Source organism: Manis pentadactyla, chromosome 15 (genome assembly GCF_030020395.1).
Source record: "Manis pentadactyla isolate mManPen7 chromosome 15, mManPen7.hap1, whole genome shotgun sequence".
Lineage (NCBI taxonomy): Eukaryota > Metazoa > Chordata > Mammalia > Pholidota > Manidae > Manis > Manis pentadactyla.
This window is the reverse complement of record NC_080033.1, coordinates 35,438,888-35,583,066: the sequence shown is the minus strand read 5'-3', so window position 1 is coordinate 35,583,066 and position 144,179 is coordinate 35,438,888. Positions and strand designations below refer to the sequence as shown.

At 41.4% G+C, this 144,179-nt stretch overlaps 1 protein-coding gene and 1 pseudogene across 2 annotated transcripts; one reads left to right on the top strand and one right to left on the bottom strand.

Moving 5' to 3' along the window:
- Positions 1 to 36,632: 36,632 nt before the first annotated feature.
- N4BP1 (NEDD4 binding protein 1) lies at positions 36,633 to 140,798 on the top strand. Of its 2 annotated transcripts, XM_057493217.1 has the most exons (7): positions 36,873 to 37,779; positions 119,987 to 121,686; positions 128,303 to 128,433; positions 129,956 to 130,052; positions 132,441 to 132,548; positions 134,323 to 134,430; positions 136,105 to 140,798. In XM_057493217.1, exons 1-7 carry the CDS (start codon positions 37,288 to 37,290, stop codon positions 136,460 to 136,462), a joined length of 2,994 nt encoding a protein of 997 aa, XP_057349200.1. In that variant the 5' UTR covers positions 36,873 to 37,287; the 3' UTR covers positions 136,463 to 140,798. The 2 variants fall into 2 exon arrangements, 1 of the variants encoding a protein (XP_057349200.1); XR_008994132.1 differs by lacking the exon at positions 136,105 to 140,798 and having other exon boundaries at positions 36,633 to 37,779; positions 129,898 to 130,052.
- On the bottom strand, positions 86,309 to 90,551 carry LOC130681071 (phosphatidylinositol 3,4,5-trisphosphate 3-phosphatase TPTE2-like; annotated as a pseudogene).
- Positions 140,799 to 144,179: the final 3,381 nt, after the last annotated feature.

The window sequence follows — 144,179 nt, the reverse complement described above, 5'->3', positions numbered from 1 at the left end:
CTCTCAAGAGTGTCTTGTAGTTTTCAGGGTACAGGTATTTCACTTCCTTGGTTAGGTTTATTCCTAGGTATTTTATTCTTTTTTATGCAATTGTGAATGAAATTATTTTCCTGATTTCTCTTTCTGCCAGTTCATCATTAGTGTATAGGAATGCAACAGATTTCTGTGTATTAATTTTGAATCCTGCAACATTTCTGAATTCAGATACTAGTTCTAGTAGTTTTAGAGTGGAGTCTTTAGGGTTTTTTATGTACAATATCATGTCATCTGCAAATAGTGACAGTTTGACTTCTTCTTTACCATTCTGGATGGTTTGTATTTCTTTGTTTGGTCTGATTGCCATGGATAGGACCTCCAGTACTAGGTTGAATAGCAGTGGGGAGGGTAGGCATCCCTGTCTTGTTTCTGATCTTAGAGGAAAAGTTTTCAGCTTCTCACTGTTAAGTATGATGTTGGCTGTGTGTTTGTCATATATGGCCTATATTATGTTGAGGTACTTGCCCTCTATACCCATTTTGTTGAGAGTTTTTATCATGAATGGATGTTGAATTTTGTCAAATGCTTTTTCAGCATCTATGGAGATGATCGTGTGGCTTTTGTCCTTTTTGTTGATGTGGTGGATGATGTTGATTGATTTTTGAATGTTGTACCATCCTTGCATTCCTGAGATGAATCCCACTTAGTCATGGTGTATAATCCTCTTGACGTATTTTTGAATTCGGTTTGCTAATATTTTGTTGAGTATTTTTGCATCTATGTTCATCAGGGACATTGGTCTGTAATTTTCTTTTTTGGTGGGGTCTGTGCCTGGTTTTGATATTAGAGTGATGCTGGCTTCATAGAATGAGTTTGGAAGTATTCCTTCCTCTTCTATTTTTTGGAAAACTTTAAGGAGAATCAGTATTATGTCTTCTCTGTATGTCTGATAAAATTCCATGGTAAATCCATCTGGCACGGGTGTTTTGCCCTTTGGTAGGTTTTTGATTACCGCTTCAATTTCGTTGCTGATAATTGGTTTGTTTAGATTTTCTGTTTCTTCCTTAGTCAGTCTTGGAAGGTTGTATTTTTCTAGGAAATTGTCCATTTTTTCTAGGTTTTCCAGCTTGTTAGCATATAGATCCTCATGGTATTCTCTAATGATTCTTTGTGTTTCTGTGGGGTCCATCATGATTTTTCCTTTCTTGTTTCTGATTCTGTTGATGTGTGTAGGTTCTCTTTTTCTCTTAATAAGTCTGGCTAGGGGCTTATCTATTTTGTTTCTTTTCTCAAAGAACCAGCTCTTGGTTTCATTGATTTTTTTCTATTGTTTTATTTTTCTCAATTTTATTTAGTTCCTCTTTGATCTTTATTATGTCCCTCCTTCTGCTGACTTTAGGCCTCATTTGTTCTTCTTTTTCCAATTTCAATAATTGTGACTTTAGGCTATTCATTTGGGATTGTTCTTCATTCTTTAAATAGGCCTGGATTGCTATATACTTTCCTATTAGAACTGCCTTCACTGCATCCCACAGAAGTTGGGGCTTTGTGCTGTTGTTGTCATTTGTTTCCATATATTGCTTGATCTCTATTTTAAATTGGTCATTGCTCCGTTGATTATTTAGGAGCATGTTGTTAAGCCTCCATATGTTTGTGGGCCTTTTTGTTTTCCTTGTACAATTTTCTTTCTAGTTTTATGCCTTTGTGGTCTCAGAAGTTGGTTGGTAAAATTTCAATCTTTTTGAATTTACTAAGGCTCTTTTTGTGGCCTAGTATGTGGTCTATTCTGAAAATGTTCCATGTGCACTTGAGAAGAATGTGTATCCTGCTGCTTTTGGGTGTAGAGTTCTGTAGATGTCTATTAGGTCCATCTGTTCTAGTGTGTTGTTCAGTGCCTCTGTGTCCTTACTTATTTTCTGTCTGGTGGATCTGTCCTTTGGAGTGAGTGGTGTGTTGAAGTCTCCTAAAATGAATGCATTGCATTCTATTTCCTCCTTTAATTCTGTTAGTATGTGTTTCACATATGCTGGTGCTCCTGTGTTGGGTGCATATATATTTATAATGGTTATATCCTTTTGTTGGATTGACCCCTTTATCATTATGTAATGTCCTTCTTTATCTCTTGTTACTTTATTTGTTTTGAAGTCTATTTTTTCTGATACTAGTACTGCAACACCTGCTTTTTTCTCCTTGTTGTTTGCATGAAATATCTTTTTCCATCCCTTGACTTTTAGTCTGTGCATGTCTTTGGGTTTGAGGTGAGTCTCTTGTAAGCAGCATAAAGATGGGTCTTGCTTTTTTATCCATTCTATTACTCTGTGTCTTTTGATTGGTGCATTCAGTCCATTTACATTTAGGGTGATTTTTGAAAGATATGTACTTTTTGCCATTGCAGGCTTTAGATTTGTGGTTACCAGATGTTCAAGGGTAGCTTATTTACTATCTAACTGTCTAACTAACTCGCTTATTAAGCTATTATAAACACAGTCTGATGATTCTTTATTTATCTTCCTTCTTATTTCTCCTCCTCCATTTTTTATATGTTAGATGTTTTAGTCTGTACTCTTTTGTGTTTCCTTTGACTGCTTTTGTGAGTAGTTGATTTTATTTTTTGCCTTTCATTAGTATTTGGTTGGTCTGCTTTCTTTGTTGTGATTTTATTTTCTCTGCTGACATCTATTTAGCCTTAGGAGTTCTTCCATCTAGAGCAGGCCCTCTAAAATATCCTGTAGAGGTGGTTTGTGGGACTGAAATTCCCTCAACTTTTGCTTGTCTGGGAATTGTTTAATCCCTCCTTCATATGTAAATTATAATCATGCTGGATACAGTATTCTTGGTTCAAGGCCCTTCTGTTTCATTGAATTAAATATATCATGCCATTCTCTTCTGGCCTGTAAGGTTTCTGTTGAGAAGTCTGATGATAGCCTGATGGGTTTTCCTTTGTAGGTGACCTTTTTCTCTCTCTGGCTGCCTTTAGTACTCTGTCCTTGTCCTTGATCTTTGCCATTTTAATTATTATATGTCTTGGTGTTGTCCTCCTTGGGTCCCTTGTGTTAGGAGATCTGTGGGCTTCCATGGTCTGAGAGACTATATTCTCCCTCAGTTTGGGGAAGTTTTCAGCAATTATTTCTTCAAAGGCACTTTCTATCCATTTTTCTCTCTCTTCTTCTGGTACCCCTATAGTGCGAATATTGTTCCATTTGGCTTGGTCACACAGTTCTCTTAATATTGTTTCATTCCTGTAGATCCTTTTATCTCTCTCTGCCTCAGCTTTTCTGTGTTCCTGTTCTCTAATTTCTATTCCATTAATGGCCTCTTGCACCTCATCCAGTATGCTCTTAAGTCCTTCCAGACATTGTTTTATTTCTATATTCACCCTCCCTGAGATCTTGAGTACTTTTCTGTAAATCTGTGAGCATGTTTATGACTTTTATTTTGAAATCTTATTCAAGAAGATTTGTGATCTCTGTTTCACTTAGCCCTCTTTCTGGGGTTCTGTCTTGTAGTTTTTACTGGATCAAATTCCTCTTTCTGCTCATTTTGTCAGGGAGTCTGTGTTTCTTCCTTTGTATTAGATGGTTCTGCTATGCTTTCTTGTCTAAAGAGTAACAGTTTTATGAAGAAGGCATGCTATGATGCTCAGAGCTCAAGATTACTTACTATCTAGTGCCTGATTCTATTTTGTGGGGGGTCCCAGTTGTTGGCATGCCATGAGTGGGGCACCTTTCTGTCTGGCTTCTGTAGTGGTCTAAGTCTGGGTGGAAAGTTTGCCTGAGTGGTTGCCTTTGTGATCAGCTCAGAAATCTCTGTTGAGCTCACTGTGGTTGGGGCCACCCTCTGCCTGGCCTGCAGCAATGATGGGGCTGCCAGGTTAGTGGGGTGGATGGACCGATGTACCTGAGCCAGACACACAGCACTGGGTTTGGACACCCACAGAGAGGAAGGAGCTCTTTGGGCTGCCGTTCCAGGCACTCTCTGGTTAGCCTGAAATGGAGCCAAGGAAGCTGGGAGAGTCTCCCTCTGCCTGCCAGGAAGCAAAGTCTGATGCTGCCACTGGGCTATGTGGGTTGGTTCCTGGCAGTGTTCAGGGAGGTGCCTTGGGGCTGCATTGTCAGCAAGGAGGATGGAGCATCTGGAGCTCTTGAGAGTTTGCAATCTGTTTAGCTGAGGAAGGGCTAGGAGGTATTCCCCACCTGCTCTTTCTCCTGGAGAGAGTCCTGTCCAACTGTTGCCCCTCTGGTACCCCTCCCACTGCTGCAAAGTCTCTCAAACTGCCACCTCTGCTTTGGGTCTCAGGATTGGTGGAGTGTGTCTGTCCTCCACATTGGCTGTAGTCTCAGCCTCCCAGAGTGTACCACCTTCCCCTGGTGTCCAACCCTGATAATAATGAGAACCCAATGTAATGTGGGCTAATACTCCCAGAGCATATCTCCAGGGCCAGGTGTGCAGTGTTCTTGGGCTCCTGCCTCCTCCCCACTCCATTCCTCTTTCTCCTGCATGTAGGTTGGTGTTGGGGGAGGGATTTGGTCCCACTTGGTCTCGACTTTGCCACCTCATTCTTTTCTATGTGGTTCTGTCTTCTTCCTCAGGTGTAGGGGGTCTGTTCTGAAGTCTTTCGGTTGTTTTCAGTTATAGCTGCAGTTGCTGTATTTTCCCCTTTTATGTGTTTTTTGGAGGAGGTTTCCATCTTGCCTTCCTATTCTGATAAATCTCAATAAATATTTTTGAGCAAGGGAGTAACAGGCTAAAACATGATGAAGAGGGGGAGAAACAAGATAAACACACATGTACTAGTAAATGGGTTGGTGGGTAAAAAGAGGCAGTTTTTATAAAAATCAAGAAGGAAGTGATGAAGGGTTTAAACTGAGGGATGGTGGTACACAATAAAAGGGGAAGGGTCAAAAGCAGCAGCCTCATTTCTACTTCCAGCTATGAGGGAATAACAGTGTCTAGACTTACCCTTTTACCATAAACAATTGGGAAGCTACGCAAAGTACATTTTCAGATATTGGACAATAGGCAACAAAAGACTATAATTTCTGAAAAAGGGAAATAAACAAAGTGAATTTCATGATTACCCCAACTTTCTGCTTGGAGTCAACTTCTGGATTGTGGCCCAAGGAAGGAATACCTGACTACAGCACAGAGGGTATTACTGAACTAAGGAGACAGAAGTCAGAGTTTGGGGGAACTGAGGTAGCTAAATTTCCTAGGGCAGAGTAGTAAAGAAGAGGGAACAATCATAAAATGAGCTCCAGATATCTGCATAGGAATTTCCTTGAGTCTTTAGCTAGATACCAAGCTGTGCATGGTGAAATTCCATAATACTGGGCAAAGGACAAACTCCAAGGAAATAATTATTACTGAAGAGCCATAAACTAGATAATAGCTAGAGCTCAATTTGTACCTGGAATTGTTCACATTTCCATCAGCAAGAGTTGAAAGTCCTCACTGAATTCACCTTTAGTAGAAGGCCAAAACAATAGGGTCTTCTTGTACTGGTGCTATGTTAATCCCAGAGGAAAGTCTTCTCTAGAATCATCCTTGAAACGTTTAAAAACAAGTCTTAAACGAATCAAGATGACTTACAAGTAACCTAACTGCCTTCCAGAACAAAGTCCAACTCGCTGAAAGATTACAGCAGAATGCAGCACACAGTAATACAAAATTTAGAGTGTCCAGAATTAAATTTTAAAAATTACTAGAAATAGCCTAACTGGTTTTCTTGGTTTCACTGGAGATGGCTGGTAATTATAGGTCTGCTTTGGTTACGTAACTGTACTCCTATTATGTTAATGTGGGTGCGCAATTTAATTAGTAGTTTAAAACCTATACATGCTGAAGTTACTCTACAAGAAGATATGTCAAAGAAATAATCAATCTTCCCATTTTCTTCCGTCTGCTACTTCTATAGCTTTTCTTCTTCCTTCCTAATTACAACCCTTAAATAGAATTCGTGCCTCATATCGAATTTACCGAGTATCATAATTCCTCCAAGTGGTAAAGATACCTCAAGACAAATGCTGGGCATAGAAGCCGCAGGGCATAAATCTGCAAAGAAGTAAAAAGCTAACCTTTACAAACAATATGGCTTCTCTCTCACTTACCAACTTTACATTTCCCTGTATGGCCCCAGAAGATGACTGGTTAGCCAGAGACGGGTAAGATTCCTCAAGAGAGGAACAACCTAAGACAAGCACAGTCGCAGGGGGGCCATCAGGTGAGAAATTGGGGATCAACAGAGGTGAGGCTTAGAACCTCACCCCGCCCCTGTTCTGAGAGAAATCTTCTGCATCCGTGGATGTTTTATTGTCCTTGTCTAGCTTCGATTAACACTTAGTCTACAGGCACACACACCTGATCATCTACATTTGCTCTCTTACAACACTAAACTATGTTTTCTACCTTTATCTTGCATCTACCTACCACTTCAGCATTTTATTAAAAATAATAATAATAAAGAGAGAAATGTGGTATCCACATATAAATCAAGTACAAAAATCAAACGAATATTCATATTTGAACTGATTGTTTATAGTTCATAATGCATGATCAAAACCGAAAGTTTCCATGATGACTGCCCTTGTACTGTTCACTATGTAACTTATTCATTATGTAAGAATTTGTCCTACATGTAAGAACTTGTTTGTTATGCCTCAGAAGATTGGAGACTGACGAAAATTAGGCTTGGGGTGGATTAATGATTGTGCATTGAGCATTGACTCCCCTATACAGAATTTTATTGTTGTTAACAACCATTTGATCAGTTAATATGAGAGATGCCCTCACAAAAAAAAAAAAAAAAAAAAAAAAGGACAGACTTCCAATTGTAAAATAAATAAGTAACCGGAATGTAATGTATAGCATAAGGAATATAGTCAAAATATTGTAACAACTTTGTATGGTGATAGCTGGTAGCTAGAATTATCATGTATATAAATGTTGAATCACTGTGTTGTACACCTGAAACTAATGTAATACTGTATGTCAACTACCCTTCAATAAAAAATAATTATCTACAAAAAAAAAATTACTAGAAATAGAAGTATGAAAATGTGATCCATAACAGGGAAAAAAAACAGCCAATAGAAACAGATCTAGGGGTACTGGTTCAAGATGGTGACATAGGAGGATCTGGAACTCATCCCCTTCCTTGGACACACTGAATCTGTAGCTACAAATGGAACAATTTCCTCTGAATAAAACCTATAACTATCTGAATGACAACTTCACATCAGGCAAATGAGAAAAAATCCATGTCAACATAGGTAGGAAAAGCCAAGACACAACCTCACCATGAGCCCAACCCCAGCATGGTGCCACAATCAGGGGAGAACTCACAAACCCAACCTTTTCATCAAGTGAGCCCCACATTTAGCACAAAAATTTTAAAATCTGAATCTGAGAGATGAGTCACCAAAACATTTAGTTCTGAAAGTCAATGGAACTTGTATCCATGAGACCACAAGACTACAGTGAACTGAAAAACAGTTCTTAAAGGGCTCATGCACACAGGCTTACCCACACTCCAGGGCCCAGCACACAGTTAACTGATAGACAAATGACCTGACCTTATGTGACAATCACTTACTTGCTTATCTTTAAGCATTAGCCTGAAAGGTGGACATCTGCTTTAACATATGTCTGGAGGCATATTGAAACACTCTCCAAAGATGGAGGCGAGTGAGCACCATCTTCGTGTTCTCCCTCTGTCTCGCTCCAACTCACTAATATCTCCTATCAAAACAAAGTTCTGGAAGGAACTTGTATACTTATCTGGTATACCCTTATTTTTGTAGCTGCTGCCCAGGGATACCTCTAGATTGCTTAGCTTTGGTGTTCAATGGGGCTTACATTTATGGATCCCACAGAAGTGTAACAAACAGAGAAAGAGTTCTTAACCAACTACCATTCCCAGGGACAGCACAGAGGCAACAGATGTGTTCTGTCTTTCTATGAAAGAGGCCTATAACCTTCTTTTCATAGATGCAGCCTGAGGGTCAAGCTTCCAATTAAACACGTGTCTAAAAGTTGACTATAATCCTCTCCAGAGACCTCAGAGGGTGGTGCCATCTTTGTGCTCTCCCTCTGCCAAACTCCAGAGCACCAGTATATCCTGGAGAGGAGCTTGTACACATATGTGATGCCCCAGTTTTTACATCTTGTGCCCTTGTTCTTAGGGCTGTGGCCCAGGGTCCCTTGACTACATGGCTTTGGTGGTCAGTGGGACTTGCTTTCAGGGAATTATAACAAAAGGAGAGACAGTTCTTGGCACAAGGTAAACTGCAGACAGCAGACTGAAACACACCTTCAGTCTTTCTGTGAGAGAAGCCTATTTGCTTGTCTTGGAGCTTTGGCCTTAGGGACAGTCTTATGTTCTGGCACACATCTAGAGGCCTACTGAGGTGATCCCCAGTGATGGAGACCAGTGGAAACCATCTTTGCACTTTCCCTCTGCCTCACTCCAGCTTGCCAGTATCTCCCAAAAAAGAGCTTCACCTGATGGATACCTCAATGTTTGAAGCTGCTGCCCAGGGAACACATCTAGATCACCTGGATCTGGGCTTATATTCATGAGTCCTGCAGGACTACAACAAATGGAGAAAGAGCTTTTAATTGGCTACTAACACCAAGGCACAGCAGAGAGGCAGTAGGCTGAGGCTTGCAGGTTTTCTGTCAAAGAGGCCAACTTGCTTATGTTCATAGCTATAGCCTGAGGAGCAGACTTCTAATTAAACACACATCTAAGGTCCAACAAATCCTCTCCAGAGGCCCCACAGGGCAGGCACTATCTTTGCACTCTCCCTCTGTCACACTCCACAGAGTACTGGTATATCCCAGAGGGGAGCTTGCACACATATCTGATGCCCCAGTTTTTATGTTTGGTGACTTGGTTTTTGTTACAGCCCCCCAGGGAACACCCCTTAAATGACTGGCTCTGGTGGCCAGTGGGGCTTGTGTTCACAAGTTCAATGGGACAGTAGCAAAGAAAGAAACAGTTCTTAACTGGATGCCACTGAAAGGATCAGCACAAAGGGAGCAGACAGAAACACCCATGTCCCAGACTTTCCCTGAAAGAGTATATTTGTATACTTAAAAGCAGCCACCTGAGGGCATAGCTTCCAATCAGTCTGAATCAAGTGCTGAATGAGATCCTCCCTTTGGGACACTGACAGGTCTTAGCACACCCTCAACCACAGATATCACTAAAAATAAATTAGACTGGTTGGATGACCACAAAAGTTTGACAACCAAGGACAACCAAGAGCTAAGGCACAGTTGAATGATAAGGCTCATCTCCCACAAAACACTACTCCTTCAAGACTGGGAGGAATGGTTGTTTTATCTAATGCATGGAAATCAACACAGAGAGTCAAGGAAAATGAAGAAATGAAGGAATACGTTACAAATGAAAGAATGAGATGAAACCTCAGAAAAACACCTTAATGAAACAGAGACAAGTGATTTACCTGATAAAGGGTTCAAAATAATGGTCATACAGATGGTCACCAACCTCAGGATAAGAATGGTTGAGCAGAGTGAGAATTTCAACAAAGAGAAAGAATATACTTTCTTATAGAAAATATAAGAAGGTACCAAGTAAAAGTCACAGAAGAATACAATAGAAGAACACATAGGACAAAAGAATAACTAGACTAAAAAACACAACAGAGGAGTTCAGCATCAGACTAGGTAAAGCAGAAGACAACATCAGTGAATTCAAAGACAGTGCACTGGAATTCACCCAATCAGCAACAAAAAGAAATAAGAATAAAAATGAATGAAGATAGCTTAAGGGACATATGAGACAACGTCAAGCCAACCAACATTCACAAAATAGGAGACCGAAAAATTCTGTCCTTCAGAATTGAAGGAGAGATAGACAGCTTCCCCAGTCAAAAAAGATATGCTATTCATCACCAATAGACTGGCCTTATGAGAAATTTAAAGGGACTTCTTAAAGCTGAAATTAAAGAGTGCTAAGTTGTAACAAGAAAACATATGAAAGTATAAATCTCACTGGCAAAGGTATATTGTAAAATCCAGAATAACCTAATGTTATTCCATATAACCTAATGTGATGGTGCTGGGTTAATCACTTATAAAACAAGTAATAAGGCTGACAAAAGCAGTAAAAATAACTATAACTACAATAATTAGTTAAGGCAAACACAAGATTAAAAGTTGCAAATTATGACATCAAAAGCATAACATGGTGGGTGGCATAGAGTTTTAAAAGGTAAAGTTTTAGAATGCATTTAAAATTGTTATCAACTTACAATACACTGTTATAAATATGTTTTTTTTATGTTGATTTCATGGTAACCACAAAGCAAAGACCTATAGTAAGTACACAAAAGAAAAAGAGACAGGAATCTAAGCATAACACTACAGAAAATCATCATATCAGAAAAAAAGGGGAACAAAGGAAGGAGAAACAGAAGAATTACAAAACTGCTAGAAGACAACTAATAAAATGTCAATAAGTACATACCTATCAATAATTACCTTAAATATAAATGGACTATTCTCCAATCAAAAGACACAGACTGCCTGAATAGATTTAAAAAAATAAGACCATATATTGCCTGTAAGCGACTCACTTCAGATATGAGGGCACACACAAACTGAAAGATAAGGGATGGAAAAAGATATTTCCTACAATGAAAACCAAAAGAAAGCTTGGGTAGCTATATTTATATCAGAAAATTTAAGTTAAGGACTGTAATAAAATACAGTAAGATCATTATGTAATGATAAAGGACTCAATCCAACAAAAGGATATAACATTTGTAAATGTTTATACACCCAACAACATAGGAATACCTAAGTATACATAGCAAATATTCACAGACCACAAGAGAAAAATAAAGAGCAATACAATAATAGTAAGGAAATTTAACAGCCCACTTTCACCAACAGATAGATTATCCAGACAGAAAATCAAGAAGAAAACACTGGACTAAAACAACACATTCAACCAGATGGACTTAATAGACATGTACAGAACATTCCATCCAAAATCAACAGAATACACATTATTCTCAAGTTCACATGGAATATTCTTCTGGATAGATTCTATGTTAGGCTATAAAACAAGTCTTTATAAATTTAAGAAGATTGAAGTCATATCAAGCATATTTTCTAACTACAAATGTATAAAACCAGGAATCAATTACAAGAAGAAAGTGGGAAATTCCCAAATATGTGGAGATTAAACAAAATGCTACAAAACAACCATTGGGTAAAAGAAGATATCAAAATAGCAATCAAAAAATACCTTGAGGCAAATGAAATTGGAAATACGACTTACCAAAATTGATGGGATACAGCAAAAGCAGTTCTAAGAGGGAAGGTTGTAGAGGGAATGCCTATATCATTCTAACCCTACACTTAAAGGACTTATAAAAAGAAGAACAAACAAGCTTAAAGTGAGTAGAAGGAAGTAAATCAAAATCAGAGTGGAAATAAATGAAATACAGACTATATGGGATGAGACTATATTACAATAGTAAAGATCAATGAAACAAAGAGCTGGTTTTTTAATAAAAGATAAACAAAATAGATAAACCTTTAAGCTAGACTAACCAAGACAAAGAGAGGACTCAAAGAAAATCAGAAGTGAAAGAGGCAACATTACAAATAATACCACAGAAATAAAAAGGATCGTAGTAGACTACTATGAACAATTATATGCCAACAAATTGGACAACATAGAAGAAATGGATAAATTCCTAAAAACGTATAACCTATACCAATACTGAATCATGAAGAAATAGAAAATCTGAACAGACCAATTATTAGTGAGGAGATTGAAAAAGTAGTAAAAAACATCCCAATAAACAAAAGTCTATGACTAAATGGCTTCACTGGTAAATTATACCACATATTTAAAGAATTAATATCAATTCTTTTAAACTCTTCCAAAACATAAAAGATCATGAAACACTTTCAAACTCATTTTATGAGGCCAGCATTACCTGATACCAATGACACAAGAAACTTATAGGCCAGTATTCCTGATGAACATAGGTACAAAAATCCTGAATAAAATATTAGCAAACTGAATTCAACAAATTAAAAGGATCAAAAATCATGATCAAGTGAGATTTATTTCAGGGATGCAAGGATAATTCAACATTCACAATCAGTGTGGTACACCACATTACCAAAGTGAAGAATAAAAATCATGATAATCTCAATAGATGCTGAAGAAGCATTGCACAAAATTCAGCGTCCACTTATGAAAAAATTCTCAGTGGAGTATAGAGGAAATGTACCTCAACATAATAAGAACCATATATGATAAGACTACAGCTAACACTATCCTCAATGGTGGAAAGCTAAAAGCTTTTTGTCTAAGACCAGGATGCCCACTTTCATCACTTTTATTCAACATAGAACTGGAAGTCTTAGCCAGAGTATTTAGGAAAGAAAAAGAAATAATAAGTATAAAAATTGGAAAGGATGTGGTAAAACTGTAGCTATTTGTATATGACATGATATTATTTATAGAAAACCCTAATGGAAAACCTCTTAGACTAAAATTCAGTAAAGTTGCAGAATACAAAAATCAATAATTATGTGTTTCATTTCTATATACTAATAATGGACTATCAGAAGGAGAAATTAAGAAAAAAATCCCATTTAAAATGCCATCAAAAAGAATACCTAAAAAGAAAATTTAACCAAGGAGATGAAAGAACTATACACAGAAAACTCTAAGACATTGATTAAAGAAATTGAGGGAGATACAAATAAATGGAAATATATTCCATGATCATGGATTGGAAGACTTAATATTGTTAAAATGTCCATACTACTCAAAAAATCTACAGATTCAATGCAATCCCTATCAAAACTTTTCACAGGAACAGAAAACACAATTCTAAAATTTGTGTGGAACCACCTAAGACCCTGAATAGCCAAATAAATCTTGAGAAATAAATAAGATACTGGTTTCAAACTATATTACAAAACTATAGTAATCAAAACAGTATGGTATTGGCATAAAACAGACACATAGATGAGTGGAACAGAATAGAGAGCTCAGAAGTAAGCCCACACATATATGATCAATTAATTTATGACAAAGGAGCCAAGGATATACAACAGGGAAATTTCAGTAGATGGTGAGAAAACTGGATACCCACATGCAAAATTTTTCTTTTGGACCAAAATTTATTCTTTTATTCATTGGACCACTATCTTACACCATATACCAAAAGTAACTCAAAATGAATTAATGACTTAATGCAAGAACTGAAACCAGAAAACTCCTAGAAGAAAGCATAAGGAAAAATCTCCTTGATATTGGTCTTAGCAATGATTTCTTGATTATGGCACCAAAAACAGAGCCAACAAAAGCAAGCAGGACTACATCAAACTAAAAAGGTTTTGTAAGCAAAGGAAACAATCAAGAAAATGAAAAAGCAACCTTATCCCACCCACAAAAATTAACCTGAAATGCATCATAGACTTAAACATAAAAGTCAAATCATAAAAGAAAAAAATTAATAAGTTGGATTTCATCAAAGTTAAAAACCCCTTCAGGATTATGTAAAATCTGCTAGGTGTGTCTTCACTTCTCACACCTTAAGCCCTGTTGGGTTACTTGAGGTTAACCCATTCAGAAAGCCTGTTTCAGTCCTGGGCATTTGAGGTGAAATTTGAGGCTGACACATGTACTGTGATGCACAGCAATAAATTATAAGGAAGCTTATAATTCACTTCAAGAACTGCTATTTAATGGGATTGCCTTGAAAAGCATGAAGAATCCTTTTGGAGTTTGTATAGGTATCCATGCTTGCATTTATTGTCCTAACAGCTGCACTTGTCTCCTGGCAAGTCTTGGAAGTTTCCCCTGTGTCTTAGAGCTGGAAAGCAGAAAGTGGAGGTGAGGCAGGGGATAGAAGACACCAGAAGAAAGGTGGAAAGGAGAAAAGGGAGAAAGAACAGAGGACAGGAGGGAGGGCCAAATGGGTGCAACGCAGCCCTTAATGACATTACCTGACAGAGCAGTAGGGGATTCAAGAGAAGGAAGAGGATAAAGATGAAAATGAGTGTTTTCTAAAGCCAGGACCCCAGGCACACAGCCCAGAGGTGGGGCTCTCCTGGACCCATGCACATAGAAAGCAAGCCAACGTGCCTGGGTCCAGAAAGGGAACACCATGAGGAACTCTTCTCTGCCAAAAGTCAGAACTCCTTGTGAACTCAGAGAATGGGAACTGTCTACCTTCCTACCACAGTGCTAGGCAAATAAGACTCTGAAAATCATTAATATTCAGCAAATACTTGGGCATTAAAACAGACAAGGCCCCCGCCCTCAAAGACAGTCAAGTGGAAAGACAAATACATAAACCGAGGAAGAAAAAATTACAAACTAGCATAAAATGCTAGGGAGAAAAAGAGGGGGATGTTTCTAATTTAGATTCACAGTATCAAATGTTGCAAAGGCAGGGTCCCAGGAGGGACACAAACCTACCCTGCTCACCCACCCAGGATTCAGTTCTGGCCCTTCTCCCTTGGCAGACTCAACAATTGAAATGTCAGTGCCAAGGCATTTCTAGCTGGCATTACTGACTGAGAGCCAGTCAGGGTGACAGATGGATCCCCCCACACACAGTGTGGTGAAATACAGCAGAAGACAGGGGACAAAAATGAATATAGCAGAAGACTGGGGACAAGGTCATGTTATGTGAACAAATAGCCTTCCCACTTCTCGTGACCAGAAGAAAATGTGAAAATAAAATCTCACAAATTGACTTAGCAAGGGAAAAAAAGTTTAAACTCCTGCTTTGCTAAAGATATCATTAACAAAATAAAAGAGTAAGCCACAGAAAGGGAGAAAATATTCACAATACATATGTTGAAAAAGGACTGTGTCCAAATACATTTTTTTAAAGTCTTACAACTCAGCAGTAAGACAATGTCCAATTTAAAAAATGGGCAAAAAATATGAACAGACACTTCAAAAAAGATTTATATACATGGCCAATAAGTACATGAAAAGACACTCAACATCATTAGTCATTGGGAAGGACAAATTGAAACTGAAATGAGGAGATACTGCTACACACTCAGTGTAGAATATCTAATATTGAAAAGATTGACAACATCAAGCATTGGTATGAACACAGAGCAACTGGAACTCTCATACATTGCTAATGGAAATGTAAAATAGCAAAACCATTTTGGGAAAAGTTTTGCATTTTCTTTAAAGGTCACTCACTACAATACAACTCAGCAATCATGCTCAGGTAACTATCTACCTAAGAAAAATGATAGTATATGTTCACACAAATTCCTATACAAGCAATGGTCCTGGCAGCCTTCCTCATATTGACCAATAACTGAAAACAACCCAAATGTCTACCAACAGGTAAATAAATAAACAAATTGAGTATATACATACAATGGAATCACATCAGAAAAAGAATATTAATACATGAGACTTGGATGAATCTCAAAAGCATTATGTGAGGGAGAAAAGCTAGACACAAAAGAATATTCTCTCCATGATTCTACCTAAAGAAAGCTCTAGAAATGGCAAATCTTGTTATCAATGACAGAAAGGAGATTGGTGGGCACAAAGGAACATTTAGGGTGTTCTATATTTGAATGTGCTGGCAGTGTTCACCTGTGTGTAAATATCTGTCAACACCCATGGAACTACAGAAAAAAAAAGATGAAGTTTATTCTATGTATATTACACCTCAATAAAGTTGATTTTTTTTAAATCCCAGGTCTAGTGACTTAAAGCATGGCACCATGGAAAAAAGGAAGTCAGGAGTATTCTCCTGGTGAGAGAACAGGACTGCAACTTGCCTCCTGCCCTACCCTCTCCAACCAGCTCCACCCTCTTCTGGCTTAGTAGAGGGCATAATGTCACTACTGTAAAATAGTAGTAAAGAAAGTAAAGTATGTAAAGAAAGGGAAATACAATGTCATAACAAACCCTTGACTGAGGAACTAAAAGCCCCTCAGCAGGCAGCCTTAGTCCAGAAAGTGGCTTCAGTTTGATGACCTTTGGTCTCTTTATCTGCAAAATTGGAGTAATCACCAAGATTCTTGGTGACTTTCAAGAGGTTGGCTTGCTGCAGTGATAAGGCAGGATCCAGGCCAAAGGGGATTTTGAAGGGAGTTTCTGAACAATAAAGTGCTTAGTGTTTCCAAAGTTTCATCCAGCTTGACTATAGTACTTAACTATAGGATATTGTTTAATATAATCAAGAAAATAACATGCAAGCCCTTTGCTGATGTTAGGAGCCCTAAGCAATTTTTTAAATTCATTTTGTTATCATTAATCTACAATTACATGAAGAATATTATGTTTACTAGACTCCCCCTTCACCAAGTCTCCCTCACAAACCCCATTACAGTCACTGTCCATCAGCATAGTAAGATGCTGTAGAATAACTACTTGTCTTCTCTGTGTTGCACATCCCTCCCTATGCCCCCCACCCACATTATACATGCTAATCGTAAGGCCCCCTTTCTTTTTACCCACCCTTATCCCTCCCTTCCCACCCATCCTCCCCAGTCCCTTTCCCTTTGGTAACTGTTAGTCCATTCTGGGGTTCTGTGACTCTGCTGCTGTTTTATTCCTTCAGTTTTTCTTTGTTCTTACACTCCACATATGAGTGAAATCATTTGGTACTTGTCTTTCTCCACCTGGCTTATTTCACTGAGCATAATAACCTCTAGCTCCATCCATGTTGTTGCAAATGGTAGGATTTGTTTTCTGCTTATGGCTGAATAATATTCCATTGTGTATGTGTACCACATCTTCTCTATCCACTCATCTACTGATGGACACTTAGGTTACTTCCATTTCTTGGCTACTGTAAATAGTGCTGCGATTAACATAGGGGTGCATCTGTCTTTTACAAACTGGGCTGCTGCATTCTTAGGGTAAATTCCTAGAAGTGGAATTCCTGGGTCAAATGGTATTTCTATTTTGAGCTTTTTGAGGAACCCCCATACTGCTTTCCACAATGGTTGAACTAATTTACATTCCCACCAGCAGTGTAGGAGGGTTCCCCTTTCTCCACAACCTCACCAACATTTGTTGTTTGTCTTTTGGATGGTGGCGATCCTTACTGGTGTGAGGTGATGCCTCATTGTGGTTTTAATTTGCATTTCTCTGATAACTAGTGATGTGGAGCATCTTTTCATGTGTCTGTTGGCCATCTGAATTTCTTCTTCGGAGAACTGTCTGTTCAGCTCCTCTGCCCATTTTTTAATTGGATTATTTGCTTTTTGCTTGTTGAGGTGTGTGAGATCTTTATATTTTTTGGATGTCAACCCTTTACTGGCTCTGTCATTTATAAATATATTCTCCCATACTTTAGGGTACCTTTTTGTTCTATTGATGGTGTCCTTTGCTGTACAGCTTTTCAGCTTGATATAGTCCCATTGTTCATTTTTGCTTTTGTTTCCCTTGCCCGGGGAGATATGTTCATGAAGAAGTCACTCGTATTTATGTCCATGAGATTTTTGCCAATGTTTTTTGCTAAGAGTTTTATGGTTTCATAACTTACATTCAGGTTTTTGATCCATTTCGAATTTACTTTTGTGTATGGAGTTAGACAGTGATCCAGTTTCATTCTCTTACATGTAGCTGTCCAGTTTTTCCAGCACCAGCTGTTGAAGAGACTGTCATTTCCCCAATGTATGTCCATGGCTCCTTTATCATATATTAATTGACCATATATGTTTGGGTTAATGTCTGGAGTCTCTATTCTGTTCCACTTGTCTGTGGCTCTGTTCTTGTGCCAGTACCAAATTGTCTTGATTACTGTGGCTTTGCAGTAGAGCTTTAAGTTGGGGAGAAAGATCCCCCCCCCCACTTTATTCTTCCTTCTTAGGATTGCTTTGGCTATTTGGGGTCTTTGGTGTTTCCATATGAATTTTTGAGCTATTGTTCCAGTTCATTGAAGAATGCTCTTGGTAATTTGATAGGGATTGCATCAAATCTGTATATTGCTTTGGGCAGGATGGCCATTTTGACTTTATTAATTTTTCCTAGTCAAGAGCATGGGATGTGTTTCCATTTGTTAGTGTCCTCCTTAATTTCTCTTATGAGTGTCCTGTAGTTTTCAGGGTATAGGTCTTTCACTTCCTTGGTTAGGTTTATTCCTAAGTATTTTATTCTTTTTGATGCAATTGTGAATGGAATTGTTTTCCTGATTTCTCTTTCTATTAGTTCATTGTTAGTGTATAGGAAAGCCACAGATTTCTGGGTGTTAATTTTTTATCCTGCAACTTTGCTGTGTTCTGATAGCAGTTCTAGTAGTTTTGGAGTGGAGTCTATTGTTTTTATGTACAATATCATGTCATATGCAAATAGTGACAGTTTAACTTCTTAGTTACCAATTTGGATTCCTTGTATTTCTTTGTTTTGTCTAATTGCCATGGCTAGGACCTCCAGTACTATGTTGAATAACAGTGGGGAGAGTGGGCATCCCTGTCTTGTTCCTAATCTCAGAGGAAAAGGTTTCAGCTTCTCACTGTTCAGTATGATGTTGGCTGTGGTTTTATCATATATGGCCTTTATTATGTTGAGGTACTTGCCCTCTATACCCATTTTGTTGAGAGTTTTTATCATGAATGGATGTTGAATTTTGTCGAATGCTTTTTCAGCATCTATGGAGATGATCATGTGGTTTTGTCCTTTTTGTTCATGTGGTGGATGATGTTGATGGATTTCGAATGTTGTACCTTCCTTGCATCCTTGGGATGAATCCCACTTGGTCATGGTATATGATCCTTTTGATGTATTTTTGAATTCGGTTTGGTAATATTTTGTTGAGTATTTTTGCATCTACGTTCATCAAGGATATTTGGTCTGTAGTTTTCTTTTTTGGTGGGTTCTTTGCCTGATTTTGGTATTGGGGTAATGCTAGCCTCATAGAATGTTTTTGGGAGTATTCCCTCCTCTTCTGTTTTATGGAAATCTTTAAGGAGAATGAGTATTATATCTTCTCTGTACGTCTGATAAAATTCTGAGATAAATCCATCTAGCCCAGGGGTTTTGTTCTTGGGTAGTTTTTTTATTACCACTTCAATTTCTTTGCTGGTAATTGGTTTGTTTAGGTTTTGTGTTTCTTCCTTGGTTAGTCTTAGAAGGCTGTATTTTTCTAGGAAGTTGTCCATTTCTTCTAGGTTTTCCAGCTTGTTATCATATAGGTTTTCATAGTAGTCTCTAATAAATCTTTGTATTTCTCTGGGATCTGTCGTGATTTTTCCTTTCTCATTTCTGATTCTGCTGATGTGTGTTGATTCTCTTTTTCTCTTAATAAGTTTAGCTAGAGGCTTATCTATTTTGTTTATTTTCTCAAAGAACCAGCTCTTGGTTTCATTGATTTTTTCTATTGTTCTACTCTCTCAATTTTATTTATTTCTTCTCTGATCTTTATTATGTCCCTCCTTCTGCTGACTTTAGGCCTCATTTGTTCTTCTTTTTCCAATTTTGATAATTGTGACATTAGACTATTCACTTGGGTTTGTTCTTCCTTCTTTAAATATGCCTGGATTACTATATACTTTCCTCTTAAGACTGCTTTCGCTGCATCCCACAAAAGTTGGGGCCTTGTGTTGTTGTTGTCATTTGTTTCCATATATTACTTGATCGCTATTTTAATTTGGTCATTGATCCATTGATTATTTAGAAGCATGTTGTTAAGCCTCCATGTGTTTGTGGGCCTTTTTGCTTTCTTTGTACTATTTAGTTCTAGTTTTATACTTTTGTGGTCTGAAAAGTTGGTTCGTAGAATTTCAATCTTTTTTAATTTACTGAGGCTCTTTTTGTGGTCTAGTATGTGGTCTATTCTGGAGAATGTTCCATGTGCACTTGAGAAGAATGTGTATCCTGTTGCTTTTGGATGTAGAGTTCTATAGATATCTATTAGGTCCATCTGTTCTGGTGTGCTGTTCAGTGCCTCTGTGTCCTTACTTATTTTCTGTCTGGTAGATCTGTCCTTTGGAGTGAATGGTGTGTTGAAATCTCCTAAAATGAATGCATTGCATTGTATTTCCTCCTTTAATTCTGTTAGTATGTGTTTCACATATGCTGGTTCTCCTGTGTTGGGTGCATATATATTTATAAAGGTTATGTCCTCTTGTTGGACTGAGCCCTTTATCATTATGTAATGTCCTTCTTCATCTCTTGTTACTTTCTTTGTTTTAAAGTCTATTTTTTCTGATACTAGCACTGCAACACCTGCTTTTTTCTCCCTGTTGTTTGCATGAAATATCTTTTTCCATCCCTTGACTTTTAGTCTGTGCATGTCTTTGGGTTTGAGGTGAATCTCTTGTAAGCAGCATATAGATGGGTCTTGCTTCTTTATCCATTCTATTACTCTGTGTCTTTTGATTGGTGCATTCAGTTCATTTACATTTAGGGTGATTTACTTATTGCCATTGCAGACTTTAGATTCATGGTTACCAAAGGTTCAAGGTTAATTTCCTTACTATCTAAGAGTCTAACTTAACTCACTTAGTATGCTGTTACAAAGACAATCTAAAGGTTCTTTTCTGTTTCTCCTTTTTCTTCCTCCTCCATTCTTTATATATTAGGTATAATATTCTGTACTTTTGTCTATCCCTTGATTGTCTTTGGGGATAGTTAAATTAATTTTGCATTTGCTTAGTAATTAGCTGTTCTACTGTCTCTACTGTGGTTTTATTACCTCTGGTGACAGCTATTCAACCTTAGGAACACTTCCATCTATAGCAGTCCCTCCAAAATACACTGTAGAGGTGGTTTGTGGGAGGTAAATTCTCTCAGCTTTTGCTTATCTGGAAATTGTTTAATCCCTCCTTCAAATTTAAATGATAATCTTTCCAGATAAAGTAATCTTGGTTCCAGGCCCTTCTGCTTCATGGCATTTAATACATCATGCCACTCCCTTCTGGCCTGTAAGGTTTCTGCTGAGAAGTCTGATGTTAGCCTGATGTGCTTTCCTTTGTATACGATCTTATTTCTGTCTCTGGCTGATTTTAACAGTCTGTCCTTATCCTTGATATTTTCCATTTTAATTACTATGTGTCTTGGTGTTGTCTTCATTGGGTGCCTTGTGTTGGGAGATCTGTGGATCTCCATGGCCTGAGAGACTATCTTCTTCCCCAGATCGGGGAAGTTTTCAGGAACTACCTCCTCAAAGACACTTTCTATCCCTTTCTCTCTCTTCTTCTTCTTCTGGTATCCCTACAATGCGAATATTGTTCCATTTGAATTGGTCACACAGTTCTCTCAATATTCTTTCATTCTTAGAGATCCTTTTTTCTCTCTGTGCCTCAGCTTCTTTGTATTCCTCTTCTCTACTTTCTATTTCATTTATCCTCTCCTCCACCTTATCCAACCTGCTTTTAATACCATCCATCATGCTCTGCAACGATTGGATCTCTGACCTGAATTCATTCCTGGGTTCTTGGATGTCTTTCTGTACCTCCATTAGCATGTTGATGATTTTTATTTTGAACTCCCTTTCAGGAAGAGTCACAAAGGTCCATATCATTTAAATCTTTCTCAGGAGTTGTATTAAAAATTTTCCTCTGGACCAGGTTTCTTTGGCGTTTCATGTTTGTATATGGCGCCCTCTAGTGTCCAGAAGCTCTGTTTTGGAGCTGATCAGCCCCTGAAGCAATGTCAGGGGTCACAGGGGAGCAGTATTGGTGCCCGGGGGGAGGAAAGAGCTGTTCCCCGCCTCCCGGCTGCTGTGCCTGTCTCCACTGCCTGAGCCAGTGGGCCGAGCACACAGGTATAAGCTTTTGTCCCAGAGCAGCCATATATGGATCCCTGCTTTCCACAAGCAGCCGGAATCCTAGTCTCCCCAGGAACTCCACCTGTCCCAGCTTTCCAACCCCACAATCAGAAGAGTATGATGAAAGCACCATGAAGTGTATGTTTGTTCTCCCAGCGTAGATCTCAGGAGCTAGGTGTTCAGCAGTCCCAAGCCTTCCACTTCCTCCCTGCTCCGTCTCTCTTCCTCCCGCCGGTGAGCTGGGGTGGGGGAAGGGCTCAGGTCCTGCAGAGCCACAGCTCTGGTACGTTAACCCTGTTCGCTGAGGTCTGCTCTTTCCTCCAGGTGTGTGCAGTCTGGCGCCGTCCTCTTTCCTGTTGCTCTCTCAGGATGAGTTGCGCCAACTATATTTTCTAATTGTATCCAGTTTTAGGAGGAAGCCTCTGTCTCTCCTCTCATGCCACCATCTTTTCACCCTAAGCAATTTTAACAGATTGCCCCATTCAAGCATTTTCTCTCCTTCACATTTCCTCACCTCATCTTGACAGGACAGGTCTCTCCCTTAATATGTGTGTCTGCCCAGAGAACAGGCACCAGGAGCTGCCTTTAAATTAATAATCCCCTTTCTCACACTCCATTCCCTGTCACCTGGCCCTGTTCCCTCTTTTCTGCTACAATGCCAAGAACTGTGTGATGCAACTCACATTAGAATTAGCAGTGTGGAGCAGCTACAATCACAGTATCAAATCATTTTAAAATTCAAGTTCATTCAGACCAATAAGCAGAACTGGAGCACTTTGGGGGGTGGGGTGGCACACGACAGGCACCCATCTCAACAGGCACTCATCTTCCCAGAAAAAGTCTTTCCCTAGCTCAGCATTTCCCCAATGGCAGTCATTTGAATATTCCTTCTTTATTTTTCCAGAGTATTTTGCTATATTTACTTTTTACCTAATTTTCTTTAAATCAACTCAAATCAGTTTACTGTTCTTTAACTTAGCTCAATCTAAACAATAATAACCATGAAATCATGGGTATGAGGTGTTAATAATACATTTCTCTAATTGAAAATAGGTATGTATAGTTCATCCACAAAGCCTTCAGATCAAGTAACACCAGGGTCTCACATACCACAGTTGGGAAACCACCACCTGAAGTCACTGCTGTGACCCAGCACCAGGCCTCAACAGTGAAGTGACCCTGGTCATCCCAGGCCTCATGTTTTAAATCCAGCTTCTGCTATATATGCTTGGTATACAGTACTGATATTGCTGCTGTTGGGGGCTTGTGCTAGTCTGCTAGGACTGACCTAACAAAGTACTGCAGACTGGGGGGGGCTTAAACGGCATAAATTTGTTTCCCCACAGTTCCAGAGACTGAAAGTCCACGGTCATGGTGTGGGCAAGGTTGATTTCTCCTGAGGTCCATCTCCTCGGCTTGCAGAGGGCCATCTTCTCCCTCCATCCTCACACAGTCTTTCCTCTGTGCCTGTCTGTGTCCTCATCTCCTCTTATTAGGACACCAGTCATGTTGGATTAAGACGCTGCAGAGGAAACATATCAAAACTGCTAGAATCATGGGCTCTGGAGCCAAGCTCCCTCCGAGCACCAGCATTCCAGCAAACTGCTCCATCTCTCTGTCTCTGCTCCCCCAGCCCTGCAATATGGGAATAACAATAGTAACTACTTCATAGTCTTCTTGTGAGATTTAAGTAGACCTCAATTAACTTTTATTACTTCTTTAAAGGCCAAATCTCCAAATACAGTCACATTTTGGCATACTGAGGGCTAGGACTTTAATGTATGAATTTTGGGGGAAACAATTTAGCCTGTAACAGGGCTTACATGTAGGATAGGTGAGAATGGTGACTTCGATGCAGGGGGAATGGTTGGGAGAATCAGATTGCAGGGGATTTCAAAGGAAAAGCTAAACTCCAAAAATAAAATGAGAAAGAAAAACAAAAGCAGTAAGTAAGGAACAGGTCCAAACTGCTGAAGATATTAGGCATGGCCAACGATGTGTTTTGTACAAAAAGACGATAATGTGCAAGAACATCCCAAAACCACTCAAAACAACCAGAGGGTCTATGTCTCCAAACTATTTTCACTGCGTGTGGGGTCATAGAAAAGCATGTTGAGATGGAGCCTCTAGCAGCCTGTGCCTCGCGTGACAAAGATGAACAGAGCCCTGACTGCCCTCTAGTGGATTTGCAACGCTGATGAGAAAGGTACTCTTGTCTATCAAGCTACTGAGATGTCAGGGCTTATTGTTAACCCAGCATAGTCATGTCCGTTCTGACTGATACAGTTGGTTTGAGGTGATTTGGGGAAAATCACATGTTTTTAGCTCTTTACTCCTGAGAATATCAGATGCTGCCTCACCTTTCCCACTGCCATTCAATTTTAAATTTAATTTTATGTTTCCCAATGCTTTCCTTGAATCCTTGAAAAGATGTACAAGGTAAACAGCTCAAATAATATTATCCCCTCTCCTACAAACTCAGAAAAAAATCTGAATGACTTTCCCTGGGTAGGAGAGAGGAGAGTTCATGCCAGAACCCAAGTCTCTGATTCATGGCCCAATAGTCATTGCCTAGCTCCTGTAAATTAAATAGCACAGATCTGAAAATAGTCTAAAATTTAGGGATCTACCCAAAAAGTGCTCCTTCTCTTGCTGCAGAGTAAACATATCAAAACTGCTAGAATCATGGGCTCTGGAGCCAAGCTCCCTCCAAGCTCCAGCATTCCAGCAAACTGCTCCATCTCTCTCTCTGCTCCCCCAGCTCTGCAATATGGGGATAACAATAGTACCTACTTCATAGTCTTCTTGTGAGATTAAGTAAACTAATCCATGAGGAGGACTTGGCATAGTGTCTGGCATATAACAGAGGCTCAATAAGATTCAGCTATTACTGTCCTGTTTTCACACAATTTATTCTCAGTCCTTATCTTTAACCAGCTGCATTCTGGGAGGTAATGCCTTACTTTTGCCACACGGTGGCACTCTTGCCTCTGGCCACCCTTCCTCCCTGAGTCACTAAAGACTCATTTCTGAAAATGCCAACTTGGACAGGATGGATGGTGGACATATAGGTCACAAATGTTCAGCTGTCTTCTGAGCATGTGATGGGGTCGCAACTCTCCACCCTCTTAAGCTCATGAGCAGCTATGCAACCTGCCGTGGCCCATAAAATGTGTCAAATGTCACTATTGGACAAAAACAGGGCCAGTCTATGTCTCCAGGCTCTTTTCACTCCCTGCAGGGTTGCAAAAGTGCATGCATGCTCCAGCCAAAAAAGTGTCCTCCCTGTCAAATTAAAAGTACAGAAACTGCTTTATTCATCTCTGATGCCTCTTAGAGCTGGGTCCCCAAACCTGGCTGATCCCCAAGCATCAGAAAAGGCTGAAAGAGCTGGGAAAAATTGGGTTGTCTGGCCCCAGCACCACGCACCATGGTGGGGAGGCAGAAGTTGGGCCTGGGAGTCTGACTGAGGAGGGTGATTGGAAGCCACTGCTGTAGAACAGGACTCTCTCAGACTTTAATGTGCATGAAAATCACTTGGGAATCTTGCTAAACTGCAGATTCTGGTTCATTTGGTATGGAGCAGGGCCTGGGAATATGCATTTCTAACAAGTTCTCAGATGATGCCCATGCACCATACTTGGAGCACTTACTGCCTAAAGGACCTGGCCCTTTGCCTGGTAATTGGAAACAGCACACATGCTCTGAGTGCTCCCTCTGCATAAGCTCCTATGTGCACTACTTCATTTAGCCTTCACAATAGCTCCATGCAATCAGTACTACTGTCCCTGTTTTTTAGATGAGAAACAAAAACATTAACTAACTGTCTCAAGGTCGTAACAGCTAATCAGTAGCACAGCCAGGATGCACAATACACTTTTGTTAACTTGAATGTTATTTTTTCATGTTGAATTAAAGTAAACACAATCCAGCTTTCCCCATAACTTTTCAGGATGAAGAAGAATAGTCACTGAGGCAGCAGAGCAGAGTGGTGAAGAGAGCAGATTCTGGAGCCAAATTGCCTGCATTCAGAATCTCAGCTCTGTCACTTAGGAGCTGTGTGACTTTGAAAGAGTTGCTCAACTTCTCAAAACTGGCAATAACAATAGCACATACCTTAGAGAGTTGTTACAAGGATTAAGTGAGTAATTAAATAAGGTGCTTAGCAGGCACCTGGCACATGGTAAGTGCTCAGGCATTATCTATTCATCCATCCATGGACACTTAGCTTGTTTCCATATCTTGGCTGTTGTGAATAATGCAGCGCCTTATTTCTTATTTTAGCTGCTGTAGTAGTTCATTGTACATAGACTATAACTTCTCTCCCCACACCTTGGTTGATGGGTATTGAAATTGTTTCCAGTCTCTTGAAGATACATTGTTAACCTCCACCCAAAGGAGTTGGCTCAACTCACATTTCCAAGGCTGTGGGAACTGCAGGACAAATGAGTCTCCACTTTTGCTTTAAGGAGCTCACAGTTAAAAGAGAGTAGGGAAAGTGCTAATTAAAGGGGCATCAGAGTGCCCATGGTGGGGGAGTGACCACCAGAAAGCAGTATAGCAAGAGACAGCCCCCTGTATCCCTAAATGCAGCACTTATTAATTCAACTGTATGCATCCCCCTCCCCAAAAAAGTTTAATATCTTCAGTGACTTCACCCACCACCCCACTCAACAAGCCCAGAGAGAGCATGAAATAGGGGCTCAATCTGCTGGGCCCTCTGTGAGTGTGAGCTGACCACAGTGCGGATGGCTGCAATGTGTAAAAACACTTGATTTGGACCACAAGGCCTCTAAGTACACACCTGCTACTTTATATGGCTCTGTGATCTAGTCCAACATCGGCAGAAAAACAGCACAGGATTTGCTAGAGAAGATGGCCAGTCTCCAATGTAGGACTCTTCATTTTCAAGGGTGAGTCTAAGTAACTTTGCCACAGCAGTTTAAAACCTGGGTGAGTTGAGCCAACTCCTTTGGGTGGAGGTTAACTAATATAACGTTGTATGTTAACTATATCCCAATATTGTTTTAATTAAAAAGTAAATAAATTTTTTAAAGGAATGAGGGCTCTCAATGTTCTGCTTAGATCTCTAAGATAATGTACCATGACAATTGTAAGACTGGTGTGGTCTGCTACTCTTTTTGCAAAAAGGAGGTATATTTGTATTTAGTTGTGTGTACTTTAAGAAAGTGAAAGATGCAGATAATAAAAATAATAGTAATGGTTATCCATAGTGAAGCATCACTAGGCAGGTGGGGGACAAAACTGAGTGCCTGTTTTAAAAATTGTGCGAAGAAACACATAAAATATGATTCACAATCTTTACCATTTCCAAGTGTACAATTCAGTAGTGTTAAGTGTATTCACATTGTTATACAATGGTACTGAACATTTTAATACCTTTTTAAATGTTTGTACCACATAACTGTAGTGCCTATTTTAAACATTAACTTTAAAATCATTATGCCCAAATAATATGAATAAAGAGAATCACTGTATTGGAAAAGGTTAAGAAAAAAAGGACATGTCATTTGAAATCAGAATGAACTGAATTCAAATCCTGTACGTGCCATTTACTGGTCGTGGGCAAGACAAGTAACTTCTCTAAGCCCCCTCCTTCAAAATGCACAGGCAAACAGTATCTCCTCAAGCAGTGTGCTGAGCACAAAATGAGAATTGTTATAAAGCACCAAGTACAAGTACCTAGCCCCAAATTAGCTCTCAGCTCACAATGACTTTGATTTTTCACTGCACCTAGAAGACAGCTAGACAAAGGAGTGCCTTATAAACCAGTGCAGTGGTTTACAACCTTCATAGAACCAGAAGTGCTGGAGGGTGCCTGTTAAAATATTCATGCCCAGGGCCTCACCCCAAACCCATCACCCCAGAATCTACCAGGGTGGGACTTACACTATTTTAGCACACCCCTAATTCAGATAGACAGAAGCTAGAGAACATTAAAGTAGAAAAGTCCTATGCTTCCAGCCTCCAGTTGCAAAAGCTAATGGACTTTGAGCTCTTTGCTCACAGTTCCACTAGGTGGAAGATTTGGGGTCCTGGGGAGGCAGGAGATGGCATGTCCCAGACAGACTGTCATGCTGATGTTGTCATTCTGGATGCAGAGTAGTTCCAGCCTCACCACTGGGACTGAGAAAGAGAGCTTTGGGGAGCAATTTCCCCACATGTGGGAGGCGAGAGTGTTGCCCTCCCTGCATGGACATCTTGCATCACCTTCATCTCCATTTAAAGTAACAAAAGAGAGTGCAATGTCCCAAATAAATTAATCATCATCCAGTTATTGAGCTCCTGACGCAGCTCCCCAGCTGCTCTCTCCACACCCAAGTATGCAGTGGCGAAAAGACCCAGTTCTGGTTAGCTGACTAGAGATGCCAGCTTAAGACTTTATGGCAGGGAGAACATGGCTAAATGGGGCTATTACAGCTTGCCCACTTTCTTTTGGTTCCCTCTGAGGCCCCTTCCATCCATGGCAGGCGTTTCTGCCAACCACACAGATCCATTTATTTTGCATCCCCAGTCGGTCTTGCCACTTGTTCCCTCAAAGTCTGCGACTCCAGATTTCCCTGTGGTGCATATATCTGGTGAAAGGGTCTTGAAATGAAGCCTGCTCTGCAGCTGCTGGAGGTGGCACTAGCGCCACATGAACAGCAGGTGGCGCCCCGAGCTTCGGTGACTGAGACCTGAAGCCCTTGAGTAAGACTTTCTTGGAGAGCAGAGGAGTCCTGAGCACAGACGGGAGCAATAAATATTGATAAGCGAGAACGTGTGCGTGTGAAAGGTGAAATAGTTTCCCCCAACAGTCTGTCTCCTGGACTAAGCTCCAAAAGTAGCAAGAGCGCAAAGGAATGAGTGTGTCAGCTGTAAGGACCAGAACTTCTTCATGGCAGAAATGGGAAACTGGCCTCAGAGCAGGGGAGGCTCACCCAGGCACCCACACAGAAGGGGCAGAGCCAAGACTCCTTCCTGCCAGTTCTCTGTCCAGCCTAGAGCCAGCCCTTAGGCCCATAAAGTAGCTCTTCCAAAAGATTTACTGCAATTAGCACATCTCTTCCTAAGGGACAATGTACTGGGTCCTGAAGCACTAACTCAAGATGAGCATTTCCCACATTTGAGCACTTTATGTCCCCCTTTGTGATTCTGGCCATATCTACACACCGCCTGAGTTATTAGTCAGTTAATATTTTTTTAATCAACTCAATTTTTAAAGTTGAAAATAATTATAAGGTAAACATTTTATTGCTACCATAACTTGAAGCTTGGTATTTCTTCCCCAAAACGGGCCTGTAGAAATAAATACATAACAATTAGGATTTCTTAAAAGTCTGACTGTTTACCTGTGAAAATCATCTGCCATACCATCAGCAGTGTGTTTTCTGCACTTAAGGAAAAACTGGATTCCAGAACAACCTCCACCAGCGATTCTGAATGCAATGAGGCAAGAGGTGTTGATGGGGACAAGAGACACGAGCCAGAGGAAGAGGCAGCTACCTTTTCCACCATTGCCCAACAAAGGCCCTGACTGATATTCCATGTCCTTCCTGCAGTACACACAAACTTCCAGAAACTGCCAAGTTCTTTTATACTCTGGGAAGCTGGAGGGGAAAGGTGGAGACCTAGCTTCCTGTGAGCCTGCCTCACCCTGGAGCTCTTGTGGATGGCGTGATGGAATCACAGGGGCAGGAGGTCCTTAGCGGTCATCCAGCTGGCTCCCGGAGCTGGTTGATTGATCTCTTCCACACCTTGGTGGTGGTGGAGGTGGGGGGTATCTTCTTGCCTCTGCCCCAGCCTATCACCTGCTGCAGAGGCAGCCTATGGGCAGGGCATGGGCCAGAACAGCTGGAAAGATGAGCATGACCCAGGGACGGAAAAAAAGGTGGCAAAGTGGTCCTTCCTCAGACAAGGCCTCAGTGAGACTGCTAAAGAGATATGTCCACTGTGGACTAGCTTGTAGGGAAAGATAATCGTGGGACTGTGGGCAAGTCACATCCCCTCTCTTGGTCTTAGTTTCTTCATCTGTAAAATAAAGGGGGTAGATTAGACAGGGCCTTAAGCTAGGGCCAGCCCCCTGCCCCATTCCAGGCTGTGACTCACTGTTAGGAGAAAAAGCCCCATCCAACCCTGTCTTCCAGAGCATGCAAGAATTTCATAACAGGAATGTCCACATGGTCTCTTCTGCTTCAGAGAATGAAGAGACTGGTCAAGTAGGAGAAAGACCTTCCTACTCTCTGGGTCCTGCAGTCCTGGAGTGTGGAAAGGTCATTTGTACTCTCCTGTCCTAGAGATGCTTTGGTCAAGAAGACCCAATTATTGGCCCTGGGCAGTGATTGAACCAGCCTGTTACATGTGTGGGTGCGGAAGAATTTCAGGGGAACCAAGGCATGCCTCCACCCATCTGGTGCTGTGAAGAAGCCTTTAGTATTACAGACCTGTCATGCCACTTCTGGCTCTATCTCTTTCTAGTAGTGGGGATTTCGGACAAGTTACTTAACCTCCCTAAGCCTCAGTTTCCTCATCTGTAAAATGGGTTGTTTGTGGGGGTGGAGGGATGAGATAATTTGTGTAAAGTCAGCCAATCAGTAATTTGTAGGACACCTACTGTTCTAAGTGCTGGGTGCATAGTTCAGTTCCTTGTATTGGGTTAAGCATGCCAAGAGGCATTTGGAAGAGCAATAAATACATACATATTTATATAGCATATCTTCCACACCACAGCATCCTATGTGGACTCTGTATCATCTAGCCACCCCTCATCACTTGATTGCTGTCCCTTATGGTGGTAACAGCATTCTACCTTCCACTGTGGAGACATTATCTTCTTTCTCTTCCTCTTGCAGGAAAATAAGCAGAGACCACCTTAGTCATTGTTGGCCCTACCTCCCATTCCCACCAGCATCTACAAAATGCCAGGCACTCATATGAAGTTTGCTGTCTGAAATTCAGCTGCCTTGGTGACTCAGCCCAGAGGCCCTACAAAGTATACGCCTTTTGTTTGTCCACTTTGTTCTGAAAGCATCTGTAACCAGTCAGGTGTTAGACCAGATTGTGGTACACGCGTCTGAACACCTGGAGTATTACACCTAGCTTGGCGGCCTCACCCAGATACATGAACCCTATAGCCCCTCCACCCTGGCTTTAACACACCTCCCACAAACAGGAAACTTGATGAGGAGGGCACTGAAGCCCTTGCAGCTCTGTGATTTACAGAATCTATTTACCAAGGAGCATCCATCAATAACCTTCTAATGACCTCCCATCACATATAAAGTCTGATGTCCTCCCTGGCCCACAAGGTCCCTGCACTCTTGACTACTGCCCATCCCTCAACTCAATCCCTTCTCCTCCTCTCTTTGCTCACCCAACTCCAGGCAGATAGGGCTCCTGCTGCTCTGCAGTCACGCTAACCAACCTGTCTGCCTAGAAGCTCTTCTCCAGATACTCCCACAGCCCTCCAACTCCACTCAGGTCCCTGATCAAATGTCAGAGCAGCTGTCCTTGGCCAGCCGAAGGCAGCACAAATGCACCTTCACTTCAGAATCCTTATCACTACTGGGGCGCCCTTTTTCTCCATCCTTGCAATTTCCAGCCAGACCATCTCTCTTGTCCTGTTCCCTACCCTTCACTCCCTCCTTTCTATGGGAAGATTGAGATGTCTGATAAACCTGGGAAAAGACACTGAGCATGCGCAGCTCCCTTCCCTGGGGGAGCCAGCCTTACTGCAGAGGGCATATTCTTGTCTGCTCTATGTCTCATACAAAGGGGCTTCCCTACCTGCCTAGGAGGAGAGAAAGCCTGGGGGCATCCAGCTGTGTGTCACTGGACTTCTCTGTAGTTCATGAGTAAAGCATTAACTAGCCACATCCTCCATTCAACATTATCAGTTATAAGTTTAAATGTCTGGCTCCTATGGTGGTCTATAAATTGGTTATAAATTTAGATGTGTATGTGGTTTTTTTTACCTGTTGTTGCACAATAAATCAGCAACTTAATTCAACAACTTACTATTTCTCATGGGTCTGTGGGTTGACCAGGCAGTTCTTCTGCTTTACGGGTTGTTTGTCAGCTAGAATACTGGGCCAGCTGGAAAGTTCAAAATGGCCTCATACCCATGTAGTTGGTGCTGGCCACTAGCTGGGAGCTCATCTGGGACTGTCAGCTGGGGTGTGGGAGGCCTTGGCTCTTCTCCATGTTGCTGTTTGGGCTTCCTCTTGGCATGGTAACTAGGACTGTTCCACAAGTTAAGTGTTCTAAGAGGAAGGAAGTAGAAGCTAACAATCTTCTTAAGATTTGGTCGAAGTCCTGGACTATCACTACTGAATTCTGTTGGTCAGTGCAGTCAGAGCCAGCCCAGATCCTTGATGAAGAGCAGTATGCACATACAGGGAGAGAAGGTATTGTTGAGATTACCTACCACAGATGGGGGATAGAATATTGAGCCGTCTTAATCCCCCCAATCACACCCTGACCTTGTATCATTCACTTATTGTCTCTTCCGGTTTAAGAAGTTCATGAGAGCAGATACTTTGCTTTGTTCATTGCTGTAGTCCCAGGACTTTAAACAATGCCTGGCACATAATGCTCAGTAAAAATTTGTTGAATGAATGAATGAATTAATGAAACAGTCATTAAATTGCCCTAACCAGCCACAGTTGAACAGGCCAACAAGGTTTCATAGAAGTGAGACTTAAACTGGGCTTTAAAGACATGTAGGCCTAGCAAAACCATGTTCTATAGATAAACTGATGGGAAGCAGTGATGGGTAATGAGGCAAGTTGACCAGTCACTTGGTTGGTGGACACACAACTGATCAGGACCCTTTTAACCCTTGTTGCTCCACACTCAATACAGACAGGACAGTATCAGAAGAGACTCAGGGAGTTTTCATTAAATTTGATTTGTGTGTGGTTCAGAGTATACAGAGGGAGGAGCTTATCAGGGGCTGTTACCTGGGAGTGTGGGAGGCCTTGTTTGTTCTCCATGTTGCTGTTTGGACTTCCTCTTGGCATATTAACTAGGTTCCAAGTAGGACTGTTGCACTGAATTCCCACACTAGCTCAGCCCCAGGGACCGGGCTTTCTCTGAACTTGCTGTATAGACCAGTGGACCAGTGGAGCTCAATGAGGGGGCACAAGGGTATGATATTGTCCCCCAGGGGACATTAGACAATATCTGGAGACATTTTTGTGTTGTCATACTGAGGTGGAAGGGTGCTACTGGCATCAACTGAGTGGAGGTCAGGGATGCTGCCAAACATCCTATAATTCACAGGACAGACCCCGCAAAGAACTATCTGGCCCAAAAGGTCAATTTTGCCATTGTTGAGAAATACTTCTGTAAAGGGTGATGGGAAAATACTATGAATTAGGATCGGATCATCGAGGAGCTGGCAGGCAGCAGGCAATCTTTGTAGTAACATTTGGCACAGAAAGTATGTTCCCAACTAAGACAGCTGAGTTTTTACAAATAACTCCTCTCAATATTGTTGGTTACAGCAGTTTGAATTAATGTTAGAGGAGTTTCAGTAATGGATTTAAAAATGCAAAGGAATTTTAAGGGGACAGATATACAAGATGGAAAGCAGCATAAGCATTAAGGTTTTTCTGTGGCTAAGGAGAAACAAGCCCCCTGAACTTTAATGTTGAGGTTCCAGTACCAAAATGCCTCTCAAATTCCTTGTCCCCACTACGACTTCCCTGGTCCAAACTGCCTTCACCCTCAAAGAGCTCTCCCCAGGTCCAGCCTATGCTTCCTCCCCGGGGAAGTAAGAGAGATGTTAGAGCAGAAATTAAATGGTGCACTGCTGCTTAAAAACCTGAGATTTCCTACTGCAAATTAGGATGAAACACAAAAATCTATAACCAGCCCACTGGGTTCTGGAGGATCCAACCTCATCTTCCCTGAGGGTGCTCCCCTGCCCTCGCACACTCCAGCCACAAAAGGCTGTATGCAGCCTGCTTTCCATCTCTGGAATACTTCAAGCTCATTCCAGCCTCAGATCACTGCCCCCATGAAGCTGACAGTCTGATGGCATCAGGACACGGGCATGAATCAATTACATCATAAGCACATGTAAAACTGGTCCTAAGGCTATGAGCAAGAGGATCACAATGCCCCATGAGCCTGTGAGAAGGGGATTTGACTCATCAGGGAAGCCAGGAAATGAATGATTCCTGACCAAGTTGCTCTTGAACTGAGACCTTATGCATAGGCAGGACTTAACCAAGTGAAAAGAAAGCAGGAAGGAACCGCATGTGCAAATGCCCTGAGGCAGTGTAAGCTGGGCCAGGAGAGAGTAGTATAGGAGGAGTAAGCAGGAAGACAGATCTTGCAAGGACTACAAACCAAGGTAAGGAGACTGAATTTTATTCTGAGTATAATGGGAGGCTCTTGGAGAGTCTTAAGCAAGAATACTGACTGAAGAGATTTGCAATTTGAGGTTACTCTGGCTGCACCATTGACATTGTAAACAATTTCTCCCAACCTTATAGCAGTGGTAGCTCCTAAAATTTAGAGAAAGACCAGGAAGAATATAGGGTTAGAGGGATATGGTGGTAGTTTTGGTCCTAGTGACAAAAGGGAGGTAAGAGAAACTGAATAGTTTGGAATTTAAACTTCTGTGTAGCTGAAGCACAACTGTATTCCTGTTTCTTACTCTACAGCCCTAGATGTTATTATACCAAGAAACAAAGAACCCAGGAAGACACACCATTCCAAGGACTGCTGGCTGGGGGGGCATCTGGAATCCATTAGATTGGTTGGGTGTGCCAACCACATTAAATGTGCAAGTCTGTCTGTTTTGACAGCATCCCAGGGCAAGTAGAGTCCAAGCAGTAGGGGAGATTGGTCATGAAAACATAGTATCTCCTCCTGTTTACAGAAAAGGGGGCTGGTTGAATGTAAAGGCTTGTCTCATTAAGGCATGGCGTGTAAGAGCACCCGGCGAAGAGTCTGACTGCCTGGGTTCAAATGCCTATTCCTACTGTTTCACTTATCAGCACTGGGGAAAGTTCCAGAACCTCTCTATGCTTCTATTTCCTCACCTTTAAAATGGGAATGATAATTGCAACCACTGTTGGGAGTTTTAGGACCCCAATACTGACCCTCTTGCCCTCAGAACTGAGAAATAGAAGCAGGCATCAGACAGGTAGAGATCAAAATGTCATCTTTATTACTGACAAAGCTGGACTGGAGGATGTAGCTGAGGTGAAAATACTTCACCTAGTCACTGACCCTGTGGGCAACCACAGACAGCAGATAATAACGTGCCTATCTGGGGGCAGGGGGTTCAACTCAGCACTGAGACCTCTTGGAAAGTCACTGGCTGGTCAGGTCAGAGAAATCCTCCTGCCAGCCTGGGGAAGAGTGAATGAGAGGTGGATGGAAGCTTAATGTGTTCCTTCATATTTAGCCTTGCTGGGGAATAGGGGAGGAATCCACCCCCCCTGCCACCGCACCCACGAAAAATACGAGAATGGGGAAATAAGTGATTTCCTCAATACCATCTCAAGGGGTTACTATGGATTTTAAAGTTAAAAAAAAAAGGTAAGCATTTAAAATACAGACTCCGTAAAAGTCTCATCCTGAGTATCATTTCTCCTGGGCTGGTAAGATGAGCCAGATAGGCGAGGCTGGTCAACTAGGGAAGTTGTGGTTCAAAGATTGCATGAAGCAAGGGAGTTTCTTAAAAAGGGGATTTCTCTCTCTTCCTTTCTCTCCTTGTACCTACACTCAGGAAACCTTGAGAGTTCCCTGAAGGGAAATGTTGACCAGATATGAACTGGCAAGTCTTCTTTCTAAAATGGGGAAAAAAACCCAAAAGCTGTGTCTTTGGTGATACACCAACCCAATGACTTAAGAAGAGTGTAAACGGCCCAGTGTGTGTGTGCACTAATTTTGTTGTTTTAGGGCAGGTTTCTGTGGGGGGAGGGGAAGGAGTTGCTGTATGCTTTTGAAGGCAGCCTCTCCTCACCCTCTACAATTAAGCAATTAAGAATCACTGACAGGCAAGTCACTGGCAGCAAACAGGAACTTCTGGGGAAGCCCTGTCCAATCACTGAACAATAGCAACTCCATTTAAGGTGAGACCAAAAGACAGGAAATAACATGTGATGACTCCAGCTCTGGCTGCAATCTATCAGCAAGACCACTGTTGATTTACCTGACCTGCTTCAGCCAATCTCAGGTCATCTACCTGATAGAGGAAGGCTGCTGGTTGTGTGGACACCAAGGGAAAAGCCCAGGGGAGAAGGAAGTTGTTGGTCTGTGAACCTAGTGTTTCTCTTCCCTGTCCTGAGTCATCTCTGGTGGGGCACCAGGGGACCACACCTGGCTGAGTTTCTGAAGCACATGGAAAAACCCAGCAGTAAGGATCCCTGAGAGGTTTTACCTTGGGTAATCCCTTTGCCAAAACCACAACCCTTGGCATTTCCAACTGTAACATCTTTAGATTCCCTTCCTTCTCCTCAAGAGGGAAGTATTCAGATCGAGGGGGCTGCCAGGCCCACAAGTTCAGTACAGTTGCATAATCCATACAAAGTTTTCCCATGAAATTGGAGCCTTTAAATATACTGCTAATTTAGCAACAATAGCAGCTAATATTTAATGATCACTTACTGTGTCCAGGTACTACATTAATTTTCACAATAGGAAATAACTATTGTTATCCACTATTGCTACTCATTTTACACAGGAGGAATTAAGACATAGAGAATACAAAGTATTATTCCTATGGTCCCTAATAATCTATTATACATCCACAACATTTAGGCCAGAGAAAGGAAAGCAACATTTTATCTTCTACAGTCTGTTTTCATGGACTTGGCAAACATAAGATCTGAAAAGATTTTAGAGGTAACAGTGCAACTTTTGATACTACAGGTGGGAAAACAGACGTTAACAGGGGTGTGTATTTGCCTAAGTTCCACAATAAAATTATAGATCAGTCCCTAATGCTCCACTTTTTGAATCTCCCCTAAAACAGACACTCCTGCCAGAAGAAATCACTCTTCTCAAATTTTCCTAATCACTTCTTTGCTTTTTCATTTCTCCATACTTATTATTCCCATTTTTTTCTCTTCTTGTTACATAGGGGGAAAAAAAAGTAGGGAAAGAAAGATGGGTAGGGGGCAAGAGATATAGAGCAAGAGAAAGGGAGCGAGAGAAATTGGGGGAGGGGGAAGATAACGAGGAACGAAGGGAGGGAGGGAGGAAGAAAAAAAACATTTTCCTATTAATAGGAAGCTGGGTACTTCAACTGCCTGAGCCCTAGTTTGGGCTTCAAGACGTCTGACGGAAAGCCGAATCCCTGGTGTGACACTGGGTCAGTCCCGCCTCCTGGCTCGGAGCCTCGGGATGTAAAATTGTAAAACAACAAATTCATCATCCACTAGGTCACCCAAGAGCACTGGAGCCCTCACCAAAGAAACCTGCGCAGGTCACCATTCACGGCCGTCGCTTGGACATCAACAAACATGGCCACCGTGCACTGCGTCAACTTCCGGCGCCTCCGTCCTCCCACCACCTCACGGGGATGGCGAGCGGCAATGACGGCTGCCGGCAGGGCGCATGCGCGGTGGTTGGGTTTGGCCCGCGGCGGCGGCAGGAGCGGCGAGGGGGCGGAGAGTATCTCTTCCTGCAGTTGCCGAGCTGCGGCGGCCGGTGGCGGGATGGTGTAGCGGGGCCCGTGGTAAGGCGGCGAGCCGCGGGCGGGGTAAGGCGGCCGGGAAGGCCGACGCCGCCTGACGAGCTCGTGTGCAGCGGCAACACGCTGAGGGGGCGTCGCCGCCGCCGGCCCCCGGCGCCGCCGCGGGAGGTTGCGCCCGCCATGGCGGCCCGGGCGGTGCTGGATGAGTTCACGGCGCCCGCCGAGAAGGCGGCGCTGCTGGAGCGGAGCCGCGGCCGCATCGAAGGCCTGTTCGGCGTGAGCCTGGCTGTTCTTGGCGCGCTTGGGGCCGAGGAGCCGCTGCCCGCGCGCATCTGGCTGCAGCTCCGCGGGGCGCAGGAGGCGGTGCACAGCGCCAAGGTAAGTGCGGCCGCCGCCCCCGCGCGCCTGTCTGCCGCAGTCCAGCCCCGGGGCCCGCGCCCTGCGGCCTTCGCTCGCTCGGGATCCCTGGGCGCCCCGACCCTCTTCCTCCCTACCCTACGTGCGGCGACGCAGCGGGCGCTGTGGTTAAGATTAGTCTCCAGAACCTGCGGACTTGCGTTCTCAGTTCTTGAGCTATGTGGCCTTGGGCTAGCAGCCTAATCCTGAGGGGCCTCAGTTTCCCCATTTGTGAAGTGGCGCTGACGAAAGCAATTATCTCCGCGGGCTGTCGCGAAGATTCGAGTAGGTGATGTGTGTAAAGCGCAAAGCACAGTGGCTGGCGCTTAAGTGAGCGCGCTGCGAATGCTTTCTGTTCTTTTCCCCCAGCTTCGGGGTGGTGCGCAGAGCTTGGTGGCTGGGCCCTCAACATCGTTGCCCACCACCTCCGCCACTTTTCTCTCCCGAGGCCTGCACTGCAAGGATTTTGAACCTTTTGGGGATTTCGGTCCCCTTTGAAACTCTGACAAAACCGTAATAGTAATAAAATACTCTATATCAAGAAGAGATAGGGGTGTTTCATAATAGTGTCGAAAGGAACAGTCCTTTTGTTATTATGTACAGCTCACATTTCTTTAATAATTATAGCACATCAGATGTTACGGTAAATACCGAAGTAGTGTTATCTAACGCAGCCCTTAAAAGATCCAGTAAGGTATATTTTATTACCCCCCCCCCCCGCACCTCGGTTAACAGCTGGGGAAACTGAAACTCTAGAAGAGGTGACTCACCTCTCTAAATCAGCATTTCAGACTTAGACCTACTCCACACCTTCACCTACTCCCCTTCCTCCTCAAGCCAAAAAATGGCAACAAAGTACATCTCCCCCTCCCAGGTATCCATGTTTTTCCAGGTTCCTATCTAGTACGTGGGGGGCCAGGATTCAGACCTAGGGAGTTTGTTTTCAGAGCCCTTTCTCTTGATATCCTTGCAAATGATAAGTCCTCTTGGGGGAGGGAGGGTTAGGGGAATCCTTTTTTTGCATCATACTTCAAAAATGTCACAGTGCTCTTGAAAAATCTGATTAACTGTAACTCAAAGGTAAAAAACTTTGGATGTTTGCTTTTAACATGTTTGGAGGAGATAGGACATTTAACTGGATTCTTTTCCACAGCTTAACTTAAAACATTGTCGATGTTTAATCAAAATTTTAATCAAGTTTAAGCAAACTTAATCAAGTTTGCGTTTCTGTTCTTAATTTTTAAAACCAGTTTCAGACAACTGGTTTCAGATGACTGGGCTAATTTCTCCCCAGTCCCCTCCTTTTTTTCTCACCAGCCACCCAACTTCTTCCACTCCTGAGGCTTGACATAACTCAGACCCATTATTCCTTCTGAAATTGATTCATTCATTCCTCTCCTTTCCATTACTTTTGTTGCACTTAAAACCTTTCTTGGTGTTAAGGCCCTTACTTTATTGCTTTCACTTCATTCCACCCTCCCTTCCTTCCTGGTTCAACTTGCACTAGACTAACCTCCCACAAAATGTCATTCTTCTGCCCTGGGATCTACGAGGGCCTTCTGTTGCCTATCTCATTCATTCTAAACTCCTCCCCTGGTTTACATAGCATTTATTAATCCCACCTTATTTTCCTAATCCTCTGCCTTAGCCAGCTCTCAATTTAAACCTCCACTGTAGTCTGACTAGTCTTACTGCTTTTGCCCTGTGCTCTGTCTGTTCCCAGTTTAGCCTTACTCAGGACTCACTCCAAGCATGGAAGAGTGCCTCTTTAGCTCTGCAGAAAAACCCTGCCTGTTTGACCAGATCCTGCCCACTCTAGTTCTCTTGTCCCTGGTACACAGTTTATCATAAGCTACCAAGATGCAGTGTGTCTTAGTGCATCTTGGTAGTATGTGTCACCTGCTGGCTTATCTTTGCCATGTATGTTACTCATAATCCAACCGTCCCACTTATAAGAAATCATTTTTTTTTTCCCCCTTGAGACTCACCTGTAAGAGTTAAATGCCATACTCAGGGTCTTTTACTTGTTCATTTGTTTTGGAGTTTGTTTTACATGCTTTTGAGGAAGAGAAAGCCATTAACTTTAGCATCTATAATATTTTTAGTTAAGCTGTGGAGGAGAAGGTTTGGGGGAAGGAAGATTTGGAGTAAAGAATTTAACTAGCTGGTGGAATCTCTAGCCAATAAGGTGTGGGTTCCATCAAGTGGTGTGCTTTGTTTTCCTGCTGGTAAAATGTTAATTAACTACCCTTTAGCAAATGCTAAAGTGGAGGAGAATGTGGAGATTTAGTTAGGGCTCCATTGACTAGAGAGAGGTGAGATGAGGCCACTGGTAGAAAGTGATAAATGTTCTGGGACGTTAAAAAGAAAAAGGCTCTGTAAGAGTGGCCATTTTTGTCAAAGAGGAAATTTGTTGGAAGAAACAGCACTTAAGCTGGACTTTGAAGAGCCAGGAATATTACAAGGTGGAGGTGAGTTGTGAGCAAAGTCCTGGAATGCAGAAAACACATGGAGTGTCTTGATAGGATGTGTCTGGTCCCTTGTGAGAGAGGAGGCCTTGAGGGACCCAAATGCCAGGCTAAGGCCACTGGGTGTTGTTCAATAGTGAGGATTTTGAGAGGGGAGGGATTTGTCGAAAACTATTTGGAGGCAGTAAGACCCAACTGTGGAAGGGACACAGTTCCAAGTTAGAGCTAGACATGGGTTTTCACTAGGATTTGGCCACTGAGTGGATGTAGAGATTGAGGGAAAGGTGTCAGGAAGGATGGTGGATATTGTTTGACTTGGTGGGGCCAGGTAGCCAACATTTTAAAGTAAACTTACAGGCCAGAAAGCACACCAGCTGTTGCCTCTTGACCTCAGGAACCTACAGCCTAGCAGGAAAGACAACTTTGGAAACAGTATAGTGTGATACATGTTAAAGTTGACTGTATGTGTAAGGTGTTTCAGTAATACAGGAGAGGAAGAGTTGCTCTGCCCAACTGGGTGCTAAAGGTTAAATGAGAGTTTTCCAGAGGAAAGAATGTAAAACAAAAGTGATATGAAATACGGCCATTTTTCATTTATTCCTCAAAAGTAGGAGGAGAATGGAGGAAGTGGGCAGGGGTGGAAGGGGGCCATGTCACAGATACTTGGGGCCTGCTGAATGCAGAACGTGGATTTTACCAAGCAGGCAGGCTCTGGAGAGTCATGGAAGGGTTGTAAGAGCTTGAGTGGTGCCTCAATTTGTAAGAAATGTCTCCATTTCGCTGTTTAAACTAGGCTTGCACTACTCAATGTGGTGCATTTTTGGTTTGTGATGATGTACGTACAGAAATTATGGGTAGCGTTCAGCAGCTTTTATAGCAATGTAGTGATATTACAAAGGCTAAGAAGGCAATGTCTGAAAGTAGAAGGAAAACCAGGTGCATTGTCCATAGGCACCCAGTGGGAGGGGGAGGGGGCTGATGCTGTCTCATTCACAAAGAGGTCAAAGATGCAAAGGCACAGTTGGATCCTTGGAGTTAGGCATTGGTGGGGAGAGCTGAGGCTGAAGAGATCTCAGGCTTGGAGAATGAAAAGAGTAAGAACTCTTCCTTTAGTAAAAAGAATCACAAATTTGGATGCTCCCTGGGAACAGGCTGGGAGAGTGCATAGATAAGTGGCTGGCTGGTAGGGAGAATTAAGGAACTGAAGGGCTCATGCCCTGTGGAAGAGGGCAGATGCCCATGCTTAGTATTAGCTAGGTACACAGTATCGGCCCAGTGATGTCTGACTTTCTCATTAACTAAGAGAAGCCAAGAGTCTGAATTTCATACTTTGAAATCTGTTTTGTCTTTTAACAGGCAACTATTTTATATTTTAAAAACCATGCATACATGCTGTGAGTTATGTCTCAATAAAGGTTTTGCATTCATTTTAAAGTACATATTCTAAAAAAAAAAACAAAAGCCGCCATGCATGCTAAATAAAACATGTCAGTGGACCAGGTTCAGCTGTTGGACTGTCCTAAAGACCTCTGCTTTAGATTGCAGGGAACAGGATGAAGAAGATTGGCTTTTTCTTTGTTTTTGGCAAAAGACTGTAGTCCTGTCTCAGTAAAGTAGGATGCCAGTTCGTTCCTGGGGAGGAAGGGTGAGAGCTTGAAGACAGTGGAATATGTTCGGATAGATGCAGAGAAACTGTTGGAAGTGCACTGGGAAAGAACAAAAAAAAAAGTCTGTGGAACCAAATTAAGGGTCAGAGAAGGATAGATGAATTCACACTGTCACTTGATTCAAAAGTTCTCAAGTAGGTGTTGCTTTTCCTACTGTGGGCATTGGTGAAGCCAGCCCACAAGGACTGAAGGAATCCGAGATGCAGTTGAGTGGGGCAGAAATGGGGCCCAGGAAATGTTTCTGAATGGTCAGCCTTATTTGGGCTAAGACAACCCAAAAATAGACACTTACCTTCTACTTTAAGTTAACTAACAGCCTGAGAGGCTTACAGTGGAGAGGAGGTAGGTGAAGACAAAAGAGGAATAATTAACTGTAAATATAAAGGAAAGGATAAGACCTTAGACCATGTCCCCTCCTGGACACAGAATTGTGCAGAGGAAAAACAGTAGGAATTGGAGAATTCTGGAAGGTTTAGTTAGGAATTTCAGAGATCAGGATTTTGGACATGGAGGATTCTGAGAACCAAGGGGTCATGCTTAGTGATTGTGCATAAAGTGGAAGTATTCCTTTCAACTTGGAGAAGTGAGAAAACAGAGGAGATGAAAGTGTGAGGCATCTGGGTATAATGCAGTGCTGAGGTCACTGTAGCCCATAGCAGGGTTTTGGGTGCTAAAGTTAGTTGGCGAGTCAGGAGCCTGTCCTAAAAGTGAACAGATGAAAAAAGTAATTGGAAGTAAATGGCATGGCTTACTTGTACAATTTCTCCAGGAACCTTCAGGGTGCTGACTTTGCTAACTGTACCTGCACAGCAGTTGGTGTTTCAGGCATTATGTCATGACAGTGAGTAGCTGCTATGGGGCAAGAGTCAGTGACCAACCAAGAGCACCAGGCTGGAGGACTTAGAAGGAGAGTAATTTGGAAGTCTAATCAATCTTAAACATTGAAATTACAGTACACCTGAGAAATTGCTAAGGTAGAGTAACATCTGATCGCTTTTAATTTGTGAGGAAAAGAAAAAGAAAGGGGTAGTTGGGGGTCTTATGAAGAGTTGGTGATTGTCCTTTACTCACCTTTGAATTTTTACTTAAGTATTTGTAGAGCGAGAGAGAAGATAAGGATAAAGAAAATGCAAGTTCAGTAGAAATGGTCTATTGTTGCATTGACCGCAGGGGGTTAAAATGGACCCTGAATTGTTCATTTCCTTTTCTGTTAGAAGAGCTTGGTACTTGGTTTCATGAATGATTCCTTGAATAGTAAATTTGTTAATGGAGGAAATAATTTGTAGCTATAATACTGAGTAGTATCATGGAGTTTTTGCTTTGATTATACCAGAAAGTATGTTGGTGGCCTTTTTGCATTTTCTAGAATGGTATTTTCTAACTCACTATGAATGTGAAAATCTTCTTCTTAAGAAACGGTGGTTTGTTCAGTTTCTTTTTATGGTTAATGTTGTAGGGTTATACCAGAATGTTGAAATAAGGGATACTCACACTAATTATACTGGGGTCAAAGTGATTGCTCATGACTGTAGTTTCCTCTTTCCTATCTGTTTACCAGCTAGTGTTGCAGGGTTTTGATTAAATCAAGGACATCTTGTTCCGTGTTGGTTTTTTTACCGAATTAATTTATAGTTAGTAGTCTTGCATTTCAAAAACATAATTGGGGGGAATCTTTACAGTAACTAAACAATAGGAAAATCTTTTTGTTTAAAGAAACTGAGTTATTTAACTGTTAACCTAGAAATTTTGTTCAGTCTTAGCTCAGACAGAATTAGTAATTTACATTAGTTGATGATTAAGAGCTGCGTGAATTACATGCGATTTTTCTGCATGACAGTTTGTTGTGCTTATGGCATCTTTTGATTGAAACTGCCTGGCTACCCTACCCCAGTCATCCAGGATTTTTATCCATTCTTGAACCTACACATTTAATTCACTATGTTTCACTGTTAATTCTGGCATTTTAAAAATTAAGATAATTATTACTTTGATAGAGATGCTATCAGGTAATGAATTTGGCTACAGTGGTAGAAACCTATACAAAATAGAAGTTTAGTTTTCTTTCGCTTAATAGGAAGATTAAAGATAAACAGTGTTCCACCCTGAGGTGGTTAGGAGCTGTTGGGGTGAAAGTCTAGATTACTCATGATAACAAAATAACTACTGCAGTTCTAGCCATCAGGTCTGTTTTGAGAAGGAAAGAAGAAACAGCAACACCTTCATTATTTGTTTGTTGGAACTATGTCATATGGCCAATATTAGTAAGAAAGGGAGCTGGGAAATGTTCAGTGTTTAACTAGGCACGTTGCTGCCCTGAACAAAATCTGTATAATAAGTAGATAATAACTAGGTTCTGTTAGTAAAGAAGCAGAAAATAGCTGTTGGTAGATGATAGGCAGGACTGGCACAACACATTATCTACCTTTAAAAAATGTCTTGCATGCTCATTATTGTTTTGTTTTGTAAATAGGAAATTTTAAAATGGGTGCTTATATTCAGTGTTTATTTTTTTAAATTATAATGTAATTCCCAAAGATGTAAAGTGAGCACATGTCAAACATTTATTTCACTCATTTCTGAGGGCACCAGCTGGAGAGGAAAACTGGATCAAAGAGCATCAGAGAAAATGAATATAGATGCTGAAAAAGATTGTTGAAATAAGATTGCTAGATTGGATGCAAAACTGGCTAATGTCCCATAGGGTAAGATACCATAATCTTTGGGGCTATATTTTATACCAGACAGAAATCATTTGTGTCTCTCCTGGACAAAAATCTGCAAGTTAACACGTAATTTCACAGATTCTGAACCTTATTCAGTAAAAACAGCATATCAGGCAATAAGTACATTCTTCTAGAGCATAAATGGGCAAATTTTCTGTAAAGAGCCGGGTAATATTTTAGACTTTGCGGAACGTACACAGTCTCTGTCTCATATTCTTCTTTGTTCTTGTTTGTTACAACCCTTTAAAAGGTACAAACAATTCTTACCTTAGGGGCTGTACAGAAGTAATCTGGAGGCTGGATTTGCACTGTCCGAAATGTAGCCATTACCACATATGGCTGTTTAAATTAATTGAAATTCAGTGAAATTAAAAATTCAGTTCCTCAGCTGAATTTAGGTGCTCAATGGCCACATGTAGCTAGTGGCCACAAGTTTGGACAGTGCAGCTATAGACCATTTCTGTCAGTGCAGTAAGTTCTATTGAATAGTACTGCCTTAGATATTATATAGTCCTTGGTTGGGCCTACTAAACAATTCTCTGGTTGGACATTGAAAAAATAAGCAGGCATTCTTTTACCTTACATTCAGAGTTTCTGTAATTTTTGTTAAGTATTCCCCTGGTGATCATAACCTCCAAGGATCACTCTCGATCACACACACACACGCATGCACACACACACACACACACACACACACGCACCTCATTGTATTAGATTAGCAGGTGGTAACACAAGGAAATTATCCTCTGGAAGTTTCATAAGGAACCTTAGGTTGTATTTTCAATAGGTTGTTTTTTGTTTTTAATTGCCTTTTTTTTTTGTCTCTTCTAAAACTAGGAAACAAACCTCCAAAAAATCAAGGAAATCATCTCTACTTACTTCACCTGTATCTATAGCATAGATAGCATATAGACACTACAGATAATAGTAGATACTGTATTACCACAGCAGTTTCCTGAGCTTTGGTTCTGTAAATGAACTACAATCCTTGTTTGTTTGTTTTTTAACAGGGACCTTGCCATGGGATTTATTCATAAATATGATATTCTAGTTACACCCTATGTTGCACAATAAATCTGTCTTAATTTTATTCTCCTAAAAGGGAGGCCAGATTCTTAATGATACATACACATATCTACATTGCCATGAAAAGTGAAGAGATGAATAAAAGTAGACCATCTTTTTTGATTGACACAACTTAATAGTGTTAAGCTTTTTAAGAAATAGAATACCCCAAAGAAATTAACTCGTTTCAGCATCCTTGTTGTAAGGTGAAAGATAAATCTTTGAGATTGATTGCCCAGGAGCATTAGGGAAACCCCACTGATAATTGAAGTCAGAGTGGTATACTACACAGCAGTAGAAAACAACAAATTACTGATACATACAGTAACATAGATGACTCTCAAATACATGCTGAGTGAAAGAAGCCTTACATTCTGTAACTATATTACAAAAGAGTATATACTGTATGATTCTATATATGTGACATTCTAGATAAGGCAAATCTTAATTATCTAATTATGGTAAAAAAATGAGAATACTTAGAATAACTGGAAAAAGACATTAAACAGACCGTGTATTAGATGATACTATGGAAATGTAAATTTTGCTGGGTGTCACAATGACATTGTGTTTATGCTTTTTAAAAAGGGTGTCTACGTGTGTGTTTAAACCCTACTTGGTATCTGTCTCACTTGGAAATTAACCATGTATACAAAGAGCATCCATTAGTTAACCATTTACTTTTAGTCCAACTGAGGTTTTAAAGTTAAATAAGGATACTAGAAATTATGCTTAAGCTGACAACTACTGAACCAACATAAAATTCTGACATCAAAAAAAACTCAGTGTTAAACTTCATTTGGTTGAATATGTATCTGTTTTTCATAATCATAAATATTATATATGAATAATAGCTTGTCTGGCTGGTATGCCAACAAAGTTGAGGAAGTTCAGATTCATGGAGAAAAAAAAGATCTTATTTTTTAAAAAATATATGCATGCATTATACTCTATACTGATAAAATCAGGGAAAAAATATCTTTTAAAATTATCAAATCAGACTGATTTGCCAAAGAATTTTTATCACATGAATTTAATTTTTTTTATGGTATCATAAATATACAGTCACATGAGCAACATTATGGTTACTAGACTACCCCCATTATCAAGTCCCCACCACATACCCCATTACAGTCACTGTCCATCAGCATAGTAAAATGCTATAGAGTCACTACTTGTCTTCTTTATGCTATACTGCCTTCCCCGTGCCCCCACACACACATTATGTGTGTTAATCATAATGCCCCTTAATGTCCTTATCCCTCCCTGCCCACCCACCCTCCCCAATTCCTTTCCCTTTGGGAACTGTTAGTCCATTCTTGGGTTCTGTGAGTCTGCTGTTGTTTTGTTCCTTCAGTTTCTGCTTCGTTGTTATATTCCACAGATGAGTGAAATCATTTGGTACTTGTCTTTCTCCACCTGGCTTATTTCACTGAGCATAATACCCTCTAGCTCCATCCCTGCTGTTGCAAGTGGTAGGATTTGTTTTCTTCTTATGGCTGAATAATATTCCATTGTGAATATGTACCACATCTTCTTTATCCATTCATCTACTGATGGACACTTAGGTTGCTTCCATTTCTTGGCTATTGTAAATAGTGCTGTGATAAACGTGCATATGCCTTTTTGAATCTGGGATTCTGCATTCTTAGGGGAAATTCCTAGGGGTGGAATTCCCAGGTCAAATGGTATTTCTATTTTGAGTTTTTTGGAGAACCTCCATACTGCTTTCCACAATGGTTGAATTAATTTACATTCCCACCAGCAGTGTAGGAGGGTTCCCCTTTCTCCACATCCTCACCAGCATTTGTAGTTCCTTGTCTTTTGGATGTTGGCAATCCTAACTTGTGTTAGGTGGTCTCTAATTGTGGTTTTAATTTGCATTTCACTGATAATTAGTGATGTGGAGCATCTTTTCATGTGCCTGTTGGCCATTCTTTGGAGAAGTATCTGTTCATATCCTCTGCCCATTTTTTAATCAACTTATTTGCTTTTTGTTTGTTGAGGCACATGAGCTCTTTATATATTTTGGATGTCAACCCCTAATCAGATATATCATTTATGAATATATTCTCCTATACTGTAGGATACCTTTTTGTTCTACTTGTTGGGGTCCTTTGCTGTACAGAAGCTTTTATTTATTTTTATTTTTTTAAGTTATCATTGATATACACTCTCATGAAGGTTTCACAAGAAAAACAATGTGGTTATTACATTCACCCTTATTATCGAGTCGCCCTTATACCCAATTACAGTCACTGTCCATCAGTGTATTAAGATGCCGCAGAGTCCCTATTTGTCTTCTCTGAGCTACACTGTCTTCCCCGTGACCCCACACACACCATGTGCACCAATTGTACCCCGAAATCCCCTTCTCCCTCCCTCCCCACCCGTCATCCCCCATCCCTCCCCTTTGGTAACCACTAGTCCCTTCTGGGAGTCTGGGAGTCTGCTGCTATTTTGTTCCTTCAGTTTTACTTCGTTGTTATACTCCACGAGGGAAATCATTTGGTATTAGTCTTTCTCTGCCTGAGTTATTTCACTGAGCATAATACCCTCTAGCTCCATCCATGTTGTTGCAAATGGTAGGATTTCTTTCTTTCTTATGGCTGAATAGTATTCCATTATGTATATGTACCACATATTCTTTATCCATTCATCTGTGGTTGGACACTTAGGTTCCTCCCATATCTTGGCTATTGTAAATAGTACTGTGATAAACAAAGGGGTGCATATGTCTTTTTGAATCTGAGAAGTTGTATTCTTTGGGTAAATTCCTAGGAGTGGAATTCGCAGGTCAACTGGTATTTCTATTTTTAGTTTTTTGAGGAACCTCCATATTGCTTTCCACAATGATTGAACTAGTTTACATTTGCATCAGCAGTGTAGGAGGGTTCCCCTTTCTCCACATCCTCGCCAGCATTTGTTGTTCCTAGTCTTTTCTATGTTGTCCATCCTAACTGATGTGAGTTGATATCCCACTGTGGTTTTACTTTGCATTTCCCTGATGATTAGCAATATGGAGCATCTTTTCATGTGTCTGTTGGCCATCAGAATTTCTTTGGATAACTGTCTGCTCATATCCTCCACCCATTTTTTTAATAGGGTTATTTGTTTTTTGGGTGTGGAGGCATGTGAGTTTTCCATAGATTTTGGATGTTAACCCCTTGTTGGATATGTCATTTACAAATACATTCTCCCATACTGTAGGATGCCTTTTTGTTCTGCTGACGGTATCCTTTGCTGTACAGAAACTTTTTAGCTTGATGTAGTCCCATTTGTTCATTTTTATTTTGTTTCCCTTGCCCGGGGAGATACGCTCAATGAAAAGTTGCTCATGTTTATATTCAAGAGATTTTTGCCTATGTTTTCTTCTAAGAGTTTTATGGTTTCATGACTTACATTCAGGTGTTTGATACATTTCGAGTTTATTTTTGTGTATGGGGTTAGACAATAATCCAGTTTCATTCTCTTGCATGTCACTGCCCAGTTTTGGCAACATCAGTTGTTGAAGAGGCTGTCATTTCCCCCATTGTATATACATGGCTCCTTTATCATATATTAATTGATCATATAAGCTTGGGTTTGTATCTGGGCTCTCTAGTCTGTTCCATTGGTCTATGGGTCTGTTCTTGTGCCAGTACAAAATTGTCTTGATTACCGTGGCTTTGTAGTAGAGCTTGAGGTCAGGAAGCGTAATCGCCCCCGCTTTAATCTTCCCTCTCAGGATTGCTTTGGCTATTCAGGATATTTTGTGGTTCCATATGAATTTTAAAACTATTCGTTCCACTTCGTTGAAGAATGCTGTTGATAGTTTGATAGGGATTGCATTGAATCTGTAGATTGCTTTAGGCAGGATGGACATTTTGAAAATATTAATCCTTCCTATCCACAAGCATGGGATGTGTTTCCATTTATTGGTATCTTCTTTAATTTCTCTCATGAGTGTCTTGTAGTTTTCAGAGTATAGGTCTTTCACTTCCTTGGTTAGGTTTATTCCTAGGTATTTTATTCTTTTTGATGCAATTGTGAATGGAATTGTTTTCCTAATTTCTCTTTCTGCTAGTTCATCATATATAGTTCAGCATATAGGAATGCACCAGATTTCTGTGTTTTAATTTTGATTCCTGCAAGTTTGCTGAATTCAGATATTAGTTCTAGTAGTTTTGGAGTGGACTCTTTAAATATATTTTTTTATGTACAATATCATGTCATCTGCAAACAGGGACTGTTTGACTTCTTTTGTACCAATCTGGATACCTTTATTTCTTTGTGTTGTCTGATTGCCATGACTAGAACTTCCAGAACTGTGTTGAATAAAAGCAGGGAGAGTGGACATCCTTATCTTGTTCCTGATCTTAAAGGTAAAGCTTACAGCTGATTGATATTAAATTTGATTTGGCTGTGGGTTTGTCATATATGGCCTTTAGTATGTTGAGATACTTTCCCTCTATACCCATTTTGTTGAGTTTTTATCATGAATAGGTGTTGAGTTTTATCAAATGTTTTTTCAACATCTATGGAGATGATCGTGTGATTTTTTTGTACTTCTTTTTGTTGATATAGTGGATGATGTTGATGGATTTTCAAATGTTGTCATCCTTGCATCTCTGTAATAAATCCTACTTCATCATGATGGATGATCTTTTTGATGTATTTCTGAATTTGGTTTGCTAATATTTTGTTGAGTATTTTTGCATCTATATTTATCAGGGATATTGGTCTGTAATTGAATTTTTTTGTAGTGCCTTTGCCTGGTTTTGCTTTTAGAGTGATGCTGACCTCCTAGAATAAGTTTGGGAGTATTCCCTCCTCTTCTGCTTTTTGGAAAACTTTAAGAAGGATGGGTATTAGGTCTTCAGTAAATGTTTGATGAAATTAAGCAGTGAAACCATCTGGTCCAGGAGTTTTGTTCTTAGGTAGTGTTTTGATTACCAGTTCAATTTTATTTTTGGTAATTGGTCTATTCAGATTTTCTGTTTCTTCCTGGGTCAGTATTGGAAGTTGTGTTTTTCCAGAAAGTTGTCCATTTCTTCTAGGTTATCCAGTTTGTTAACATGTAATTTTTTTAAGTGTTCTCTCAAAATTATTTTATTTCTGTGCTGTCTGTAATGATTTTTCCTTTCTCATTTCTGATTCTGTTTATGTGTTGTAGACTCTCTTTTTTCCTTGATAAGTCTGGCTAGGGGTTTATTTATTTTGTTTATTTTCTCAAAGAATCAGCTCCTGCTTCTGTTAATTCTTTATATCGTTTTATTCTTCTTGATTTTATTTATTTCTGCTCTAATCTTTATTTTGTCCTCCTGACTTTGTGTGTCATTTGTTGTTCTTTTTCTAGTTTTGTTTAATTGTGAGTTTAGACTATTCGTATGGGATTGTTCTTCTTTCTTGAGGTAGGCCTGTTTTGCAATATACTTCCCTCTTAGCATGGCCTTTGCTGCATCCCACAGATTTTTGTGGTGTTGAATTTTTGTTGTCATTTGTCTCCTTATATTGCCTGATGTCTGTTTTTATTTGGTCATTGATCCATTGGTTATTTAGGAGCATGTTGTTAACCCTCCATGTGTTTGTGGGCTTTTTCATTTAATTTTTGTAATTTCTAGTTTCATACCTTTGTGGTCTGAGAAGTTGGTTGGTACAATTTCAATCTTTTTTAATTTTCTGAGGCTCTTTTTGTGGCCTTGTATATGATTCATTCTTGAAATTATTCCATGTGCGCTTGAGAACAATGTGTATACTGTTGCTTTTGGATGGAGTGTTCTGTAGGTGTCCATTAGGTTCATCTGTTCTAAAACGTTGTTCAGTGCCTCTGTGTCCTGACTTATTTGTCTAGTTGATCTGTCCTTTGGAGTGAGTGGTGTGTTGAAGTCTCCTAAAATGAATGCATTGCATTCTGTTTCCCCCTTTAATTCTGTTAGTGTTTGTTTCACTTATGTAGGTGATCCTGTGTTCTCTGCCTAGATGTTTATAATAGTTATAACTTCTTGTTGGATTGACCCCTTTATCATTTCGTAATATCCTTCTTTGTCTCTTGTGACTTTATTTGTTTTGAAGTCTATTTTGTCTGATACAAGTACTGCAACTCCTACTTTTTTCCCCCTATTAGTTGCATGAAATATCTTTTTCCTTCCCTTTACTTTTGGTCTAGGTATGTCTTTGGATTTGAAGTGAGTTTCTTGTAGGCAGCATATAACTGGGTCTTGCTCTTTTATCCTTCAGCGACTGTCATTTACTTGGTACATTCAGACCATTTGCATTTAGAGTGATTATCAATAGGTATGTACTTATTGCCATTGCAGGCTTTAAATTCGTGGTTACCAAAGGTTCAAGGGTAATTCCCTTACTAACAGTCTAATTTTTTAACTCAACTTTGTATGCTATTACAAACAGTACCTAAAGGTTCTTTTTTTTCCTCCTTTTTCTTCCTACTCAATTCTTTATATATTAGGTATTATATTCTGTACTCTTTGTCTATCCCTTGATTGATTTTGGGGATACTTCTGTACAGAAGGTTTTTAGCTTGGTGTAGTCTCACTTCTTCATTTTTGTCTTTGATTCCCTTGCCTGGGGAGATATGCTCATGAAAAAGTTGCTCATGTTTATGTTCAAGAGAGTTTTGCCTATGTTTTTCTCTAAGTGTTTAATGGTTTCATGACTTACATTCAGGTTTTTGATCAATTTTGAGTTTACTTTTGTGTGTGGATTTAGACAGTAATCCAGTTTCATTCTTTTACATGTAGCTGTCCAGTTTTACCAACACCTGCTGTTGAAGAGGCTGTCATTTCCCCATTGTATATCCATGGCTTCTTTATTGTATATTAATTGACCATATATGCTTAGGTTAATAGCTGTACTGTCTATTTTGTTCCACTGGTCTGTGGGTCTGTTCTTGTGCCAGTAACAAATTGTCTTGATTACTGTGGCTTTGTAGTAGAGTTTGAAGTTGAGAAGCATAATCCCTCCTGCTTTGTTTTTCCTTCTCAGAAATGCTTTGGCTATTCAGTATCTTCTGTGCTTTCATATGATTTTTAGAAATATTTGTTCCAGTTCTCTGAAGAATGCTGTCGGTATTTTGATAGGGATTGCATTGAATCTGTAGATTGCTTTGGGCAGTATGGCCATTTTAACAATATTAATTCTTCCTACCCAAGAGCATGGGGTGACTACCCATTTATTAGTGTCCTCTTTAATTTCTCTCAAGAGTGTTTTGTAGTTTACAGGGTATACGTCTTTCACTTGCTTGGTAGGGTTTATTCCTAGGTATTTTATTCTTTTTGATGCAGTTGTGAATGGAATTGTTTTCCTGATTTCTCTTTCTGGTAGTTAATCATTAGTGTACAGGAATGCAACAGATTTCTGTGTATTAATTTGTATCCTCCAACTTTGTTGAATTCAGATATTCTAGTAGTTTTGGAATGGAGTCTTTAGGACTTTTCATGTATAACATTATGTCATCTGCAAAAAGGGACAGTTTGACTTCTTCCTTACCAATCTGGATGCCTTTTATTTCTTTGTGTTTTCTGATTGCCATGGCTAGGTCCTCCAGTACTATGTTGAATAAAAGTGGGGAGAACGGGCATCCTTGTCTTGTTCCCGATTATAGGGGAAAAGCTTTCAGCTTCTAACTGTTAAGTATGATGTTGGCTATGTGTTTGTCATATATGGCCTTTATTATGTTGAGGTACTTGCCCTCGATACCCATTTTGTTGAGAGTTTTTATCATGAATGGATGTTGAATTTTGTTGAATGCTTTTTCAGCATCTATGGAAATGATCATGTGGTTTTTGTCCTTCTTTTTGTTGATACGGTGGATTATGTTGATGGGTATTTGAATGTTGTACCATTCTTGCATTCCTGTGATGAGTCCCACTTGATCATGGTATATGATCCTCTTGATGTATTTTTGAATTCAGTTTGCAAATATTTTGTTGAGTATTTGTGCATCTATGTTCATCAGGGATATTGGTCTGTAATTTTCTTTTTTGTGGTGTCTTTGCCTGGTTTTGGTATTAGAGTGATGCTGGCTTCATAGAATGAGTTTGGAAGTATTCCCTCCTCTTATATTTTTTGAAAAACTTTAAGGAGAACAGGTATTATGTTTTCTCTAAATGTCCGATAAAATTCAGCAGTGAATCTTTATGGTCCTGGTGTTTTGTTTTTCGGTAGTGTTTTGATTACCGATCCAATTTCATTGCTGGTAATTGGTCTGTTTAGATTTTCTGTTTCTTCTTGGGTCAGTCTCGGAAGGTTGTATTTTTCTAAAACTTTGTCCATTCTAGGTTATCCAGTTTGTTAGCCTATAGATTTTCATAGCATTCTCTAATAATTCTTTGTATTTCTGTGGTGTCCGTTGTGATTTTTCCTTTCTCATTTGTGATTCTTTTTGTGTGTATAGATTCTTTTTTCTTAATAAGTCTGGCTAGGGGTTTATCTACTTTGTTTATTTTCTCAAAGAACCAGCTCTTGGTTTCATTAATTTTTTCTATTGTTTTATTCTTCTCAATTTTATTTCTTCTCTGATCTTTATTATGTCCCTTCTTCTACTGACTTTGGGCCTCGTTTGTTCTTCTTTTTCCGGTTTCAATAACTGTGAATTTAGACTTTTGATTTGGAAATGTTCTTCCTTCTTTAAATAGGCCTGGATTGCTTTATACTTTCCTCTTAGAACTGCCTTCGCTGCATCTCACTGAAGTTGGGGCATTGTGCTGTTGTTTTATTTGTCTCCATATATTGCTTGATCTGTGTTTTAATTTGGTCATTGATTCATTGATTATTTAGGAGCATGTTGTTGTGCCTCCATGTGTTTGTGAGCCTTTTTGTTTTCTTCGTACAATTTATTTCTAGTTTTATACCTTTGTGGTATTAGAAGTTGGTGGTACAATTTCAATTTTTTTAAATTTACTGAGGCTCTTTTTGTGGCTTCATATGTGGTTGTGGGTAAAATTGTAACATTTCCAGAATATCTTGCCTGGCTTTAGTGCATTTGCATATCCTTAGGGGTGGAGAGAAATTCATCTCCATATCAATGGGTAATTACCTGGGCAAACATGGGTGTGTCTGAACCTTAGAGATTAAAGGGCAGGACTTGCTTGCTTGCTTCTTCTGGAGCAGAGGAGAAAGACGGCCCCGGACTGCAGTTTGTGAGCAATAAATGGCTTTTAAACTTTATTTGTCCCTTTGACTGATTTCGATTTTTAGAGGTATTTTTCCCCAGGATTTCCTCTCCACAGACTTTTATCTGGCGGCAGTTGGCAGAGTGCCTCTGAACCTGAAATCAGTCATAATGGGTGAGACCTTTGAGAGGGCTTCTCCTGTGGATGGTGGGGAGGCCCCAGTGGATGGAGCAGCAGAGGGTGCTGCTTTACCTGTTTTTACATCCCCATCTGTGGGACTTCCAACTTGGGAATGCCTAGTGGGGAATTGGTCTAGGGTGAGTACCTCCTAGAGGGGTGGGGCCTTCCCTAGAACTGAGGATGGGTGGAAACACCAGAAGCTGCAGAATTAGCGCTCCATGAGTTGGAAGACTGCTTGGAGACCTTAGGGGCCGTGTAGCGGCTGGCGTTGTAGGGTCTCTTTTCGTCAAGATAGTGGAAAATGTCATACAGGAGAAAGAGGATTTTCGAGAGGGTTAGTCGGGAGAGAGAAGGACTTAGACGGGAGAGAGATACACTTCAGCATCGCTTGGAGGAGCTGGGCGATAACCTATGGGATGCTGTTAAAGAAGAGAGACAGTTACTGAAAAGGCAGGTCACGCTCCTAGAAGATTCCTTAGCAGTGGTGAGGTGGGGGGATGGCAGGAAAAGCTGCATTGCAGGAGGCCGTGGGGGAGAGGGAGGAAAGAGTAGTGCCTTCAGCCCCTGAAATGGTGGAGCACTAGCTGTTGGTGGAAGAGCCCGAGGGAGAAGAGGAGGAGGCGGGGGCCATTGGCGCATCTGCTACCCAGGCCACTGCCGTAAGTACCATTTTCTCCTGTTTTAAAGGCCTGCCCAGCTGTAATTAAGAAAAACAAACAAACAAACCACGGGCTCCTTACCAGGATGATCTGGTGGACATGAGCGTCCGGTATAGGCAGAGGCCATCAGAATCTCTGCCTACATGGCTTTTATGTCCCTGGGATATGGGGGTGGAAAACGTTGTTATCCTGAGTACTGAAATGAGTAGAATGGCTTCGCTGACAACTCACCCTTCCCTCTCGCAGCAGTTGCAAAATGCCCATCACGCCTCAGGGAATCAGACACTCCTGGAATGGCTGACAGCTGCCATCAGGATACTTTGGCCTAATAAGGGTGATTTACCATATTTTCCCAGTAGTTGGAAAATGTATGCAGAGCTCCAACAAGTACTGCAGGAATTGGGTATGAAAAACATTATCTGAAATATGGACCCCCAGGGCCCTTATGAGGAGGTGTTCATTATAGGAATGAGTAAACCTGGTGCTGCATACAGCTCCCACATCTCTCTTTGGGTCCCTAGTGAATACTCTTGCCCCCCACCTAGGGCAACCCATAAGAGAGGCTACTCATACTTTAGCAGATCTGGGGGAGGTTGAAACAATAAGGGCACGGAGGGAAGTACAGGCCATGACTGAAAGGAGAAGTGCAAAAGGCCCCATGAGGGTGTCAAGGACCGAGATGTGGGTTGATTTGATAAAGCTGGGATAGTGAAAGAAAAACTTGATGGGCAGCCCAATAGAATATTGTTAGAACTGTGGCACCAATTAAAGCCAGAGCAGTAGTTCCAGCCACTGAGGTCCAGGACATGGAAACCAGAGTCAAGGCCTCATGCCTGGCCTGTGTCCCTGCAAAACGTCATGGGAGACAGTACATAGGATTCGTCTGAGCCCTCACCCCCACAGGAGGATGATTGGGCATCGCGGTTCAACTGGGGGAGGAGGGGTGTCAAAGTTCCCACCTTGGGGGACATGGTGGGGACCAGAGGCCACATGTAGATTTAGCAATTCATTGGTCCCCTGTGAATGTACAATGTGTCCTGGCGCTGGTGGACACAGGAGCTGAGTGTTCTTTGATTCATGGCAACCCTGAGTGTTTTCCCGGGACCCCTGCTGTGATAGATGGCTATGGGGGTAAGGCAGTTAGAGTGGAGAAAGCTCAAATCTAATTGGGGATAGGTCATTTACCCCCAAAGGAGTATACCGTGTAATTTCTCCCATCCCTGAATATATTTTGGGGGTAGATATCCTGCAGGGCCTGTGGTTACAGATCACTGCAGATGAGTTCAGACTGAGGGTATGTGTGGTAAAGGCAGTTCTGAGGGGACTTGCTAAGCACCTGCCTGTAGCTCTGCCTGTACCTCAGGGAGTGACAAATATTAAGCAGTATAAATTGCCTGGGGGACACAAGGAAATTGGAGAAACTCTATAGGAGTTGGAGAGGGTGGGTATCGTAAAGCCCACTCATAGTCCTTTTAATTCCCCAGTGTGGCCAGTGAGAAAGCTAGATGCTCCTGGCATGTAACTGTAGACTACAGGGAATTGAATAAAGTCACACCCCCTTTGCATGCTGCTGTTCCCTCTATCGCAGACATTCTGGACACCCTCAGCCACGAACTCGGAACGTATCATTATGTAGTAGACCTTGCTAATGCTTTCTTCTCTGTTGGCATAGCACAGGAAAGCCAGGAACAGTTTGCCTTCATGTGGGAAGGCCAGCAGTGGGCATTCACTGTCCTTCCACAGGGATATCCCCACAGTTCCCACCATCTGTCATGGACTTGTAGCCCAGCACTTGGCCCCATGGAAGAAACTGCAAACAGTGTGGTTGTGTCACTACATTGATGACATTATGCTCACATCTGATTCTCTTTCAGATTTAGAAGGGGCAGTTCCTAGATTGTTGCAACATCTACAGGAAAAAGGATGGGCTGTGAACAGCACCAAGGTTCAGGGACCTTGTTTGTCTGAAATTCTTTGGGGTTGTCTGGTCAGGTAAAACTAAAGTTGTTCCTGAAGCAGTTATAGACTAGGTCCAGCCTTTCCCCACCCCTACCACTGTGGCAGTATCACAAGAGTTTTTGGGTCTTTTGGGCTATTGGAGAGTGTTTATCCCACACTTGGCACAAATTCTGAAGCCCTTATACTCTTTGGTATGAAAGGGCATCAGGTAGGACTGGGATGAGACATGTACAGCTGCTTTTACTGCTGCCAAATGGGCAGTCAAGGCCATACAGGCCTTGAATGTAATGGACTCATCAAGGCCCTGTAAACTTGATCTTCATGTAACCGAAGATGGTTATGGATGGGGTCTTTGGCAGCGGCTTGAATGGACACACCAACCTATTGGATTCTTTCAACTGTGGAAAGGAGCAGAGGTCTGGTACACCTGATAGAGAAGCAACTGGCTGCTGTGTACCATTCTTTGCTGGCTACGGAGCCCATTGCTGGAACAGCTCTGATCAAGATAATAACCACCTATCCCATCTCAGGGTGGGTGTGAGACTGGAGCCAAAGGCCACAGAGTGGCTTGGCACAGACACCTACACTGGCCAAATGGGGGTGCATATTTACAGCAGTGCAGTGCCCTCCCTACTAGCCCCTTCAGTGGAGAACTCCAACGCTTATTGGGGCCAATAACCTATACCAGTGGAAAGCAGGAAGAACTTGCTTTTCAGCCCTTGGTAGCCGAGACTCCTCATCAGGAGGGAAAAGCCCCTATACCTGAAGATGCTTGGTACACAGACAGCTCCAGTCGTGGGCAGCCCCCAAAGTGGAGGGCTGTGGCTTTCCATCCTAAGACTGAGACAATATGGATGGAGGATGGAGAGGGGAAAAGCAGTCAATGAGCTGAGTTGCAGGCAGTATGGCTCATGATAACCCAGGAGCTTCCCCCATAGTTGTCTGCACTGACAGCTGGGCCGTCTATCGGGGCTTGATCCTGTGGCTGCCGACATGATACCGTGCCAACTGGATGGTTGGTCACTGGCCCCTTTGGGGGCAAGAGTTGTGGCAAGACCTGTGGGCCTCTTATCAGACTAAGACTGTTACTGTATATCATGTCACGGGCCATTTGCCTTTGGCATCCCCAGGGAATGATAAGGCAGACACACTGGCCCAGGTGCACTGGCTAGAAGGAAAGCCTGCCTCTGATGTCGCCTAATGGCTATACCAGCGTTTGTTGCACTCGGTGCAAAAGACAGTGTGGACTGTAGCCCGTAGGTGGGGCTTGCCATTGAACTTTGAAGAAGTCAACAGAGCCTGGAAAGAGTGCCTTGTGTGCTCTAACAGGGACTTACACCAGGTTCCACAGCAACATGGGACAATACTAAGGGGACCAGTACCCCTTGTCAGGTAGCAAATAGACTATATTGGGCCTCTGCCCATATCAGAAGGATATCGGTATGCCATGACGTGTGGACACGGCTACTGGACTATTGGTTGCTTTTCCTGCACGTCGTGCAGATCAGCAAACCACCAAGAGGGGCCTGTAGCATCTCTTTGCAGCCTATGGCCGGCTACAGGTGAATGAAAGTGATCAAGGCACCCATTTAAGTGGATGCACGTTACAACAATGGGTGCAGCAATTAGGAATAAAGTGGAAATTTCATGTACCATATAATCCTACTGGGGCAGGCATGATAGAGAGGTACAACAGTTTGTTGAAATCTAATCTGAAGCCAGATACCAATAGTCTACAGGCTTGGTCAGTTTGCCTATGGACAGTACTGAGGTGTTTGAATGAGAAGCTACGTAAAGGAGCTTTGAGCCCTGTGGATATGCCCACACACCTTGCTGCCTCTCCTATACAATCATACATCCAAACCAAAGAAGAGTTACTGAAGCCATGATATGGCCAGCAGAGCAACATCCACCTGCCAGCCCCAACTGCATTAAGCCCTGGAGACACTGTTGAATGGACCTGGCCCTGGACATTTCGACACATGGATCAGCGATGGCTGGCCCTTCTGGCACCTTGGGGGAAAGGTCTGGAAGCTGGTCTTGTGTTATTCCTGTAGTAACAGCTGAATGACCCCCAATGGTCACGGTAGTGTACCCAAAACGTCCAGGAGGTAAGAGCATCTTGCAGGAAAATTTTGTTTTATTTTTATGGCCAGTGCATGTACCTCCCGTAGCCCTATATATTGACCCATCTGTAACTCCCACAGGAAGGGGGCTGAAAGTCTGATATTCTACACCAGGACGAGATCCCATTCCCGGCACCGTTTTATCACAAGACTGCTCTCTTGCATGTATCCTACCTGATGGACAGGATTTGCCTATGCTGGTGTCATTAAAACATGTATCTTATCACCCTTAAGGTTATTGTCTCCTACAGTCCTTGTGGAATGAATGCATCTCCTGGCTGCAGCTGCCGCATGATGATTACTCTGAATCCTCAGCTACTGCCTGCCTATGGAATGGATGAGCTATGGACTTAATGTGCATAAGACTTTGAACCTCGCTGAATCCTCTGGCTTAAGGATTGTCATGATTTTATATTGTTGCTATTGCTATGTCATGAGTCTGGTCACAATGCTCCAGTTTTCTCGCCCAGGGACAATTGCAGAAGAAGGGGAATGAGTAGTTTGTAAGGCGAGATTTCTGCGGGGGTGGCCTGTGGGTAAAATTGTAACATTTCCAGAATATCTCGCGTGGCTTTACTGCGTTTGCATATAGTCAGGGGTGGAGAGAAGTTCATCTCCATATCAATAAGTAATTACCTGGGCAACTGAGGGTGTGTCTGAAACTCAGAGTTTAAAGGGAGGGGCTGGCTGGCTTGCTTGCTTGCTTCCTCCGGAGCAGAGGAGAAAGAGGAGAAAGATGACCCTGGACTGCACTTTGTAAGCAATGAAGAGGTGTTAAACTTTATTTCTCCCTTTGACTGATTTCGGTTTTTAGAGGTATTTTGCCCCAGGATTTCCTCTCCCTGGACTTACAGTGGTCTATTCTGGAAAATGTTCCATGTGCACTTGAGAAGAATGCGTATCCTGCTGCTTTTGGGTGGAAACTTCTCTAGATGTCTGTTAGGTCCATCTGTTCTAGCATGTTGTTCAGTGCCTCTGTGTCCTTACTTATTTTCTGTCTGGTTGATCTGTCCTTTGGAGTGAGCAGTGTGTTGAAGTCTCCTAAAATGAATGCATTGCATTCTATTTTCTCCTTTAATTCTGTTAGTTTTTGTTTCACATATGTTCCCGTGTTCAGTGCATAGATATTTAGAATGGTTATATCCTCTTGTTGGACTGAGCCCTTTATCATTATGTAATGTCCTTCTTTGTCTCTTGTTACTTTCTTTCTTTTGAAGTCTATTTTGTCTGATAGAAGTACTGCAACACCTGCTTTTTTCTCCCTATTGTTTGCATGAAATATCTTTTTCCATCCCTTCACTTTTAGTCTGTGTTTGTCTTTGGATTTGAAGTGAGTCTCTTGTAGGCAGCATATAGATGGGTCTTGCTTTTTTATCTACTCTCTTACTCTACGCCTTTTTATGGGTGCATTCAGTCCAGTTATTGCCATTGCAGACTTTGGATTCGTGGTTATCAAAAGGTTCAAGGGCAGCTTCTTTACTATCTACCCATATAACTTAACTCACTTATTACACTATTATAAACACAGTCTGATGATTCTTTATTTCTCTCCCTTCTTTTTCTTCCTCCTCCACTCTTTATATGTTAGGTGTTTTATTCTGTACTCTTTGTTTTTCACTTGACTGATTTTGTGGATAGCTGCTTTTATTTTGCCTTTAGTTAGTATTGGTTGGTCTACATTCTTTGCTGTGGTTTAATTTTCTCTAGTGACAGCTATTTAGCCTTAGGCATACTTCCATCTAGAGCAGTCCCTTTAAAATACATTGTAGAGATGGTTTGTGGGAGGTAAATTCCCTCAACTTTTGCTTATTTGGGATTTTTTATTACCCCCTTCAAATTTAAATTATAATCGTGCTGGATACAGTATTCTTGGCTCAAGGCCCTTCTGTTTCATTACATTGAATATATCATGCCATTCTCTTCTGGCCTGTAAGGTTTTGGCAGACAAGTCTGATGATAGCCTGATGGGTTTTCCTTTGTAGGTGATCTTTCTTCTCTCTCTGGCTGCTTTAATACTCTGTCCTGGTCTTTGATCTTTGCCATTTTAATTATTATATGCCTTGGTGTTGTCCTCCTTAGGTCCCTTGTGTTGGGAAATCTGTGGACTTCCATGGTCTGAGAGACTATTTTCAGCAATTATTTCTTCAAAGACACTTTCTATCCCTTTTTCTCCCTCTTCTTCTTTTGCTACCCCTGTAATGCAAATATTGTTCCATTAGGATTGGTCATACAATTCTCTTAATATTCTTTCATTCCTAGAGATCCTTTTTTCACTCTCTGCCTCAGCTTCTCTGTATTCCTGTTCTCTGATTTCTATTCCATGTTAAGTCTCCATCACCTCATCTAATCTGCTTTTAAATCCCTCCATTGTGTGTTTCATTTGTTATCTCCCTCCTGAATTCATCCCATAGTTCTTAAATATTTTTCTGTAGCTCCATCTGCATGATTATGACATTTATTTTGAATTCTTTTTAAGGAAGATTGGTGATTTCAGTCTCACTGAGCCCTCTTTCTGCTGTTGGTGAAAGGCTGATGTGGTATATTGACTAAAAGGAACTGTGGTGAACAGGCCTTTAGTAATGTGGTGAGGTGTGGGATAGGGCAAGTGTTCTGTAGTCCTATGATTAGGCCTCAGTCTTCTGGTGAGTCTGTGAATTCCACCAGTACTTCTCATTTGTCCCCACTTAGGTGGGTCAGGATGGCTGGCAGGGGTGGGAGTGGTGTGCTTCCCCTCCCCCATGTTGGTTAGGCTCTGATAAAATTCCAGTAGCTTAGGCTCTGGTTAAATAGTTTCTCCGGGCCTTGCTGAAAAGAAGAGAGTGTCTAGGGTGTTTCAAAATGTTTCCTTTCCCTTCCTTCTGCCAGAATAGTCTGACAGTCACTGTGAGAACCTGGTAGAGCTCCTGGAGGTAAAACTCACAAAGCTGGGGGAAACCGCATGACACCATTCCACCACAGTTTTTAACTCTCAGACTTGTCCTCGCTGAGCTTCTAGGAATTCATCCATTACAGTTCAGGTTTTACTATCTTGATGTGGTTCCTACAGAGGTTTCTGCTCCAGTAAGTTGTGAGTCCCTGTAGTCAGCTTACATGTGTCTCCGGTATTAGGGGTAGCACCTTGCCCTGTGACCTCTCTTCTGATGGATCTAAGAAGAATTGTTGACTTTTCAGTTTGTTCAGTTTTTTACTTCTTCTTAGGATGCAATGGTGACTTCTAAGCTGTCTTAGCTTCCATGGTGGACTGGAAACTAGAAGTCCCTTCCTCTGTCTTCTACTGCCTGTGCTCCAGCATCTCTCCCGAGTCACGGACAGGCCCCTGCAGGTGATTCTCTGGGACCCAAAGACAGGAAGTGAATGCTGGGGAGGTTACATCTGACTGGTGGAAAAGGGCTAGCAGGTAGCACAGGTAACCAGGGCCACCTGCCACTTCTCTCTATTTTCCATCCGTTGGCTCCACTGCCTTCCTCATGGAGGCATTTACTAAGTTCCGGGACCTATGCATGCTTGTCTAAAGTATTCTCCCAACCCACTCACCCAAACCAGGCTCTACACACCCTCCAGAATAACCCCAGCAACCAGACCCCCAATCCAGTTTGGTATCTTCTGTTACGCTATCGTGGAACAGACCCTGGCACACAGAAGGCCTTCGGTAAAAATCTGTGGCATAAATGAGCACATAGAACCATATTCCCTTCCTTCAGTATGTGTGGTTCCCACTGTAATCAAATATTCACTGGGATGCTATATATAATGTCCACCTCATCCCTCTCCCTTTAGGTCATGAGGATTTATTTTTTCACAACTGTATTCCCTATACTTAGCACAATGCTAATATGGTAGGTGCTCCATATCCAGTAATGGACAAATGGATGACAAGAGGTGATTGAGGCCCTCACCCAGCAGAGGGATGCATACGTGTTTAGGAATCTGTCACCTACGCAGCAGCAGCAATGGGAAAGCACTTTTCCAAGAATGAACTCACTGGTGTAATGCAGAGGCCAGAGACCATCAGCAAGACAGTCTTTACCTGGAGGCCAAATTCCTTGTGGATTATGCAAAGGTGTGGTTTTCTTCTAATTGAATGCATTGAGGTGGCAAGGAAAGTCTGCAGTCCACAGCTGATGTCAAAGGCAGGCAAGGAGACAGCCTGCAGGACTGGGTATGGGAGGGGAGCTTGTTGGGACCAGACACCCAGAAACCAGTCAGTGTTCCCAGCAGCTCCTGACTCATGTGCAGCCTGTGGGCAGGGGGCAGAAACAGCACCCCCAACCCAGGGCCTTGCATTGGTAGGGTGGATAGGATCCTGGATAACAGGTTCCAGGAAACTAAGCAGGATGATGGAGGCCTGTGAAGGCCTAAGTGAATGTGAGGATGGGGATCCTCATGGGGGAAGCAGATGTCAGCAGCAGGTCCTCCCTGTGTGGTCAGAGCCCACAGTGGGAGTTGTGGGTAACAGGCCCTCACAGAGCCAACCTTAGACTTCTACCATCCCCTGGAGAGAAACTCATATTGCTAACTAGAAGGTTCTGGCCCTTGCCAGTTGTGGGACCTCATATATATCATGGGAGCCCAGAAGGTCAGAGCTGAAAGGACCCACAGACTTACCTTACAGATGGGAGAACAGGCCCAGAGTGGGTAAGACAATGTCCAGATTGCCACAGGAAGCCAGTAGGTCATCTGAACCTGGGGCCACCCATTTACTATCTTCAGCAGGTAGCTTTAAGCTCTCTGAACCTCAGTGAACTCATCCATAAACCAGGGATAATAACACCTACATTGTTTTGTAAGGATTAAGTGAGATCATCTGTCCATTCAATAAATATTTATTGCAGGATGTGGGTAGGCTGCTAGTTATTCTTCCCTTCTTGGAAACAGAGCCCCAGTTTTAACCGGGAGCACAGCCACCTGGAATAGATTACTTTCACCTCATTTCCTTGCCTTCTGTGGTGGTGAGATTTGGGAATATAAGTGAAAGTGGTATGCACCTTCGGGGAAGCATCCTTACAGTAAGGAAGTATGGTCTGCATCCCCTCCTCACTGCTGGCTGAACTTTGGCGGACATGGCCAGAGCAGGGATGATTGACCAGGACGTCAACGCCAAGGGCAGACCATGTCAGTACAACAAAGTAGGAGATGCCTGGGTTCTCCATCACCGAGGGGTCCCCGCTCCACAATCAACCGGACTCCTTAGCTCTGGACTTAGTAGACATGAGGCAAAAGTAAATGTGTGTTTCTTTAAATCATCATGGTTTTGGGTTTTCTGTCACTTACTGCTGCACCAACTCCTAGTTGATACAAGAGCCATTTATGTGCCCAGCCCTGGACTCTGCAATGGGGATAAAATGGAGAGCAAAATCAGATGCAGCACCTCCCACCCCAGAGCTTCCGGTCTGCAGGTGAGAGACACTCGGAAAAACATGTGTAAAAGTGAAGAATTACCGCACGTACCAGGAGGGTGGATAACACAGGCATGGAGGAAAGTTTCCAAGGAAGCACACATAAGCAGCAGTCTGATGGGTGAGAGGGTTTTTCAGGAGGACGAGAGGTGAAGCCTGTTCCAGAGTAAGGAAACCCCCTATGGCAGGAGGGCTGACAGAGCAAAAGGAACGGGGAGGTGTAGGCAGAGCTGGTACAGCATGGGGCGAGGCCAGGCAGTGGCCAGACCACAGGGGCCATAGTGAATTCAAGCTGGTCCTAAAAGTGGTATTGACAATAATGCATGTAAGGTGCTTAGCACAGTGCCTGCTCATGATTAGCACTTACTCTTACTCTGTGGTTGTTGTCCTTATGTTGTTCAACAAAAAATACTGTTTTCCATTTAAAGCCACACATATCAGCATTAATCACAATAGCCAAGATATAGAAACAACCTAATTATCACTGATGTATGAATGGATAACTATGGGGCACATATTCACAATGGAGTATTACTCAGCAATGAGAAGAAGGAAGTCCCACCACTTGTTAGAACATGGATGGACCTTGATGGTGTTATGTTAAGTGAAATAAGTCAGACAGGAATAAATGCTGTATGATACCACTTTAAGGTAGAATCTAAAAAAAAAGAAAAACAACTTACAGATACAAAGAACAGGTTAGTATTTGACAAAGGTAGCAGGTGGGTGTGGGCAAAATTGGTGAAGGCGATCAAAACGTATTAAAAGAAACAAACACACCAGAAAAAGGCTAAAATGAAAGAGAAAATATCAACTGTTGGTGAGGATATGGAGCAACTGGAACTCTCTGCCATGCACTGATGTCAGGAATGCAAATTGTTAGAACCGCTTTGGCAAACTAGAAACAGATGCATCCCCTATGACCCAGCTATTCCACTCCAATAGAAATCCATACATGTGGTCACCAAAAGACACATGCACAACCTTTTGTGGCAGCACCGTAAATAGCCCCAAACTCGAAACAGTCCAGATCCCCACCAGGACTAGAATGGATAAAACTGGGATATATTGCATAATGGAATACCATGCAGTAATGTGAATAAAGACCTGCAAGTGCACACAACACGATGAGCCTGGCACACTGCAGTGAGAAGAGGCCAGGAGCACACCTGGCAGGATCTCACTGATGGGAAGAACAAGCCCAGGTGAAGGCAGTCTGCACCACCAGGAGCCAGGATAGTGGGTCTCCTTGGGGACGGAGGGTGCGAGGGGGGGGCCTCTGGGCTGGCTCTGCTCTCTGGGTCAGGGTGCTAGTTAGGTTTGTATCAGTTCATGACGTTGTACATACATGATATGTGCGCTGCTCACTCTGTATGTCACATTTGAATACAAATGTTAAATAAATGCAGCTGCCTCTGGGGAGAGGAGCTCCTGTTCACACAGTCACTGGGCTGCCTGTTGTTCATTTCAAGAGGTTTTGATGGTAAGTCTGAGAACAGGGACTCTTCAGAGGCCCCTGGCCAGCAGAGTGAGGCAGAGGACATTGCAGCTCTGAAATGTCAGGATGCAGAGCAGGGGAAGGAGAGAAGCAGAGAAGCAGAGGCAGCCCAGGAGAGGAGCAGGGAGAGAGCTCAGGAAGGCCTTTGGTTATTTTCAGGGCTTGGAGTGCAGCCCACAGTGTGATCCTTTCTGGTGAGGCATCAGACGAGCCCTCCCTAGTGCACCCTGGATAAGAATTGCTTTTTATTACTTTGTAACAGAAACTGACAAAGGAGCTGAGCTTCTCCAGGGTTTCACAAGGTGAGAGTAAAGACAGCAGACACAGAAGCAAGAGCCAAGGCCAAAACAAACTGTGCGAAAGTGAGGCCTCTGGGAACCTGCCCTAACCTCAGGAAAACTCTGGACTCCCCAGAGCAGGGTCGGGGTCCAAGCCGGGCTCACCTGGACCTCAGAGGCCAGACACCCCCTCCCCCACGACAGTAGGTGACACAGCTCTGAGCTGCCTCTTTTGGGCGGTTGGGGTTGGGGGTGAGTCACCGGCTAGGAGAGGGATTTGGGGAAACTTGAAAAGCCCCAGGCCTGGGCAGTGGAATGTTCTGGTCCTGGCAGCACTCCTGAGTCATCCACCTGCTGCTGGCTGGGCCCCGGCTCCCTGCCTACCAGGGTGCAGCTTTCCCAGGAAAGGTGACGTTGAGGCCCAAGATGGTACTGTGGACAGAGATGCTGGCGATCAGGCCCCTCACTGGACCATGGGCAGTCCTGCACTGGGGTTTGAGACAAACCCAGGCCACTGAGGGAAGGCTGATGTACCTCTGCACCACTGAGGACTCATTTAGCAAGAAGGGACCCAGGTCTCCCTAAATCCCACCCCTGGACAGCTGATGGCTGACCTGGCTGGTGTTTGCTTGTCCAATACGCTTTAGACTCATTCCCGCCTCTCCCCTTCCCTCTCTTTCCCTCCCCTCCCCTCCCCTCCCCTCCTGGCTCTTCCCTTTCCCTCCCCTCCCCTCTCCTCCCCTTCCCTTCCCTCCTGGCTCCTCCCCTTCCATCCCCTCTGCTCCCCTCCTCTTCTTCCCCTTCCATCCTCTCCCCTTTGCTCCCCTCCCATTACCTTTCCCTTTCCCTCCCACCTCCCTCCCACCCTTACTTCCGTGTTTTCTATTGTAAATTTTATGGTAATGAATACCAAAAACTGCCCTAAAGAATAAGAAAAGAAGAACATGTGAACACCCACCCTACCTAAGACAATGATCCTATCTGTGATAATGTTATTCTTTTGCATATATGCATTTTTTTCATCTTGAACCCTAATTTCTTATGTTTTTCCAGTAGGTATTTATTGCCATCAGAGCCTGTGCTTTTTATTTTTATTATTGTAATTTTTTCGTTACAAAGTGGCTCCCATTTTTTTTGGTATCATTAACATACACTTTCATGAACATCACTGTGGTTACTAGACTCCCCCTATTATCAAGTCCCCACCACATACCCCATTACAGTCACTATCCATCAACGTAATATGTTATAGAATCACTATTTGTCTTCTCTGTGCTATACTGCCTTCCCCATGTCCCCCCCTACATTATGTGTACTAATCATAAAGCCCTTTATTCCCCTTATCCTGCCCTTCCCACCCGTTCTCCCCAGTAACTTCCCCCTTAGTAACTGTTAGTCCATTCCTGGGTTCTGTGAGTCGGCTGCTGTTTTTGTTACTTTAGTTTCTTCTTTGTTATTATACTCCACAGATGAGGGAAATGATTTGATACTTGTCTTTTTCCACCTGGCTTATTTCACTGAGCATAATACCCTCTAGCTCCATCCATGTTGTTGCAAATGGTAGAATTTGTTTTCTTCTGATGGCTGAATAATATTCCATTGTGTATATATACCACATCTTCTTTATCCATTCATCTATTGATGGACACTTAGGTTGCTTTCATTTCTTGACTTTTGTAAATAGTGCTGTGAAATACATAGGGTTGCAAATATGTTTTTCATACTGGGTTCCTGCATTCTTAGGGTAGATTCCCAGGAGTGAAATTCCTGAATCAAATCATATTTCTATTTTTAGTTTTTTGAGGAACCTCCATACTGCTTTCCACAAAGTTTGAACTAATTTACGTTCCCCTTTCTCCACATCCTCACCAGCATTTATTGCTGTTTTTCTTTTGGATGGTGGCCATCCTGACTGGTGTGACGTGATATCTCCTTGTGGTTTTAATTTGCATTTCTCAGATGATTAGTGATGTGGAGCATCTTCTCACGTGTCTGTTGGCCATCTGAATTTCTTCTTTGGAGAAGTGTCTGTTCAGATGCTGTGCCTTTTTTAAAATTGGTTTATTTGCTTTTTGTTTGTTGAGGTGCACGAGCTCTTTGTATATTTTGGATGTCAACCCCTTATTGGATATGTCATTTATGAAAGTATTCCCCCGTACTCTAGGATGCCTTTTTGTTCTACTGATTGTGTCCTTTGCTGTACAGAAGCTTTTTAAGTTTGATATAGTCCCACTTATTCATTTTTGCTTTTGTTTCCCTTGCCTGTGGAGATACGTTCATGAAGAAGTTATTCATGATTATATTCAAGAGAATTTTGCCTAAATTTTTTTTCTAAGAGTTTTATGGTTTCATGACTTACTTTCAGGTCTTTGATACATTTTGAGTTTACTTTTATGCATGGAGTTAGACAGTAATCTAGTTTCATTCTCTTACATGTAGCTGTCCATTTTTCCAACACTAGCTGTTGAAGAGGCTGTCATTTCCCCATTGTATATCCATGGCTCCTTTATAGTATATTAATTGACCATATATGCTTGGGTTAATATCTGGACTCTCTATTCTGTTCCACTGGTAAATGCGTAAATGCTTCTGTTTCTTGTGCCAGTACCAAATTGTCTTGATTACTGTGGCTTTGTAGTAGAGCTTGAAGTTGGGAAGCGAGATTCTCCCACCCCACCCTCATTGCTTCATTCTTCCTTCTCAGGGTTGCTTTGGCTATTCAGGGTCTTTTGTGGTTCCATATGAATTTTTGAACTATTTGTTCCAGTTCGTTGAAGAATGCTTGTTGGTATTTTGGTAGGGATTGCATTGAGAGTGTAGATTGCTTTTGGAAGGATGGACATTTTAATAATATTAATTCTTCCTACCCAAGAGGATGGGATGCATTTCCATTTATTAGTGACCTTTTTAATTTCTTTTAGGAGTGAGTGTCTTGTAGTTTTCAGGGTGTAAGTTTTTCACTTCCTTAGGTTTATTCCTAGGTATTTTATTCTTTTTGATGTAGTTGTGAATGGAATTGTTTTCCTGATTTCTCTTTCTGCTAGTTCATTATTAGTGTATAGGAATGCAACAGATTTCTGTGTATAAATTTTTTATCCTGCAACTTTGCTGAATTCAGATATTAGTTCTAGTAGTTTTGGAGTGGAGTCTTTAGGGTTTTTTATGTACAGTGTCATGTCATCTGCAAACAGTGACAGTTGACTTCTTCCTTACCAGTCTCGATGCCTTTCATTTCTTTGTGTTGTCTGATTGCCATGGCCAGGACCTCCAGTACTATGGTGAATAACAGTGGGGAGAGTGGGCATCCCTGTCTTGTTCCTGATCTTAGAGGAAAAGCTTTCAGCTTCTCACTGTTAAGTATGATGTTGGCTGTGTGTTTGTCATATGTAGCCTTTATTATGTTGAGGCACTTGCCCTCTATACCCATTTTGTTGAGAGTTTTTATCATGAATGGATGTTGAATTTTGTCGAATGCTTTTTCAGCATCTATGGAAATGATCGTGTGATTTTTGTCCTTTTTGTTGATGTGGTGGATGATGTTGATGGATTTTTGAATGTTGTACCATCCTTGCATCCCTCACATGAATCCCACTTGATCATGGTGTAAGCTCCTCTTTATATATTGTTAACTGAGATTGCTAATATTTTGTTGAGTATTTGTGCATATATGTTCATCAGCGATATTGGTCTGTAATTTTTTGTGGTGTCTGCCTGGTTTTGGTATTAGAGTGCTGCTGGCTTCATAGAATGAGTTTGGAAGTATTCCCTCCAGTTACATATTTTGGAAAACTTTAAGAAGAATGGGTATTATGTCTCTAAATGTCTGATAAAATTCAGTGGTGAATCCATCTGGTCCGGTGGTTTTGTTCTTGGATATTTTTTTGATTACCGATTCAATTTTGTTCCTAGTAATTGGTCTGTTTAAATTTTCTGTTTCTTTCTGGGTCAGTCTTGGAAGGTTCTATTTTTCTAGAAATTTGTCCATTTCTGTTAGGTTATCTAGTTTGTTAGCGTATAGATTTTCATAGTATTCTCTAATAATTCTTTGTATTTCTGTGGTCTCTATTGTGATTTTTCGTTTCTCATTTATGTTTCTGTTTATGTATGTAGATTCTCTTTTTTTTGTTTGTTTTTAGATAATTATTTTTTGTTGAAGGGTAGTTGACGCACAGTATTACATTACATTAGTTTCAAGTGTACAACACAGTGATAAAACATTTATATACATAATTCTAGGTTCCAGCTATCACCCTACCAAGCTGTTACAATATCTTGACTATATTTCTTATGCTATATATTACATCCCGGTTACTTATTTATTTTACCATTGGAAGTCTGTCCTTTTTTTTTTTTTTTTTTTTTTTTTTTTTGTGAGGGCATCTCTCATATTTACTGATCAAATGGTTGTTAACGACAATAAAATTCTGCATAGGGGAGTCAATGCTCAATGCACAATCATTAATCCACCCAAGCCTAATTTTCATCAGTTTCCAATCTTCAGAGGCATAACAAACAAGTTCTTACATGTAGAACAAATTCTTACATAATGAATAAGTTACATAGTGAACAGTACAAGGGCAGTCATCACAGAAACTTTCGGTTTTGCTCATGCATTATGAACTATAAACAGTTCAAGTATGAATACTCATTTGGTTTTTATACTAGGTTTATGTGTGGATACCACATTTCTCTCTTTATTATTATTATTTTTAATAAAATGCTGAAGTGGTAGGTAGATACAAGATAAAGGTAGAAAACATAGTTTAGTGTTGTAAGAGAGCAAATGTAGATGATCCGGTGTGTGCCTGTAGACTATGTGTTAATCCAAGCTAGACAAGGGCCATAAAACATCCACGTATGCAGAAGATTTCTCTCAGAACGGGGGGGTGAGGTTCTAAGCCTCACCTCTGTTGATCCCCAATTTCTCACCTGATGACCCTCCTGCGACTGTGCCCATCTTAGGTTGTTCCTCCCTTGAGGAATCTTACCCGTCTCTGGCTAACCAGTCATCTTCTGGGGCCATACAGGGAAATGTAAAGTTGGTAAGTGAGAGAGAAGCCTTATTGTTTGAAATGGTTAGCTTTTTATTTCTTTGCATATTTATGCCCTGTAGCTTCTATGCCCAGCATTTGTCTTGAGGTATCTTTACCACTTGGAAGAATTATGATACTCAGTAAATTTGATATGAGGCACGAATTCTATTTAAGGGTTGTAATTAGGAAGGAAGAAGAAAAGCTATAGAAGTAGCAGGCGGAAGAAAACATGGGAAGATTGATTATTTCTTTGACATATCTTCTTGTAGAGTAACTTCAGCATGGATACGTTTTAAGCTACTACTTAAATTGCTCACACACATTAACATAATAGGAGTATAGTTACATAACCAAAGCATATCTGTAATTACCAGCCATCTGCAGTGAAACCAAGAAAACCAGTTAGGCACCTTAGGCATTTGTGAAAACTTATCTATGATATGGTGGATATTGTCCAACTGAACTTGAACAGTCTGAGAGAAATCAGACAAATTAAAACAACCCATTCCTGGGGAATGTTCGCATCTCATATGTTCTTTTAACAGTAAATAGTCTGTGGTTGTAAGATTTTGGAGTGCTACAATTTGCACTTCTCCTAATTCTTGATTGAGTTCCAACAGTGTAGATCCAGTCAAATTTGTTGTTTTACTGTATGCACAGGCCAGCTTAGATATCTCCTTCATTCCCATGGCAATTCCAGGAGCTGGTGGGATGAGTGCATCTACAGCTGTAGCAGTGCATGGATCTTTGTTTGGGTTTTTTGACGAACATCTTCTGGCATGAGTCTTCCAGAGAGGGCTGATGTTGGAAATTCTCTTTCATATCGTATCTTAGTGCATTTTCGGGGTAGCCCAATTAGGCTTTGATCTTCTGTATAAACGCAAACAGACCCTTTGCCTACACTTTTATACGCCCTTTACACCGTTGTGTAGAACTCATTGGAGGTTACCACACAGGAACTGCCCTTTTGTTTTGTTTTGTTTTGTTTTGTTTTTGGTATCACTAATCTACACTTACATGACGAATATTATGTTTACTAGGCTCTCCCCTATACCAGGTCTCCCCTATAAACCCCTTTAGAGTCACTATCCATCAGCATAGCAAAATGTTGTAGAATCACTACTTGCCTTCTCTGTGTTGTACAGCCCTCCCTTTTCTCCTACCCCCCATGCATGTTAATCTTAATACCCCCCTACTTCTCCCCCGCCCCTTATCCCTCCCTACCCACCCTTCCTCCCCAGTCCCTTTCCCTTTGGTACCTGTTAGTCCATTCTTGAGTTCTGTGATTCTGGTGCTGTTTTGTTCCTTCAGTTTTTCCTTTGTTCTTATATTCCACAGATAAGTGAAATCATTTGGTATTTCTCTTTCTCCGCTTGGCTTGTTTCACTGAGCATAATACCCTCCAGCTCCATCCATGTTGCTGCAAATGATTGGATTTGCCCTTTTCTTATGGCTGAGTAGTATTCCATTGTGTATATGTACCACATCTTCTTTATCCATTCATCTGTCGATGGACATTTAGGTTGCTTCCAATTCTTGGCTATTGTAAATAGTGCTGCGATAAACATAGGGGTGCACTGATCTTTCTCATACTTGATTGCTGCATTCTTAGGGTAAATTCCTAGGAGTGCAATTCCTGGGTCAAATGGTAGGTCTGTTTTGAGCATTTTTATGTACCTCCATACTGCCTTCCACAATGGTTGAACTAACTTACATTCCCACCAGCAGTGTAGGAGGGTTCCCCTTTCTCCACAGCCCCGCCAACATTTGTTGTTGTCTTTTGGATGGCCGCCATCCTTACTGGTGTGAGGTGATACCTCATTGTAGTTTTAATTTGCATTTCTCTGATAATTAGCCATGTGGAGCATCTTTTCATGTGTCTGTTGGCCATCTGTATTTCTTTTTTGGAGAACTGTCTGTTCAGTTCCTCTGCCCATTTTTTAATTGGGTTATTTGTTTTTTGTTTGTTGAGGCGTGTGAGCTCCTTATATATTCTGGACGTCAAGCCTTTATCGGATGTGTCGTTTTCAAATATATTCTCCCATACTGTAGGGATCCTTTTTGTTCTTTTGATGGTGTCTTTTGCTGTACAGAAGCTTTTCAGCTTAATATAGTCCCACTTACTCATTTTTGCTGTTGTTTTCCTTGCCCGGGGAGATATGTTCAAGAAGAGGTCACTCATGTTTATGTCTAAGAGGTTTTTGCCCACGTTTTCTTCCAAGAGTTTAATGGTTTCATGGCTTACATTCAGGTCTTTGATCCATTTTGAGTTTACTTTTGTATATGGGGTTAGACAATGGTCCAGTTTCATTCTCCTACATGTAGCTGTCCAGTTTTGCCAGCACCACCTGTTGAAGAGACTGTCATTTCGCCATTGTATGTCCATGGCTCCTTTATCAAATATTAATTGACCACATATGTCTGGGTTAATGTCTGGATTCTCTAGTCTGTTCCATTGGTCTGTGGCTCTGCTCTTGTGCCAGTACCAAATTGTCTTGATTACTGTGGCTTTATAGTAGAGCTTGAAGTTGGGGAGTGCGATCCCCCCTACTTTATTCTTCTTTCTCAGGATTGCTTTGGCTATTCGGGGTCTTTGGTGGTTCCATATGAATTTTTGAATTATTTGTTCCAGTTCATTGAAGAATGTTGCTGGTAGTTTCATAGGGATTGCATCAAATCTGTATATTGCTTTGGGCAGGATGGCCATTTTGACGATATTAATTCTTCCTAGCCACGAGCATGGGATGAGTTTCCATCTGTTAGTGTCCCCTTTAATTTCTCTTAAGAGTGACTTGTAGTTTTCAGAGTATAAGTCTTTCACTTCCTTGGTTAGGTTTATTCCTAGGTATTTTATTTTTTTTTGATGCAATTGTGAATTGAGTTGTTTTCCTGATTTCTCTTTCTGTTGGTTCATTGTTTGTGTATAGGAAAGCCACAGATTTCTGTGTGTTGATTTTGTATCCTGCAACTTTGCTGTATTCCGATATCAGTTCTAGTAGTTTTGGGGTGGAGTCTTTAGGGTTTTTTATGTACAGTATCATGTCATCTGCAAATAGTGACAGTTTAACTTCTTTACCAATCTGGATTCCTTGTATTTCTTTGTTTTGTCTGATTGCCGTGGCTAGGACCTCCAGTACTATGTTAAATAACAGTGGAGAGAGTGGGCATCCCTGTCTAGTTCTCGATCTCAGAGGAAATGCTTTCAGCTTCTCGCTGTTCAATATAATGTTGGCTGTGAGTTTATCGTAGACGGCCTTTATTATGTTGAGGTACTTGCCCTCTATTCCCATTTTGCTGAGAGTTTTTATCATGAATGGATATTGAACTTTGTCAAATGCTTTTTCAGCATCTATGGAGATGATCATGTGGTTTTTGTCTTTCTTTTTGTTGATGTGGTGGATGATGTTGATGGACTTTCGAATGTTGTACCATCCTTGCATCCCTGGGATGAATCCCACTTGGTCATGGTGTATGATCCTTTTGATGTGTTTTTGAATTCGGTTTGCTAATATTTTGTTGAGTATTTTTGCATCTGCGTTCATCAGGGAATTTGGTCTGTAGTTTGCTTTTTTGGTGGGGTCTTTGCCTGGTTTTGGTATTAGGGTGAGTTTGGGAGTATCCCCTCCTCCTCTATTTTTTGGAAAACTTTAAGGAGAATGGGTATTATGTCTCCCCTGTATGTCTGATAAAATTCCGAGGTAAATCCTTCTGGCCCAGGGGTTTTGTTCTTTGGTAGTTTTTTGATTACCGCTTCAATTTCTTTGCTGGTAATTGGTCTGTTTAAATTTTCTGTTTCTTCCTGGGTCAATCTTGGAAGGTTGTAATTTTCTAGGAAGTTGTCCATTTCTCCTAGGTTTCCCAGCTTGTTAGCATATAGGTTTTCATAGTATTCTCTAATAATTCTTTGTATTTCTGTGGGGTCTGTCAAGATTTTTCCTTTCTCGTTTCTGATACTGTTGATTTGTGTTGACTCTCTTTTCTTCTTAATAAGTCTGGCTAGAGGCTTATCTATTTTGTTTATTTTCTCGAAGAACCAGCTCTTGGTTTCATTGATTTTTGCTATTGTTTTATTCTTCTCAATTTTATTTATTTCTTCTCTGATCTTTATTATGTTCCTCCTTCTGCTGACCTTAGGCCTCATCTGTTCTTCTTTTTCCAATTTCGATAATTGTGACATTAGACCATTCATTTGGGATTGCTCTTCCTTTTTTAAATTTGCTTGGATTGCTATATACTTTCCTCTTAAGACTGCTTTTGCTGTGTCCCACAGAAGTTGGGGCTTAGTGTTGTTGTTGTTGTTTGTTTCCATATATTGCTGGATCTACATTTTGATTTGGTCATTGATCCATTGATTATTTAGGAGCGTGTTGTTAAGCCTCCATGTGTTTGTGAGCCTCTTTGCTTTCTTTGTACAGTTTATTTCTAATTTTATGCCTTTGTGGTCTGAAAAGTTGGTTGGTAGGAGTTCAATCTTTTGGAATTTTCTGAGGCTCTTTTTGTGGCCTAGTATGTGGTCTATTCTGGAGAATGTTCCATGTGCACTTGAGAAGAATGTATATCCTTTTGCTTTTGGATGTAGAGTTCTATAGATGTCTATTAGGTCCATCTGCTGTACTGTGTTGTTCAGTGCTTCCGTGTCCTTACTTATTTTCTGCCCGGTGGATCTATCCTTTGGGGTGAGTGGTGTGTTGAAGTCTCCTAGAATGAATGCATTGTAGTCTATATCCTCCTTTAGTTCTGTTAGTATTTGTTCCACATATGCTGGTGCTCCTGTTTTGGGTGCATATATATTTAGAATGGTTATATCCTCTTGTTGAACTGAGCCCTTTATCATTATGTAGTGTCCTTCTTTATCTCTTGTTACTTTCTTTGTTTTGAAGTCTATTTTGTCTGATATTAGTACTGCAACCCCTGCTTTCTTCTCACTGTTGTTTGCTTGAAATATGTTTTTCCATCCCTTGACTTTTAGTCTGTACATGTCTTTGGGTTTGAGGTGAGTTTCTTGTAAGCAGCATATAGATGGGTCTTGCTTTTTTATCCATTCTGTTACTCTGTGTCTTTTGATTGGTGCATTCAACCCATTAACATTTAGGGTGACTATTGAAAGATATGTACTTATTGCCATTGCAGGCTTTAAATTCGTGGTTACCAAAGGTTCAAGGTTAGCCTCTTTAGTATCTTACTGCCTAAGTTAGCTCTCTTATTGAGCTGTTATGTACACTGTCTGGAGATTCTTTTCTTCTCTCCCTTCTTGTTCCTCCTCCTCAATTCTTCATATGTTGGGTGTTTTGTGCTGTGCTCTTTCTAGGAGTGCTCCCATCTAGAGCAGTCCCTGTAAGATGTTCTGTAGAGGTGGTTTTTGGGGAGCAAATTCCCTCAGCTTTTGTTTGTCTGGGAATTGTTTAATCCCACTGTCATATTTGAATGATAGTCGTGCTGGATACAGTATCCTCGGTTCAAGGCCCTTCTGTTTCATTGTATTAAATATATCATGCCATTCTCTTCTGGCCTGTAGGGTTTCTGTTGAGAAATCTGATGTTAGCCTGATGGGTTTCCCTTTATAGGTGACCTTTTTCTCTCTAGCTGCCTTTAACACTCTTTCCTTGTCCTTGATCTTTGCCATTTTAATTATTATGTGTCTTGGTGTTGTCCTTCTTGGATCCTTTCTGTTGGGGTTCTGTGTATGTCCGTGGTCTGTTCGATTATTTCCTCCCTCAGTTTGGGGAAGTTTTCAGCAATTATTTCTTCTAAGATACTTTCCATCTCTTTTCCTCTCTCTTCTTCTTCTGGGACCCCTATAATATGGATTTTGTTCCTTTTGGATTGGTCACACAGTTCTCTTAATATTGTTTCATTCCTGGAGATCCTTTTGTCTCTCTCTATGTCAGCTTCTATGCATTCCTGTTCTCTGATTTCAATTCCATCAGTGGCCTCTTGCATTCTATCCATTCTGCTTATAAACCCTTCCAGAGTTTGTTTCATTTCTGCGATCTCCTTTCTGGCATCTGTGATCTCCCTCCGGACTTCATCCCATTTCTCTTGCGTATTTCTCTGCATCTCTGTCAGCATGTTTATGATTCTTATTTTGAATTCTTTTTCAGGAAGACTGGTTAGGTCTGTCTCCTTCTCTGGTGTTGTCTCTGTGATCTTTGTCTGCCTGTAGCTTTGCCTTTTCATGGTGATAGGAATAGTTTGCAGAGCTGAGACGAGTGACGGCTGGAAGGACTTCCTTTCTTGTTGGTTTGTGGCCCTCCTCTCCTGGGAGAACAGCGACCTCTAGTGGCTTGTGCTGCGCAGCTGTGCGCAGACAGGGTTTCTGCTTCCTGCCCGGCTGCTATGGAGTTAATCTCCGCTGTTGCTGTGGGCGTGGCGTGACTCGGGCAACTACTCCAAAATGGTGGAGTCGCGTTGGAGCAGGAGCAGCTGGGAGGCTATTTATCTCCGTAAGGGGCCTCCCTGCTCCCTGCAGCCCAGGGGTTAGGGTGCCCAGAGATCCCCGGATTCCCTACCTCTGGATTAAGTGACCCACCCTGCCCCTTTAAGACTTCCAAAAAGCACCCGCCAAAACAAAACAAGGACCACCAAAAAAGAAAAAAAAAATTTTTTTTAATTTAAAAAAAAACATGTGGTTGCTCGTTTTTCTTTATTCTCCGGTGCCAACCTCAGGCCTCTGCTCACCGGTCTTGCTGCCCTGTTTCCCTAGTATTGGGATCCCTATCCCTTTAAGACTTCCAAAAAGAGCTCACCAAAACAAAAGAGCAAAAAAGCAAAAAAAAAAAAAAAAAAAAATGGTCGCATGCTTTTCTTATGTCCTCCGGCACCCGGCCTCCAGTGCCCGCTAACTATTCTTGCTCCCCTGTTTTCCCAGTATCGAGGGCCCTACACTCTGGCCCGGATGGCTGGGGCTGGGTGTTCGGCAGCCCTGGGCTCCGTCTCCCTCCCGCTCTGCCTGCTCTTCTCCCGCCGGGAGCTGGGGGGAGGGGCGCTCGGCTCCCGCAGGGCCGGGGCTTGTATCTTACCCCCTTCGCCAGGCGCTGGGTTCTCTCAGGTGCAGATGTGGTCTGTATATTTTCCTGTGTCCTCTGGTCTTTATTCTAGGAAGGGTTGTCTTTGTTAAATTTTCATATATATATATGTTGTTTTGGGAGGAGATTTCCGCTGCTCTACTCACGCCGCCATCTTCCGCCCCTCCTCTCTTTTTTTCTTAAGTCTGACTAGGCGTTTATCTATTTTGTTTATTTTTCTCAAAATACCGGCTCTTGGTTTCATTAACTTTTTCTCTTGTTTTATTCTTCTCAATTTTATTTATTTATTATCTTATCTTTCTTATGTCCCTCCTGCTGACTTCAGACTTCATTTGTTCTTCTTTTTCCAATTTCAATAATTGTAACTTTAGACTATTGATTTGAGATAGTTCTTTCTTTTTAAAATAGGCGTGGATTACTATATACTTCCCTCTTAGAACTGCCTTTGCTGCATCTCACAGAAGTTGTGGTGGTGTGCTGTTGTTTTCATTTGTCTCCATATAGTACTTGATGTCTGTTTTGATTTGGTCATTGATCCATTGATTATTTAGGAGCATGTTGTTAAGCCTCCATGAGTTTGTGAGCCTTTTTCTTTTCTTTGTACAGTTTATTTCTAGTTTTATACCCTTGTGATCTGAGACGTTGGCTGGTAGAATTGCAATCTTCTTGAATTTACTGAGGCTCTTTTTATGGCCTAGTATGTGTTGTATTCTGGAATATGTTCCATGTGCAGTTGAAAAGAATGTGTATCCTACATCTTTTGGGCAGAGAGTTCTGTAGATGTCTGTTAGGTCCATCTTTTCTAATGTGTTGTTCAATGCCTCTGTCTCCTTACTTATTTTCTGTCTGGTTGATTTGTCCTTTGGAGTGAGTGGAGTGTTGCAGTCTTCTAGAATGAATGCATTACAGTCTACTTCTCCTTTTAATTCTGTTAGTGTTTGTTTCACATTTGTAGGTGCTCCTGTGTTGGGTGCATAGATATTTATAATGATTGTATCCTCTTATTGGATTGATCCCTTTATCATTATGTAACGTCCTTCTTGTGTCTTGTTACTTTCTTTGTTTTGAAGTCAATTTTGTGTGATACAAGTAGTGTAACTCCTACTGTTCTCTGCCTTTTAGTTGCATGAAATATATTGTTCCATCCCTTCATTTTTAGTCTGTGTATGTCTTTGGGTTTGAAGTGAGTCTCTTGTAGGCAGCATATTGTTGGGTCTTGTTTTTTTATCTATTCAGTGACTCTGTGTCTTTTGATTGGTGCATTCAGAGCATTTACATTTATGGTGATTATCGATAGGTATATACTTATTGCCATTGCAGGCTTTTGATTCATGGTTAACAAAGGTTCAAGCGTAACTTCCTTACTATCTAAGAGTCTAACTCAACTCAGTTAGTATGCTATTACAAACGCAATCTAAAGGTTCTTTTTTTTTCCCCACTCTGTTTTTTCCTCCTCCATTCTTTATATATTAGATATTATATTCTGTACTCTTTATCTATCCCTTTTTATTACCTCTGGTGACAGCTATTTAACCTTAGGAACACTTCCATCTATAGCAGTCCCTCCAAAATACACTGTAGAGATGGTCTGTGGGAACTAAATTCTCTCAGCTTTTGCTTATCTGAAAATTGTTTAATCCCTCCTTCAAGTTTAAATGAAAATCTTGCCAGATAAAGTATTCTTGGTTTGAGGCCCTTCTGCTTCATTGTATTAAACATTTCATGCCACTCCCTTCTGGCCTGTGAGGTTTCTGCTGAGAGATGTCTGATGATAGCCTGATGGGTTTTCCTTTGTATGTGATCTTATTTCTCTCTCTGGCGGCTTTTAATAGTCTGTCCTTATCCTTGATCTTTGCCATTTTAATTATTATATGTCTTGGTGGTGTCCTCCTTGGGTCTCTTATGTTGGGAGATCTGTGTACCTCCATGGCCTGAGAGATCTCCTTCCCCAGATTGGGGGAGTTTTCAGCAATTACTTCCTAAAAAACACTTTCTATCTCTTTTTCTCTCTTTTACTTCTTCCGGTACCCCTGTGATACAAATATTGTTCCATTTGGATTGGTCACAACAGTTCTCTCAGTATTCTTTCATTCTTAGAGGTCCTTTTTTCTCTCTGTGCCTCAGCTTCTTTGTATTCCTCTTCGCTAATTTCTATTTCATTTATCATCTCCTCCACTAGATCTAATTTGCTTTTAATACCCTACACTGTGTTCTTCAATGATTGGATCTCCATCCTAAATTCATTCCTGAGTTCTTGAATATTTTTCTGTACCTCCATGAGCACGTTAATGATTTTTATTTTGAAATCTCTTTAAGGGAGATTCATGAGGTCCATTTCATTTGAATCTTTCTCAGGTGTATTCATAATTTTGCTTTGAACCAGGTTCCTTTGATGTTTCGTACTTTGTCTGTGGTGCTTTCTAGTGCCCAGCAGCTCTACTCTCTAGAGCTGCTCAGCCCCTGGTGCAGTGTTTGGGTTTTCAGGGGAGTGTGTTGGTGCTTGGGGCGAGGAAAGAGCTGTTTCCTGCTTCCTGGCTGCTATGCCTGTCTCCACTGCCAGAACCAGTGGGCCAAACACACAGGTGTAAGCCTCTATGCTTTGTGTTTGTAGCTGCCGTTTGTGGGGCTTCCTTCTGGCTGGCCTGTCACCAGGGCAGGGGTTGTCAGTTTGCGAGCCTGAGCCAGGTGCAGGCTAGCCAGAAGACACAGCAGGCTGCGTATCATGGTGGGAGGCCTTGGAGCTCTGCATCCAGCCATGGGGATGGAGCGCCTTAAGATCGTTTAAGCTCCCATCCTGCTGGGCAGAGTACACCCGAACAATTTTGTCTACCTGTCCTTTCTCCTGAGCAGTAAGCTCTGTGCAATCTTTGCCACTTTAGCAGCCCTCTTGCTTTTAGGAAGTCTTTCAGACTGCCCGCCCAGCTCAGCCGGATATGAATCCCTGTTTTCCACAAGCAGCTGGAATCTCCGTCTCTCCAGGTATTCCACCTGTCTTTGCTTTCCAACCCCACTAATCACCAGAGCACCATGCAGTGTAGGTTCTTACTCCCAGAGCAGATCTCCAGGGCTAGGTGTTCAGCAGTCCCAGGCCTCCACTCCCTCCCCGCTCTGTTTCTCTTCCTCCCACCAGTGAGCTGTGGTCTGGAAAGGGCTTGGGTCCCACCGGGTTACAGCTTTGGTACTTTACCCTGTTCCATGAGGTCTGCTCTTTATTCCAGGTGTATGCCGTCTGGTGCAGCCTTCTTTCCTGTTGCTCTTTCAGGATTAGTTGTACTAATTATATTTTCATGTTATATGTGGTTTTAGGAGGAGGTCTCTGTCTCACCTCTCACGCCGCCATCTTTAATCCAATCACCATATAAGCATTTTTTTGAAGTAAACTCTTGAAGCAGTGCAGGGAGTTCCCATATACCATCCACTACCCCCATGTTAGTCAGTTTGGCTGCTATTTCAGAAATATGATAGACTGGGTGACTTAAACAACAAACATTTATTTCTCAGAGTTTTTGGGGCTGGGATGACCGAGCTCAAGGTGCCGGCAGATCCAGTGGCCAGTGACAGCCTGCTTTCTGGTTTGCAGATGGCCACCTTCTCCTTGTATCCTCACATGGCAAAGAGAAAAAGGCATGAACAAGCTCTCATGTCTCTTCTTTTGAGGGCACTCATCCCATTCATGAAGGCCCCACACTTATGACCTCATTACCTGCATTAGGAATTAAGATTCCAACATGGGAACTTGGGAGAACATAAACATTCAGTCCATAACAGCCCCACAAGCACTTTCTCCTGTTGTTATTAAAATCTTAAGTGTGTATGAAGCATTTGTTAATGAACAATAATCATACAGCTAATGAACCAGTACTGACACATTACTATTAACCAAAGTCTATACTTTACTCAGATTTCATTAATTTTATAGAATGTGAAAGGATCTGCTCCAGATATCCCTCCAGAATAACACATTACATTTAGTCATCACATCTGCTTAGATTAGTGTTGACTTTGACAGTTTCTCAGACTCCCCTTGTTTTTGGTGACCTTGAAAGTTGTGAGAACTGGTCACATATATAATGTTTCTTGGTTGCGATGGTCTCATGTTTTTCTCATGGCTAGAAGAGGTGGGACAGGGGTTGGGCTCCTCTGGAAGAGCTGGCATCTAGTGTATGGGGGAAAGAGCAAGACCTGGGCCTTCCTTTAAGGGGCGGGGCTTGTCTGGCTCCAAGAGGCCCTCCTGATACGCATCTGATTTCTCAGACCAGCAGAGACAATAAAAGGATGTAGCCAGACTGGGGCCTCCTTTAGTAATATTCCCCACCCTAGGCTTCCTTCCTAAGGGACTCAAGTTCATGTCCTTAAGTGGATTATTAATAATGCATGTCTGCAGCCATTCAGAGCTTATGAAGGACTATTATTAATAATGAATCACTAGAAAAGCTGTTTCAGGGCCAAGCATTGAGGTTAAGTGCTATTGTTAGTAGCCCTGGAGGGGACCAACATCATGTCCATTTCACAGAGAACCAGGCTCACTGAGGTGAAGTGACTTGCCCAGTCACAAGGCTAAGAAGTGAAAAAGCAGAGATTTAAACCCAACCTGTCCTGACTCAATTCTAGGCATCCTCTATTACACTGCTATCCAGCCACACTGACTTACAACCACTGTTCTCAGTCATGCAAGTGAAGGAACCAGTGTTCACGGAGGTGAGGTGCCTCAGCCCACAGAGGCCTAGCCCCTCATCACTGAGAGCATCTGGACCACAACCCAGGCGTCCCGATCCACTTGGGGCCAGACCCGTTGGGGCCCTGCATGTGGCCTGAGGGGCATATTGCAGGCAGGCCAGCCAAGTGGCATTCCATAGGAAGGAACTGTGCGGACAGAGCCCTCCCCAGATTCTGGGGCCCTGTTTGGTTGGTGTTCTGTCCCGTGGCTCCCTCAGGGTTGCCCATGTGTAGCTGGGGCTCCCAGTTAGACCTCAGCAGGAAGCAGGGAACAGAAAGGACCTCCATGACTGCCCCTCACAGGGGACCAGACAGCCTGGGCACTTCAGCCCACAGCCGTTTCCTGTCTGCACCCTCAAGCCTGGCCCAGAGCAGGTGCTCAGGCCGTACTGAAGGAATGAGGAAGTCCAGTGCTCAACAGGCTGGAATGCCTTCTGCACTTGCCCGGCTATGCCACCAATCTGGCTTTCTCCCAGAGATGGGATGCTCACTCCCCACTACCAGAGTGCAGAAATGCATTGTCTCTAGTCTGCTTTGGGACTGTCCTATCTCTTTAACCCATAGGTTTCCCTTCAACAGAACCAACATTTTCCCTTTAGCTTTAGTTCAACCCCCTGGCACCACACAGAACAGAAGGACTTTCTTCACTTCTTTTAATCCTCAACTGGGTGCCCCCAGCCCACCCCAATCAGCCTCAGCTTCATCTCCAGTCTCGCCTTTCCCGAGGGCTCTGCCTCCTGCTGTCCTCACACTCCACTTGTGTTCCCCCTGTGCTGGGTTGAATTGTGCCACCCCACACCTACCTCCTGCCAAATTCATATGTTGACATTCTAAGCACCTCAGAATGTGATCTTATTTGGAAATAGGGTCATTGCAGATACAATTAGTTAAGATGAGGTTATTAGAGTGGGTCCTAATCCAACATGACTGGTGTCCTTAAAAAAGGGGGAAATTTGGACACAGACATGTACAGAAGAAACACTGTCAAGACACAGGGAGAAGATGGTCATCTGTGGCCTGAGGAAAGGAGCCTGGAGCAAATCCTTCCTCAGCCTTCAGATGGAACTTACCCTGCTGACACCTTTATCTTGGACTTGTACCTCCACAACTAAGAGACTGTACGTTTCTGTTGTTTAAGCCACCTGGTCTGTGGTCCTTTGTTATGGAAGCCTGAGCAAACAAAAACACCCCCCTGTCATTCATTCATTAAATACTGATCCCCTGACATGTGCCAGGGATAAAACAATGAAGATTAACAGAAGGGGCAGAGTTGTTGCTTCATGGGGCTTACACTCTGGTGGGGAAGAAAGACAGGCAGATAATACCTAAAGATTAGAGAATTCCACAGCCATAACCACTCTGAAGGAACTGAACTTGGGTTCCTTTGGCTCTTAACTCTCTGTTCCTATCAACACTTGCCCCTCTTCCCAGAGAAGGGCCTAGGACTCAGCCATCCTAAAGAGGCTTCACTGAGAAAGGTACCCTGAGGGCTGGCAGCCTGGAGCCTGCAGTGACAGCCCCAGATCACCTACCCCCTCTAGCCATCCCCAATATGTGAACAGCACCACTCAGCAAAAGTAAAAACCAATCTGGAACTTATGTGCAACATTTTATGATTTGCTAAGCAATTTCACATCCATCAGAGCCATGAGAAATAATTGCCATTGATATTTTTATAATCAGGAAAGGTAGGAAAAAAGAGAGGGCAGGACCTCAACCTGAAACATCCAGCATTTTCCAAGAGGTCTCCCATACACCAGAGACTGCAAACTATTTTGGTTGTGACAAAATTTAGGAAATACCCTCTATATTATAAGCAAGTATTGTAAACAGGTACACACACACATGTGTGCAACAAATTGAAATAAAAGTATCAAGAAATAAAAAAAGAGGCTTCCCTGCTGTGCTCCATTGTCATCCCATCACTGCGGAAGTGTTTGAAAGTGTACTCCCCTCTCCTGCCACCCCCAGCTCTCCTGCACTCCCTAACCTCCAAGATTAGCAGCCTCCTACCTCTGCCCCACAGACTGCTCCTCTGCTGCCCACCTTGTCCTTGAAAAACTCCACCAACCTCTGCTGCTTTCCTGGACTCAGGTCCTCCACCGGCTGCCAGGACCCTGCCCTCTACCCTCCTTCTTTGCTGCTTCCTTTCTCTGCTCCCACATCTTTAGCTTGTGATTTGGAAGAATTTCAAGCATACAGAAAAGTTATAAGAATTGTACAATCCTTATAGCTTTCACCTAAATTCATCAGTTGTTAACATTTTGCCATTTTGCCTTATCCCCATTTGTATAAACTTACTGTTGTTATTTGCTGAACTATTGGAGAGGAAGTTGGAAACATTATGACCCATCATCCAAAAATACTTTAGCTGTATCTCCTAAGAGCAGTTATTTTACATAACTACAATTTAAACATTAATCAAGGAAATTTTACATTAACTCACTATTATTATCTAAAAATACAGTCCATATTTAAATTCTATCAGTTGTCCTAATTAGTGTCCTTTGAAGCATTTTTTTTTTCCTGATCCAAGAGCCAAACTGGAATCAAACTTTGCACTGAGTTGTCACATCCTACTTCCCTTCAGAGGGTATCCTCCCTCTGAGGGTATCCTCCCTCAGCAAGAGTCTCTCCTGACTTCCGCAATTTACTCTTTGTGACTGGCCCCAGCTTGCATCTGTGCCATCATTTTCAGCCCTGCTTTGGCCCCCTTTGCCTCTGTCTCATGAATATTTACTCCTCCCTGAACTGCTAGGTCCTCTAAAGTAGGGAGTCTAGTTCATCTGTGTACCCTGGTGCCAGACCCAGTGTTTAGTGAATGCACCATGGAAGAGTGGAAAACACTTGCCTGGAGTCAACCAGACAGACCCTGGATTTAAACTGTGACTCCCCAGCCTCTGTTGTTGTGACGTTCACCGGGTTATTTAACAGTTGCTCTGCAAAGATAATACAACCTGCCTTGTAGGTCTACCATGAGAATCTCCTTAGGTGCTGTTTGGCACACAGTTTGCCTGGAAGGAGAGAGAAAGGATTGTCTTCTGCAGCCATGTCTACTGGAACTCAAAGTGTAGGACAGCAAAGAAGCAACCAACCCTAAGCCCCTGAACTTTCCTTATCCCCTCAGCCCCGGCTCTGAGCATCATGGAGCTCTCCTCAGCACTAAGCAGCCTGACCCTCCCAAGGCTTGGTGGAGGGAGAGGAGAGCCTCAGGTGAAGGAAAGCACATTTAATGATACAAGAAATCAAGCTGGCTCCCAAGATGGAGAGGTAGGATTCAAGCACCTTTGAAAGAGACCCAGTCCATAATTTGACCAGACGCTTCATGAACATGATAATCTGGCATAAATTAGCCCAGCTAAGAAACACCCACTACTTTCCTACAGAATAAACAACCCAGGAGCCCATTGGCCTAGACCCCCTGCAAAATCTCTACCCAGGCTGTGGGCTCAGGTTCCAAGGCTTCCTGCAGTAGGAAGGACCTGCTGCCCCAGGAATGCATTTGTTAATATCAGATTCCAGGACAACAGCTGGATCCAATTTAGCAGCAGAACATTGACAGCGAGGCCTGGCCACCCACTAGCACCCCTCAGGAGGGTCTGAGCCTGCCATTCCCTTTTCCACGGAGATGGAGTTGCTGCAACTCACTGGGCCCACCCAGCCCCCTTGTGCCTTCCAAGCAGCCTGGGGAAGAAGTGACCAGACCGACTGGCAATCCAATTTTTGTTCCTGTTGACTTGTCTTCCTAACTGCTTCTCAGATTTTCCAAAACACAGAAGTGATTTCTTCAGGGACATGGTGACAGGAAGCTGCATGGCTGTCTGCCTGCATGGGTTTTGGGTTCCAGGGGTAACATCTCCATCTACTGCAAAGGGACACATATATAGTCATGGTCCCTCCCCACCCTGCCACACAGGTGTGTGTACATACACATGCCACTCTCTAGCATCAGACCCATCGTGCCCTGCGATTGGAAATCTCGGGCTCTCAGAGCAGGTAGAGTCCATCCCTCAGTGTCCGAAGAGGGTCAGGGACTTGGCAAAGGTCAGCCAGCAAAGTAGGTCTCTGGTTCCAGTGCATTCCAATGTGAATAAATATTTATTAATGATAATAATAACAATGTTTACTGGATGCCTTATTTATTTATTATCTGTGTCTTGGATACATTTAATAGGTTTCCAAAAACATGCATGTGTGTAAACAAGGGTGCTAGTGGGGAAGTAGGTTCAGAAGATACAAGTAAGTAACGGATTGTGAGGAACAGGACTCTGTCCTAGAAGGGGTACAGCACTTAATTAGGTACCAGCTACGACTTCCAGCAAAAAATGATCTCAACTGCAAAATCTGAACAGTAGATTTTCCATGTTTGGGGTAGATGGGGATTATCCAATTCATTTCTTTAAAGATAAAGCCTGTTACTTTGTATAAAAGATGTATGGGATCAGAAAAAAAATGGGCAGTTGTCATGGTATTTAGGAAGATTCGAAGAGAGAAACTGCACTTTCATATCATCATACAGTGGTGGACAGCTGACCAAGTTAATTATTACTCTGCTTCAACATCGTGAGTTATCATACAGTTTTCAGAGGCAGAACAGAAAAAGAAGGCCTTTTTATTGTTACTTGCTATTTGTACTTTTAGATCATTTCCATTGCCTTTTCCAACACCATGAGTCAAATAAATAATTAGCTTTTTTATTGTGAGTACTTTTACTGGAGGGAGAGTACAGTTGTAGATATTTTTCACATCCGCAAAATATCCAACATACCTTCTCTGAGAAGGAATTTCTATCCCCTGAAATTAATGCTGATGCTTCTATCTGTTCGTTGTTCTCCAAAGTGATAAAGGCTGTCCTCTGCAGTTTTAAATATTTCACTGGCAGTAAGGCAGGCACACACCATAGTTCCAGTTCTGCCTTTGCCTCCCTTACAGTGAATCACAGCGATGTTTTCATTATCTTGAGCCATCCACTCATCTACTTCCTTGGTGAATGCCAGCATCTCACTCAGGGGACATTGTGATCATCAATCATTATTTGATGGGCCCTATAATGGAAATACTTACGATCATAATCTCCTTCACTGCATAGATTGTAGACTTGGTAGTGGTTGCCATGCTTGGTATCCAGGAAACATACAACTTCCTTGATGGGATTCCTATAAAAAGACGCCTTTCAGAAGATGGGAATGACATGGCAATAATACGTCCAGTAATGTAAGTGAGATCTAAGTCAAATCCATCCTTGTATCGCTGTTTATTTCCTGAAACCATCCTTCTGCACAGCATTTCAAGATGTCTTTTTTGATAAGCCAGATGAAAAACTCTTATCAGAATGATAAGTCATAGAAGTAGAAATAAAATTGCCAGTCTGGGACTCTCTTTAAGAACATTAAAATCATAAAAAAATATAAACACTATCAACCAGTAGAGTTACCACAATAATGACAGCATCTAAACAGTTAAGTATGTCAGAAAAATAAGATCGTATCCCTTCTACAAATACTTGAAGAAGAATATCCATTAAAAAAAAAAGCAATAGCTAAAGAAATTGAATGAAATGCCAAAGGAGTATACATTGTGTTATCAGTGACACTTAGGTCTGTAATGATTAGGGACAAATCCACAAAGGTCAGCAACACTCCAAATATTCTGAATGCAAAAGATGATACAATTAAGTTCACAGTCTAATCACACTACCACATGAATTAGGAAATCGATGTCTTCATCACCATTGTCAAACTTTGAAAGTTGTTCTATTTTACTGTCATTCATGGCTCTAACACAGATTACTTTTTCCAGCTCACCTGAGTCAGAGTTTGCCCTGGGGGGTCACTCAGGATACTGCTGTCAATTCACCCAGCGCAGTGTTTGCCCTCCAGAGTCCCTCAGAGGATACTGCTGTCAAATTACTTAGCACAGAGTTTTCACTGATGATGTCCTTACTGGTCACTGACATGAACTCATACCAGTCACAGCTTCTGAAGACATTCTGGCTAGAACACACAGCAAAGGCTGTTAGAGCATTCTTATCTTCATACAAATTAGGAAAATCGATGTGCCCGTCACCATCATCAGGCTTGGAAAGTTGTTCTATTTTACTTTCGTTGGTGGCACCATCAGAGATTACTGATGTCAATTCATCTACATCATTCCCCTTGTTCTCATTGTTGTCAGAGGACCCTAAAGAGTCGCCCATAACTCATAACTTTATTTTTTTTTTAACGCAGGAACCAGAAATATAAAGGGCCCTCCTTTAATCTGTGTGTTGTTGTTTTGTGGCTGAATTTAATCTACAATTAATCTATAAATAGTCTTTACAAGTGAACCAGGAACACCAGCTCACGCTCAGTGGGAATAGGAATCCCAAGCTCCAAGGCTTCTGCCTTTTTTGTTCCAGAGAGGCGGGCCCAAGAACCAGGACAGGCCAAGGCAGAGAGATTTCTGGGATCCCCTGAGCTCTGCAAGGCCAGGATCTGCTTACCTGATGCTCCTTCTCCCAGTACTAGAATAGAAGTATCTGTCTATGGCAACCCCAAACAACAGATTCCAGGTGGTCCTGAGATCATACACGTGGTTGAATTTTTTTGTTGTTGTTTTTATTCAGGTATACTTGACATATAACGTTCCATTAATTTCAAGTGTATAGCATGTGATTTGATATTTGTACATATTGGGAAATGATCATGACAATAAGCCTAGTTAACATCCATCACCATACATGGTTATACATTTTTTTGTGATTCTATTATCTTAACAACTTTCAAATATGCAGTACAGTATTATTGACTATAGTTACCATGCTGTACATTACACATCCATGACTTACTCATTTCATTTTCATAGTTGGAACCCCCTACACCCATGTCACACACACCCTCCTCCCCTACCACTGGCAATCATCAATCTGTTCTCTGTATCTGTGAACTCAGGTTTTCTTTGTTTTTTTCATATTACACATGTAAGTGAGATCACATGGCATTTGTCTTTCTCTGACTTATTTCACTTAGTATAATGCCCTCAAGTTCCATCCATGTTGTCACAAATGACAATATTTTCTTCTTTTTATGATTGAATAATATTCCACTCATATATTATATATATGTATCACATTTTCTTTATCCTTTCGTCCGTTGATGGACACTTGTTTCTGTATCCTGACGTGAACGTGTAAGTGCATGTATCTTCTTCCAGTAACACTTTCATATTCTTTAGGAAGATACCCAGAAGTGGAATCGTTGGGTTCTATGGTTGTTCTGTTTTTAACTTTTTGAGGAACGACTATACTGTTTTCCATAGAGGCTGCATGAATTTACATTCCCATCAACAGCTCACAAGGGTTCCCTTTTCTCCACATCCTTGCCAGTGCTTGTTATCTCTTGTCTTTTTGATAATAGTCATTCCAACAGGTATGAAGTGATATCTTGTGGTTTTGATTTAAATTTCCGTGATGATTTGTAATGTTGAGCATCTTCTCATGTGCTCAGTGGCCATTTTGTATGTCTTCCTTAGAAAAATGTCTCTCTAGGTCCTCTACCCATTTTTAAATCGGACTGTTTGTTTTCCTTAAGAGTTAATATCATGAAGCACTCAGAACAGTGCAAAGCCCAGAGTAAGCACAGTGTAAGTGCTAGCAATTATTATTTGGGGAAGTCTGAATGGAAAGCGAGTTTGGAGAGAAGGTCAGGAGTTTCTTTTGGATGCACATTAATGCATATTAATGTCTGTTGAATATCCAAAGGAATGTCATTGAACAAGAGCTCAAATGTACAAGTCTGGAGGTCAGGGGACAGGCCTGAGTGGGAGATGCAAAGCTGCAGGTAATTGGCATATAGGTGGTATTTTAAGTCATGAAACAGATTGATATCACCAAGAGAGTGGAGATGAAGAAGAGAAATATCCCTATGACTGAGCTCTGGACACCCCAAAGTTTAGAAGGTGCAGGTCTGTGAAGGAGAAACAAAGGAAATTGAGAAAGGACAGCCAGAGAGGTAGGAGGAAAGCCTGGAGAGTAGAGTCCTGGAGACTAATTGAAGTAAGCTTGACAAGAAAAGATGAAGGTCAGCTGTCTAATGCCCCTGACGGGTCAAGTGAGATGAAGACTGAGAAGTGGTCATTGAATGTGGCCACAGGAAGGTCACTGAGACCCTTGGAGCAGTTCTGATGAGATGGAGGAGGCAGATGTCACATTAGAGTATGTTTAAGAGAGAATGGGAGGACCTGAATTGAAGGCCATGCATATAGACAAAACTTTTGAAGGTATTTCTATAAAGGAAGACAAAGAATGAGAGGGAGGAGTGAATATGAAGTCAAGGGATTTCCTTGTTTCTCTTTATTTTTGTAAGACAGGCTTTAGTTCAGCATATTTGCACATACATACATTTGAAGTATTCCTTTATGGGGCATTTGAATGAGGTAGTTTTATCAAAGAAAGGCACAGAACTCTAGGAGAGATTGTCACTGTTGGAGGTCATACCACTCGATGAGGTCGGAAACCTGTCTCATACACTGAGTAAAGGTTAACTCCAGTGTTTGGTAATACAGGTCATTGGTGTTTAACAGCTGATGTTACAGAATCTTTGGAGAGTTTTGTAACTAAACACATATGTGTAGTTAGGTGTGATGTATGCCATAGTATGTTACATCTGAAAAAGAAGAAAGCTGGTAACTCAAAAGGAAGAGGTAAAAATTGAAAAGTTATTATATGAAGTATGATGGGAAAGGGCTTTAAGAAGCTTCTGGACAGTCAATAAAACAAAGCTGACTGGCCTTTCTGGGGTCACCCAATGAAAGCAGTAAACACAACATGATAAACACAACCTCAGAGTTCAGGCTTCTGCTGCCATCTTTCACCAAGGGGAACCAGAGCTTCCCTGATAGGATGGGGTGAGTGGGCAGGGGGCACTAGGGGTGGGACTTGGGGGTAAGACAGCAACAGAGGCCTGAGACATCTTGTGGTGAGGAAGCAAGGATGCTTTCAAAGGCCTGAAGGCTCTGTGGAGCTAGGGGAGGAGGCCAGCCTGTGGGGAGGACTCCCACTTGGAAGGGTGACCATGGAATGAGGTGCTCAGAAGGGACATCCATAATCTCAGCCTTCCTGAAGCTGAGTCTGTAACTCTCAGGTACTGGAAAGAGAATGTTCATGTGGTATGTTCCATAAGGCAGTTAGAATGCCTATGTGAATTGTCAGTACTGTTTACTAGAGAAAATGCTATATGTGGATAGAACCAAAGTATGAGATTTTTATTGAGATTTTGTTCAGCAAACAAAATGCCAAACTATTTTTCCCTACATCTTACTCAGTTGTTTGGTCGATAAAGAAAATGCTATACACTTGGTGGCTTATAAACAACAGAAATTTATTTCTCGTGGTTCTGAAAGTTGGGAAGTGTGAGATCGTGGCAGCAGATCCAGTGCCTCGTGGGGCCCCCTTTCCAGTTCACGGATGGCAGGCTTCTCCCTTCATCCTCATGTGACAGGAGGGGTGAGAGAGATCCCCAGAGTCCTGTTTTAAGGGCACTCATCTTCATGAGGGCTCTGCTGTTATGACCTCACCACCTCCCAGAGGCTTACTTCCAAATACCATCACACTGGCATTAGGTTGCAACGTGGGAATTTTGGGAAGACTCCACATTCAGTCTGTACTCCCCTACAAGCCTTTTGATCTGTTCAAGTTGTTCGGTTAGATACTCAGAATTTCCGAAGCCTCTGTCTGTTCCAAGTAGTGTTTGATTGGAATGTAATGTTGATCAGTGTGTTAATCAAAAGGTGTCTCTGATAGTCTACAGGAACTGTTTTAGACTCATGATGTATGTACAAGCTTGCCATCTGCCTGTATAACCAGACAACATGTCCATCTGCCTTTACCATGAGGAAAGTAGTTCTCATTCTTAGTCTAAGGAAACATTGGGGAAATATTTAACTAAAGGTCAAGGACAAAGCTGTGTTGCTCCCCTGGCCTGTTTTTCTTTTGATGTTCTTATTTTAACACCTACTCCCTGTGCCTAGCCCAAGTTGCAGAAGCCAAGCTCTAGTTGTAAACTTTTCCCACTGTCCAATTCCCACCAAAACTGACTTTGCCACCCATTCCATGCTTGCTGCAATTAGCACTTGAACTGACCAGTATGTAGCCAGGGGGCATTTCTGGAGAAACTAGAAGATTAGCACAAATAAGGAAGCACAGGGTGAAGGACCTAAGCTGCCCAAGGCTTGTCATCCTCAGAGCCCCCAGACTCAGCTTCCTCTCTGGATGCCTGGGGCAGTCCAACTGTGATATCGTCCAAAATAAATATTTGATCTTTGTCCTGGTTCCTGACATGCAGCTCCCAAAACCTTTGGAATCACCAGAGAGATATGAGGGTCTTTTGTATGCTAGTTACATGACTGGTGGCTGAGAGTATTGCAGCATGTCCCCAGAAAGCCCAAGGCATAATTGGAGGGTTGGAAGTTGCAGCCCAACACCCAGACCTCAGGGGAGGAGAGAGGAGCTGGAGATAGAGTTAATCACCAATGGTCGTTGATTTAACCAATTATCCCTACATAATGGAACCTCCACAGAAACGCTAAACAGTGAGAGGTTCAGGGAGCTTCCAGGTTCTTGAGCACACTGAGGTGCTGAGAGGGTGGTGTCTGCCAGACCTTGCCCTGTGCATCTCTCCCAACTGACTGTTTCTGAGTTGAATCCTTTATGATAAAGTGCAAATCGTAAATAAGGTGACTTCCTAAATTCTGTGAATTACAGTGAGTTATCAAACCTGAGGAAGGTGCTTGGGGTACCCCCCTGCATTTATAACCAGTTGGTCACAAGTGCCAGTACCAACCTGGGATTTACTCCTAGCATGTGAAGTGGGGGCCGACTTGTGGGAGTGAGTCTTTAACTTGTGGGATAATGTCAGGATTGAGTTGAATTGCAGGACACACAGCTGGAGAGGCAGCACTGGACAAGACAGCATGTATTTGGTGTCAGAAGTGTCATGAGAAAAAACAGCTTACCAGACACCAAAGCCTGCAGCAAGGGGAGGGGAGAAGTCTGGGAAAAAGCAGGGAAGAGAGGCAAGGGGACATTCAGGCAGGATCCACGTTGTAGGCCAGGACAGCAGTTATGTTCAACAAGCAATCTTTGGTCAAAAAATCTCACATTTAATGGACAGATGTTGATGATTACTATTTTTACTTTCTGTAAAACTCCTAGGAGGAAAGCAAACCCATGGCTTCAAGAGGGGACAGCAATTGGTTAAATGTCAAAGCTGGATCTAATCTCCTCAGGCCTTCTATAATGTCAGAGGATTTAACTTTTAACTTGATTTTTTTTTCTTTGCAAGTTAGTTGTCTAAATGGTATCTGGGTATATGCCTAAGAATACCACATGTGAAAATATTATATAAGCTATGAAAAGTAAATTGATTTGTTTGTAAATAACACTTTAGATTGGCAATTTTATTTATTTATTTATTTATTTTTATTTTTTTTTGTAGATAATTATTTTTTTATTGAAGGGTAGTTGACACATGGTATTACATTACATTAGTTTCAGGTGTACAACATAGTGATTCAACATTTATATACATGACAATTCTAGGTACCAGCTATCACCATACCAAGCTGTTACAATATCTTGACTATATTCATTACATCCCAGTTACTTATTATTTTACCATTGGAAGTGTATACTTTTTTTGTGTGTGTGTGTGAGGGTAACTCTCATATTTATTGATCAAATGGTTGTTAACAACAATAAAATTCTGCATAGGGGAGTCAATGCTCAATGCACAATCATTAATCCACCCAAGCCTAATTTTCATCAGTCTCCAATCTTCAGAGGCATAACAAACAAGTTCTTACATGGAGAACAAATTCTTACATAGTGAATAAGTTCTTACATGGTGAACAGTACAAGGACAGCCATCACAGAAACCTTCGGTTTTGCTCATGCATTATGAATTATAAACAGTTCAAATATGAATACTCATTTGATTTTTATACTTCATTTATATGCGGATACCACATTTCTTTCTTTATTATTTTTATTTTTAATAAAATGCTGAAGTGGTAGGTAGATACAAGATAAAGGTAGAAAATATAGTTTAGTGTTGTAAGAGAGCAAATGTAGATGATCAAGTGTATGCCTGTAGACTTTGTGTTAATCCAAGCTAGAGAAGGGCAATAAAACATCCACGTATGCAGAAGATTTCTCTCAGAACAGGGGGAGTGAGGTTCTAAGCCTCACCTCTGTTGATCCCCAATTTCTCACCTGATGACCCCCCTGCGACTGTGCCTGTCTTAGGTTGTTCCTCCCTTGAGGAATCTTACCCGTCTCTGGCTAACCAGTCATCTTCTGGGGCCATACAGGGAAATGTAAAGTTGGTAAGTGAGAGAGAAGCCTTATTGTTTGAAATGGTTAGCTTTTTATTTCTTTGCATATTTATGCCCTGTGGCTTCTATGCCCAGCATTTGTCTTGAGGTATCTTTACCACTTGGAAGAATTATGATACTCGGTAAATTTGATATGAGGCACGAATTCTATTTAAGGGTTGTAATTAGGAAGGAAGAAGAAAAGCTATAGAAGTAGCAGGTGGAAGAAAACATGGGAAGATTGATTATTTCTTTGACATATCTTTTTGTAGAGTAACTTCAGCATGTATAGGTTTTAAGCTACTACTTAAATTGCGCACACACATTAACATAATAGGAGTATAGTTACATAACCAAAGCATATCTGTAATTACCAGCCATCTGCAGTGAAACCAAGAAAACCAGTTAGGCACCTTAGGCATTTGTGAAAACTTATCTATGATATGGTGGATATTGTCCAACTGAACTTGAACAGTCTGAGAGAAATCAGACAAATTAAAACAACCCATTCCTGGGGATTGTTCGCATCTCATATGTTCTTTTAACAGTAAATAGTCTGTAGTTGTAAGATTTTGGAGCGCTACAATTTGCACTTCTCCTAATTCTTGGTTGAGTTCCAACAGTATAGATCCAGTCAAATTTGTTGTTTTACTGTATGCACAGGCCAGCTTAGATATCTCCTTCCTCATTCCCATGGCAAGTCCAGGAGCTGGTGGGATGAGTGCATCTACAGCTGTAGCAGTGCGTAGATCTTTGCTGGGGTTTTTTGATGATCATCTTCTGGCATGAGTCTTCCAGAGAGTGCTGATGTTGGAAGTTCTCTTTCATATCGTATCTTAGTTCATTTTGGGGGTAGCCCAATTAGGCTTTGATCTTCTGTATAAACGCAAACAGACCCTTTGCCTACACTTTTATATGCCCTTTATACTCTTGTGTAGAACTCATTGGAGGTTACCACACAGGAACTGCCCTTTTTTTTTGTTTGTTTGTTTGGTATCACTAATCTACAATTACATGACGAATATTATGTTTACTAGGCTCTCCCCTATACCAGGTCCCCACTATAAACCCCTTTACAGTCACTGTCCATCAGCATAGCAAAATGTTGTAGAATCACTGCTTGCCTTCTCTGTGTTGTACAGCCCTTCCTTTTCTCCTACCCCCCCATGCATGCTAATCTTAATACCCCCCTACTTCTCCCCCCTCCCTTATTCCTCCCTACCCACCCATCCTCCCCAGTCCCTTTCCCTTTGGTACCTGTTAGTCCATTCTTGAGTTCTGTGATTCTGGTGCTGTTTTGTTCCTTCAGTTTTTCCTTTGTTCTTATATTCCACAGATAAGTGAAATCATTTGGTATTTCTCTTTCTCCGCTTGGCTTGTTTCACTGAGCATAATACCCTCCAGCTCCATCCATGTTGCTGCAAATGATTGGATTTGCCCTTTTCTTATGGCTGAGTAGTATTCCATTGTGTATATGTACCAAATCTTCTTTATCCATTCATCTGTCGATGGACATTTAGGTTGCTTCCAATTCTTGGCTATTGTAAATAGTGCTGCGATAAACATAGGGGTGCACTGATCTTTCTCATACTTGATTGCTGCATTCTTAGGGTAAATTCCTAGGAGTGCAATTCCTGGGTCAAATGGTAGGTCTGTTTTGAGCATTTTGATGTACCTCCACACTGCTTTCCACAATGGTTGAACTAACTTACATTCCCACCAGCAGTGTAGGAGGGTTCCCATTTCTCCACAGCCTCACCAACATTTGTTGTTGTTTGTCTTTTGGATGGCAGCCATCCTTACTGGTGTGAGGTGATACCTCATTGTAGTTTTAATTTGCATTTCTCTGATAATTAGCCATGTGGAGCATCTTTTCATGTGTCTGTTGGCCATCTGTATTTCTTTTTTGGAGAACCGTCTGTTCAGTCCCTCTGCCCATTTTTTAATTGGGTTATTTGTTTTTTGTTTGTTGAGGCATGTGAGCTCTTTATATATTCTGGACATCAAGCCTGTATCGGATGTGTCATTTTCAAATATATTCTCCCATACTGTAGGGTTCCTTTTTGTTCTATTGATGGTGTCTTTTGCTGTACAGAAGCTTTTCAGCTTAATATAGTCCCACTTACTCGTTTTTGCTGTTGTTTTCATTGCCCGGGGAGATATGTTCAAGAAGAGGTCACTCATGTTTATGTCTAAGAGGTTTTTGCTTATGTTTTCTTCCAAGAGTTTAATGGTTTCATGACTTACATTCAGGTCTTTGATCCATTTTGAGTTTACTTTTGTATATGGGGTTAGACAATGGTCCAGTTTCATTCTCCTACATGTAGCCGTCCAGTTTTGCCAGCACTACCTGTTGAAGAGACTGTCATTTCGCCATTGTATGTCCATGGCTCCTTTATCAAATATTAATTGACCACATATGTCTGGGTTAATGTCTGGATTCTCTAGTCTGTTCCATTGGTCTGTGGCTCTGTTCTTGTGCCAGTACCAAATTGTCTTGATTACTATGGCTTTATAGTAGAGCCTGAAGTTGGGGAGTGAGATCCCCCCTACTTTATTCTTCTTTCTTACGATTCCTTTGGCTATTCGGGGTCTTTGGTGTTTCCTTATGAATTTTTGAATTATTTGTTCCAGTTCATTGAAGAATGTTGCTGGTAGTTTCATAGGGATTGCATCAAATCTGAATATTGCTTTGGGCAGGATGGCCATTTTGACGATATTAATTCTTCCTAGCCACGAGCATGGGATGAGTTTCCATCTGTTAGTGTCCCCTTTAATTTCTCTTAAGAGTGACTTGTAGTTTTCAGAGTATAAGTCTTTCACTTCTTTGGTTAGGTTTATTCCTAGGTATTTTATTTTTTTTGATGCCATTGTGAATGGAGTTGTTTTCCTGATTTCTCTTTCTGTTGGTTCATTGTTTGTGTATAGGAAAGCCACAGATTTCTGTGTGTTGATTTTGTATCCTGCAACTTTGCTGTATTCCGATATCAGTTCTGGTAGTTTTGGGGTGGAGTCTTTAGGGTTTTTTATGTACAGTATCGTGGCATCTGCAAATAGTGACAGTTTAACTTCTTCTTTACCAATCTGGATTCCTTGTATTTCTTTGTTTTGTCTGATTGCCGTGGCTAGGACCTCCAGTACTATGTTAAATAACAGTGGAGAGAGTGGGCATCCCTGTCTAGTTCCCGATCTCAGAGGAAATGCTTTCAGCTTCTCGCTGTTCAATATAATGTTGGCTGTGCGTTTATCATAGATGGCCTTTATTATGTTGAGGTACTTGCCCTCTATTCCCATTTTGCTGAGAGTTTTTATCATGAATGGATGTTGAACTTTGTCAAATGCTTTTTCAGCATCTATGGAGATGATCATGTGTTTTTTGTCTTTCTTTTTGTTGATGTGGTGGATGATGTTGATGGACTTTCGAATGTTGTACCATCCTTGCATCCCTGGGATGAATCCCACTTGGTCATGGTGTATGATCCTTTTGAATGTATTTTTGAATACGGTTTGCTAATATTTTGTTGAGTATTTTTGCATCTACGTTCATCAGGGATATTGGTCTGTGGTTTACTTTTTTGGTGGGGTCTTTGCCTGGTTTTGGTATTAGGGTGATGTTAGCTTCATAGAATGAGTTTGGGAGTATCCCCTCCTCTTCTATTTTTTGGAGAACTTTAAGGAGAATGGGTATTATGTCTTCCCTGTATGTCTGATAAAATTCCGAGGTAAATCCATCTGGCCCGGGGGTTTTGTTCTTTGGTAGTTTTTTTATTACCGCTTCAATTTCGTTGCTGGTAATTGGTCTGTTTAGATTTTCTGTTTCTTTCTGGGTCAGTCTTGGAAAGTTGTATTTTTCTAGGAAGTTGTCCATTTCTCCTAGGTTTCCCAGCTTGTTAGCATATAGGTTTTCATAGTATTCTCTAATAATTCTTTGTATTTCTGTGGGGTCCGTCGTGATTTTTCCTTTCTCGTTTCTGATACTGTTGATTTGTGTTGACCCTCTTTTCTTCTTAATAAGTCTGTCTAGAGGCTTATCTATTTTGTTTATTTTCTCGAAGAACCAGCTCTTGGTTTCATTGATTTTTGCTATTGTTTTATTCTTCTCAATTTTATTTATTCTCTGATCTTTATTATGTCCCTCCTTCTGCTGACCTTAGGCCTCATCTGTTCTTCTTTTTCCAATTTCGATAATTGTGACATTAGACCATTCATTTGGGATTGTTCTCCCTTTTTTAAATATGCTTGGATTGCTATATACTTTACTCTTAAGACTGCTTTTGCTGCGTCCCACAGAAGTTGGGGCTTAGTGTTGTTGTTGTCATTTGTTTCCATATATTGCTGGATCTCCATTTTGATTTTGTCATTGATCCATTGATTATTTAGGAGCGTGTTGTTAAGCCTCCATGAGTTTATGAGCCTCTTTGCTTTATTTGTACAGTTTATTTCTAGTTTTATGCCTTTGTGGTCTGAAAAGTTGGTTGGTAGGAGTTCAATCTTTTGGAATTTTCTGAGGCTCTTTTTGTGGCCTAGTATGTGGTCTATTCTGGAGAATGTTCCATGTGCACTTGAGAAGAATGTATATCCTGTTGCTTTTGGATGTAGAGTTCTATAGATGTCTATTAGGTCCATCTTCTCTACTGTGTTGTTCAGTGCTTCTGTGTCCTTACTTACTTTCTGCCCAGTGGATCTATCCTGTGGGGTGAGTGGTTTGTTGAAGTCTCCTAGAATGAATGCATTGCAGTCTATTTCCCCCTTTAGTTCTGTTAGTATTTGTTTCACATATGCTGGTGCTCCTGTGATGGGTGCATATATATTTAGAATGGTTATATCCTCTTGTTGTACTGAGCCCTTTATCATTATGTAGTGTCCTTCTTTATCTCTTGTTACGTTCTTTGTTTTGAAGTCTATTTTGTCTGATATTCGTACTGCAACCCCTGCTTTCTTCTCACTGTTGTTTGCTTGAAATATGTTTTTCCATCCCTTGACTTTTAGTCTGTACATGTCTTTGGGTTTGAGGTGAGTTTCTTGTAAGCAGCATATAGATGGATCTTGCTTTTTTATCCATTCTATTACTCTATGTCTTTTGATTGGTGCATTCAACCCATTAACATTTAGGGTGACTATTGAAAGATATGTACTTATTGCCATTTGCAGGCTTTAAATTTGTGGTTACCAAAGGTTCAAGGTTAGCCTCTTTAGTATCTTACTGCCTAACTTAGCTCGCTTATTGAGCTGTTATGTACACTGTCTGGAGATTCTTTTCTTCTCTCCCTTCTTATTCCTCCTCCTCGATTCTTCATATGTTGGGTGTTTTGTGCTGTACTCTTTCTAGGAGTGCTCCCATCTAGAGCAGTCCCTGTAAGATGTTCTGTAGAGGTGGTTTTTGGGGAGCAAATTCCCTCAGCTTTTGTTTGTCTGGGAATTGTTTAATCCCACCGTCATATTTGAATGATAGTCGTGCTGGATACAGTATCCTCGGTTCAAGGCCCTTCTGTTTCATTGTATTAAATATATCATGCCATTCTCTTCTGGCCTGTAGGGTTTCTGTCGAGAAGTCTGATGTTAGCCTGATGGGTTTTCCTTTATAGGTGACCTTTTTCTCTCTAGCTGCCTTTGAAACTCTTTCTTTGTCCTTGATCTTTGCCATTTTAATTATTATGTGTCTTGGTGTTGTCCTCCTTGGATCCTTTCTGTTGGGGGTTCTGTGTATTTCCGTTGTCTGTTCGAGTATTTCCTCCCCCAGTTTGGGGAAGTTTTCAGCAATTATTTCTTCTAAGATACTTTCCATCTCTTTTCCTCTCTCTTCTTCTTCTGGGTCCCCTATAATACGGATATTGTTCCTTTTGGATTGGTCACACAGTTCTCTTAACATTGTTTCATTCCTGGAGATCCTTTTATCTCTGTCTATGTCAGCTTCTATGCATTCCTGTTCTCTGGTTTCAATTCCATCAATGGCCTCTTGCATCCTATCCATTCTCCTTAGAAACCCTTCCAGAGTTTGTTTCATTTCTGCGATCTCCTTTCTGGCATCTGTGATCTCCCTTCGGACTTCATCCCATTTCTCTTGCGTATTTCTCTGCATCTCTGTCAGCATGTTTATGATTCTTATTTTGAATTCTTTGTCAGGAAGACTGGTTAGGTCTGTCTCCTTCTCTGGTGTTGTCTCTGTGATCTTTGTCTGCCTGTAGCTTTGCCTTTTCATGGTGATAGGAATAGTTTGCAGAGCTGGGACGAGTGACGGCTGGAAGGACTTCCTTTCTTGTTGGTTTGTGGCCCTCCTCTCCTGGGAGAACAGCGACCTCTAGTGGCTTGTGCTGGGCATCTGCGCGCAGACAGGGTTTCTGCTTTTTGCCGGGCTGCTATGGAGTTAATCTCCGCTGTTGCTGTGGGCGTGGCCTGGTTCGGGCCTCTGCTCCAAAGTGGTGGAGTCGCATTGGAGCAGGAGCAGCTGGGAGGCTATTTATCTCCATAAGGGGCCTCCCTGCTCCCTGCAGCCCAGGGGTTAGGTTGCCCAGAGATCCCCAGATTCCCTACCTCTGGATTAAGTGTCCCACCCTGCCCCTTTAAGACTTCCAAAAAGCATCCACCAAAACAAAACAACAACCACAAAAAAAAAAAAAAATTTTAAATTAAAAAAAAAATTCTTTTTTTAATTAAAAAAAAAAAGTGGCCGCTCGTTTTTCTTTATTCTCCGGTGCCAGCCTCAGGCATCTGCTCACCGGTCTTGCTGCCCTGTTTCCCTTGTATTGGGGGCCCTATCCCTTTAAGACTTCCAAAAAGCGCTCGCCAAAGCAAAACAGCAAAAAAAAAAAAAAAAAATGGTCGCGCGCTTTTCTTATGTCCCCCGGCACCCAGCGTCCGGTGCCCGCTCACTGTTCTTGCTCCCCTGTTTCCCTAGTATCCAGGGCCCCCTGGTCACGTACTGTGTCTGCGCTCTGGCCCGGATGGCTGGGCCTGGGTGTTCAGCAGCCCTGGGCTCCGTCTCCCTCCCGCTCTGCCTGCTCTTCTCCCGCCGGGAGCTGGGGGGAGGGGCACTCGGCTCCCGCTGGGCCGGGACTTGTATCTTACCCCCTTCGCCAGGCGCTGGGTTCTCTCAGGTGCAAATGTGGTCTGGATATTGTCCTGTGTCCTCTGGTCTTTATTCTAGGAAGGGTTGTCTTTGTTATATTTTCATAGATATATGTGGTTTCGGGAGGAGATTTCCACTGCTCTACTCACGTCGCCATCTTCCCTCAACCTAGATTGGCAATTTTAGAGTATGCATTTTCTATAGGTTCAAATTTATAAAATTGAAGTTGTTAAAAAGTAGGGACTTTGTGATTATCACTTAAAAAATTGCACATGAGGAAAAAAATTACACATGGGAAAGTTCTGTACCTTCTGTTCAGTTTTGCTGTGAACCTAAAACTGCTTTAAAAAATAAAGCCTATTTTTAAAACTTGAAATCAGGTTACTCATTAATTCATGGCATTACCTGCCTGTGTCAGCATCCAGTTTAATTTTACATTCTCTTTGCATAAGATTGATTTAGAACATCCTAAATCATACGATTAATTAGTAACAGATATAATAGTTTTTGGACATCTCTTGCAGAATGTTCTTCAATTAAACTATTCCAGAAAAATGACAGAGATAGAAACTGTTTCAATGATGAATCACAGTATTTCCTAGTTGCTAACTTTCCTTATTTGAAGTACCAGAAAGGGATCAAGCACAACTTAAAATCAGAGCCAAAGTGATATAGCATCAGAACATGTCATGCATCCACTTATTAACTTTTTAAATTAAAATTAGTAAGTAGTAGGCAAAAAATATGCACATGGTTAAAACAAAAATTCAAATAGTACTGAAGATTTTCATAGTAAAGACTAGCAGGCCCTTACTTCTGCCCCTCCCCAACTTCCTATAGTCCACTACTTTTACTGTTTTGAGCTGTTTGGATGTTTGCCTTAATAATAAATTGTATTTTGCTATTTCTTACCCATTTTAGGCATTACACATTCTTTATGATAGATGATGAGGCAAAAACTGCAACTATTTTCCTAATTGTTGTGGTCTAAATATTTGTGTCCTATCAAAGTTCATATGTTGAAATCCTAATGCCCAGTGTATTCAGAGATGGGGGTCTTTGGTAGGTGATTAGGTTATGAGGGCAGAGCCCTTGTGAGTGAGATTAATACTCGTAAAACAGGCCTGAGAGAACTTCTGTGCCTCTTCCATCATGTAAAGATACAACAAAAGTCCACAGTCTGGAAAAGGGCTTATCCAGCTGGGCTGGCAGCCTGGCCTTGGACTTCCAGCCTCCAGAACTGTGAGCACTAAAGTTCTGTCCCTAAGCCACCCCGGCTGTGGTGTTTCACGTAGTAGTCTGAACTGAGACACCAATGTAGTTGTTGCTGTTGTTTTTCAGTTAAAGCAAGAAACAGCTTATGTAAATATGATTAAATAAATATTACTCATTACAAAGCCAAACAAATACTGTTATTATTTTTTCTGATAGGGCTTTTAATTTTTTCCTGGAGTTTTATTCTGCCCTGTTTCCATCTACTTGGGAAATTTGCTTTAAACACATGCCCAGTATTTTACAAATACTCCTTTCTATTGACTACTTATAGAGCCTCCTTTTCTGGGAGAAAGCCCCTGGAGCCCTCTTCCATCTCTGAATCAGCTGGTTGCTCAGCTCGTCAGCTACACAGCTGTGATCTTTAGACTTGTATTTGTCACTCTTGGTTGAATTTACTTATTATTTTATCTTCCTTATTTTTGGTGGCCTTCATCTTAAAACAGTTCAAGAAAACAGTCCATGGGTGTAATATTCTCAGCCTTTTTTAGCATGTCTAGAAGTGTATTCTGCCTTACTTTTGATACATAATGGTAGTATAGAAGCATAGATTGAAAATCATTTTCCCTTAGAGTTTTGAATGCATTGTTGCCCTTTTGTCCTAACGATCCAGAATTCCTGTTGAGAATTTCAGACATTCTGAGTGTCATTCTTTTATGTGTGCCCTGTTCCCACCAGGAGTTCTCTCTCATAGGTCTTCAAAAAGTAATCGTATTTGGGTACTCTGTGGCTCGTTTCAAGGTGGGATCTGTGTGTGTGCTTTATTTAGTTCCAGAAGAGGATTTAATGTAATTTTTTTCACTGATTATGCTCTGAGTATTTTAGTTGCAGAAAATGATTTTTGTTATTTCTTTATTAGTTGCCATCTACCTTTTGGGAATGTCAGCTATAGAGATTTGGGATATCCTAGATGAAACTTAAAGTTTCTTTTCTCTCATTTTTCCTGTTTCTTTGTTTTTTGGTACTTTCAGAGAGATTTCTTCTACTTTGTCTCTTAACTTTTCTGTTACTCTTATTTTGACCATCATATTAATTTACTAGTACTCTTAATCTGATTATTTTTCTTTCTTCTTTTCTTTTTTTTAGCATCTTGATTCCTGTTTGATGAATTCTTCTATTTGTTTGAGAGCACTAATTAAAATTTTGTTGTTTTCCTTTCTATCCTTCATTACCTAGTTTCCTCCAGTTTTCCTCTATTTTGTGTCTTCTTTTATTGGCTTCTGCCTATATATTGAGACTTTTTTCTGACATGGGTGCTTTTTATATTTCATACTAAATCTGAAAAGCCGGTTTAGAAGCTTTGTGTCTGGGACAGGCTCTGTTTGTAGGTGGGCTTTACCTTTGATCAGTTAGAGAATTAACCCTCATTTGAGAGGATAATTTGTTTTGGAAGCCTTTTATCTGGAGGAAAAGAAATGTCTCTCCAGTATTAGCTAATTGTTTCTGGCATATCCACTGAGTGGACATGATCAGCTTTTTCTTCCTGGTTACTGCACAGTAGTCTCAAGAGTATTTCACTCATGTGAATGCAACCATATACTTACTTAATGCTAAATAGGCAGCAACGAGGATTCAGTTCTTAGTGAAATAGAGTAAGCAAGCACACTCTACCCTGACACTCCTACTAAATATAGCTGTCAGACCTGGATAGAATGCATGGAGCAGCTATTTGAGGACTCTGAAAAGTAAATAGTAGCAGGTGGATTGAGAAAGAAGACCAGAATTCAAAGTACCACCAGTGTTGAGTTTATTATTTTTCCACCAGCCTTTAACTCAACGCTGGCAGCTCAACCTGGAAACAGAAATGGGCGCCAGGGCACAGAAAGAGGACCAGGAGAAGCCCTCTAGTTTGGCTGGGGCAGAAAAGGGAGCACCTAACAGTGGGTGAAAATCTGTGTTTTTCTTTTCTTCATTCCAGTGCACACCAGCTTCCAGTCCCATGATGGTGGCGATGGGAGCTTGCAGAAACCAAAATGCTGAGGGAGGATAACCTTCCTCTCTCATTAGTGGAGTTGTCCCAAGAGGATGGAGCCAGCCTCATAGCTTTCTCTCTCTCTCTCTCTCTCTCTCTCTGTTCCCCAGTGGAATCAGGCACAGTGCAGAAGTGCAAGGGCAAAGTGTGGTAACTAGAGCCCCAGCTTTCTGACTAGAAGAGCTCCAGGGGACTAGAAAGATGGCAGAGAGGGAAGAGCTCAGGAAAGTGACTCCATAAAAGTTGTTTATGATCTCCTGGTTTCATCCCCAAGCTACACATACATGGACTGCTCTTCAGCATAGCAAAGAAAACTGAACATAAGAGAGCTGAACTAACAGAAAAACTACTATCCGGGTCTTGGACTGGCCACTGGGTAGTGCACATGCAGGACAGAACAAATAGCACTGCAGAGACTTTAAAAACTGACAGCTCACAGAAGGCTGGTTGCAGCTTGCAGCCTCTAGCCTAGGTAGATTACCTGCTAGAACAGAAGTAGGATTTAAACAAGACCCAAAGTCTCATAATAATGCAAATAGATACAATACAAAATTACTTGGCATATGAAGAATCAGGAAAATAACTATTCTCATGAGAAAGGCAAACACCAATGGCAAGATAACACATATGTTGGAATTATCTAGCAAAGATTTTAAAACATCTATTATAAAAATGGTCTAGCGGGCAATCACAAATACTTTTTGAAGTAATAGAAAAATAGAAGGTCTCAACAAAGAAACAGTAAATATAAAGAATGACATGGAAAGGTTAGAACTGAGAAATTCTATAACCTAAATAAAACCTCACTGGACAGGCTTGATTTTTAAATGAGGTGGCAGAAGAGTGAGTGAGTGAACTTGAAGACAGGACAGTAGAAGTTACCTAATCTGAACAAGAGAAGTAGGGCAGAGTATGGTGCTAAACAAATATTTGGAGAAGTAAAAGCTGAAGACTTCTTAAATATGGCAGAAGATGTAAATAGTATGATTCAGAAAGCTCAGTGAACACAAGCAGAATAAATTCAAAGAATTCCACACCCAGAATAACATAATGACACTGCTGGAAACTGAAGACAAATTGAAAATCATGAAAGCATCTAGTGAAAAACATGTAGGAGAACAACAACTAGAATGAGTACAGATTTCCATCAGAACTCATGGAGGCCAGAAAAATTTAATTAATAGAATTTTTTTTTAATTTTTTAATTTTATTTTATTTTGTTATCATTAATCTACAATTACATGAAGGACATTATGTTTACTAGGCTCTCCCCTACCCCAAGTCACCCCCACAAACCCCATTACAGTCACTGTCCATCAGCATAATAAGATGTTGTAGAATCACTACTTGTCTTCTCTGTGTTGCAAAGCCCTCCCCTTTCCCCCACCCCCCACATTATACATGCTAATCATAATACCCCCTTTCTTCTTCCCTGCCCTTATCCCTCCCTACCCTCCCATTCTCCTCAGTCTCTTTCCCTTTGGTAACTGTTAGTCCATTCTTGGGTTCTGTGATTCTGCTGCTGTTTTGTTCCTTCAGTTTTTCTTTTGTTCTTATACTCCACAGATGAGTGAAATCATTTGGTATTTGTCTTTCTCCACTTGGCTTATTTCACTGAGCATAATACCCTCTGGCTCCATCCATGTTGTTGCAAATGGTAGGATTTGTTTTCTTCTTCTGGCTGAATAATATTCATGTATACAATAATTATGTATATGTACCATATCTTCTTTATCCATTCATCTACTGATGGACACTTCGGTTGCTTCCATTTCTTGGCTATTGTAAATAGTGCTGCGATAAACATAGGGCTGCATCTGTCTTTTTCAAACTGGAGTGCTGCATTCTTAGGGTAAATTCCTAGAAGTGGAATTCCTGGGTCAAATGGCAAGTCTATTTTGAGCATTTTGAGGATCCTCCATATTGCTTTCCACAATGGTTGAACTAATTTACATTCCCACCAGCAGTGTAGGAGGGTTCCCCATTCTCCACAACCTCGCCAACATTTGTTGTTGTCTGTCTTTTGGATGGTAGCCATCCTTACTGGTGTGAGGTGATATCTCATTGTGGTTTTAATTTGCATTTCTCTGATAACTAGCGATGTGGAGCATCTTTTCATGTGTCTGTTGGCCATCTGAATTTCTTCTTCGGAGAACTGTCTGTTCAGCTCCTCTGCCCATTTTTTAATTGGATTATTTGCTTTTTGTTTGTTGAGGTGCGTGAGTTCTTTATATATTTTGGATGTCAAGCCTTTATTGGATCTGTCATTTACGAATATATTCTCCCATACTGTAGGGTACCTTTTTGTTCTATTGATGGTGTCCTTTGCTGTACAGAAGCTTTTCAGCTTGATATAGTCCCACTTGCTCATTTTTGCTTTTGTTTTCCTTGCCCGGGGAGATATATTCATGAAGAAGTCACTCATGTTTATGTCCAAGAGATTTTTGCCTATGTTTTTTTCTAAGAGTTTTATGGTTTCATGACTTACATTCAGATCTTTGATCCATTTTAAATTTACTTTTGTGTATGGGGTTAGACAGTGATCCAGTTTCATTCTCTTACATGTAGCTGTCCAGTTTTGCCAGCACCATCTGTTGAAGAGACTTATCATTTCCCCATTGTATGCCCATGGCTCCTTTATCGAATATTAATTGACCATATATGTTTGGGTTAATGTCTGGAGTCTCTAATCTGTTCCACTGGTCTGTGGCTCTGTTCTTGTGCCAGTACCAAATTGTCTTGATTATTATGGCTTTGTAGTAGAGCTCAAAGTTGGGGAGTGAGATCCCCCCTTCTTTATTCTTCTTTCTCAGGATTGCTTTGGCTATTCGGGGTCTTTGGTGTTTCCATATGACTTTTTGAACTATTTGTTCCAGTTCGTTGAAGAATGTTGTTGGTAATTTGATAGGGATTGCATCAAATCTGTATATTGCTTTGGGCAGCATGGTCATGTTCACAATATTAATTCTTCCTAGCCAAGAGCATGGGATGAGTTTCCATTTGTTAGTGTCCTCTTTAATTTCTCTTAAGAGTGTCTTATAGTTTTCAGGGTATAGGTCTTTCACTTCTTTGGTTAGGTTTATTCCTAGGTATTTTATTCTTTTTGATGCAGTTGTGAATGGAATTGTTTTCCTGATTTCTCTTTCTATTGGCTCATTGTTAGTGTATAGGAAAGCCACAGATTTCTGGGTGTTGATTTTGTATCCTGCAACTTTGCTGTATTCCGATATCAGTTCTAGTAGTTTTGGAGTGGAGTCTTTAGGGTTTTTTATGTACAATATCATGTCATCTGCAAATAGTGACAGTTTAACTTCTTCTTTACCAATCTGGATTCCTTGTATTTCTTTGTTTTGTCTGATTGCCGTGGCTAGGACCTCCAGTACTATGTTAAATAACAGTGGGGAGAGTGGGCATCCCTGTCTTGTTCCCGATCTCAGAGGAAAAGCTTTCAGCTTCTCGCTGTTCAGTATGATGTTGGCTGTGGGTTTATCATAGATGGCCTTTATTATGTTGAGATACTTGCCCTCTATGCCCATTTTGCTGAGAGTTTTTATCATGAATGGATATTGAATTTTGTCGAATGCTTTTTCAGCATCTATGGAGATGATCATGTGGTTTTTGTCTTTCTTTTTGTTGATGTGGTGGATGATGTTGATGGATTTTTTAATGTTGTACCATCCTTGCATCCCTAGGATGAATCCTACTTAGTCATGGTTTATGATCCTTTTGATATATTTTTGAATTCGGTTTGCTAATATTTTATTGAGTATTTTTGCATCTACATTCATCAGGGATATTGGTCTAATTTTCAGTGGGGTCTTTGCCTGGTTTTAGTATTAGGGTGATGTTGGTTTGGCTTCATAGAATGAGTTTGGGAGTATTCCCTCCTCTTCTATTTTTTGGAAAACTTTAAGGAGAATGGGTATTATATCTTCTCTCTATGTCTGATAAAATTCCGAGGTAAACCCATCTGGCCCGGGTGTTTTTTTCTTGGGTAGTTTTTTGATTACCACTTCAATTTCTTTGCTGGTAATTGGTTTGTTTAGATTTTGTGTTTCTTCCTTGGTCAGTTTTGGAAGGTTGTATTTTTCTAGGAAGTTGTCCATTTCTTCTAGGTTTTCCAGCTTCTTAGCATATAGGTTTTCATAGTAGTCTCTAATAATTCTTTGTATTTCTGTTGGGTCAGTCGTGATGTTTCCTTTCTCATTTCTGATTCTGTTGATGTGTGTTGATTCTCTTTTCTCTTAATAAGTCTGGCTAGAGGCTTACCTATTTTGTTTATTTTCTCAGAGATCCAGCTCTTGGTTTCATTGATTTTTTTCTATTGTTTTATTCTTCTCAATTTTGTTTATTTCTTCTCTGATCTTTATTATGTCCCTCCTTCTGCTGACTTTAGGCCTCATTTGTTCTTCTTTTTCCAATTTTGATAATTGTGACATTAGACTATTCATTTGGGTTTGTTCTTCCTTCTTTAAATATGCGTGGATTGCTATATACTTTCCTCTTAAGACTGCTTTTGCTGCATCCCACGGACGTTGGGGCTTTGTGTTGTTGTTGTCATTTGTTTCCATATATTGCTGGATCTCCATTTTAATTTGGTCGTTGATCCATTGACTATTTAGAAGCGTGTTGTTAAGCCTCCATGTGTTTGTGAGCCTTTTTGCTTTCTTTGTACAATTTATTTCTAGTTTTATACGTTTGTGGTCTGAAAAGTTGGTTGGTAGAATTTCAATCTTTTGAAATTTACTGAGGCTCTTTTTGTGGCCCAGTGTGCAGTCTATTCTGGAGAATGTTCCATGTGCACTTGAGAAGAATGTGTATCCTGTTGCTTTTGGGTGTAGAGTTCTATAGATGTCTATTAGGTCCATCTGCTCTAGTGTGTTGTTCAGTGCCTTTGTGTCCTTACTTATTTTCTGTCTGGTGGATCTGTCCTTTGGAGTGAATGGTGTGTTGAAGTCTCGTAAAATAAATGCATTGCAGTCTATTTCCTCCTTTAGTTCTGTTAGTATTTGTTTCACATATGCTGATGCTCCTGTGTTGGGTGCATATATATTTATAATGGTTATATCCTCTTGTTTGATTGAGCCCTTTATCATTATGTAATGTCCTTCTTTATCTCTTGTTACTTTCTTTGTTTTGAAGTCTATTTTGTCTTATACTAGTACTGCAACACCTGCTTTTTTCTCCCTATTGTTTGCATGAAATATTTTTTTCCATCCCTTGACTTTTAGTCTGTGCATGTCTTTGGGTTTGAGGTGAGTCTCTTGTAAGCAGCATATAGATGGGTCTTGTTTTTTATCCATTCAGTGACTCTGTGTCTTTTGATTGGTGCATTCAGTCCATTTACATTTAGGGTGATTATCGATAGGTATGTACTTATTGCCATTTCAGGCTTTAGATTCGTTGTTATCAAAGGTTCCAGATTACTTTCCTTACTATCTAAGAGTCTAACTTAACTCACTTAGTATGCTATTACAAACACAATCTAAAAGTTCTTTTCTATTTTTCCTCCCTTTTCTTTCTCCTTCATTCTTTATATATTAGGTATCAAATTCTGTACTTTTTGTCTATCCCTTGATTGACTTTGAGAACACTCAATTTAATTTTGCATTTGCCTTGCAATCAGCTGCTCCACCCTCCCTACCGTGATTTTACTACCTCTGGTGACAGCTATCCAACCCTAGGAACAATTCCATCTATAGCAGTCCCACCAAAATAGACTGCAGAGATGGTTTGTGGGAGGTAAACTCTCTCAGCTTTTGCTTATCTGGAAATTGTTTAATCCGTCCTTCTAATTTAAATGATAATCTTGCCAGATAAAGTAATCTTGGTTCCAGGCCCTTCTGCTTCATGGCATTTAATACATCATGCCACTCCCTTTTGGCCTGTAAGGTTTCTGCTGAGAAGTCTGATGTTAGTCTGATGGGCTTTCCTTTGTATGTGATCTTATTTCTGCGTCTGGCTGCTTTTAACAGTCTGTCCTTATGCTTGATCTTTCCCATTTTAATTACTTTGTGTCTTGCTGTTGTCTTCATTGGTTCCCTTGTGTTGGGGGATCTGTGGATCTCCATGGCCTGACAGACTATGTCCTTTCCCAGATTGGGGAAGTTTTCAGCAACTACCTTCTCAAAGATACTTTCTGTCCCTTTCTCTCTCTCTTCTTCTTCTGGTATCCCTATAATGCGAATATTGTTCCACTTGCATTGGTCACACAGTTCTCTCAATATTCTTTCATTTTTAGAAATCCTTTTTTCTCTCTGTGCCTCAGCTTCTTTGTATTCCTCATCTCTAGTTTCTATTTCATTTATTGTCTCCTCCACCATATCCAACCTGCTTTAATACCCTCCATCGTGTTCTTTAACGATTGGATCTCTGACCTGAATTCATTCCTGAGTTCTTAGATGTCTTTCCGTACCTCTATTAGGATGTTGATGATTTTTATTTTGAACTCCCTTTCAGGAAGAGTCACGAGGTCCATATCATTTAACTCTTTCTCTGAAGTTGTATTAACAGTTTTACTCTGGACAAGGTTCATTTGGCATTTCATGTTTGTATATGGCGCCCTCTAGTGTCCAGAAGCTCTGTTCTGGAGCTGCTGAGCCCCTGAAGCAATGTCGGGGGTCGCAGGGGAGCGGGACTGGTGCCTGGGGGTAGGAAAGAGCTGTTCCCCGCCTCCTGGCTGCTCTGCCTGTCGCCACTGCCTGAGCCAGTGGGCCGGGCACACAGGTATAAGTTTTTGTCCCAGAGCAGCCGGTTATGGATCCCCGTTTTCCACAAACAGCTGTAATTCCAGTCTCCCCAGGAACTCTGCCTGTATTAACATTCCAACCCAGTAGTCATGCGAGTCTCATGAAAGCACCATGAAATGTAGGTTTGTGCTCCCAGCGCAGATCTCCGGAGCTAGGCGTTCAGCAGTCCCAAACCTTTCACTCCCTCCCTGCTCCATTTGTCTTCCTCCGGCCAGTGAGCTGGGGTGGGGGAGGGGCTCAGGTCCCGCGGAGCCACAGCTCTGGTACGTTACCCCGTTCGCTGAGGTCTGCTCTTTTCTCCAGGTGTGTGCAGTCTGGCGCCGTCCTCTTTCCTGTTGCTTTCTCAGGATTAGTTGCGCCAATTAAATTTTCTAATTGTATCCAGTTTTAGGAGGAAGCCTCTGTCGCATCTCACGCCGCCATCTTTAATCCAATCCGCAGAATATTTTTTACATGGTGAAAGAAAAGAACTGCTAACCAAGAATTCTTCAATGAAGTTATCCTTTGAATATGAAAGTGCAATAAATCATTTTTGAAACAAAACTAAAGAGAAATCATTGCCAGTAGCCAGCTCCAAAAGAATTGCTAAAAGTTTATAACATTGTCTTATGGGATTTCAAATGTCTATACACATAATTTATGAGATAGCTACTACAAACAAGAGAGGACTGGATAGATAGAGACCAAGGGTAAAGGAACCTGTATGATGCGGGTGTTCTAAAATTGGTGTGGATTTTAAGTTATGGAGGTAACTGAGTAATGGCATGGAGAAATCAATATCATTGAAAGAAGATTTTGATTACTTATATTTCACAAGATAAGGGGGCCTGCCTTGCCACACAAAGCCAAAGATGAAGCATTAGTCTTTGATCAGGAGGCAGAAGCAGGAGCCAAGGGGAAAGCAAAGCAGAGCAGCATAAACAGTTTAAGATAGATAGTATCAATAATTCTGTTGGGCTTTGGGATAAAGGAACTACCCTTAGTTGTCTGCTACCTGGCCCTGGCTTGATTCAGAGGATAAATCATGGTTTGGTGTATGTTAGAGAAGGGGTGGGTAGGAGCACAGCACTGGGTGAGGCAGTCTGTATACGTGAGAGGCATGCTCCCAGCAAGCTCTCCACCACTCCCAGGAGCTAGCTCTGGGAGGGTAAGTTTCTCTCCAGGTCTAAAAGATGTCAAAACATCATAAAATAAAGAAGATAAAAAGAAAACATGAATAGTACAGGTGATAAGGTTTATACGTTTCTCTTGAAATGATTAAGTAATTATTTTATACACTGTGAAAGTTAAATATGTATATTGTAATTGATAGCATGAGTGCTTTGAGAACTGTATAAAGAGATGTAATTTTTAAAGTGCAGTAAGTTGTAATGTTAAAAACATAATGCATAAAAGGCTGGATAGGAAAAAAATTAAAAATAGGGAACAAGCAGAAAATAAATAAAATGGTAGACTTAAATCTAAACTTGCCAATAATTTCATTAAAAGTAAATAATCCAAACACAGCCATTAACAGAGATTGTCAGAATGGATTTAAAAAACATAACCAAATTATATGGTATCTTAAAGTTATTTTAAATATAATGATATATGTAAGTTAAAAGAAAGGAAAAACATACTTTGCAAGCTTTAACCAAAAGAGGGCAGGAGTGGCAGTATTATTGTCAAAGTAGCCTTCAGGGCAAGGAAGGACATTATATAATGATAAGAGAGGTTCAGTTCGCAAAGAGGACAACAATGCTAAATGTATATATTCCTAACAACAGAGCTGCAAAATATATGAATCGAAAACTGGCAGAACTGAAAGGAAAAATTTGATTAAATCTACAATTTTAGTTGGAGACCAGCATTCTTCTCTCAACAGTTGATAGAGCCAGATCAGCAGGGACTTAAAAGAACTCAGCAGCAGAGTAGACAGAATATATACCAACACGGACCATATCCTGGGCCCTAAAGCAAACCTCAACAAATTAAAAATAATTGAAATCGTGTAGAATGTGTTCTCAGCCACAAGGAATCAAACTAGAAATCAAAACAGAAAGATAATAAGAAAATCCCCAAATACTTGGGAACTAAGCATACTTCTGAATATTGAATAATTTCAAGAGAAATTTTAAAATACATTGAACTGAATGAAAATGAAAATACAATGTATCAAAATTTGTGGGATGTACTAAAGTAGTTCTAAAAGGGAAACTTTTAATACATATTACATAAAAGAAATCTCAAGTCAATAATCTAAGTTGCCACCTTTAGGAACTAGGAAAAGAAGAGCAAGTAAGTCCAAAGCAATCAAAAAGAGGGACATAAAGAGCAGAAATCAATAAAGTTGAACACAGAAACAATAGAAGAAAGTGAAACAGCAAGCTTGTTCTTTGAAAAAAATCAAATTGACAAACCTCTTAGCAACACTGAAGAAAGAAGACATAAATTACTAGTTTCAGGAATGAATGAAATAAGGTATCAACCACAGACCCTGATGATAACAAAAAGATAAGGAAATGCTACAGCTTTACGAACCTAAGATTGACAACTTAGATTAAATCAACCAGTTCTTCAAAAAGTATGGACTACCATAACTTACCCAATATGAAATAGATAATGTGAGTAGACTTACAGTTATTAAGGAAATTAGTAATTTTAAAATTCTTGTAAAAGAAATGTCCAGGCTCAGGTTGTTTCCCTTGAGATGTCTGCAAAATGTTTTTAAAAGCATTAACATCAATTATGCACAGTCTTTTCTAGAAAATACGGGAGGAGAAAACACTTCCTCCTTTACTCATTTGTAATCAATATTATCCTGAAGCTAAAACAGGAAAAAGACAATACAAAAAGTAAAACTCCAGACCAAAATCCTTCTTGAATATAAATACCAAAGATGCAAAAGTGCCTAACAACATATTAATGAATAGGACTCGTAAGTATGTAAAAGAATTGTACATCATGACCAAGCAGCATTTATTCCAGGGATATGAAGCTAGTTCACTATTCCTAAATCCATCAACATGCCTACCATATGAACATACTGAAGAAGTAAAAATCATATAATTTTATCAGTTGATACAGTAAAGCATTTAACAAATTGTAATACCCTTGTAACACTCATGTCCTTAGGTAGAAATGCAGAGTAACTTCCTCAACGTGAAAAAGAACATCTGTTAAAAAAATAACATCTCATACCTAATAGTGAAAGACTGTTTTCTCCCTTAGATCATGAACAAGGCAAGCATATCAGCTCTCTCACCATTGATCTTCAGCACAGTACTGGAAGTTCTAACTAGTGCAGTAAGGCAAGAAAATAAAATAAAAGTCATAGAGCAGGGGGAAAAAATTATAGGTGACATAATTTTTCTACAAGAAAAAAATTGTAGAACTAAAAATAGGTTCAGGAAGGTCACAGGATACAGGATCAAAATCAGTTGTATTTCTGTTTATTAGTAATGGACACACAAAGCAAAACTACAGTTCCATGCTCAATCACTCAGAAACATGAAATACTTGGGTATGAATCTAACAGAATATGTACAGGATTTGTATGCTCAAAATTGTAAAAACTGGTGAAAGAAAGCAAAGATCTAGAGAAATGGAGAGACCATGTTCGTGCATTAGAACTCAGATGTCAGTTGTCCTCAAATCAATGTGTAAATCTAACACAATTACTAAACAAGATAATTATAAAGTACATATGGAAAGGCAAAGGAACTAGAATAGCTGGAAACAATTTTAGAAAGAAGAATAAAGTGGGAGCAGTCACTGTCCAGTTTCAATATACTATTTAATTATAGTAATCAAGACTGTGGTGTATTGGGAAAAGGGTAAGTTGATGGAACAGAAGAGAACCCAACAGTAGTACCACACAAGTATGGTCAACTGATTTTTGACAAAGATGCAAAAGCAATCAATTTAAAAAAAGAAGAGGATTGCCTTTTTAAGAAATGGTGCTAGAGCAATTAGATAGCCAAAAGCGAAAACATGAACCTAAGCCTAAAACTCACATCTTAAACAAATATCAACTCAAAATGGGTCATAGATTTCAATGTAAAGCATAGAAGAAATCTTTGGGAACTAGAGCTTGGTGGCAAACAAATGAACCAATAAACTTGACTTCCTTAAAAATAAAAACTTTTTCTGTCAAAAGGATGAAAAGACAAACTATAGGAGAAAATATTGACAGCCATATACATGACAAAGGATTCTTACCTAGAATATTTTATAAAGAGCTCTCAAAATTCAACAGTAAAAACCAAACAATCCAATTAGAAAATGGACCCAAAAAATGAGCAGACATTTCACCTAAGAGGGAATATAGATGGCAGATAGCACATGCAAAAATCACATGTTCAGCACCCCTGGCCATTAGGGAAATGTAAACTAAGACCATGATGAGTGAGATGTACTTACATACAGCCTTATTATAGTGGCAATATCAAATGGTGGCAAGGATGCAGAAGAACTGAATCTTTCATACATTGCTAGTGGCAATGTAAAATAGTAGAGCCATTCTGGAACACAGTTTGGCAGTTCCTTGAAAAACTAAACACGTACTTATCATACAACCCAGCAACTGCACTCCTGGGCATTTATCCCAGAGAAATGACAACTTAAGTCCAAATGAAAACCTGTACATGATTATTCATAGAAGCTTTATTTGTAATTAAATGAGAACAACCAAGATGTCCCTCAGTGGATAGATGGTTGAAAAACTAGTTTATTTATGTCATGGAATATACTTAGCAGTAACAAGGAATGAACTTACTGATACATGTAACAACTTGGATGGATTTCAGGAATATTGTTGAGTGAAAAAAGCCAATCTCAAGAATCGTGGATTGTGTAATTCTATTTATGTAACATTCTTGAATGCACATAATCAGACGAAAACAGGTTAGTGGTTGCTAGAGGGTTAAGGATGGTAGGTGGAAGTGGGCTAAATATGACTGTGGGGTGGTGTCAAGGGGCATGAAGGAAATCTCATGGTGATGGAATAATTCTGTATCTGATTGAAGTGGTATTTTGCTGGATCCACACATGTGATAAAATAGCATAGAACTATATACACACTGTATCAGTGTAAATATCCTGGTTTTGATACTGTACTATAATTATGTAAGATACAATGATAGGAGGAACCTGGATGAGGAGTACACAGAACGTTTATGTATTATCCTTGCAACTTCCTAGAGCCTATAATTATTTCAAAATAGAATGTTTTTAAAAACAACTTCAAACCACAGCCTTACTAAATGCAGCATAAGTTGAAACAAGTAGTTGCGAAATACTGCCTGTTTGGAGGTTTTCAGGGATGTAGACATCAATATATAACACTCTGCTTGCACATTCAGGAAAAATTGATAATGGGTCACTGTACTCTGTGTGTAAGCATGCAATTACCATGTTACCAAAATAGCAAACTGTTATAATAAAAAAAAAAAAAACAGGCTTCTCTATCCAGTAACAGTTATCTCCATTCTTTACCACCAAGTCCACAGACATTCCAGGTTTATCCAAAAGGACATAAGGAAGCAAAGAACTCTTGACTGAACATCATATTGCAATAGGTCAAGCTGTGCTTCTGTGACAGTTTCCTCATATTTTTGGTGTTTGATATGCTCATAGGGATTTTATAGTATTAAATGTGTAAACAAGGAATATATACACATTTTTATGTAAGTTCTAACTGGAAATACATGACCAATGTAATAGCAAGTATGAAATAGGTGCAGGTTTGCAAAGCCTCACAGCTACAGGTACTGTACAGGTTGAACTTGTAAACAGCACCATCTTTGGTAACCCCATTCTAATTTTAGTTTAAAGTATAGGTTCAGTAACACCAGGCTGATTTCCTGCAAATGTCCAGAAAATTTTCACTGATAATTTAACAGTGTTAATATTATTTTGTAGGTACTTACTGTGTCCAAGACACTATTGTCAGTATTTCACATTCATTATCTCACTGAAGTCCCTTGAAACACCTCAGATTGCACTATCCTTATCTCTTACAGTTTAAGAAATTGGGGTTAGCAGGAGTACACAGCTTCACCAGTTGTGTGGCTGGGAATTAGAGCCTAGGAACTGACTCCAGTGCACAAGTTACTGACAAGTATATCCCATTGTTTGAGTGTGCACTCGTGTTGTTTGCTCAATTCACACTTCTGCCTCCCGTAGCAACCTAACTGCTAAACAGCCCAGTTCCCTTTCATGCCCTTCAGGCCTCCTTCAATTCCAGATTTCACTAGAAACCCTAACTTTGTATCTGAGAATGGCAGTACTGACCAACATTCTATGGTTCTTTATATTTAGGTCTACATTTAAACAGTCTGGTCTAAAAACAAGCATACTTTTACATACGATATACATTGTTCTAGCCAGCTAGAAACATTTTTTTGGTTCTTTTTAAAGGCCTTCAAGAAATCAGTTTGTTTTATTGGGAAACTAGGGGCAATAGTAGCAAAGCAAAAGTCAAGGTTTGTTTTAGAGTAAATTGTTTGACTTGACTATCTTATCTCTTAATTGTGTCATTGTAGTAATAAATGACTTGTAGCAAGCAAAGATATTATTCTTTATAGATGTAATAAATCCAGTCTCATCATTATCCGCAGTGGAGATAAACCCCAAAGATCACACTGCAAGATAAACTATTGAAAATGTTACACATACCTGCCTTTTAGACTTAGATGCAGTTTTCAAATCCTCTGAAAATGATTAAGCAACTTTCATCTGCTATTTTAAATCTTCTACTTAAAACATGGCCTTCTTTCCAGTTATTAGCATGCTTCTGATTTTTGTAGAGTTCAACATTTGTAATTACATGTGTAACATAATAGGTGCTGTAAAGAGCTTTTGTAAATCGATCTAATTTCTTACTTCTCGTTTCAGGAATATATTAAAGGAATTTGTGAGCCTGAACTAGAAGAAAGAGAATGTTACCCCAAGGCCATGCACTGCATTTTTGTTGGGGCACAGAGCCTGTTTCTGAAGAGCCTGATTCAGGACACCTGTGCTGATCTCTGCATTCTGGACACTGGTCTTCTTGGCATCAGAGGAAGTGCTGAAGCTGTGGTCATGGCTAGGAGTCACATTCAGCAGTTTGTAAAGCTCTTTGAGAATAATGAGAACTTACCCAATAGTCAGAAAGAATCAGAGGTGAAAAGGGAATTCAAACAGTTTGTTGAAGCTCATGCAGACAATTATACAATGGACTTGTTGATTTTGCCCACTTCCTTGAAAAAGGAACTTCTGACACTCACACAAGGTGAGGGGAGTCTGTTTGAAACAGACGATGATGTTATTGAAATTAGAGATTCTAAGCAAACAGAGTTTACACAGAATGCTGCCATGGGGCTGAATATTTCCAGAGATGAAATTGTTTTGCAGGAAGATGCAAGAAATAAAGCCGGGACTCCTGTTTCTGAGCTTACGAAACAAATGGACACAATCTTTTCTAGTTCACAAGATGTACTTTTTGTTCCAGTAAATGGTCTAACCCCAGATGAAGATGCGCTTTCTTCCAAAGACAGAATTTGTTACAAAAGGAGGTTTTCTGATTCTGAAGAAAGGCATACCAAGAAACAATTTTCTTTGGAAAATGTTCAAGAGGGGGAGCTTGTACATGATAGTAAGACATTAGCTGAAAGTGTAATCATTGACCTGTCTGAATCTTCTACTGATCATGAAAATTTAAGTCCAGATATAAAAGACACTACTGAGGAAATGGAATACAACATTCTCGTAAATTTTTTTAAAACCATGGGCTATTCTCAAGAAATTGTTGAAAAGGTCATTAGGGAGTATGGGCCATCTACTGAACCATTATTGCTCTTAGAGGAAATTGAAAAAGAAAACAAAAGATTCCAAGAAGACAGAGAATTTTCACCTAATACTGCATATCCAGAGACCAACAAAGCCAAAAATAAAAGTGTCTGTAGCAGCATAAATGAGCTTACAGTGGATTCCACTCCAAAGAAAACACAAATTCACACACAGCAAAATACGGTAGAGAAGTTTTCTCAGTTACCATTCAAAGTAGAATCAAAACCATGTACCTCAAATTGCAAAATTAATACTTTCAGAACAGTGCCAGTAGAACAGAAACAAGAAATCTGGAGTTCCAATCAGAACTACATTTGTAACATAGACCTTGAAACTGATGGCCTTTCACCCTCTGTTGCCCCTTCAAGTCCCAAAGAAGTTGTCAGTTTTGTTTCAAGAGGAGCTTCAAGTCACCAGCCCAGAATTCCAGTTTTTCCTGAAAACGGTTTGCAGCCCCATTCAGAACCCTTGCTTCCAAATAACACGAAGTCTGCCTGTGAAAACCGTTCAGGATGTTGTGGCTCTCCTCAGTCTAAGCCAAATTGTCCACCTCTTTCTCAACCAATGCCCCTGCCCCTACCCCAGCTGTTACCTTCAGTTACTGATGCAAGGTTGGCAGGGTCTTCTGATCATATTGATTCATCAGTTACAGGGGTTCAAAGGTTTCGAGATACTCTGAAAGTACCCTACAAGCTGGAATTAAAAAATGAACCAGGGAGAACGGATTTGAAGCACATTGTTATAGATGGGAGCAATGTTGCAATTACGTAAGTCCATTCTCTGCAAGTTATATTTTACTTTTAAATAGGGCTTTAAACAATGTCTCAGAATTACATGCATTTATGGGAGCTATCCTATATGTCTTTCTAGTTGATAGCCTTACCTGGAAAAAAAAAATGAAAACAGCTGGTTAGAAAAGTTTGGTTTCCCATCTTCTGCAGTTTGTAAATTTTGCTTCACCTTGCTGAACTTACTTCTGAAAGCAAAAGATGATAGAAAATTTGTGTTTTCACATTGTACTGCCCAGTGATAAACAGGTTAGAAGACCTTTAAATGCCATGAATAATAAGTTCTGAATATGAGGAAGGAGCTTAAGGCAAGAAGGGATTTTTCTGGCTTTTTACTCTGTAGGATGTTAGATCTCTGGCCAACAATGTGCAGTGTAACAGGTATGATGTATTTCCATTGTACTTTTGTTGATAGAGTGGTGATAATTTTCTTTCTAAGGAAATTTTATCAGTTTGAGTTGCTTTATAGGCCTCTGCTCTTACTAAATGTTTGTATGTTTATTTTTAGTGAAAAGAGTTAAATGATCATTTCTATTTAACCTGTCTTGGAACCCTCATAGGACTCTGATTTTATACCTCTGGTCTGGAATTGGGTTTCTTCTCTAAATAGTGGTTTCAAATAGTGACCAAAAGAATATGGGGGTGGAACCAGAGTCTCCGCCCCTGTGGACCAGCTGTTTGACTTTGAGCAGGTTTCTGCCTGCTGAGTTTCATTTGGTTCAGTCTGTTGCCTTTTGCCCTGTCCAAGGGACATCTTTATCATGCCATTTCAACAATTGCTGGGTAGTCTCCCTCCAGTTTTCAAAATAAGTCACCCATTGATTTTGAAGAAGTCTTCAACATCCAACTTTTTCAGTAGTTGTCATTGAAAAAAAGAGGGCACCTGGACTTGGAACAGAGAAGTTGAAATACTTTTCTGAATTTCTAAATGTTTATGTGTCCTCTTTCCTAGGAGTTGTGATTTTTTTTAGGAATATTGATGAGGTTGAGAAATAAATGTTGTTATTGAAAAATGTAAGTATTTATATTAGTTATTTCTTGTTTTGTTGGGTTTTTTACTAGAATTTTCAAACAACTACATAAGAAGAAGATAAAACGAATCCCATATTGTGTGCATTGGGGATTCCCATGTGCTCATCGTCCAACGTCAGCAGTTGTCATCCCAGCCAGTCTTATTTCATTATTTCAAACTGCTTCATTGTTTCATCTGTACCTTCACCTACTGCTTTTCACTCATATTTTGAAGGACATCTTTGATACATCATTTCATCCATAAATATTTCAGTATCTGTTTTTTAAAATGTAAGGATTCTTTTTATTTTTTTCATGAATTACTGAAGCTGTACTTTGCTGCCAAAAGAAACAAAGGAAAAACAATGCCAGCATTTCACATGTTAAAGTTTGAAGATAGGCAGAAAAAATATGTAATACACTTGTCTTCATTTCTCAATACTGTTTATTGTCACTTCACTTTGGTTTTTGGCAGTTCTTTTGGGGGAAACCCAGCAAATGGCTCACAGCTGCATAGCATTACCTAAGTAAAAATACAAAGTGCAGTTTCCGTCACCCATAGTCCGTGCCCAGCACCAGTTCCTCATTGTTAGAATTTCTTAAGCCAGATGATACAAAATTTAGGTCATGACTGTGAGTAATAATCCTTTTTCATTTTTCTGTATGTGGAAAGATTTCCCAAATTGGTGTTCAAAGAATAAGAAATGCAAATTAACATAGCATGAGCAGTGTTAAAAACCATTTTGGAATAGCAACTACTGTATTTCTCAGGGGGTTCACTATTGGAATTTAGAGTGGTAATACCCAGGATAGAGTGTTGTGTATATCTAGTCCCTCCCATTTTGCCCTTAGTTATCGCCATGCAGTCATTGTGATACTCCAAACAGTCCCACATATTTCCTAATACCCTTGGGTACATTACCATCTCTTGAAAAACCACTGAATTAGTGCCCTAAGGGAAATCACAAGCTGACTTTCATTTTTGGGGGGGAGTGGAATATATGGGGAGGATTTCAGTTTTTTTTAAATCCACAGATGTCTCAATTTAAAAGCAACACTTACACAATGGATGTATTATCCGAAGAAGACAGACTTATACTTAATTTGATCTGAAAACAACAGTAACTAAAGTTAACCTTATTCTGGGGCTTAATGGGTACCGGGTTTGATTTGGAGTGATTGAAATGTTTTGGAACAAGATACAAGTGGCAGTTGAACAACACTGTTAATGTACCAAATGGCAATGAATTTTTTATTATCTTATGTTAGTAAATTTCACCTCAGTTTTTTTAAGTTGTGAAAAAACCCTTATTCAAAACTAGTTTCTTCAATATTATATGTGAATTATAGATTATAAATTCCATTATTGAAGTGATTTTGATTTGTATGTGTTCTGTTCACTGAACTATCCCCAGGGTTCATGGCGCCTGGCATGCGATAAGCACTCAGTAACAATTTGTTGAATGAATGAATGAATGAATGAATGAATGAAAAACTTAAAGACTCAGACTTTTTAAATGACTTTTTATCACGCTTTTAATAAGTTTCTATTCCCGTTGCCTTCCAGTGATCAATTTAATAAGTGAGGCCATATATTTAATTCAGCAGGTATTTGGAGTCTTAAAGCTGACACACCTGTTACACCTCAGGTACTTCAACTTTATCTTTTAAAACATCTTTGCTCCAGTTGTGAGGTAAAAAATACCTGTAATTTACATGCCATGAAATGGCTTAAAAGATCTTATGTCCAAGATTACACACATAGGAAATTTGAGCTTATAATCTCTCTCCAGAGCCGTCATACACCTTGCCTCCTCCCATAGAAGTTGAGGTTGGCATTTCAGGCCTTGGCAGCACTGGGTACTTAAATCTTGAGTATTATAAGCACCACTTAGTAAACCTCACTCACTTTGACTCAGCTAATTGGGGAAGTAGTTAAAAAGGAAACTTGAGTCCTTAAACAATAGGATCTATTGGTTTGGACCCCACTCTAGAGCAGCTCAGGCCCACCGATCCCTGGATTTCTGCAAAGTTATGCGCCTATCCAGCATGATGTCTGTAGTTCCTACACACCAGTTCATACACCGTGAGAAATTTCAAAATACCCTACTTAATGCTGCTGATCATGCATATCTCTACTTGGTTTTTCCCCTTTGTCACCATGAATGAGTCAAATGATGAGTAAATGGAAATTGTTTGTGGTGTATGGCTAGACATCATAGTGGTAGCCAGATAACACTTGGGCTCTGTCAGTCTGAAACTTCAGCATAAGATCACCTGACTTCCCTAGGTAGATAATTTTCCATGTAGATGAGGTTTGCCCCTTCACTTGCCAGTACTATGTATTTTAACCATTTTTCACGCTAGTCTTTCTGTATTCAGGGTTTCATGGCTGTTTTTGTTAAGTGGATGCTTATAGATGGAAATTACTCTTTTCCTGGGTAAGTTGGAAAGGGTTTTTCACTATTTCTCCACACTGTTCTATCCGGTTCTATGACTGCCCTGAGTTTTTATCAGGTATCTGTTGCCCATCTTTTTCTCTTTGGGCATTCTTCCATCTAGTTGCCTGACTTCTATAATATAGAAAACCAACCAGATAATACTACTTGTTTCCAGTTATATGGAAACAGATGTTTCTATCTCCCTGGAAAGACTGCATACCTAGCCTCTCAGACCTAATTTCATTCTGCATTTGGAGCTGGGAGCTCCAAAGCTTTGGCCTTCTCAGAAGTTGACAGGTGTTACTGTATGTATATATGCTTTATCTCCAAGTCAAAGTAGGTAGTTGGTCTGGGTTTACCTGTCAACAAACTACTCTGGTTTGATTGCAGAGGCTTGGAGAGAGTGATGATTTAGCACATTTCTGCCTGGTCAGGATGTGGGAGTTGAAGTAGGAAAGGTCAAGGACACTACTGTGGCTCCATTTGATTTTTTTTAGTTTTACTTTCTGGGTAAATCTGTATTTTTCCACCAGAATTTGGAAATGCCATTTTTATTCCTAAAACAGCTCTAAACTTTTTTCTGGGTCTCAGAAGTGATATCAACTTACCATTGAGAGTAACACTTTGGAAATTAGTTCAGAGCTATTGTTTCTAGAAACTCCATTTCTTTCCCTATCAGCTTGTGAGGGGTCCAGGGCAGCAGAATTTTTTCTACTTGCATTTCCCTGTTTCTCTCCAGGACTCAGTCAAGTGGAACTGGGCCCTCCACTTCATCCAGTTTCTACTGGTGCCATCATAAGCATTTAAGGAAAAAGAAAAAAGTTAGTACTCATTTGTATCTGATGAAAAAAATCAAAACTTTACATGCTTTTCTAGTGTATTTTTCTTGGGGTTCTTCTTTTGGAAAAACCATATGTATCCCACAGTTTTCCTAAGAACCAGCAGGCTGTTGGATTTTGGATATACATGTCTGTGGTGATTGACATTAACTCTAGGCCTGTCCTTGCTGTTAAGCAATTAGAAAGGTTTATCTTCTTAAAGATTTTTTTTTAAAGGATCCCCGTCTACAAAAACTACCTTAGCCTTTCTTCCAGTGACAAATGTCACATGCTACATTCTTGCTTTTTCTTTTTTTAATGCTTTTAGATGAACAACTACTGGATCATTTCAACAAGAATGGGTTTTTTTCCTTGCATGTTTTCCGGGGTATAGCTGATGCTGGTGCAGTCTCTTATGGCTCATTGAGAAGAAAGAGGGCTTTAGCCTCTAAAAGGGGGAGTCTCTGAGCCGCTCCTCTGGCTGGTAGGTGTTTGTGATGTGTCCAACCCATTCCTTCTCTGTGAGGATGTAGATTTAGTCAGGGATAGTACCCCTGGGCAGTGGCCCAGGAGAAGGAAGCCTGAATCTTAATTCCAGCTCATCCACCCTCTGGCACTGCAACCTGGGCAAGTTGCTCTGCTTCTCTGAGGTGTTTCGTGCTTTTTACCTCACAGGAATCTTACTCCATTCCATTTCTTAAGTTCTGTGCACAGTACAGGATAGCAAGTCAGAAGAAAGAAGATGCTGGATTGAGGGCCTACAAAGCTCTGAGACAGCTTTGTAGAAGAGGGTCTGAAGTCTGAGTCCTAAGGGCATTTGAGGTAGCAGTGGGAAAAGGCATAAGAGATGGTACACAAAATAACAAAAAAAGCTCAGAGCCAAGAAAGAGTGAAATGGCAAGACCCCAGGTGGTCAAAAAAACAAGAATGATGGTGCATGGTTGTGGTTGATCCCTGCTGGATCCCAGGTGTGGAGGGGACCTTGAAGTCATGCACTGGACTTGTCTAGAAGGATGATGCCATTGAAGACCCTGGGCAGGATCAAAGGCTTTATGGCTGTATTTTGGAGTCAGTGTAACTGGGTACATTGGAATTAGGATAGCCTGGGATTACCTGGGGACAGTGTACCTGAAGTGGCAGAATTTTCAAGTGAAGGAAATACCTACCATGTGTGTTTGACATGGAGACACCAGCTGTGGAGATTAGACAGGGCTGAAGATGCTGAATTTACTGTCATTGGAATAGAGGTGATCATTGAAGCTATGAAGGTAGATTATGCTAATCTCATTTACTGTGCATCATATTTGGGATTTTGACTTTTTCTGTCTTATAATACTCATGTGTAGACAAACAGGTTTATCACAAACTTCTAAAAAACACATTTTGTAACCTCCACTTTCATTTAACTACTGGAGAATAAATATTTTTCCTTGTTTCTTTTTAAATTTGTTACCAGATTTTTGTGTGGGAGCATTTCTAACCCTCTATACCAGGGCTTGCTAACTGTGGGCCAAATCTGGCTACCACCTACTTTTGTAAAAATGGATCACCAGCACACTTAGCTCATTTGCAGTGGCAGAGTTGAGCAGTGCAGCAGAGACCATATGGCCTGGAAAACCTATCTGGTTCTTTATGGAAAAAGCATACTGACTCATGTTCTATACTGTCCCTTATTTGTTTACTTTTCTCCCCTTGCTTTCTGCTTCCTCCAACAAAATCATCTGCCGTGTCCCCAGTTAGTCTCCTTTGGTTTGTGCTCTCAACTTATTTCCTGGGAGCAGAAAACTGAATAAATAAAACTTTGCAGCTGCCTAGAGAGGGGATGGAGCCCTCCTGGAGCCAGCGGCATCATCCAAAGGCTTTGGAAATCGTGGTGGTGAGAACCATGTCACAGAATAGTCATAGTCACATCTACTTGTGCTTTACCAACAGTTATCTTCATAAAATTCAGAAAAGATTCCTAGAGGTTAGTGACTAGCCAGTACTCTTTAGAATGGACTCTATCTAAAAAAGCAAAAAAATAAGAAATGCAGTAAACAGATATTACCATAAAGGTCAAACTGCCTTCTATCACAGCAGCACGCTTAGTTAAGTCACCAAAACAAAATACAAGAAAAATCATAAAGCTATTAAAAATCACATATCCTACAATGGATTATGTCTTGGCTTTGCAGAGCATCAAATTGTCCAACTTAATGCCAAAAAATGTAAAAGTATGAAAGGGAATTTTGTTCTGATTGTTTTTGTATATGGATGGCACCTTTTCACCTTTTTATGATGAAATTGAACATGCTTTAAACTGAAAGAAATTTTACTTTCTTACAGCCATGGTCTGAAAAAGTTCTTTTCTTGTCGTGGAATTGCAATTGCAGTCGAATATTTTTGGAAGCTTGGGAACAGAAACATCACTGTGTTTGTCCCACAGTGGAGAACAAGGCGGGATCCCAATGTCACAGGTGAGGCAGACTACTTTTTCCAGATTTCTAATTAGATGTTTAATGAGTTGGCTTAAAATTGTAGCACACACTACTTAAAATAGAGCCATGTAGCATAGGCAGCAGCTTTAAAAACAAAACCGTAAATCCATTTCACACAGTAAAACAGTTGAAGAGAGTGTTATAGCATGAGAAAAACTTGGGGCAAGTATGGAAAATTAACATAGCTGTTTATAAAGAAAGTTATATTAGACTTCATTATATATCACAAAAATTTTCTTTGACTTTCTAAAAGAGATTAAATAAGTCCATTAGGCTGGGTTTCTGCCTCTTTAAGTAGTATTTTTTTAATGGTTACTTGATAAAGTTGGAACCTTCAAATATTATGTCTTTTTAACAGTCTGCTTAGTAACTTAATATAAATTATTTCTATTAATCGTATGGTACTGCCTGGTTGACCTGCAGGCCACACACAGAAGGTTTGAACTTAGGAATCATGAAATATTCCCCAGAAATTTAAGATATTTGATTCTTAGGTCATAATAGGAAGACCCGTGAAAAGGCTGTGCCAGGCAGCTTAACACATCAGTGTACCTAGAAATAAAAAGTAGATTGGGAGAAGGAAGGGAGAGTATAGGACTCACCCAGACATTAAATTTAGTCATTGTTGAGGTGGAAATGGTAAAACCACACATTTCTCAAGTGTCCCACCTTCCTTAATTTTGGGGAACCTATTTTTCATAACAGAATGTATTTGAGGAATGAGACAGGTTCACTCGTTTTGTAGGTATTTTTACAGTAGGATCCCTTGGAAGTCTTGGAAGCCTCATATACTGTGCATTCCTAGGACAATAAAACACTGTGCTTAAGCATGTCAGCTTAAGTCAGTAGTAAGTACCATTTAAGGAGTGCAGGTGTGGGACTCTCAGACCCTGAACGTTTAGCTGCTTTTTCATCCATTACTGGTTTTCTAAAATGTGGCTTTGGCCCTCCTTTCTCCTCTGTCATGACTCAGCCTCATGAAAATCAGTTAGTATTTGTACTGATAACTGGGGTGGAATACAATTCCAGCTATGGGGAGATTTTGACACTCTTGGAATAGGGACCAAGTAGGCTTTTCTTGGGATGGGGTGGAACCGTTTGTCCCTCTCACTGCCTCTACTCCCATCTCCTCCCTGTTCCACACTTTTGGGGAATTTTGTCTTCACTGCTTGTCCTCTACTCCTTGCGACCTAACTGAAAGAGTTGTTGATGATAGGATTCATTCAATATAGGTTATGGTTTAGTCTTAAGAAGCAAATGAGTTGAACTTTTCTAATGTTTAAAAAGTAGCTACAGTCAGTTTTTACATTGCACTTGCCTTAGTGTGTATCTTGTTTGATTTTTTATTTTTCTTCCCAATTAGTAAAATTGAGTCTCTTTAGTCAGTAGAAAACAGAATTCCCACAACTCTCCAATGAAATATTTGGGGTACTTTTCATTTAGTTAAACTTCTGAGAAGAGAGCCTTTTCTGAATGTGTATTCAACTTATTCCATGAACAGAACAGCACTTCTTAACCCAGCTCCAGGAACTTGGAATATTATCTTTAACTCCTGCACGGATGGTCTTTGGAGAAAGAATTGCTTCTCATGATGACAGGTATGAAAGGCTGTTTTCCTTTCTAAGGTGGGTGTGGGGTAGTGAGAACCAACCACCTGTTCCATTGGACAGTTCTCTGTGCATCTGGACGCTCACTTACAAAACTCACCACATTTAGGGGTTTGAGAATTTTATTATTGTATGGCCATTAAGGTTTTATTCTCAGTGGTCTTTGCTGTACAGGCTTAGGAACATAAGAAAGAAAATTTTTGAGTTAGAAATTTTTTTAATAAATCATGACTGAGGATACATAAGTAAAAGCAGACACTGAATTGCAGTCTTAGGGCATGATAGAAGTAATGTTCGTCTTGTCTTAGTGTGGCCTCAAGACTGGTTTTCAAATGTTATCCATTTCCTCCTAGTTATTTTCGGCCAGTGACTTAGTCTGTCATTATAATGCCTGAGCCCTCAGTATTTCTTCCATATAATAGAATATGGTCTCAGCTAGCCCTAGTGTGAGAGGAATAAGCTGCATTTCTTAGGTTCGTATGTCACTCAGAAAGTGGGAGCTACTGCATCTGTGAAAAAAAACTGTAATATGCACCTTTTTATTTTTGTTCCAAAAGCTTACTTGAGCACCAACCAAGTCCAGTGTACAGACCTGGGCTCACATGATTCAGACGTACTTCCTGCCCTAAGGAGTATGGCATGCAAATAAGTAATAGAGGGGAGTTTGGTTGTGGTTGAAAACATGGTCCCAAACATGACCCATGACATGAAAACCAGTTTTTCAGACCTTCCCCTTCTGGTATGAAGCCAGTCATAACAACCCTCCTAGCATCTGGGAACCCAAGTGGTGGCTGCTGTTTTCTCTCCTGCAGTCACCCTCGTTGTTTTATTCTGGCCTGCAGCACTGAGAGCCCCCTGGTGGTTTTGCTTCCATGTCCCACCACTGTGCTCCCCCATACTGAAGACTGTTCAGCTTGTAACCCAAGCTAGTGAATGATAGTCAGATAGGTGAGAGATGAAAAGAGGGGCTGGACAAAGGGAATGGAACTTGGGATGCCAGCAGACCTTCATTCGGCAAAAGGTCTAAAGTTCATCCTTCTCATTGATAGCCCCTTGTCCTTTCCCTAGGCTGGTCTGAGAGACCAGCTCTGGTGGGAGAATGAGAGGTCACGAAGAACAGGGAGAGGAAGCTACGGGAGAAGCCCATGGGTGGTGGAGGCATGGTAAGAAAGCACTGGGAGATGGAGGGGGCCTCCTGCTGCAGTCAGCGGTGCTGGGTAGGGACTGTGGTGGGCTCAGGTAGAAAGGCAAGTTGGGCACCGGAGCTCCTGAAGAATCTTCAGATCCTCTAACACTGCAGCTTCCCACCAGTAGAATTTGAATTCAGGTACAAGTACACAGACTAAGATTTTGCTTAATCGATATGACTCTCTGGGTTTCTAGTGGATATGAGTATCTCCTGATTCATAGTATATGCACTCAGAAGGCATACTACCTATTTTTGTTAATATCTCTGGGCAAAAATCACTATTTATAGTTCATGCCAGCTAGAAATTATTTGTAAAATACTCATTTATAAATCTGAAGAGCTAAACCATATTTACTTTCCAAGATTTCCTAACACCTATGAAACTGAGGCTTGTTTTTCTAATGTCCTTTAAGTACTTAGTACTACTACTAACAGCAGTTGTTTGCACCTTCATTTCCAGTGATTCTTCTAATTTATTGTTTCATTATCTTTGTCTACACTGCCTTAGACAAGTATGGTCAGCCTAAGGGGTAAAACTCACGTTTTCCTCACAAATCTGTCGTTAAGAGGGTTTGAACATGAATTATCTCTAGCAGTGAAATAGAATTTTTAATATTTCTTACAAAATGTTTCTTTTCAAAACTTGAGTTTGAGGGATTCTGTAATTTGGGCTAGATAGAATGGCAGTTCTAGACACCTCTTAAGTCAAAGCAGAAAATGTGAACCTATGTATGAATTTTTTAAATTTTAAATGCAAGGCTGACTATACCCAGCAGCTAATGTTAGAACCAAAGTCTGGTAGCTTAGCAGCCAGACACTGAAGACTGATTCCACAGGCTCATCTGCTCCAGTTCATTCTCTGCCCTAGTCCTCCTGCATTACCTCATTACTGCTATTTATTGATAATATGGCTTTTCTAGAAAAATGTGTAAAGTATGACTGAGATCATTTAAAAAAAGAATTAGACTGTATAGAAACAGATCTCCATTTATAGTCATGCTAATAATTTCAGAGGTATTCAGCATTTTAGATTTTTAGTTGAAACGGCTTGACTTTTCTACTTCCTAGCTGTGGTTAAATTCTTTGGTAATTTTCCTGTGAAGAGGAAATCCTTTTGTTTTCTTACAACACAGGTTCTCTTGAGGCAGGAATGCCTGCTCGCCATTTTAATCTCTCTCGTATTATCATAGGTTTCTTCTACACTTAGCGGACAAAACTGGTGGCATAATTGTAACAAACGATAACTTCAGAGAATTTGTGACTGAGTCAGTCTCTTGGAGAGAAATTATTACAAAAAGGTAATATTTTCTTCTTTGTCTTTGGTCAGACTTTTTTTTTATTGTTTATTGTCTGGTTTTGTTTGTTCTGTGTCCCCTTTGGCCCTTGCAGAAAGCAATATATAGGGGACCAAAGTATCCTGAGACTCTGCTCCCAGTCCACAGGATGGCCGGCCCTTCTCATAAAGTGGAAGGACCCAGCACAAAGCAGCAAAGCAAAGCGGGTGACCTGTGGGCATGCTGCGGTGCCTGCAGGTGTCTTGTAAGAGCTCAGTGTTCCCTGGCAGGAGGCAAGAGGCACATCTTTGTGGCACAGTTAACTCTCTGTTAACTATGTAATGGGCAGAAACGGCCTCCTCACCTTGGCCTTGCCCCTGATGCCCAGGGAAGCTTTGGCGAGTCATTGGGCCTCCCTTCTTTTACTCTCCTGTGAAATAGTACGGTTAGGTCTAATGCCAGCTGTGATCCCAGCAAGAGACTAGGATCAAAATCAATACGCTGATTGGGTTTTCACTCCTTGGGAGTGGGGAAAGTATTCTGCTATTTAATACCTGATGCTTTTTGGGGGCATTTTTCCATTGTAATTTAATCATCAAAATATTGAAAACATGTTTGAATATCATCCAAAATAATGGTCCGGTGTTCAGCATTTACTGACCGGAGTTTTTATTTGGGATGATATTTCCGAATGTGCCCAGCTGCCTTCAGATCAGTGAACTCTGGCCTCTTGGATTTTCTGTTAACAGGCATCATTCTGACCACTGGTAATAGAGGGGACTTTGTATGTACTTAAAACAAAAGTCAATAGTCGATGATAGTGTCGGGAATGTCATATATGCCACAAATCTAAGAACACAAATGAACATACCTCAAATTGTGTATAACCAGTATAACTAGTACAACTAAACATTTACCTCTGTTGGTGTTTTCATAGGTGCCCCTTGTCTGGTACTATATTTTACTAAATTATCAGATGATTTTAAAAATGATTCTTTGCAATGCCCAGGTGAGAGCTAATTACTATATGCATTTTGACCCATATGCTATTAAAAAAGATGACCTTCTGGGCACAGTTAACAAAACATCAGTCTTCTAGAACATGTTTCTGTTGCATGTTTGCCCTGGACTCACTGTCAGTATTTTTTGGACACTTACCTGTGTATGTGTGGAAGGTTTAAATGCAGTCAAGACGCATGTTTGTAAACCACCCATTGCTTTCAGAATTCACAAAACAAGGCAGAAACTGAGGTCTGAACAACAGACACAGGCACTTGGACCTTTTTTTTCTGTTTGGTCTTCCCCAGACTTGATAAATCACATTCAATTGATCACAGATTTTCATTCTTCTTACATCATATTGTTTCCTTTTTTAAGAGGTTATCTTCAGTGGGTTTGCCTATGGAAATGTTATTCAAAAATCAAACCTTTTAATTGAGTACCTGTTGGGTCCTAAGCTGACAGTCTTTAAGTCCTGTTTTCAAAGTTGATGTTGAAGGTTATATTAAGAGAAGAGGCTGCTTCCCCAGCCCAGATAAAAATCTGAAAGTCTTGGTAAGAAATGTGAGGACCCACTAATAAAAATTTCTCAACTCTTTTATCTTTGTATCCAAAAGAGAAATTAAAATGGTTTAACTTGGGTGTGTTTGTTTTTTCCCTTAGGCAATTAAGCAGTCTTATAATTTTATAGGCAACTATTGCTTTTGGAGTTGGATGGCTACTTTAAGATACTTTCTTCTCAGCTTGTGCAACAGTAACAGTGCTTTCTCCAACATTGTAATTGCTCTCTGTATTGTAGATTGCTTCAGTATACCTTCGTTGGGGACATATTTATGGTTCCTGATGATCCTCTGGGAAGAAGTGGGCCTCGACTAGAAGAATTTCTCCGGAAGGAAGTCTTCCTTAGGTATTTCCTTTGGCAGATTGTCTTGAATGTTTTAGCCTGTTTCAGCTCTTTGTGCTTTAGTGCAAGTGCTATTGCTGAAGACTAAAAATGGCCTTTGATTTACTTATTTATTTTAAGTGGCCCATGGGATGCCACTGACACCATCTCCAGACTGGTGTTGACAGGGAGTGATAGTTCTTCATGAGCTTCTCCACCCTCCCAGGTCTGCTGCTATGAGGATTGATCCCATCCAGCTGTTTGGCTCTAAACCAGGGTGAACCAGGATCATTTCGGAGCCTTCAAAAGATATGGATGGATAACAGGATCCTACTCTTCTGGAGATTCTAATTCTGTGTGGAGCCCTGGTTGATAGGGCTTAGAGAAGGGGCCTCTTTTAAGCAGAGGCAGCCCCTACCAATTCATGTATTGCCTCCCACCCCCACCAAAGTCTGGGTGCAGTGTTTGGTGCCCACAGTTCATATGCACATGGGTGTGTAAGTGTGTGTGTACAGGGCATTTGTATCATTAAAAAGCCTCCCACTTGACTCTGGCTTACAGCTGAGAAATGAGGCTGGCAGAGCACTTTTTGCAGCTTCAAACCTCAACTAACCTGAAAAGTTAGTCGTTCTTTGAGTGTAGTTATTACTAACTTCTTAATCAGTTAGTTAACACCTTTGTAAAGAGGCATTAAGTGAGCAGTCAGGACTGACCCTGCTGCCAGGGTGATGAAATTGTGGAAGGAGCCAGAGAATTCTCCTTCCATTAAATTTGACCCAAGGGCCTTGATGCTTATACCCAGGCCTCAAGTCTTAAAGCCTAGCAAAGGATTTCCAAGTTAAGACATCTGGAAGAAAAATGGGATGTAGTAACATCCAGCAGGTGTTAAAAATGGCTGTCATAGAGAAGCAGGACCTTTGGAAACTTAAGTCCTTATCTGTATAATAAAATCCTAAGTCTCCAAAGAGAAGTGACTAGGGAGCTGAGGTTGTGCTCATCTCCTCTGTGGAAGGTATCTCTCTGTGAACCACACCCCCCAGTCCAAACCTAGAATCCCCAAGGTCCTGTTTTAAATGGACAAGATCAGTTGTAAAGTCTTGCTGCCTTAAAAAAGCCAGGATTTCTGTTAACCATACTCTCAGTTTAGACCCTTATAACATCCCCATGCAGATATACAGAAGGATATACACAGAAGGATAGCCTATCTTAGGTTTTAAAAGGGAAAAGTCTGTCACCGGGTTATATGATCTGCCAATTACACACAGAGTATTTTAACAGTGTATTAGAATAGTTAACAATGTCCATTACCTGAGAATTCTGAAAACAGAAAGAAACACAAGAAACATCTTCAAAGAAATTCAGATACAACAAGGAAAACCTATACTATCAAATCCATTTCAGATAAATACGGAGCACTGGCTTCTGCATTCAGTGGAGGCCGAGGGTAACAGAATTTCCTTAGGTAGTGTAAATCCTGAATAGTCAAAATTAATATAAGCATAACATAGTCAAAGCAAATGACTTTGAAAAGTGCACATAAAAAGACACTTACATACCCCCACCTTGACTGTAGTCTTATATCTTGTCTGGAGGAGCCAGGGAGCAGCATCTTGATCCTCAAGGTCAGCAGCAGATATTTTAGATGGGTTTCTCATTTATTTTGTAACTCAGCTCACCAGAATTCGCTTCCATTCACAGAGATATGCAGCCCCTACTCAACGCCCTGCCAAATGTGGGCATGTTTGACCCCACCTACAGAGGCCCAGGCGCCCAGGCAGCCAGCACCAGCCACCAGCCTCCGGCCCGGATTCAGGGCACCTTACCCAGCCACTGGCTTCCTCAGCAGCCCCGCTTCCCACTAATGCCAAACCTTCCCAATATCCAGCAGAATCTGCCCATACCAGCACAAAGATCTTCTGTGGAAACCAACGAGCTGAGGGAAGCCCTTCTGAAGATCTTCCCTGACTCAGAACAAAGACTGAAAATCGACCAGATCCTGGTGGCCCATCCGTACATGAAAGACCTGAACGCGCTCTCTGCCATGGTGTTGGACTGAAGGCTGTCGGGAGCTGGAGCTCAGGACTGAAGGTCACACTCAAGCTAGTGTCTGCACACAGGAAGAGAAACAATGTGAAGAAACCGATTTCCCAGTGGAAATGCCGTTGTAGTGTATAGAAAAACAAAACAAAACAGATGTTTTGTGTATTAAAAAATCTGGGTTTTCAAAACCAGCTTTTTTCTATATATAAATTATGCTGCTATTACAGATTTAACATTTTCTGCAAAAGGAAAGTCTACATTTTCTGCCTGTTCAGAACTGTTTAATAGCAGTTACTCGAGTGTATTTACATTTTTATGTTTTTTAAACTATTTTCCTTAAAGCTGAAAATATTGACAAATGGATGATTAGCCTTTCTAAATAAAAAAGAGTTGCTTTCTTAGGGAAGGCAAGACCTCTTAAAAGTATATTTTCTTGAGATGACTATGTCACGTCCACTAACATGAAGTTCTCTCACTTGTCCCGGCCTCCACTGCCCTCACCCCTGGAATTAAGAGTTGGTAGGAGTTGGTTCTGCTCCGGAGGGGTCCTTCATTGGAGCCATCTGTGAGAATGGACAAGAGGTGCCACTAGATGGCACCTTGCGCCTAGCTGTGGTTAATGACCCACGTAAAGTTAGACTCAGAATATCCAGGCTGGAAGAAATTTAAAAGCTCAGATCAGCCAAACCTTCTTCTCTCCCACCCTACAGAAGAGGGGACCCAGGCTCAGAGCGCTCACCATCACATCCACGGCTATGGAGCAGCTGGGCAGGGAACAGACTCCCTGTCCAATGCTTTCATTTGCTCACGAGGTTGAGGCCTCACTAGACCTGACCTGACTCGAGAAGTCACTGCTAAGCCTCTGAAGATAACTGGGGGATGTGAGGTTTAGGGAAGAGCTCCAGCATTTCAGCGATTTTGTATCCACAGCCATGGGAGACCCCCATGTAAAGTTTGTGCAGCTTTGCCAAATAATCATTTTCTATTCTCAAGAACAACCCAAGCCAATAAATAGCATTAGTAGCTTCCGTTGGGGCACAGAGCCCCCGTATTTATTTTTTCTCTGTTTGTCTCTTTAGTGTCCTCCTAAGCTGCCCTTCTTGTGAGTCTTTCTCAGAATCGATATCTATCTTAGTATTGTGTTTTCATTGTTGTCCAAATCCTGTGTAAGTGAAGTTCTCCCTGGGTAATTAATTCTTCACTTCTTTATTTACCATTATCTGGACCTTCAAAGGGCTTTGTATCTTATACCTGTTCTCTCCCTAGCCTGCTCATGGTCAGTGCCTGTCTACCGCATGGCTCATGTCTCTCGCAGCCCCCGGGACAGCTGCTGAGGACTCAATGCTGGTTTGCTCTTTATAGTGAAGGCATCTTTACTGGCTTCTTGCAGAGCTGGGCAACTCCCCTGGAGGCTCCCTCCAGGCATGTTTGATGCCTGCATCCCTCGGGATGAATCCAGAGTCCTCCAGGTGGCTAGACTTGTACTTTAATCTTGTTTCCTCTTGGATGTCTTTAAGGTGCACTGTATTGTGGAATTGGTTGTCTGTTGTCACTCTGGGGCAGGGTGTCCATGTCACCTGCCCTGCTGTGGAGGTAGAAGACTTGAGGCGAGCCAGGAAGTGGCTCAGTCCCAGCCCCTGTGCCTCAGCTTTAGAACTGGTGGTTTTAAATGACCTTCTGGGTTAAGGTTGGGTCCAGCAGTCCTGCTAATCCACTATTTCTCCTGTTTCAGAGAAGGACCCCAGGAGGTGCACCTTGCCTGCCAAGGCTTGGGCCACAGGTCTTCCTGGCAGGGGGCTGAGCCTCCACTGAAGCTAGGTGGAGCTGGCTAGACCTTGGGGTCCGGAGTTTTCTAGGTTCTATAAGTAGCTTCACTTTTGACCTTTGTGTTATGTATGCCTCCATGTTTTTAGCAGTATTTCTGAGTGCTCCACCTGCCCCTTCCTCTCAGGTGTGGGAATGAAGAATGCAGAAGCCTAAATCGGAGAGCACAGAAAAGCATTAATTATTTCCCTTGATGAATTATAACATGATCATACTTTACAGTCCTTTCTGAAATCTATAAAGTTTAAATTTAATATTTAAAAACTCAATTTTCAAACCATTTAAAGAATAATTACCTGTTCTCAGCCTCCTCTTAATACTATGCTCAGTGTGGATGCTGCATAAACATTTCTCTGGCTCACCTCCCCTGGTAGATTTCGAAACTACCTGGAGAGTGTCAGCAGCGATTCCTCCCCATTTTGTATGCTTTCCTCCTTTGGACTTTCACGCATAGTGCCTCTCTGCCTCCTGTATTTCATGGCATGCTTGTGAAGTAAATGGCAGAGGTGCCACCCTCATTCCATAGACTGGTGCTCAGAGAGGTTGTCGAGAGTTAAAGAATAAGTAGGTGGCAATGCTGAATGATTCTTGGGCCTACATTCTACCCCAGGCCCCAGGATGCTTTCTCTGGGAGAAAAAAGACTTTCTTCACCTTTCTGTGATGTAGCCTATATTTGAAATCCCATCAGCTGCCCAGCTAGAAAAACAGTAAGGCATCTCAGCCATCCTGGGTGACAGCTTGGCATTGTCTGGCAGGCTCGGTCGTGTTGCCAGGGACTCAGGCCTGTTGCAGCTTTTGATATCAGTGAGATGAGGGATGGAGTCTTGCTTCCTTAGCTCTGCAGTGTGGCACTTGTGGAATATGATCCGCACAACGTTCTTGGTGCCCTACCCCCACCATGGGATTTGGCCCCGGGCCAAGAGGTAGGCCTTGGCACTGATCTCATCCCAGACCCCGGACTGCTCCCCACACACCTCCAAGATGGAGCCTGCCCTTGGGATGCCCTCCCACTTCGGCCCTTCCACATCCTCACCTGTCCTCCTTCCTGTGTCCCTGAGCTCCTCTCCTCTCATCTTCTAACTATAGTTGGTTCAGTCAGTTACTCCGACTCCATTTATTTCTTCATTATCTACCTCCCCATTATTTCCTACATAGTTCAGATCCTTTAGATTAGAATTTAAAAACCTGATTTCCCCGAAGAAGCATCTCTGTTCATTGCTACTTTCTTTCACATTCCCGCCCTTCACTACCCAGTTTGCAAACTTGGCTCCACCCCAATATACGGAAATAGTCTAGAAGTCATCAGAGACCACCTGAGTGCTGAATTCAGAGGCCTTTTCTCAATCTTTAATCTTCGTGTCCACATATTGACCTTGTTTTCCTATTTTCTGAGATTTTCCTCACTCCTAAACATTCTCCCTTCCTTTTCCTTCTTTTACCTAGAGGCCAGTCCTAAAAAGGGTCTCTTTCTTGACAGGTGGTTCTCAGCCTTTGGACCAGCCATCGGACTCATGGTGGCGAGGGCGCCTCTGCTAAAAATGTGGATTACTGGGCACTGTCCCCAGAGATATTTATTTGGTAGCCCTGGATTAAAACCTGGAAATTAGCATCAGTAGGCTCCCTGGGTGGTTCCCATGGAGGTGGTCCATGAGCCACATTTTGAAAAACTCTACCCTCATCCTTAGCAATCACTACTCTGCCCTAACTCCAGTTGTCCCGTCACTTCTAGTCCCTAAACCTAAGGGGTGTGTTTCTAGCTCTACCTGGAAGCCCTGTGACATCCTTAACTCACCCCCCAGACCCTTAGCCTACATCTATTCCTCACTTTCCTTCCTACCCCACCCTACCACAAGGTCCCCTCACTCCCTCACCCTTGGCCTTGTCTTGCCATTGCCCTCCAGTCAAGCTCTCATGGCCTGCCTGTGGGCATCAGCCCACATCTTAGCTCTCCCCCCTCCCTCCCTGACTCCACTGCTACCACTTTTATATTCCAGAAACACATTTCTGGTCACCCCCTTGCTGTTCAGTCATCTTCAGCGGCTCTTGATCAGAGCATCAAACTCAGACCTCCCTGGGCTTACTATCCATGGTTGTCCACCTCCAGGCCATTTGCAATTGCTGACTTTGCATAGCATTGCCCAAATGTTTACTGTAGCCATACACATTTCCTCAGTTACCTGTGGGCTCCTACCTCTGTGTATACCTCTGCTAGAAATGCCCTTTCTCCCAAATGGCTTTCCCCTTCAAAGGCCCAGCCTGAGTCCTCTTTGTACCTTTGCCCAAAAGGCTTTTGATCAGAAGCAACCCCATGCTGTTCTGTGACCCCCCACAGCACTTGTGTCTCACTTTTGGTACTTGCCAGTCTGGCTGGTGTCACTGCAGCTATTGTGTACTGTGTCTTACCTCCCCTTCTAGACTGTGAGCTCCTCGCGGGCAGGGACCATCTGTGTTCACTCTTTGTATTTTCCATGGCACCTAACAGTGCCTTGCACTTAGTAGGTGCTCAATAAATGTCTGCTCAATTAAACTGGAGAACAGTGACTTTTTGGCTGCGGCATCTGGCATCCAATAAGACCTTCAGAAAGCAGGTTTTCAGCAGTCCCCGAGGAACCACTGCCCTGCTGCTGTAGACCTTGGGTGGGGTGTCTGCTCACTCCATTTCCCTTCTTTACAAGGCTCCTGCACACCATCTGGTAGAGGAATGAGCACCTGACCCTGGCGGAGCCAAGCAATGTGCTCTGACTTCCCACCCACAAGTTGGCCAGGGAAGGACACCCGGCCAAGGAACGTCCTGTCCAGATCTCTCAGAGGCCCTTTCCTGCTTGGGGGAAGCTGGTCTGCAGTAGGAGAGAAGCAGCAGCACAACAGTGAGATTCCTGGAGGCCTGAGTTCCAGGTTCCTACACAGAAGCCCGATTGTACCCACACCCTTCCTCCGGTGTCCAGATGTCCCATATTCTAACACTTACCTTTTGGCCTAAGCTAGTTTAGTTCGGTTTACATCCCTGTAATCAAGAGTCTTGAGTAAATAGGTATCACTGTCCCTAGACTTGGCCGGTTAAGAGGCTCACTGTATCTTTAGAGAGATCCCGAAGACTGCAGCTTCAGGAGGGTGACCCCGGTCACAAAGTGGTCTTAAGAGCCTACAGTTTTTGAGTAACTTGCTTTCCCTTCCTTTCACCTGGAGGAGAGCCCCACCCCCACGCTCAGGCTGTGTCCTGTTGCTTTTCCAGCTCAGCATCCCCACTTCCTCTCAGACTGTGTCTTAAAAATTCCCTGAGGTGAATTTATTTGCTCAGTTCCCTAGCTGGGCTGAAACAGACCTGCTGCTTTGGGATTCGGCCTTCCTGGACCCTGCTGTAGCCTCGTCTGTACAACAGGTGCAACGGAGTAACACATCCTACTCCAGAGACTGGACCGGACCTTCCTTGGAGCCTCAACAGAGCCCTGAAAAGTCCAGCTGTGACCTAGAGAGGGCACCGCTCCTTTAACCCACTGCAGTGTCATTGCGAGAGGGGCCCGGAGGGGAGCGGGCAGAGCCACTGCCTGGCCACAGCATGTGTGACCCTGACAGGTGACACGGCGCTCAGCAGGCCTTGTGTAGACTCATCCTCACCACACCCCTCCCAGGTCCTTATTTTGTTGGAGAGGAGTTGAAGTAGAGGGATGCCAAGAGATGCAGTTCTCCAAGCCAGTGTGTCCAGGATTCAGGATTAGAATTCCAACAGGCCACTCCACCTCCCCAAAAGGCAAAGCTCCCCCGGAGGTGACTTGGAAGCCAGAGTGCCACCTAACATGGGCCCCCTCCCCCAACCCTGTGAACACAATTGAGAGCTTGGGATGCAGGTCAAGGTTGTCAGCCTGCTGGGCGGAGAAACTGGAAGGAAGCTGCCTCCCACCTCCCACCTTCCTGCACAGTGGGGCCCGTGTCCAGCCTTGTTCCTGTGAGAGGGCACCAGGAGCACGGTTTCAAAAGAAAGTTGCCAGCCCTGCAGAAGCGCTGTCCAGCAGGAGCCCACGCATGCACCATACCCACCTTCCATCTCATTTAGAGGGATGCCGATCAGTTAATAGGATCTTTGATGGTTTTGGAGAACTGAAAGCAACCTTGTCACAGCTCAAGTTCCAGTCTTCTGACATCGGTTCCAGGGCAGGTGACAGTGATTGGAGAAAATGAGGCTGGGCAAACAGAGATGTGCCCAGAAACATGGCCAAAGTGCTACAACCAGTACTGGAGCTGGAAGCCCAGGGGCCTTGGGGCTTCTAGAATCAGGCCTTTCCACCCCCTTCCACAGGACTCCCAGCCACAGACTCCAGCCTTTAGGGCTTTCCTTCCCAGCCCCACCACATCCCCAAGGAGCGCTGCTGGGCCCCATAGCCTGAAACCCAGTGTGGGGCCAGGCCTGGGCAGGCCCTACCCATCCCCCTTCCCTGCTCCCAGAGAAAGGAGGAGGAGGCCTCCCCTGAAAAGAATGCGCTTGTCTGCCCGCCTGTCTGGCTCAGGATCAGTCTAAGGTTTCAGCCACCAAAAGGCTGCAGGAAGGAAAGGCCCCCACTGCAGCCGGCCTCAAGGAGCTCCAGGGGCTGTTTGGCTCCCATGCCTTCCCCAGACCAGCGTTATAATACCAGTAGGTCACTCTCCCCTTGCCAGCCCTACAGGACGACACGTCACCCCTCCCTTCCAAGACGGATGGGACAACCATGCTTTTCCCATTTTATGCCTCGTGAACCTGAGGCCTCGCCGGTCAGTGGTGGAGGTCGCGCTGGAGCCCCAGACATCCTCCTCCTCTGCATGCCTCTATTTCCCAGCCTCTCTGGGATTGGGAACATCTGCCCTGTTCACTGGCCATCCCTGAGCAGCTACTGTGTGCAGGGAACACTGCTGCAGGCCAGGGAACCAGAAGAAGGACCCCTTTTCCAACCCAGCCCTGGTGATGAGCTCTGGGCCCTGCTCTGTATGACCTTAAGAAAGATATGCAGCCTCTCGAGGTCTGTTTCCTCATCTGAATGGTGCTGTCCTTAGAGCTGGTGGTGTTCAGTCATGGATGCTCATTAGAATCACCAATAGGGAGAACTTTTGAACTACTCACTGGCCATACCCCTGACCTGCGAGATCAGAATTTCCATAACTACCCAGTGATCCAAATGTATTCTCAGACTGGGAACCAACCCCTACTAAAGATGTGTCAAAATCCTAAGAAATGGGCCTGGCCCCTTGGGGAGTCCTCCCCTTTCCTGACACCCCATTTAGGAACACACCTATCAGTGTCCCCTTCCAATGTGCCTTGTTCTGGTAAGGGTTCCTTCTCAAGGCCTCATCTGACCTGCAGTGTTTTCCAAGTCCAAGACCCAGCCAAGGCACACTGGAAGGGGCTCCTCCCGCCCCCCGGCAGAGTGCAGCCCAGTGGGTTAAACAAGAATGGTTCTCCCCCATTACAGATACAGAAACTGAGGCAAAACCATTCTGTGACCTGAAGAACCAGTACTTGAACCCAGGTGTCCACTCTCTCCCTCAGAAGTGATCCAAGAAACCACAGCTGGGTGTCCATGCCACGTGCATCCCAGCCAGTCTCTAATCAGACCTTCCAGATCTTAAATTTTTGATGGAACGGGCAACTGGGGAACTGATGGTCCTGCCTGACTAGGAGACAAGAGACTAGAAGTGTGAATGGGAAAACTGGGAACTAGCTAGGCAGGGAGGGTGCGGGCAGCAGATAGAATATTCCTGGCAGAGAAAACGGCAAAGGGAAAGGAAAACAGACGGACTTGTGAGGAACTCAGAAAGCTCTCAGGGCTGAAGAGGTCAGAGAAAAGGGTTTGGCTGTGTTTTGAAGATATGTTCTGCCTTCTGTCCCTGTGCCAGGGGCCTGGAGGGTCCAGGAGGTAACACTCTGCTCTTTGGAAAAGCC

Bases quoted from the DNA above. Each gene is read 5' to 3' on its own strand.
- N4BP1 (XM_057493217.1), top strand. From the start codon at position 37,288: ATGGCGAGCGGCAATGACGGCTGCCGGCAGGGCGCATGCGCGGTGGTT. The intron at 37,780-119,986 runs GTAAGTGCGGCC...TTCTCGTTTCAG, and splicing joins AGGCGGTGCACAGCGCCAAG to GAATATATTAAAGGAATTTG. The intron at 121,687-128,302 runs GTAAGTCCATTC...ACTTTCTTACAG, and splicing joins GGGAGCAATGTTGCAATTAC to CCATGGTCTGAAAAAGTTCT.